Raw genomic sequence first — 134,812 nt, 5'->3', positions numbered from 1 at the left:
AGATTATGAAAATAACCTCTCCATCTGTCTTTAACCGCGTTCTCTGTAGCAAGAACCTTTCCATCCTCATCCTTGATGCACCTCACTTGGTTTAGGTCCCTTGTCTTCTTTTCCCTTGCTCTAGCTAGTTTATAGATATCCAACTCTCCTTCTTTGGTATCTAGTCGTTTATATATATCGTCGTAAGCCGCTAACTTAGCTTCTCTGACAGCTTTCTTCGCCTCTTGCTTCGCTTTTCTATACCTTTCACCATTTTCATCGGTCCTCTCCTTGTATAAGGCTTTACAACATTCCTTCTTAGCCTTCACCTTTGTTTGTACCTCCTCATTCCACCACCAAGATTCCTTTTGGTGTGGGGCAAAGCCCTTGGACTCTCCTAATACCTCTTTTGCTACTTTTCGGATACAACTAGCCATGGAATCCCACATTTGGCTAGCTTCCCCCTCTCTATCCCACACACATTGGGTGATTACCTTCTCTTTGAAAATGGCTTGTTTTTCTTCTTTTAGATTCCACCATCTAGTTCTTGGGCACTTCCAAGTCTTGTTCTTTTGTCTTACTCTTTTGATATGTACATCCATCACCAACAAGCGATGTTGATTAGCCACGCTCTCTCCTGGTATAACTTTGCAATCCTTACAAGTTATACGATCCCCTTTCCTCATTAGAAGAAAATCTATTTGTGTTTTTGACGACCCACTCTTGTAGGTGATCACATGTTCTTCTCTCTTCTTAAAGAAGGTGTTGGCTAAGAAGAGATCATATGCCATTGCAAAATCCAAGATAGCTTCCCCATCCTCGTTTCTCTCCCCAAAACCATGGCCACCATGAAAACCTCCATAGTTGCCTGTCTCCCTGCCCACGTGTCCATTTAAATCTCCTCCTATAAATAACTTCTCCGTCTGAGCAATTCCTTGCACCAAGTCTCCAAGATCTTCCCAAAATTTCTCCTTCGAACTCGTATCCAACCCTACTTGAGGTGCGTACGCACTAATCACATTGATAAGTTCTTGTCCTATTACAATCTTGATTGCCATGATTCTATCTCCTACCCTCTTGACATCTACAACATCTTGTACCAAGGTCTTGTCCACGATGATGCCAACACCGTTTCTCGTTCTATTTGTGCCCGAATACCAAAGTTTAAACCCTGAGTTTTCTAGATCCTTTGCCTTACTACCAACCCACTTAGTTTCTTGTAGGCACATAATATTTATCCTTCTCCTCACCATAACTTCCACTACTTCCATAGATTTTCCCGTTAAGGTTCCTATATTCCACGTTCCTAAACGCATTTTGCTCTCTTGAACTCTACCCTTCTGTCCTAGCTTCTTCACCCTCCCCCGTCTAATAGGATCAAAGTACTTCTTTTGTGTGTCCCGGGTAAAGTTGATAGGAGCATATGCTCCCAAACAACTTTGAGTGGAGTCGTTCGAAAAGAAGTTTCTATGGCCCCCTTGCTCATTTAACACTGCATCCGGGTGCCGATGGAGATACAGCGACCCTTGCTCACTTATCACTGTGCTCGGGCCACACAGCGCGCCACTTACGGGTGACGCCCTAGCTTTAGCGCGATTTTGTTCTTGATTCATTTTCATAAGGATTCGACGTGATCATGGAGTGCCGGCTGTCGACTACCTGACGCCCTCCCCCTCCTCCTTTATCCGGGCTTGGGACCGGCCATGTAAGACATAGGCGGAGTTATTTAAAAACAAAAAACAAAAAAAAAAAAAAACTCGAGGATATATCGACAACATTTTGACAAAAAAGTATTCACACAATAATACTGTGGTATTGGATCTATGTTTTCTTTTTTTATTTTCTTTTTTTTTTGAGAAATTTTTTGAAATGTCATATGAATTGAAATTTTAAGCAATTGTCACAATAACTTTTCGAAATTATTAATTTATTATCTCATCCTAACTCCGTTAAGTATTTCATCCATAATAAGTCTTGCACATGACTTTTGTTCAAGGTTATTTTGGACATTTCAAATATATCTCCCCTTCTAATAAGTTGCCTTCCCAAAAAGTAAATCTAGGGTTTCTAAAAAAAAATATAAAAAGGTATTGATTCGGTATATGAGGATTGAGGGTTTGCCGTTCGAAAAATGAGAACCACCTATACAGGCTGTACTAACTTCTCTGTGTTTCGATGTTAATTTATTTATTTTTCTTGTTTGGCCTTTCGGCTTTTCTTTTCCCTTCTCATTATCGACAATTTAGAATGCGAATGATTCATTTTGCAGTAATCCCAGTCATCTTTTCTATGAGGATACACAGTCTCATCAGTGATTGGAGGTGCCTTGGTAGACAGATATGGAGGAAAGACAGTGATGGCATGGGGTTTGGCCATGTGGTCTTTGGCAACTCTCCTCACTCCATGGGCTGCTAACCATTCCACCACCAGCCTCTTGGCCGTTCGTGCCTTCTTTGGACTCACTGAAGGTGTAGCCCTCCCATCCATAAGCACCCTCTTATCAAGGTAATGTCTCCCTAATCCTTGCTCATAATTATTAATTAGATTCGACCTCTAAGTGTAGTTACAATAATGCTAGGGTCACCTAATTCGTTACCAAACGATGTATCGGTGTACGTGGTTTAGGTAACTTGCGTAAACAAGTTCTGCTCGTGAATTGAAGTACTGAACCATACATGAATTGGAAAAACAAATGAACCAAGTTCACTTGCATATAGCAGAGATGAGGGAATTTTGTAAACAACCTATCAGACGCGTTCAATTTTCAGTACTTAAAAGTTTAGCAGAATTCAATCCTCATGTCGCTTGTAATATGAGCAGGTGGTTTCCGACCCAAGAAAGAGCAAGTGCAATGGGAATCTCTATGGCTGGTTTTCACCTCGGCAATGTCACTGGCTTACTACTAACTCTGGTTATGTTGTCAACGATGGGAATTTCCGGTCCCTTTATTCTCTTATCGTCCATTGGACCGCTCTGGCTGACAGTATGGGCGTACACAGTCACAAATGATCCAAGAGAGAGTCGTTACATCAGCAAATCGGAGGTCCGAGTGATCCAAGCCGGAAAATTTGATTCTCCGAAAAAATGAAAGGAAAGCTTCCATCTATACGGCTCCTGTTTTCAAAATTACCAACACGGGCCATTATTTCTACAAAAGAGAATGTTTCACACTGAGAATTTAATAAAACATCATACATTAATTTGCTTCTTACAAATGAATTTAAAAATATATAACATAAGAGCAATGAATGAAAATAACAAATGCATTACAAAAGCACTTAACAAACATTTTGCATAAGCAAAAGTTGCTCAAGCCCAAAAATGACTCAAAACTTTGAACTCCCAAGTCAATATTTTATGTTCATCTTTTCCTACCCTAACCTAACATTCGTTTACTTGCGCAAAATTGATGGACATTTCAGTGTTGAAGATGCGCTCTCCGGTAGCAAATAGGTTCCAAAAGAGCGTCGTCACGAAATATAGCGCTGCAGTGACCGTTAGAAATGCTTGAAATGATTCTAATCATTGTACAAAATAACCAGTTCCTATCGCGCTGACTATCGCTGCCACTGTCCTGGCACCGAATGTCATTGAATCGTTGTAGTCAGCTAACCAATTTAAGAGAGAAGACAACATAATATAAACATTCCCCTTCCAGCGGGCTAATGAGAAAGAACGTACCATGGAGAAATCCAGCGGATTGTGGCGCTATATCCTGATCAAATGAAACCACAGGATATAAGATCAGATCGGAAATAAAATGCCGAAGATTTAATGGCTATGATTGGATTATTTTGGTCTGCTGCATTAGTTTAGTTTGAATGTTCTGACATATGCTTAGATGGGTGGAACTTACTTGGGTATTAAGGAGAAAGCGGGCTTGACTGAACGAGCTTAAGCAGAAGGCTGCTGTGAGGAGTACGTACCGCTGCAGCCTCGGGCGTTTTGGCATGGTTTAGGCAGAGCAATGACACTCCAGGCCCGATGAAACCAATAAACTGCTACACGCAAATACTGTCAGTATGGTTCTTTGTTACAAAAATATACAATAATGTTCGGGTAAGTGCAGCTGAATTTTGAACTTGATTTGACTGAATCATATAAGTGCTTCTAATTCAATATGTTCCGGTAAATTCTAGAGCTACCTGTTTTGGTTAAAACTTAAACTTTGGGCTCAAAAGGAAGTTGGCCCAAAAGGAGGAGAGAAAGCCGAAGCCCAGCCGGAGCCCAGAAGGCAGAAAAGGCCTTTCCTGACTAGGTGCAGATCATTTGCACCACTTGCTCACCTGCCTAGGGACCAAGTAGTATAGACCAGCCAGCTAATCAGCCCAAAAGTACTTTACAGTGGCAGTACAAGTAAATAGCTGATGAGTCACTATCCTTCAAACTGCATTCGGGCAAGATTATTGTTACAGGAGGCCAAACCGAAGTGTCTATAAAAGATGAAAGAAAAATTAGAGATAAGGACACTCAATCAAACAAACAAATACAAGCACAAACTCTGCTCAAAGCTAGTTTTGCCTTCAAACAAAGCTGTAGTCAGCCCAAGCCTTCATCCCTTACGAGATAAACCCTCACCAAAAGCCTTTGTAATAGCTCTGCTACCTTGTCCTAAGCTTGCTGTAGTATCGATTTCTTTCTGTAAACTCATCTCCTTATCCCCCTTTCTAAAAGCTCTCAAACCCCTTGATAAACCACAAAGATAGGAAGTTGCAAGACGATCAGCCTTGCCCGACGCTCTTTGTTTTTGTCTTTTCATTAGCCTAGCAATATGTTGTATACTTCAAGTTGTATTCAAGTTATTTCTAGTAAGATGACTATTAAAAGACTCTCTCAGCTCTTGAATCCAATTTGAATATGTCTTCATAGTTCAAACCAAATCTAAGTTCTAAGCTCTCGGGCATGTAAGATTGATCATTTAAAAGTCCTTGGCCTCAAGGCATAAGAAAGAACCTTATGTGGACTTAACCCATCCACGACAAGCTTTGATAACAAGAAGTCTGAAGTTACTTGGGACGCAAGTAATCGATCTACTTCTTACTTTTATTTCTATTATATTATGATTATAGTAGAACGTTTGAGTATAGAAGGGATTCTGATGGGAAGCCTCAAGGCCTATATCTAAGGCCCTACAAAGGCACCTATTTGGGTTCATTCTGCTCTGCGGGCTCGGATGATCAGAAGTATAATGGTTATAACACTTCTGCAAACAATAAAACAGACATCATATATTCGAGTAGGGGTGGATTTTTTTGCCAAATTGCCGTGCCAACCGAATTGCCAACCGTGCCATACCGATTTTGTGCCAAATTTTTTGTACCAATTGGTAATGGTACGGTATTGTACCGTACCGAAATTTCATGGTACGGTATTGGTAATGGATACCATTACCACGGTATTACCGTACCATACCGAAAATATAATATAATATATAATTTATAATTTATATAATACATAATTATATAACACATATTTATAATATTCCAATAATTTGAAAATAAAACCCTACTTATATTAGCATTGTTGTTGGTGATTTTGATCTCTTAAAATTGTGGAAATCAAACACAAAAGAGTTCCTAATTCTTTCACAAATAGCCAAAATATCTTTGTAACCCCCACTTCTACTGTTGCTAGTGAAAATGCATTTAGTCTAGGGAGGAGGGTTGTGAACCCTTTTAGGGTATTCTTGACTCCTAAAATAATTGAGGCACTAGTATGTACTAGTGGTTGGCTTAGGGCAGGTGAAGTAAACTTCTACAAGGACCAACAGAAGATATGCTTCAATTTTACAAGGAAATAGAAGAAGAGAAAACAAGAAAGATATGCTTTAATTTTTTTAGTAAATTTGTTATTAAATGGTTTTCAACTTTAATTCTTCTTGCTACTAATTAATATGTTTTCTTTGTTTGTAATGTAAGCTTGACACAAACTCAATCTTCTACAAGTTCAATGTCTCCTCCAAAAGCTTCGACATCTCAAGCTTGAATAACTGATCAATGAATTCTCTTTTTTGAAGTTTACTTCCAATTTTCAATTGGTTTGAAACTTTAATTTCTATTTGGATTGTTAATTTCTATTTGTTTTGGTTCGTAACTTCTATTTGGATTGTAAGCTTAATTTTCATGATGAATCTTGATGCTTCATTTGAATTATTATGTGTGTGAATTGTGAATGATGAATAATAGATGAATTTAATCTATAATGTATGAGATAAAGGTACAAAAAAAAAAGTTTTGCCCTTGAATTGGGTTAAAAAAACAAAAACATATTTTGTCCCAAAACAAAATGGCAATTACCATTGCCATACCATGCCAACCAAACTTTTGGCAATACCGAACTTCGGTATACCGAAAGTTTGGTACGGTAATGGTAATAGATTTTACCAAACCGAAAGTTTGGTACGGTAATTGGTACAAGGGTTTTGGTACGGTAACCGTACCGAACCCACCCCTATATTCGAGTACTGGGTTAGTTCTTGATCGGAAGCCTCAAGGCCTACACCTAAGGCCTCACAAAGACACCTGTCATAACTAACATGGTCTCTCGAGTATATGTGCAACTAAACCTCAACATCCATTTTACATCTGCCATGCTAAAGTTGGCAGTGGCACGCCTGAGCACTTAAAAGTTAATCTTGATTGTGAACCTCAAGGCGTAGGGCCCCACAAAGGCACCTTTCAAAGTTAACTATGTCCTTCTCTTTCAGCCTTGCCCGACAAGCTTTGCCCGACAAGCCCGCCAGTGAAGTAGAAGCCCGACAGAAAGCATCAACCAGCGCCAACCTCTCGGGGAGCTATGTGCTCGTCGGCTAGGAGACATCCCCAACGGAAATTCCTGCCACAAACACTACATGCATGATCTGTCGAATTGCAGTCAAATTTCAAAAGAAAATTTAAATTACGTTATTGCTAACATATTGCGAGACTTAACTTATTTTCTCACTTCGTTAATATAAATAATATTGTTGGTTAAGAAAGAAAAAAAAAGTCTCATGTAAATATTTGCTCTCTTTTTTTATTTTTACTAAACGAATGAATATCAACGAACCGTTTGAGTCACCGACAGAAAACCACATTAAACCACTACAAATATATATACCGTCGTCACATGTATGATGGGAGGTGCAGCCGTGCCTGGCCAGTAATTTTGCAAGATTGTCATCCACTCATAAGGTTTATTCTTTTTTTTTTTTTAATTTCTTTTATCATATTAATTTCCTTCTTGTGTCCTCCAATGAATTCCAAGCATATGTTACCACCAAGCGATCTGAATGGCTATGGGGCCAATAGAACAAGAGCAGCATTTCACAATCGGATGACTGTGACGTTCTGACTGACATGGTGTTCCTCATCATTATTGGATGTTGTACATAACTATTAATACCTTAGAGCATAATGGAGGGGTGATGCGTTTAAGATGCAAAAATTACATTTACTTTCTATTGAATTCTCAGTTCTTTTAATTGAGAGATGTAAATTTAAAATTCTAATGATTATTCTTTTTTTGATTGGTATGTTTTACCTTGAAGAGTTAAATTTATATATTTTATCTAAGATGAGTATTTAACATTCTCTTAAAATTGTCAACCAATATCACAGTCTAGTGGTATCCTTGTTTATTTGTAACTAAGAGGTATTATATTCGATTCTCGTTAAATACGAATTTGAACTACATTACTGCTAGCTTATTGCAAGATTTATGTCACTTCTACATCCCTTCAGTGTAATAATATTGTTTGTTAAAAAAAAAACCATATTCTTAAATTTTGTCTGTTGGAGACCTTTTGACTAACAATAATTATGACATGCTTATTCCAAAGCATTCCATTTGATGACTAAGGATAATTATGACATGCTTATTCCAAAGCATTCCACTTGATGACTAAGGATTGGTGATCATGAAACATCATTATTCTCTACATTTCATATCAAATAGAATGTTGAGCGACCATGCAACTCTTGATAGGGAACATACCTGTTGAAGATGCTCTTAAAAATCAGCATCTATTAAATGAAGACTATTTACATAAAATGGCCTTATAAACACTATGGGTTCTGATTTATTAATGTATTATCATGCAGATTAATGTTATTTTTGATGATCGCGTCCCATGCAAGTTCTCCAAATGAAATATCAAACTCTATTATCCATAATTAGGATTAAAAAAACTCTTCAATCCCCCTTGTTCTCTTCAATTAATCAACATGTCAGAACCAAGAAAAAATAACAAAAATCCAATGATAGGTATAAAGTCAATGCCGTGGACGACTCTAGTCTCTAATAAATCTTGCGTTATTCAATCCACGCACACACAGAAACTGTTCACCCTCTCAGACTTTTTTCACCCTGCTGTGTTTCATCCTCCCACAAACACCAACCACACAGCGGATAAAACCATAATCCATCACCAAAACTCCAAATTTATTCTTTCGTCCCATCCTCAAGATCTCTCTGCTCAAAATTTCAGGGAACCCCCAAAAGATTATCCACCAGCTTCTTTTTCTTCTTTTATTTTTCTGGGTTTAATCTCAAAGCTTCAAAAATCTTTCCCAAATCCAAATTCTGATCATTTTTTTCACTTGTGTCTTCACAAAAATCTGAATCCTGAACTGGGTTGCTCTTACTTTCACAAAAGATTATGAATTTCAGGAGCTTGGAGGAGTTCTGGGCCTTCTACATGAACCAGCATTCGAAACCATCGACGCGGCGGTGGCATTTTGCAGGAACCCTAGCTTCTATCTTCTTCCTCCTCTGCTCGCTGCTGTTCGATTGGCGGTTTCTGCTTTGTGTGCCTCTCTCTGGGTACGGATTGGCGTGGTACAGCCATTTTTTCGTGGAGGGGAATATTCCGGCGACGTTCGGGCATCCGTTTTGGTCCCTTTTCTGCGATTTCAAGATGTTTGCTTTGATGCTTTCTGGTAATATGGACAGAGAGATTAAGAGGCTCGGGAAGAGGCCTGTCTTGCATGTCTTTTAGCACTCTCGTTTTTCGAGAACTCTGAAGTGATTTTCGCGCTCACGTTTTCGACTCTTGTCTTCCAGCCTTTGCACAGAAATAAAAGGCAAGTGCAAAAGAAGAAAACGGGAGCGTGACAATCACTACTTTATCGTGTGATCAAGTTCAATTCTGCATATTGGACCTCTATTTCTACTTTCGGTCTGTATTTTTGAACATGATTGTATTGACTTGTCGAGAGGTAAATAGAACAAGGGTTTCCTGGAATTAGATTTCTGGGTCTCTATAGTTTTGGCTATAATATTACTATATGATAAACTTTTTGCATTAAATTATGAACCTGCTCATATTTGGCCTGTAGCAATTCATTTACGGTGCATTGGACCGTGCCAGATGACTTTTTTAGAATGTTAATAACAACGGTCTTTAAAGTCGGTAGCACAAGTTCAATAGGAGCATGTAGTTGGGACAGTAATGAATTTGGTTTTAACGGTACTGAATTACGTTATTGCTGTGGCTAGGAAGAGTTTTGAATTGGCATGTTTACTTGGAATAGCGAGAGTTTTGAATTGGTGTGGCTAGGAAGAGTAGAGACAGTAATGAATTTGGTTTTAACGGTACTGAATTACGAATTGTAATGTCAATTCGCGTACTTATTGATGTCATATGTGTTGGTAAACGTATGAGAAGAACTCGAAGAACAATTTCAGTACTCGTGCACTAGTATAAAGATAGAAAGTCGAAGAGTCGAAATAATTTCAATACCAATTGTTTCCAAGTAAACTTGTAAGTTTGAATGAAATTGAAATTGCCAATTTATAGATAATCGTCCACTATAAAATCAAGAGAGAATTTCGTGTAAATGAATATCCGTTAGTTTGCCTTACATCTCTTCTAAAACAATAATCAACAAAAAACTCGGATTTGGTACTCATTCCTTGAATTCATATCCAACCATGTTACCAGTTCCGATATCTATTTGTTCAAAACTCGGTTTCTTTGGGCCAAACCAAGATCAATCTGAGCGTGGACATCAAAAATATTCACCGGAGTGCGCAGTGATGTCATATCCGCCATGGTTTCTGCACTTGTTCGGGTGAGAATGTCCGTCATCTGTCTTTGCATTGATAAAGGTTGAACATTTAGTCAGCGTTTCGCGAAAATGATGGCAAAGGCACAGCTTCTTGAGGACGTAGGATTACAAGTATGCCAAACATTCCAAGCATCGGTAGGACGAGCAGCCATTTCAACAGTCTATAGTAATACATGTGGAATGTGAGGGAGAAATCATCTGAAAAATAGAGTCCGTTCTTGTCAACCATCTCCACCAAAACAGTACCCATAGTCCTTACACCAACTGTCGGAAGCTTCATACGATACTTTCCAGGACGATTGTAGGTCTCGTTTATTCTTATCCTTCTCTCTCCTTGGTAATTACCTGGCACTAACAGCGTTACCTACATAGTTTGAAAGAAAACAAATGTTGGATTGAGTTTTTTATATTATACATACAAGCTACCTGCGTGTGTATACAAGAGACAGAGGGAGAGAGGGCCGTGTAGTCGACTTTGGCCAAAATAATTGGTGGGAATGAGCAACTTACTGTGACATTATAGGGTGCTTGCAACCCAGATGGGTATCTATAGCTATCTATGATCTCGAACTCCACCCAAAAGTTCTTGCCTTCTTCATCACGGAAAGCTCTTGATGAATGTGAAACAAAGATACCTTCACGGTTATGCCTATTTGCAACATGATTTCTTCCTTGATTAGGTGATCTCCATGCCTGAGAAAGGAAACACACTAAAGTCGATTAAAAAACAAAACATTATCACCCAACAAAAAGCAAAAAAGAAAAACTGAAGACAACAGAAGAAACTATTGACAGATCAAGCTTGTGATCTATCATGCCTTGAGGGGATGATGCGAAGCAGGAGTCGAGAAGCAAAAAACATTGCCATTCATGGTTGAAACAATAAGATCAAGATCATCTCCACCATCAACATTGTCTGCTAAGACCATGCTATATCTGTCATGCAGAGATCAATGTTTCAGGTAAATCATGGAAAGGAGGAGAAATAAGTAAAGATGTAGGAAAAAATAACTTACGAAGTTTCACCAATGTCGACCACATCGGCGCATGATGTAGGTCCATCAATTAGGTACAAGTAACCATCAAACGAAGTTGTAACAAGGGTGAGTCCCTTCTTTTTCTCTCCTTTTTTACTTAAATCAACTAGAAGAACTTGATTCATAACTCTTCCATGAGTTCTATATGGATAAGGACGAACAATTGACCCATCTTTGCCACTAAGAACATATATGTTGCCGGATAAAGTTGGAACCACAACATCAGTATGGCCATCCCCATCAACATCACCAATAGTGGGACCCTGAGGAACAAAAATGTGCATTAGATTCAGGGGTGGTTTGGGAGTGAGGTGCTTAAAAAAAAAGCACCCATGAAAAAAAGCTGTGAGGGTTTTAGGTGTTTGGTAAACTGAAAAAAAAAAGGCTTATTTTGGAAGCTGCTGTGAGAATAAGCTGAAATCAAAGGAAAAAGCTGAAGCTGCTATTTGCAGCTTTGGAAAATTGGCTTTTTTTTCAAAGCACACAGAGCTACAGTGCTCCTTTAATGAAAAGACTCACTATCAGACTGATTTTTTTTCCAAAAACACTTTTACAAAAAAGTTTACCAAACACTTTGCTGATTTATTTCACAGCCACTTATTCTCACAGCACAGCCGCTTATTCTCACAATAGCTTTTTTTCAAAGCACAACAATACCAAACCAGCCCACTGTGATGTAAATAAGCTGAGTTGTAATGGCTATTAAATCACATATATGTAGAAACCTTGACAGTGCTAATACATAGAAACAAATATGTAGTGTTCTTGAGAAAATGACTCATAAATTTGAGCATAGTGCATGCAAGTTGAAAACCAATAATCTCTCCAGGAAAATGGTAAATTAAACTCATAAGGTCCAGAGCAGAAAAGAAATTTCCAAAAAACAACTGACCTAAAAATGTGGTCCACCAAATAATGTACTGGCACTCTACTTAATATCCAATCAAACCCTCAACGTACCTGGGGAACTAGACTCTTAAGATGATTTTCCCAAATTTCTACTCCTTTTGTAGTCCATGCAGCAACATTTCCATGAGCATCAGTAGTCACTAGTTCAATTTTTCCATCATCATTGATATCAGCAGCAACAACAGCTCCTTGAATTTCAGCCATTTCAAGAGGAAATTTTTCTCTGACCTTGCCTGAACAAAAGAAACAGTTTAGTTTCGATATCACTAACAAAAAGAGTTGTATGTAACATCAAAGATGATCCAGCGTCTTGTATGCCAGGGAACTTGAAGCAACTCGTGCTCTCTGAGGGGAAAATGCCAGCAACCGCAGCAATGAGAGTAAGAAAAGCTAACTCACCATGATGATCCAAGACATAGAACAAGCCAAAGGAAGTTCCGACAAGAATGTCCAGATTCCCGTCACCATCCAAATCCACTACAGTTGGAGAAGAATATATATGAGCACGGAACGTCGCAGTCTCTGTACTCAGATCTAGTTCCGCAGTCCACTTAACTTGCTTTGTGTCGAGATTAAACACAACTATTGAGCCAGCAACATATTTTGTAATATCAATGTCACCCAATTCCTTTCGATGACCTTCGTTGGACTCATAATACCTGCAAATGTACAAGGTGGGAGATTACTTTCAAACCATTAATTACTAAGCAAACTCCAATATATGGTTCACATTTCAATCTTGGATGATGCCGCATAACAAATGATAAAGAAAACGCACTAAATTGATTTTGCAGGAAATAAAACTTAACAGGATTATTACAATTTATTGTATAGATCTGAAGGAAGAAACCAAAAGCATGGTAAATTACTTGATCATACACAATCTACCTACAAATTTAAATTATTCTTCTATTTCATTTACAACATATCTACTGATCTCATGAGTGTCTCCTGGTCAATACAAATAGTGCTATAGTTTTGAACTCATTGGCTGCCATACCAGGTCATCACAACAACTCAAAATGCAGATTTAACTCCAACAGTGCAAATTGTATACTGCTTGCAGTATTTACATCAAATATATACATACGGTACTTATTTGTCAAACTTTTAAAAGACATGCTTGCTTTCATAAATCCTATAATGTACACCATACCTAGAAAATACTTACTTTATCAGAGTCTAAACTGCACAAATCCTTTAAAGTAAGGAGGTAGACACCTTTAATGGGAATTTAAAGCGCTAAATGTGAAGTGATTGCATTCCACTCCAAAAATATTAATAAATAAGTGAATTTTGAGAACTCACTCGCTATCAAAGAAGTAAGATACAGCAACAACCATTTCTGATACTCCATCATTGTCTATGTCCGCTATGACCTGAAGGAAAAAAGAAACCATCAACCAAATTCAACTTGCATATGGCAAATAGTGAATAAATATCATGCCTATATAAATAAATCCATGTGCAGGGTGCCTATATATGTGTATAGAGGAATCATTAAAGTTAGAACTCACAGGAGTGCAGAGGATGTGTGCATCAACATCGACATAATCCTCCATTTTCTCGTGCTGCTCTTCAGCCCATTCCTCATCTCCCCACATTGATTCATCAGCATAGTCATCATAGTCATAACTATATTCATCAGCCAGTTCCTCACTGCTACGGAACAACTCAAAAGATGAATCAGCATCTGCTTCCAAGCTTCCCTCATTTTGTACAGTTGCAACAGGAACATCCTCCTTATTATTATCTCTGGGTTCAGAACTACCCTCCTGCGATTCACTTGACTTTTTATCTTCTAAAAGCCGTCTCCCAGAACTAGTTCCATTCACTACATTAACAGTTTCCTCTGACATATTTTTCACAGAAGAATTGTCCATGCCTGTAGGCAGCTTGATGACTGTTTCCACCTGAGTTGAATTTGTTTCCCCTTTATTCTCTGGATTTGATGCATTTACCATGCCAAGGTTGCTCGCTTTTGAAATAGTAGCTGAATTGTTTGTATCAGGAGTTGAAATAATAGTTGAAGTGTTTGAATCAGAAGTTGAAATAGAAGCAGAATTGTTTAATTTAGCTGTATTTCCATTTGTTTCTACAAAAATAACCAACAGTTGTAAATATGATTTATGATTAGTTCCCGTTAAAAAGTAGCATTTTCACAATCATATGAAGTCAGAACTGTTTCAGGTGGCTCGGCATGCTCTTCCTAAATGTCTACTAAAGCAGATGATATGAATAAGGATACCCTCGAAAAAACAACAGCTGTTGTGAGAAAAAACTACTTTAACATGTAAATAGCTTACGATGAATTGATTCCAAAGCCTCCATGACAAGAGAATCATCATGGACGTCTGGATGAGTGCGATCCACGGGATCCGGATGCAGACCCCCATACCAGTTCTTTTTAACTTTCCTACGAGGTATTACAAGTTTATCTACCATCATGTAACCTGAAACCCTAAAAGAAAATATACACAAAAACTTTTATGAGCTTGTGTAGGCTGTTATATAATTGCATAGTTGAGAAAAAACATTGTAATATATTTAGTAACATTACTCGGGCAATGTAACTGAATTACCTGAAAAATAAAACTTCACCATTGTAGGTTGCCAAAGTTATTTCTCTCACACCATCCTTGTCAATATCATGCAGGAGAGGACTCGCATGTACGGTTGACTGATGGAAAGCAGGCCAACCTGATAAATCATCAAGCAGATAGTTGGAAAATCACTTCACCAAACTTCAAGCCAGCCTAACGTAAAACAAAGAAAGGAATTTTCGTACCGGGATGTTTGTCTCCATCAGCACCTTCAAGAACTTCAAGATAGTGAACGAAAGAAGAAACCACAATCTCAAGCTTTCCATCACTGCAATAAGCGAAAACGAATACCCGAAAAAAAAGACCACACAAATCAATGCTGGACACAGAACTGATCCCCATGGTAATCACAAAATGCACAGGTAAATATACAGAATTTCCAACCAAAACACAAATCTTTTTTGTACCTATTGATATCGGCGATCAAGGGCGTAGCATATATACTAGAACTAACTTCCGTTTGCCATCTGAGCTCCAATTTCGCAGGGCACTGCGTATTCAACAATGCATCCTCATCTCTAACCACACACACAAATCCAATGCATTAATCAAATGCAAGAATTCCAAACACAATTAACCCAACATCAACAAAATCTCTGTGAGTCTACACTAATCACGGGAAATTAAGACGAAATGAATATGCATACATGTTCGGATATCCAAGGGAGTCGTCGCTGGCTTCTCGTTCCCGGAACTTATTCTTCGCCGGCTCCTCGCCGTGAACGAAGCTCGAACCGGCGCAGAGAATTAGACAGATCAGAAAAGCCCTAATCGCCGGGAATTTCATATGATCCGGTTCGTTTCAATCGGAATGGGGATGATACTGCGGAGGAGAAGATAAACCCCAGCTACTAACAAGGGTCTAAGAAATGTCTCGACGGTGTGTGTTAGCGTGTCGGAGAGGATTTAGGACATGGTTGGGTGCGCAGAGTCGACAGTCGAGGACTGTGATTGGAAAAGAAAAGGCATAAAAATAACAGATTTCAGTTAATCCATTAACAAGTTAAGTTGTTATTGTGTTACTATTAAGAGTTTGTTAACGAACAAGTTGTTTTCTGATCACCCGTTAAAAATTCATTAAGATAATAGGTACAACACGTAATGAGTAGGTCTAGACATTTGTTAACGAATCAAGTCGTTTTCTGGTCAATCCATTTGTAGGTCTAGACATTAAGCTTTGTTGATGAACAAAATCAGAGGTCTTGGAACAACGTAAATCCGATCGTGAATCTGCAATAAATGTAAATGACACATGATGTATCGTGGTTCACCCAAGGTTTGGGCTACGTCCACACTGATTATGTATTTATTTGAGGGAGAGAGAGCTCTCAGAGTGAGAGCTTTGAGAGGGGGTGAGAGGGCCTAGGAATTGGCCTCCTCTAATTGTGAGGATGAGAGTCCTTTTATAGAATAAGGGATCCTCACTTATTACATATTTGCCCATTCCTTTATCACATAATTACATTTAAGTCTCCTAAGTATTTATACGAGATCTAAATATGGAGACCCTAAGTATGGTATAAACAAACTTAATAAAATCTCGCATGACCCATTATCGAGTCACATGTTAAGATAATAGGGTTGTCACAAAATAGCCTATTAAGATACTATTATGATACAAAAACAACACAAACACAACTCATTTGCCACATCTCATTAGTGCTAACGTGAGAGAGAACGGCAACTTCTCCAGAGTAGGAAGTCTTGGATGTCAAAACACTAGAAGAACCGAAAAGTCATCAAGGAGTCCACGTTTATGGACTTGATCAAATTGGACTAAAAGATGCATCATCTCTAAAACAATTGTTTTAACAACAAATCTCTCGAGCAATCATACGAAGTCCCATGCTAATACACAAATAAAGATCCTCTCCGGATCTTCTTTATAAAAATCCTAAAAATTCGTGTATCATGCCCGTTTATCGTACATCATACGGTTAAAAATCATTTTAAATTTTATTATTTAAAATTAAATACAAACAATATTTCACAAAAACTAACCTCACAATATACAATGAATGAACACAATTCACGAATCTTTAGAATCCTCACAAAAAAAGATCCAAAGAGGATCCGGATTCCTAATAGACGGTGATGATTTGCGAAGAGTAGGTCGAAAACAAATACAACACCACAAACGAGTAACTAAAACCAGGGTTTCGAGAGAGTAGAGTCGTTTACTAACCTATTTCTAAAGTTACATATTCACATGAAAAGGGAAAGGCAAAAACTTGGGTCGTTAAAAAAATGCCTATCTTTTTAACAACTTAACAATATCATCGTCATAATATACACATCTGACTCTAACCCTACTCCTCTTCATCTGAACTACTATCAGAACCAAATAAATGAGACAGCAATCCCGGGGGCTATCGCCGAACCAAACTGGATCAAACAACTCACCAGAACAGCACTCGTTACGAATTATAGCCAGGCTTACGAAGTTACACTGTAAATGTGATTCACCAGCTGATACGACCATATAGAACTCTGAACGTCTTGCCAAGCAGGTGTCCGAGGGCAGCCTCAGCACTAAGCTAACCTGCTATCAGCAAACCTGTACACGAAACTCCAGTGTTGCTAAAACCTCCGCAAGTCACCTCCTTCGTGCTGCATTTGCATGCTGGTGGGCTGCTTTGCTATCACTCCGTATCCTATCAGCATACATAGGCAGGCGAATGATCTCATAGATCTCATTCAACAAGATGTCCTGCGTGATATTGTCTTTTATGCTTCGCATGACCTGTTTTGAAATCAGTAATCAGTGAGCCCAAAGTGGGGATTAAACAAGAAAAATAAATTCAAAATATGTGGAGAAGGACCTTCTTGTACGTATTGATATCATTTGGAGTTGATTTGTCAGTCCTGATGCGCATAAGGACCCATTCTTGTTCTTCACCGTTCCAAGAACACTCGATTATTTTTCCAGAATAAGAAGTGGGGTCTTCACCATCTGCTACATAGGAATACAAAAAAAGCATTTAGGTTAAACACAACAGGATCATAACCAAATCACACCCAGCAAAACATAATACTAGATGTTAGTGCCAATTAGATTGTAGAAGATGATACGATGAAGTAACCGGTATTTTATCTAGGTTTCCCAAAACACTAAGCAATAGGGGAAAGCTATAAAAACAATAAAAGTTCTCATCCGGACATTTTCTTTTTTGGGATCAATCCACATGTGTATGCACATGTATGTCCACAGGTTTAAACAAAAAGAAATAAAATAAATCTGCTTATAAAGTTGGGACCTATTGAGACTGCTTCTGGAAGAGCTAAAAGTGCTTTCTGAAAACCAAAAAAAATGCTTATGAGTCATAGAAACGCTTTCTGGAGAAGTTCCTGCCAGGTCAAGTTTTAAACAGAAAAAAATCCGAAGCACCCCAATGCAAAACTTCAGCTGTACGGATCATGATTATACCTAGTCACGTTTTAAACAGGAAAAAAAAATCTGAAGATATTCATGTCAACCTTTAAACGCAACTTTATTTCCGTCCATTAGTTTCTTCTTTCCACGTTCATACAGAAAAAGATGCTGCCAATCATCATCAGTTACCTGTCCACACAAGCAGCTTCATATGAGAAAACAAGCACAGAAGAAATTACAGCAGATATGGTAAGGGATGAGAGATGTACAGAAAAATGGTTTAAATGACAAAATAGAGTTTTCAAAAAATAACTCAATAAAGTTGATAGCACAACCTCAAAGAGAAAATCAACCGAGTTCATATGAGAATATTTCCACTTTAGAAGTCCTTCATGTGTGCGGGGAACATAAGGATCATCCCAACCCTAGCATATAAAAAAAAAAAATTATTAATTCTTTGCAACCAAATCAGAGAGAGGACAGCTAATTTAGAACCAATAATAGGACCTGACATGGCAATAAACAAATTATATTGACAGCTAACCAAGTAATTTGAAACTAATAAAAATGTTCGAATCATATTTCATAGAACCACCTGAAAGATAAGACCATCTGCATCATGTGAAAGCCTTGGAATAAATTCCTTCAAAAGCTTGTTTACAGTGGAGAGCAACCAAAAGTCCTTCCTCCTCACCTAATTGAACACACTGAGAAAATCAATCCCAGCAGAAAAGTAAACAGTGGAATGAAGTTCAACATCTGAACACAGTTTATTGATACATACCCTGAATGGTTCCAGGTCATATCTATAGTAAGGATTCCTACTTTGGTATATATTGTGGCGCTCATAATTCCGAGGTTCAATGACTTCTTTCTCAAGCATCTTCCACCGTTCATAAAAAGGCCGCTGCAACAATGCTATAATATTAGACTGTATAATGGGTAGCTTAACATTACAGAACATAATATACTAAGGCAATTTACAACCTTGAACACCCCATTACCAATGCAGATATTGACAATGGGTCCAACTGTTATTTTACAATTTCAGACAATAGAATCACAGTGCAGATACCACTACTGATGATTATATGGATGTCAAAAATCACAGTGCAGATATCTCTTCAAGTTGATTGTTCCATACCTAACAAAACACAAGCCTACAGAGACCTTTGTGCACGTTCCCGACTACTTCTCAAAATTTAGGACTCCTTTTATATCTGAAAGTTCACTCCCTGTGTTCGGTTTACAGTGTGTTACCAGTTGCCAAATGACTTACATGTTTGCTTGCACAAAAATCTAGAAAAAGTTTGAAAAATGAATTCAAAAATATAATCGAGTGGTAAATTACACAACCATATAGCATATACCATGTGATTATAAATACAATATCTTAAATTCTCAAGTTTGTGCAACCATAATTTAAAAGGTAGATCACCCCAAAAGGGATACAAAAAAAGGCGCAGAAAAAAGGCACACCAACCTCTATGATAGAAAGGTAGTTGATTGCCATCATATCATAGATCAGGTATCTTCTCTCCTGCTTCTGTGAATCAGGCACGGTATCAATTACCATCTCACCATCAAGTAATGTGTAGTGGTGAGTCTTCTCGGCTAAACCCTTAAAAGACAAAAAAGGAAAGAAAAAAAAGGAGACAAACAAGGTCACTCTAACTTGTGAAGGATACAGCTGAATGGGGAGATGAAATCTTCCCTCATTAACCTTGCAAGAGTAAGTGTATGCATACATCATTTGTGTGTTTGCAGGGAAACCTCATTTGGACCCTTCTAAAATTAAAATTTCTATCAACCAAGTAACACCCATCCATCGTTATTAACATCATATATCGTGTTCCATCAGCCTTCCATGTAGCATAATAATAACGTTGCCTTAACAGCTGTAAGTTCTCCCTGCATGTACGAGAAGGAAGTCCATTCAGATGACAATCTCAAAATGGAGCATTACCAAGTGAAAAAGACCTACAATACTCAATTGCAACATGTATAAAACAATATATGAGAATAGAGTAAATATGTGATATGCAGTACTCAAGGAGTCTTTACAGATGCACAAGGAATTTGTCATCTATCAGCCAACTATTACGAAACCAAGCACATTACACCTCCAAATATCTAATATGTAATCAAATGTCAAGCCACATTGGGTCTCTTTTCAAACTAAGCTTCAACAGTGCCACAAATATATCTTTGTTAAGCAGAAAACAAACTACAAACTGTGCTTACATACAAAACTTCAAATATCAATTCCAGAAGCATCCACCAATTTCAATAGATTCATTGTCGATGTCAACAACGACATTGAGTTACCATTTTCAGTTATCATTCCAAATGAAACATTGCGTGATAATTGCCCATCAAACTTTTCTTTACAGATCAAATGTTCTTACTTACTATAAAATGCACAGCACAAAGCATGTTAACAAAAGAAAGTTCATTTCAAGATATTGCTCACCAAGTTATGATGAAATTGTACAGCTTATCGCATATATCACTATTGAGTCAAAGAAAGTTACAATTGGTAAAAATGAAGAAATTTTATATGCTCAAATTAGAAAAAACGAAACCTAAACCAAAAAAAGGAGCAAGGAGCACCTGTTAAGAGACACGGGGTGCGACCCTGGGAATTGCGAGTTTCCTCTAGGCTGAAATGAAAGAAAATAAAGTTTTAGTAAAATACTAAAATGGGATGCAAGTTGGAATTAAGCTAAAATATGTGACAAAAAAATCAAAACAAGCTAACTCAAGATCTCAGATATTTGTGGAGTTAGAAGCAAAAGCCAAAAACCATCAAGAATAGAGATAGGTTTCAACATGCCTACCCCAACATTAACCAGCTTAAGAGTTTGATAGCAGAACTGCCGCATTGCCTCCTGCTGGTCCCAAGGTATCTCATCGCCCAAGATATCATCATTTGTCATCAATCCATTTGTATCCAAACTCTCCTGAAATAGAAGAGGTATGTTAAAACTACAGTGAGGACAACAATAAAAAACAAACATGTATCATGATAACAAAGCAAAAGGTCATTTGTTTCCGTTACATGATCAAACAGGAAGTATGGGGTGGATTACAAATAATGAACAGAACACATTACAAAAAAAAAAAATTACTCCTCCATCAATGCCATGCAAACCACTCATCCTTTACTGGATTGTCCGAACTTCAAGTCATTCATTTGGCAAAGAAATACATCATATCCAATAAAAAGAGTTCCACTATAAAGACGGTGCATACATTATTTACAGGAGCAGCAGGACCCCCATCATCGTCGTCATCGTCTGCAACAGCTTCACCATTAAGATCAAACTCTGAAGTCTTCCATTCAGGAGTTGAGGGGCAGACAACCATATCAGGCTTTCTTTCATGATAGAATGAGTATAAAGCATCAACATAGTCAGGTTTGTAGATTCCCGGAGGACGTGCATCCGCAAAAATTTTTAATGCCTGTGTAATACAATGTAGCATCAGAGAAATAACAAGAATAAGAAAAGAGTATAAAAGCAGGTTGGTTTACTCTACGTTTAGACAGTTAAAATGACCTCATAATTACCTGAGTGACTGAAATTGGTAATGAGCGCATTAGGTAGTGGATGATCATATACCCTGTGCGATTGTGCCCATGTGTACAATGCACAAGAATATATTTCTTCGAATGCTTTTGACGTGACAGGAACTGTATAACCTGCAATGAGAATAATTAATAAAGTATCATAACCAGAATTTTACTTACATAAACAATGAGTATGTGATATCTTGAAAATAAAAAATAAATAAATAAATAAAAAAGCTTCCTTCCTCGCATATAAATAGGCAAGTGTGAAAAATGAAACAAACCTCATATACAAACTGATTTACGGAGAGGTTGTCAGGCACAGAATCCCGCCCCTTGCACGCAATCTACATTATCGAACACGATTCCATAAATAATAAAATACAGACAGAAATACCGAGGAATACAAATTGTACCATAATCTACTACTCACCTTGACATGCTTAATACCCTCTTTCTTCAAATCTGATGTTAGATAATAGCGAGAAGTATTTGTCAAATCAATCACCAAACCAAGCTGAAAATGAGTGAAGACGACTTAAAATCATTTCAACAATTGAACTAGACAGAATGACTCTCATATAGGTACTATTTAGTTCAACTCCCGTTGTCCAAAAAAGAAATATACACATACAGTATCCAAACTTTGACAGCTAGTGCATGTGACAAAAACTACTTTTCAATTATCATGAAAAAAATAAGACTAGAAGAAAAGGAGCATAATTTCAGCGGGCTTACTTTTCTTCCCAAAACTCTTTGCTGATGAATCACTTGTTTAAATGAGTATCTTTTACCAGGAGGAACACAATCATTGTACGATTCACCCAATGGCACCTTAGAAGGTATCATTAAAGATATTTCTTGACCAGCTGCTGGACAATCCAACCAACCTGCATTATGAAGAAAAATGTAATTAGAGACAACAAAAGTAATACCAAATACACACACTCCTGAGTCGTAATAGTGCTACAGACAGAAACTATTTCCCCAGATAAAGGTCTAAAACCCTTTATCCATACTAGTATATAAAGGGAACACCAGTATTTTTGAGCTACGGTCTTCAAGATGAATCAAATTTTATTTATTCCAAATACACACTACCCTTCCACATCATCCCAAAACTAATGGAAGAATCAAATGATAGGGATAGCAAGGTAAGTGAACTACCAAACTCACCCAAAGGCAGTAAACCGATTACTTCATCAATTTCACCTTTATAAAAAAATAAGGGAATTGTTATTGGCACTCCAAAAATCTCATTCTACACTCCAAACTTTCTATATTTGGAAAAGAAAAATACACTTGTGAGGAGTGTAGAATGAGATTTTTGGAGTGCCAATAACACTTCCCAAAAATAAACTAGAATTCACAACTCAAATCCAATTCCATTTCTTCACTCCTTTGAGAAACATATTTCACTCCAATTGTGACCACCACCCCAAAACCATCTACAACCACCTCTCCATCTGAACCAGAGTTGAGCATTCTAATGCATTTGAAATTAAATTCATCCATAAAATGAATCAAATTTATTTTCCCATTTTATCTTCTTCACTTCTATATGTATTTTGGAGAAAGCATCTCTCTCCACACAGAGCAAGTGCAGAAGGCTACTAGTGATTTAAATGTATCTCACTAATTAGCACGATGATAAAAAAATAAATCATGACACATTCATTTAACATTAAGTCGGGACATATCAATATGCGCACTATATCTCCACATGAGTTTAGAGTTTGGTTCAAATAATTGGAAAACCTAAAAGGTCAAACCCACTAACTCAATATCAAAAGAAGAAATTTAATTCCCATATTAAAAGGACAAATAATATTGAAGTTTAAAAATTTATAGCATTAAACTCAGTCTCCATACAAGAAACCAATAAAAAGGTCGTACCCAGTGCACAAGGCTCCCGCTTTACGCAGGGTCTGGGAGAGGTGAATGTCGGCTAGCCTTACCCCCATTTATGGAGAGGCTGCTCCCAAGTCTCGAACCCGAGACCTACCGCTCATGGGCGAAGGCACTTGCCATCGCACCAAGTGCGACCTCTTCCATACAAGAAACCAATAAAGGTCGTACCCAGTGCACAAGGCTCCCGCTTTACGCAGGGTCTGGGAGAGGTGAATGTCGGCTAGCCTTACCCCCATTTATGAAGAGGCTACTCCCAAGTGTCGAACCCGAGACCTACCGCTCATGGACGAAGGCACTTGCCATCGCACCAAGTGCGACCTCTCCATACAAGAAACCAATACCAAAAATAAAAGTTTCTATGAAAGGGTGAATCACCTTTTAATGTAAACGAACATATAAATGGTAATAATTCAGTTAAAGCTTGTCATGGTAGTGACAAAAATGTTGTTCTATATATTTCTACCAAGCAATGCAACTTATGGAAATAAAAACATATTAGTAAACCTAACAACATACTACAGACAGCATACTTACCATTGGGGAGCCTAGATTTGTCGTAAACTTTGGGGTTTTTTGTTTGATATGAATCGTATGCAGGGGGTTGAGAAACATGCACTGGTTTTTCATCTGGGCGTTCTCGTTTCAATCGCTTACGTCTTTCTTCACGCTCCTAATACAAGGAAAACACAAGATCAGCAGCCAGGCACATAAAATGTTGAGATCAACATATATACATAATATATAAAATAAAATAAAAAGAATGAAAATATTTCATGGCTAATCTTTGTGTATGTGAACCGCTGTGTGTGTGCTCACAGGTGTGCGCATGGGGAAATTGTGCATGCACATGAGAGAGAGAGAGAGTTGTAAAACTTCCGAAGGCATAATTTCCCCCATATATGATATATTAATAAGCTAACCAGACCAAAAAATCTGTTTGCCCCACAGTGACATATTAGTTTCAAAAAATTGTACATGCAGTTGAATATAGCAGCATAAAGTATTTTGTCTCCTATGTTATTTTGAATTTCTAAATCCCCGTCTTATGACCATAAATGTTGCAAGGGCTTCCACCAAGTTTATGGTTGTTTCCATACAACCTTTTGCATACAAAATAATATCCATCAATTCCAAAGGCCATGGAAAGATATAAGCTTCAGAAGTAATGAAAGCCCCCAACTACAATCAATCAAAAACAATACAAAATGCCCTGTAATGCTTTCAATCTCACTGGAGATCCCAAACAAAAGCATATATGGCCAGAACAATAACTACACTAACAAAAGAAACGATATGATCCAGTTGCCACTACATGAGCAGGCCATTTAAACGAGAAAAAAATAGTACCCGCCGTGCTATATCAACTCCACTCTCTATACGTTCTTCTGGGGCAATGTATTCTATATGATTCTCAAAAGCATCCTCATCTTCTTCAGGTACTGGCGAGGCATTCAAGTCCATGACAGCAATCATTCATAATCCTCTACACTACATTTACCGACGCAGAATCAAATGGTCAGGGGGACTCTCTCTCTCGATAACTTGTAAACAACCTTACATTCAAATATTACTTCCGTCAGCTGCAAAAATGCGCACATTGTCAATAACCAATCCAAGTAAGCAACTAAAAGCTAATAAGTAACATAGTTTACAAACCGATACTCCTACATAGACGTAGAATCTTTTGTCTCGAAACCAAAAAAGAAAAATGTAGACGAAACTGCTTGGCCGAAAGACGGCATTGGGCTTACATGGGAAAGCAGAGCAAAAGTATAAAATTCATGTAATGTACTCCTAATCAACTTAATCTAACTACAAATTTGCTTAAATTTGCTATGCCCAAAGCCCTATCCAAATAAAATACCCTCCATTTTGTTCATCTCCCCTCCAATTTCTAACAGCACCAAAATTAGCAAACCAAAACCACAAACCCTAAACCATAACTTTCCCATACAAATTTCGAATTCCAAAACCCCAAAAGCTTCACAGTTATCGAGAAAGAACTCAAACCTCACAAAACTGCAATCGCAAGCCGATTCACCGTGCCCCTGAAGTAGATGTGAGAAATTAACACTTCCACGATCAGCGCAAACCCAGCGGCTTCCTTTGGAAGTTGAAAGAAAGCCAAAAACCCTAAAGATTGTTCTCTTTATCTTGTTCCTCGCAACTGGGAAGCTCTCTGCGAAACCCTAAGAGAGAGAAAGTGTGGGGTGTGTCGGTTTAGAGAGAGAGTAAAAATTCAAGACGGTTTCATTAATCAATCCATGTCATGAGAGAGAGAGAGAGAGAGAGAGAGAGAGAAATGTACGATTCAGTTCGGAGAATCGAATAAACAATACAGATAAAAACCCTCCAGAAAAACGATGAATTTATACAAGCGTATGACTCCGAATTTTTCAAAAAATATATATAATTTTTTTTTTACTACTTATACACGTGTGAAAAGTGTGAAACTTGAAGAAAATAACCCTAGAGTAAATTATCAAAAACGGAAACTTACTTTGTTTGGCCAAAAAGAAAGGAAAATTACTTGTTACCAAAGAATAAAAATTACTTTATTTTGGTTTTAGGTACCGTCACGTAACACAAGTATTTTATGACCAAAGGGAAAAATACGGTTAATGTGTTCATATTTAACGGGTGATAAAATTTGTTCAACTATTATCGTGGCTTTTGTATCCAATAATATATGTACTCACGTTTTTTTACATGAGATTGTATTGTTGAATCAGAACGGTATGTGATGTGAGTAATTGTTTTCCCCTTTCTTTTGATGATAGTGCAAAATCTCTCTCCATGGCCGTTAAAGAGTAAAGTCCAAGAAAATGAAGTTTGAAACACAATTTAAGAAATAATGAGATAAAAATAGGTGAAGGATGAGACAATAATTGTATTTTAAGACAAAATATGGGTGAAGTTTGAAACACCATTTTAGGGTTGTCCTCGTATTCTCCAAAAAGTAGATTCCACTTTAAACAACTTTGAATAAATTAAAAGGAAAACTAAAAAAAATTGTTTAAAATTTGTGAGTTTTAACGATAATGACAAAATAAATGGTAAAGTGAATAGTACTAAGTTTGACTTTTTAGTGTAAAAATGTGGTTTTTCGTTAAAATAAACAGTACTTTGAGATTTTCGTTAAAACTCTCTAAATTAAATACATGCATTAAGATGATGCAGATAAGTCTTTTTTTCATAATTAAATAAGGGTTGGTAAAAGGATAAAGGGATCACCTATCACGGTAAAAAGGAAGGTGAAAATTGGTATGAAGAAATGGCATGTCTTAAGATTGGCAGAAACTGAAAACGACAAAAGAAAACGTAGAGTTTTAAGTGATGGACAATTCTCTACAATCACAACGCACCACATGGATTCAATTGTTTAGTTTGAGAGAGGATCACATCTGTTGATAATACATTGTGCGATCAGTTTTCATTAGGTACTGTTTATATTCAATTTTAAATAAAAAAATCACAATAATTTCTAACCGTACGATGTACGATGAACGGATGTGATTGGAGGATCCAGCGAGAATCCTCATTCGTTTGGTTTATTCTGAGGAGAAACTTCTACTCAAAACTAATTGTGTTCGAATTGCAAAGCTTTGTACTTATGATCATAACTATTTATGTTGATGCACAAAACCGGAGCGGTCTTGGAACAACGTAAATCCGACCGTGAATCTGCACAAACGCTCAAGAACACGAAGAACACAAAGAACACAAGGATTTTATCGTGGTTCACCCCAATGTTTGGGCTACGTCCACACTGTAGTTGATTCTGTTTCTCTGTAAGTGTATGGATACAAGTGTTTGGGGGAAGTCCCCCAGAGAAAGAAGAGAAGGGAGAGGAGAGCCTCGGTGGTGTGAGGTCTCTCCTGAATGTAATGAGAGTTTCTTTTAGCCTTCTTAGGCTTGGCTCTTTGCCCCCCTTAGAATGAGGGGAGGAGTCCCCTTTTATAGAATAAGGGGATCCTCCTCTTTTACAAAGTATGGGCTTTAGTGTGAGGCCCAAATACAAGGCCCAAGGCCCAAATATACGAGGCCCAATATATGGTACCAACAATTTATATTATGAATTACTCTGTAAATATCATCTATGCAAAAAAATGACTTAAAACTAAAGTCGTCTAGTCAATCTATTGTACCAAATACATAGACAACAATTTTGTTCATCTGTTTGTATACGGTTTGATGACTAAACGAACTTGGTTTTAATTGGTTTTTTTGCAAAGACAATTTTTATAGAGTTATTTATATATGAACGGTTCTAATCATAAACATGAAGTTCTATGAATTAACAACAAACAATTTTGAGTAGAAACTCATAGTCATCCTTTGAATAGCCAAGTATTATTCTTCCCAAAAATTACCTGGCCAGCTTGATACTCTTCTCTTCTGGGTGGGTCTTGAGAGTTCAAATCTTATGTAGCCTCTATATATATGTAGTTGAGTGATACACGTCTTTTTGTCTTGATTATCTTTAAAAAAAATTAATTCTTTTATTGAAGAAACACTGTTAGATGGGATTAAAATAAATAATCAGGTGTCAATAAATAAGACATGTTGCGGAGATGACACATAAAATTTTAGATGCAAAAGATTTGAACTCACTCAAGTCTTGATCCTTCCTCTGTCCTTTTCATTTCCTAGAATGACTCATATACCCTTATAGGCTTTATTACTGAGAAGACCGTCAATTGTTACAATGAGCAATAACTATGTTACAGTCAATTGCTCACTTGTGCATATGTGATTTTAATTGTTGATGTGAAACTGACATTTCATTGCATAAACTTTTTTGGTTTGATATAAATGTCAAAGTTGGTCTAATTTAATCCACAACAAAGTTCTTACATGTTGCATGAGAGAAATTATGTTGTGATTAGTTGCATATCTTTTGTGTGTATTTCATTAAGAAGATATACAAATAGAGATATCCAAGAATCTCTCATTGCATGAAGTTGAAGATCATGTGTGACGGGCTTTCAAGTCTAAACATGAACAATTTTAACTAAATGACGTGAGCATGTGTAGTCATTGGAATTCAAACGGGGACGAACCTACTCTTTGATATCATACAAAAAGTTGAGATTCTAATATCAAGGCCAATTAGAAATGAGGTGAAGAAAACGAATATTGTTAATGCACAAAACCAAAGGTCTTGGAACAACGTAAATCCAGCCGTGAATCTGCAAGTAATGTAAATAACACAAGATGTATTGTGGTTCACCCCAAGGTTTGGGCTACGTCCACACTTATTATTGTATTTATCTGAGAGGTGAGGAAGAGAACCTTTGAATATGAGAGGGGATGTGAGAAGGGTGAGAAGGCTTCAGAATTGGCCTCCCCTAATTATGAGGGTGAAAAGTCCTTTTATAGAATAAAGGCTCCTCACTTATTACATATTTTCCCATTCCTTTATTACATAATTACATTTAAGTCCCCTGAGTATTTGTACGAGGTCTAAATACGGAGGCCCTAAATATGGTATAAACAATAGTCCCCCAAGTTTTCAGTCAAGAGAGTCTTTTGGCTGGAGACTTGAAATTCAATCCATATGTGGGCTGAAGTAACTAGATGTTGTCTTGAACTGATGCTCGATATGAGGCGGTGCTCGATCTGAAATGATGCTCAACTAGAAGTAGCATATGTTGCGAGGTTGCTCGGCTCGTGATTTATGTTGCCTTGGTTGGCTCGGCTTGTAGCGTTGAAGGTGATGGAGTCCCTTTTATAGAATAAGGGATCGCTCCTCAATACATAAATGATGGGCTAGAGTTGATGCTCGCGGCGAGGCGGTTGCTCAGTAGGCGGCGATGCTCTCTAATGATGGTAAGGGAGTCCCTTTTATAGAATAAGGGCTCGCTCCTCAATACATAAATATGGGCTAGAGTTTATGCTCTCTAATGGTGGTGTGGGAGTCCCTTTTATAGAATAAGGGCTCGCTCCTCAATACATGAATAATGGGCTAAGTCCCCCAAGTATTTTTCATGAGGCCCAATATATGGTACATAATGTAGTCCCCCAAGTCTTCGGTCAGTAGAGGTTGTTGGCTGGAGACTTGAAATTCAATCTATGTATGGGCCGAAGTGGCGGTTGTTTGGATGCGGTATTTGTATACCCTGCACTGAAGCTTCGTAGGTGAAGCTTTGCAAGTGAAGCTTTGTAGGTGAAGCTTTGTAGGTGAAGCTTTGCAAGTGAAGCTTTGAAGCTAGAGCTCTATAAATGAAGCTTTTGAAGCTAGAGCTTTTGTAAATGAAGCTTTTGAAGCTAGAACTCTGTAAATGAAGCTTTTGAAGCTAGAGCTTTGTAAATGAGGCTTTTGAAGCTAGAGCTTTTGTAAATGAAGATTTTGAAGCTAGATCTTTTGTAAATGAAGCTTTTGAAGCTAGAGCTCTGTAAATGAAGCTTTTGAAGTTAGAGCTCTATAAATGAAGCTTTTGAAGCTAAAGCTCTGTACATGAAGCTTTTGAAGCTAGAGCTTTTGTAGATGAAGCTTTTGAAGCTAGAGCTTTTGTAGATAAAGCTTTTGAAGCTAGAGCTCTGTAAATGAAGTTTTTGAAGCTAAAGCTTTGTAAATTAAGCTTTTGAAGTTAGAGCTTTTGTAGATGAAGCTTTTGAAGCTAGAACTCTGTAAATGAAGCTTTTGAAGCTAGAGCTTTTGTAGATGAAACTTTTGAAGCTAGGGCTTTGTAAATGAACATTTTGAAGTTAGAGCTTTGTAAATGAAGCTTTTGAAGTTGATTGACATGAGTGATACGCATGAATGTTTATGTTGATTGACATGAGTGATGCTCATGGATGTTGTCATAAGTGATGCTCATGGATGTTGTCATGAGTGATGCTCATGAATGTTGACATGAGTGATGCTCATGAATGTTTATGTATGATTGATATGAATGATGCTTATGAATGTTTATGTATGATTGACATGAGTAATGCTCATGTATAATTTTGAAGTACTGGTTGTACTTTTGATCACTTGGTTGGTGGTAATAGCAGTAGGCTGTTGAATAAATTTGGAGTATTGGGCGTACTTTTTATCACTTGGTTGGTGATAATAGCGGCGGGTTGCCGAATAATTTTGGAAGTACTGGGCGTACTTTTGATCACTTGGTTGGTGGTAATAGCGACAGGTTGCCGAATAATTTTGGAGTACTGGGCGTACTTTTGATCACCTGCTTAGTGATAATAGAGGGCCTGGCTCTTTTGGGCATATGGTTATTCGCCCTCCACATGACATTGCAGCCCATTATTTTGGGCTTGCCGTTTTTTTTTTTTAATTACCCTCTGATGGGGTTTATACAAATGTCTCCAAAAGATAAGAAAAATAAATTACATCATTCAAAACAAAGGTTTCGACAGTTGCAGATCGTTGGTGCGTACTGCCCCTACTGCGTACTTGAGAGTTTTTTTTCTTCTTTTCCTTTCATCTTTCCACCGCATCTTATTTTTGCTTTTGCTTTCTCCAGACATCCGTTGCTTTTTCTTTTCATTTCAGTTGTTGATGGATAGGTTTGTTGGGCACTAGGGTGCTTTTCACTTTCATTGGATGTCTGTTTTTGCTTTCTCCAAACATCCGTTGCTTTTTCTTTTCATTTCAGCTGTTGATGGATAGCTTTGTTGGGCACTGGGGTGCTTTTTCTTTTCATCCGAGTAAATTATTCTCGTCTGTAAAACTAGAGTGGTGGTGGAAGCTGCCAAACAGTAAGATGAAATTCCAAAACAAAAAGAAGACCATCCAAAATCAGCTCGAACGATGTTCTCACAAGCCTATGACTTTCTCGAGGATGACGGCTTTGAGTTTGCGAGCAAGTTCTTAAGACCAAACTCCCAGAACCAACTGTGGCCTCCACCGCATCGGAGACCAAACTCCCAGAACCAAAAAACTGAGATTTATCGCTCAAAATGGATGCAAATTCCTGCTAATCCCATTCACATTAGAGAAAAACCCCACAAAGTCATGCATGTACGGTAGGAACGACCGTCGTTTATCCCTTGCCTTTTCGGCCTTGCTCCTCACGACATAACGCTCTCCATTCTCCAACACGCCGCCACCGTTGTCGACTCTTTTCCTTGTGACGTCATCTCCCTTATTGTTGTTAGCTCTCTTGGTTGACGAGGGAGCTAAAAAGATGATGTCGCCGCTGCTACTCTAGTGAAGAAGGTTCCAAAACTTCCACCTTTCAACAACCAACATGCGGAGCTGCTTTTATTACAGCAGCGCTGTCCAGGCGACGATTTTGGAGGGGCCCATAAGCAGTACGTGCTAGGTGGCAGGTTCTTGAGGTCGTTGGCCTCGGAGGACGAGCACGACGCTGTTACACGTTTTCTTCGAGCATGAGCATTCTGAGCGGCAAATGGTGTAGTTTAAGCTTCTTAACACCGTCATCCGCATCGTCGTTAGCATTTATAGACGATACGGCTTCTTAACTGCTTCATGCTTCTTCTTCGTTGCTTTCGAGTTTTAAAGAAATCGAAAATTGCAGACGGAATAGAGGAAGAGGGAGAGAGGAAGCAAAAAGAGAAGGTGATCTGTAGAGAGAGAAGGGTTTTTGCAGACTGGTTTCTTGGGTTTTTTTTTCAGAGAGAGAGAGGAGTGATGGTGTTGAATGGATGAGTTTTGGAGCTTAGTGAATGCTTTTTCTGGAAAAGCCCAGTGAGGTTTGTGGGTTTTTGCAGATTTTGTAGATTTTGCAGATTCACGGTGGACGTGAAAAAAATGAAAGAGAACCAACATAGTTTTTCGTGTCGTTTCCCACAGACGGCGCCAAATGTTGATGCACAAAACCGGAGGTCTTGGAACAACGTAAATCTGACCGTAAATCTGCAAGAAATGTAAATAACACAAGATGTATCATGGTTCACCCCAATGTTTGGGCTACATCCACACTGATTATCGTATTTCTCTGAGAAGTGAGGGGAGTGAGGGAGAGAGCTTTTGAGGGTGAGAGAACTCTTCCCATGGCCTAAGAAAATGGTCTCCCCTAAATGTAAGGGTGAGGAGTCCTTTTATAGAATAAGAGTTCCTCACTTATTACATATTTGCCCATTCCTTTATTACATAATTACATTTAAGTTCCCCCATTATTTGTACGAGATCTAAATACGGATGCCCTAAGTATGGTACAAACAAATATCATTTTGAATTATTACGCAAAATTAATTTCTAATACGAGATTCACACTCTGAACAAAGCTAAATATTGCTTGGAGTTTTGGAATGCTCCATTCTAGTACATGACCCAAAACTAAGTAAAAACCAAAGATGAAAAGACCCAAAACAAAAGAGTGTGTTGAAATCAAGGTATGAAATATCGATGATATCGGAAATATCGGTAGTCCAAAAACACGGAAATATCGATGGAAATATCAGGATATTATCGATATCGATAAAAATTGAATAAAAACCACGGAAATTGTAAGAAAAACTTGGAAATTTTTATTGAAACTTTGCAGGATGTTTATTTAGTCAATTATCTATTAGTTTATCACAAAAAATTGAAATGAAATGCATTGCATGATGGATTTAACTGATTTTAGTTGATTATATAGCGAGGTGACAATCATTATGAGTGTAGAAAATATGTAGTAATTAATGAAAGAAGTTTAAACATACCATAATCATTTATATATAATGAATTAGTACAATATTTTACACTTTATACATTGCATGGTAAGATACATGAGTGACTTAGTACCACATAGAGTTCCTATGAGGTTCAAAATTTTCACTATCTTCAACATTTCTATGTGTAAAGTAAGTGTATTGTGAAGAGTAGTTATCAAATGATAAATCCCCAAAATAGTTTTGCATGTTATTGTTAACATGCCACCCAATTTGAGTAATTATAAAAATAATATGGAATAATAAAACCTAATATTAATGAATAATAATCCAATTTGATAAAAAATAATCCTAATATTAAACATATTAATGAATAATAATCCAATTTGATAATAATCCAATTTAATAATAATCCAATTTAATGAATAATCCAATTTGATAATAATTCAATTTAATGAATAATAATCCAATTTGATAATAAAAAAAACCTAATATTAATGAATAATAATCCAATTTGATAATAAAACCTAATATTAATAAAATAATAAATAACATTAAACATATTAAAATTATCCTAGGGAATAATTATACAACATTACTTAATTACTTAAAAAAATTAACATGCAAGTATTATTTGGTTCTTAGATCACATGTACGGGTCCACACAAATTTTTTTGTTGTTGTATAAATTACAATAATATAAATATAAGTTTGTAAACTTACCTTAAATATGGAACCATTTGTGTTGAAGCTCTGGAATGACTCTGAAAGGGGTAAGGGAAGAAGAAGAAACGAAAAGGTGTAATAGAGGTTTTTCAATTTTCGAAGGGTCAAAAAATGTGTGATGATCTTATACTCCACCTCTGAGAATGTGAAAGAATATCACGCGTGGCATACAGTTTTGAATGAAACCACCATTATTTTTGTCCATGGTATGCAATTGTATAAGTTGTAATTGTAAAAGTTGTCAGGGTTTTGAATTATTTGGATGCTTTTGAATGAAACCACCATTATTTTTGTCCATGGTCTGAAATTGTACAAGTTGTAATTGTAAAAGTTGTTAGGGTGCAAACCACACATACACACAGACACACGCCACCACACACGCACACAGAGATCACACATGCACACAAACATCACACACGCACACAGAGACTCTCGATCATTCTCTCTTCTCCCTTATCCCTTATCCCTTCTCCCACACACACACACACAGATCTCTCGATCCTTCTTTCTTCTCCCTTCTCCCACACACACGCACAGAGACTTCAGCCTCTCGATCATTCTCCCACATAGCATTCTGCTCTTCCCTCGCCTTCCTCCTCGTCCACGTCTTCCGCCTCGTCGGCGCCGTCTCTCTCTCGAAACTCTCATATCTCTCATTTCTCTCTGCACCGAGACCCACATACACACACGCACACCATCGCACCTGCTTGAGGAAGACACCCATCATCATCAGCAACCTCGTCTTTCTCCCTCTCCTTCTCGTCTCTACAACTCGGCGAACGCAGGAACCCTCCGGCGAGTTTCTTGAATTTCTTTAGTTAGGTAAGCTTTGGGTTTACCTCTTTCTGTTCTAGATTGAAGCTTAGATATGAAATTTAAGTTCTATCTCGTGTTTTGCAAGGTTTTTGGGACGAAATCGACTCGGGAATAGGCACACCCATCTCTGAGGAGGCCGTGGGTGTCGATGAACTTTCCGAACACCTCCGATCGTTTCACGGCAAACAGAAGTTATACAAACATTCATCTCGTCTTGTATTTCATTTTGATACCTAGATCGGAGTCTAGGGTACTATTTTACAGTCGGCCGGAGCTGTAGAAGCTCTGGCGTTCTTCTCCGATTCTCACATCTCCAAAATATCACGATATTATCAGTAATATCGCGATATTGTCGATATTATCGATAATATCACGATATTTTGACGAAAACTCAGTGGATAAGTATTAAAATATCGATAACTCAAAAAACCGATATTATTGGCGAAATATCACCAATAATATCGGCATTTCATACCTTGGTTGAAATGTAGTGAATTTAGTTATTGTCCAGCCACACCAAGCTGTCTGTTGAGAGAATAGTACAAGGTGATGCACAACAATAAATGTGGGTAGGAGGGTACCCACATTTGGGAGAGATTTTTCAATGTGAGAAAAAACAACCCTCCAGTTACCACCCGTGTTGGGTTTGGGACCACATTTGGGAGAGATTTTTCAATATGATCAGAACACAGTATGGTACGCTACGTGTTACTATGCAAATGATGAAATATATGTATTAAAAAATTAATAACTTAAAAAGTAAAATTTTCCACCAGTTATATAAAAATACCTATCATTTATATAAAAATACGTGATGTCGTGTTCCTATTGTAAAATTTCCCTTCCAAAAGACCCACCAAATTAGCTGATGTACTTCCCAGAATCAAATCATCATTATTTGACAATCACAAAGTGCAGGCCAATTGCTCGACAAAATTCCCTCAAAATTAGAGAACAAATCCGATCTTAATCCAATCCCATCTACCTTTTGGAGGGAGATTGTCAGCCATTCTCTTATGGTGCCCTTCTTATTTCTTTTTATTTGTGCAGTTACAATTAAATCATGTTAAAATTTTATATTTCTATTATTTTTTGTTTTATTATCTTTATCAAAAAATCAATAAAAAATATTGACGTGCTTTAATCGCACAAATAGAATGGAATGGAAAGGGCACCGTAACTCGGCAGGCAATCTGCCTCATCCCTTCCCCACTTCACTGCAAACTCCGATCATCTTCCATTTCTCACATGGCATTATCAGATCAGATCAGACCTTCTTCCACAACTACCTCCTCGCTCTCTACCTCGTATAGCCCCCCCAACCTTCATCTCCCTCCGGTTCCTCCGAGCCCCCTACGACAAGCCCCACCGTGTCCCCTCCCCTCGCCTGGTTCCTCATGAAAAGCCCAACTCTCTGGCTCACCCTCCTCCTCTTCCCCTCCGGCCGCCACTCGTCCAACCCAAAAGCCCTTTTGCTCATTACCCCTTTCTCTTCCACTATTTCCACCGCACCATCCTCTACTCGCTCCGCCTCCACCGCAACACCGCCAGTTCCAAATCCTCCGCCGTCGGTTTTCCGGTGAGCGTGGTGGCGATGGCATTTGGGTTCAATATGTTGAATGCGTATCTTCAGGCCAGGTGGGTTCCTCAGTACAAAGATTATGAATCCGACGGGTGGTTTTGGTGGCGGTTTGTGGTTGGGTTGGCGGTGTTTGGTTATGGCATGGGTGTAAATATTTGTTCTGATAGGGTCCTTGTGGGGTTGAAAAAAGAGGGTGGGGGAATAAAGTGCCTGAGCTGCCCAAACTACTATGGGGAGATAATGGAGTGGGTAGGATGGGAAAAGGATTTTCGTCAGATGTGTATATCGTACGGTCAGAAATTATTTTAAAATTTTAAAATTTAAAATTAAATATGGATAATACCTAACAAAAAATGACAATGAATGGGATAAGATCATGGGATCCCTAGGAAAAGGCAGATCCTTTTCCGGTGGGATGGGCAGTGATGACGACCGGAAAAGGCAGATCCTTGAACGGTTTAAGTCATGTGGTTAAAATGTGGACTTGGCACAAACGAATGATTAGCGGCGTATTAACATCCATGAGGTGTGAACAACAATGCGCTACAATCAGATAGCAGCCTACATATGCTTCGGAACAAGAATTTCGCTGCTCGCTGCAGCCAATATGAATGGTGACCGTGATCGATCCCCTTGTGCTGTCACTATATTGACCGAGCGAAATTCTTGTTCCGAAGAACACAAAGTAGAACAGTTGAATTCAGGAAAATCTTGAACAGCATAAGATTTATTCAGCACTGGAACTCATGCATATTGCCTTAATCATAAAAACAGTATGGGTTAAGGAAAGAGAAGTATTGAAAACAATTTATTAGCCTCCCCCACACAATCTATACACAGCAATCCGAAACTATAAAAAGCGAAACTGAAATTATTCGGATTCTATTTATAGACACAGAATTGCACTCAATTGAAAAAAAGAAGGGAAAACCAAATAAATTATAGAAACCTGGTATGTATTTAAAAAGTTCTCGCAGAAAACTATGGAGCTAAGATGTGTCTCCTTGTTCCTCGAAGATGCAAAACTTGTACGCTATTGCAAGATGTCAACAGATGCTAAAAGGCAGTAACAACAGCTCAAGGTTACCCTATTTGTCCACTTTTGGCACTTCCATCTGTTTCGAACAAATTCCTTTCCGGGCACCATATCAGCGAACAAGCCGACTAAAAGATAAGTACTGCAGAAAAAAGTGTCAGCTAATGAGTGTAAATTGAAAAGGCAGACTCCCCAATGAAGAACATGTAGAATTACAACTGAAAATATGATCCACTCAGTTTTGATTATGCATGATACCGTTAAAAAATTGTTAATTTCATCATTCAGAGAGGAAACATATCAAATGATAAGCAACAAGGAAAATGTAGTGCATCACTCTCATTAAAGAAACAGGGAATAGATGAACTCACATTAACCGAAGGTGCGATTTGCACCCACTGCTCTAGATGCATCAAAGGAGTAAGGATCTTCATCATCCTTCTTCAGACTTCCATTCGATCCAACGGTTTGGGAAATCTCAGCTTTCAACTTCTCATGCTTCTCTTTTAAATTTGAAGATTCCACGGCTGCTGCTAAGCTTTGTTTGATTTGTTGCTCCAATGCCACAATTCTAGTTTTGGCTGCTGAATCAGGTGTCTTCCCTGCCTTTGCTATCTCCAACTTCAGTAGCTCAATCTTGTCCTTCAGGTCTGTCGAATTGATTACACTTTCAATCCTCTCATTAATTTCTGCATTCAAATCTTCGATCTTGTTCTTAATTTCTGAGGGCAAAGTCTGCTCAACTGGCTTTTTTGCTTTTAATTCAACATCCAAACCCAATGACTTGAGGACATCAATAAATTCAATTTCCAACTCTTTCTTCAATTCCACGATTTTCTCCTTCAGGCTGTCACCCAAATCATCAAATTTAGACACCCCAGAGTTTTCAACCTCAACCCTAAGTGCCACAACCTTCTCCTTAACATCTTCCCGATCCATGATCTCGCTGAATTTCTGGTTAACGTCCTGCTTCAGTTTTGCAGCCTTCTTGTTGCTCTGTGCAAGATCATATGCTTTAGATAATTCCTTCAACATGTCGAGTTTATATTTTAGGTCTTCATAATTAGGAGCTGTGAGCAGCCCCTTGTTGAATTCCTCCCTAAGCTTATCAAGCTTCGCTTTTAGAGCTGGATGCAGGAGTTGGTTCTGTGCATTTACTTTTGCAAATTCTTCTCGCAATGTCGCAAACCTCTCTTTCAAGCCCAAGGCTTTAACTGCCTCAGAAAATTCAGCATCCACCTCCTTTCTCAGTTTTTCTATCGTCTCAGTCAGTGGCACCAATGAAGGCTCATTAGAAGATTCCTTGGCTTTCAAAATTTGCTGTTTTACCTTTTCAACCTCACCCTCCAAATCCGCAACCGGAGTCTTCACATGGATAGGCTCTTCTTTTGGTTTCATGTTCTTTTTCTTCTTTGGATCTATAGGAATTCCTTCTTGGAACCCTCCAATTTTCCGGAACTTCATCATGCGATGCTTTAATAATGCTTCTGTGTCCAACTTATGGAGCTCCTGAACGAAACCAAAGACATAAGTTCGGATATGATAGCTTAAATTTAGTTTTTGTGGAAGAGAAGTCACTTACATCCATTTCTTTGTTAATTGCATTTTTTATCTGTTGAGAGGTCCAAGCAGGATCCGCATGTGCGCCACCAAGCGGCTCCTGTTAAAGGGGATAAAATTGAATCTTAGCTGCCACATTAGCAACACTGAACACTAACAAAGAGATAATGTGCATTCAGGGAATGTTCTTTCTTGGAATGTCAACGTTTCCCATGAGACAGGGTGAGCTTGGATAATGAAACAAAGAAAAAAAAAGTTTATGCCAGATTGGCAAGAAAATAGAAAAGTTTATGCCAGATTGGCAAAATCGAACAAAGTTAAAGATTAACAAGAAAAAAAAAATCATAGCTGGGAATGACCATTTCTAATATATCAATGATTCCAATGACAAGGACGTGTTTGATAAAGGAACCATGGAATATTATCAAGCACACCCCAAGGAGCACCGCAGAAATATTTGAAACAACAACGTCATCAAGCTACATTATTTCTTCGACATATCCTCATTCTTAAAACAAAGACACATATAGAAAGCTAAAATGGTAGGATTGCAAAACATACAGGGATGATGCCATCTGCAATTTGCAGCTTGCACAACTCAGTTGCAGTAATTTTCAACTTCTCAGCAGCCTGCAGAAAAAAACAAATGAAGTTTTAATAGTCTATGATCAACTAATCAAATAAAGACTAAGCCAATAGTAAATGTCGCATAGACCTTTGGAGAAGCTTTAGAACTCTTCCACAAGATTGCTGCACAAGCTTCTGGACTAAAAACAAGAAGAAAGGAGAAAACCCAAAGAAAACAATAAATTAGTTTTATGCTTAACTGAATAGAAAAGGGAAAACAAGCCTGAAGGTAATCACTGATCTACTCATATATAGAACTCAATATTCTGAACTAATGACCAGAAAAGAATGGAATTAATCTGGATATATGGCAGGCCTAGAGTCTCTGCCTCCTTCTAGGGAAGTGACCCCTTTAGAGATATATCTTACAAAGTTAATATACTAGTACACCGCCACATGAGAATCATCTCGTCACTCAAACAATGAAGAAAAGATGAGCACATTTCCATTTGAACAATTTCTCTAAGATATTGAACAAGACAAAGCCAAATCCAAATTACCTGGCAACATAGAAGACTGCATTTTCAAGCATTAACAATTTATTAGCACAGCCAATGGCAAGGGCACCACCAGAGCCACCTTCTCCAATGACAATAGAGACAATAGGTACTTTCAGACCAAACATAGTCCGCAAGTTGTGAGCTATGGCTTCACCCTGAATGTTTGTAACACAAACAAATTAGGTGACCCAATACAAAATCTAAATAAGAACCATGTGAAATTTAAGTTACAGCTACAACATACTTGGCCCAGTTCCTCAGATTTAAGGTCTGCATATGCACCAGGGGTATCGATGAAAGTAATAATTGGGAAACCATGGTGATCTGCATAATACATCATGCGCATAGCTTTCCGGTAACTGCATGGATAGTGTTCCAATATTATTATTTTTCAAGTAATATTACACGAAAGCTAATCTTATATCTTCTATCTTATTAAATGCACAAGTATCTATCACTTTGCGTACCCGTGAGGAGTAGGCATCCCAAAGTTACGCATAATGTTCTCCTTCGTATTTCTACCCTTCTGGTGACCCATGAACATATACCTTCTACCATCTATAGTTCCTATACCAGTGACAATAGCAGGATCATCGTACCCTGCTCGGTCTCCATGAAGCTCCACAAACTGTACATATTAAACTAAAGAAACCATTTAGTGTGCAATTATTTCCACCACCAATAAACCCACTAATTGACTCCCTTTCTCCAAAAAGGGAAATAAAGGATCAAATAGACAATACGCACAAACTCCATAAGTATGTAAAGAAATCAGTATCAGACCTTATCAGTAATGCTAAACACATGGTCAAGGAAAGTTGGCCTGTTAGGATGTCGTGCAATATTCACACGTTGTATAGGAGTGAGATTCGTATATAAATCCTTTAAAGCCTGAAACCAAAAGATAAGTCCAGAGAAAACTTGAGAACCAGAAACTGAACGAGAACCAAAATCTGTACATTAGCTACTAATTCTCTAACTGAACAAGAACCATGCATTTATTCATCAAACCTGGTTGTATTTATTCTCCAATGAAATAATTTGATCACTGAAGTCCAGCCCAGTTTCGTTTGCCATCTTCCGCACCTGTGATCAATAAATGTCTCAGTAAAAAACACTTCCAAAGCATGACAAATTCCCAAACAAAAAAATAAACTTAAACCAGCAAGAAGGCTTACATCAATGATCTTCTTTTCGATATCAACAAGCGGCTTTTCAAACGGCAAAGTAACCGGCTTGGGCTTCTCCTTCAATGGTTTGAAGTGAGAGAGATGAGTGAGCACTCCACCTTTGACATTGGGATCCGGATCCTCGGGCCAGGGGTACTCATGCTTCTTAACCTTCCTGAGCTTGGCGGCCACCACAAGGTTCCTCCTCATGCCCAACCTTACCTTCCCTAGGGCTCTCAACGGAACACCGCTGACACCATTACTGGAGCTCCGGAAAAGATCCGAAGCGGTGCTTGTTCCGGCGAACGCCAGTGGAGAATGAGATATCGAAGCCATTCTCCGGACCCGAAGGCTAATTCCTCCAAATTACACACTAATCTCGCCAATCAGATCACCGATTCCCAATTCCAGCTCCGAAAATTGTGAATCTACACAAAAAACGCCAATCAGATTATCCAAGCAATTTCTATGGTAGCTTCTAATTAGCAGCTCCCAACCGCCCGCTAAAACAAAAATCCAAATAATTAAACTCAAAAACTTAAACATCGAACTAAATGAGCTGATTTTCCACGATTCTAACAGCAAGATACAAACTTTCTCCCCCAAATCACAATCTTTCCTCCATTTTCTAGCAATCAAGCAGAAAAAATAATCGAAAACAAAATAAGCGAACCAAATATTCAACATGTATGAAACAAAAAAACCTAATTCGCGGGTCCCAATCGAGAAACGAATCAGATTCTTTCTAGAGCTTGTGAGACATGAAAGGAGAGCCGAAATTTTCTCGGGAAAATTTGAACTTTACCGGAAAGTAGCGGATTGGAGATGGCGCGGAGAGAGGAGGATCTGAAAGAGAATGGGGGCGGGGACAGATGAATGAGTGTTATTATCGGCAATGCGGGGGAGGAGAGAGATGGAGGAGAGAGAAATGGCGCTTCGTGGAGATCGCCAAGGAGAGCGACGCAGTTTTGTTGGGGTTTTCTTAAGAGCCGAGTGTGTGTGAGTTGGGCGATACTTCTTATGACTTCCGAGTTGACTCAGTGGGGGAGGGGAAAGGGGGGGGGGGGGCCTGGTTCGAACGAGTTAGGATGGATGGAGAGGAGTCAAGGGATATGGATGGAGCCTTTGGTTCTTCGTCCAGGCACGCTTGTTTTCTCTTTTCTGGCTCTGGCGCACGTGACTTGGGCTCGATGCCCTCGATGTTCAATCTCATAGGGGTACACTCCTAAACTCTTTTATTAAACTAATTAAACCCCTTAATTCAAGAATCATTAGTGGACGGTACAATGGGTACATGAATGAATCTATTGCTCACACAAATGAGACTCTTTATGAAATTTCTGACATTTCATAACTTAACGTTAATTTTCATGATAATATTATAAAATAATATTTCAAAAGTACAAGGTAACAAAAAGCCCGTTTTGAGAGATGTCATTTCTCTTTTTGTAAATAATGGGCAATGCAGTGTTCGGTAATGAATCAATGCAGAAGTGCTTCCCATGCGAACATTCTTAAACCTACCCTAAATAGTGTAAAATTTCATAAAACAAAGACAGGAAGATGGAGCAGACAGTGCCGGCCCCCTCCAAAATCCAAATTAGTAGGAAATCCCGAAATGGAGTGACGTGAGTGGAAAATATTGGAAACTCCCTCTTAATTCTGATCATTGTTAGGTTATTAGGTTATTAGGTTGTTGGTTGGTAGACTGTGCCATGCTATTGGGGCCATTTTAATTTAACTCTAGAAAATTGAGGTTTTACAATAAAATTAATTGACAGTATGAAAAGTAATTTAATTACTTATAACCACATGCAAGTTCAATTATTTTTCGGATCTGAGATTAATACTCTCACACACCTCCTCACGTGTGTCGAAATTTTAAACCTAACACGTGGATAACACAAATTGAGTGACATGAAGCACGTATGGTCATTGAGCTTCACACATGAGACAACTTGCTCTAGTACCATGAAAAAAGTTGAAATTTCACTATAAAACCAATTGACAATACGAAAAGTAGCTAAATTATTTATAAACACATACAAAGTCCATGTTTTACTCTCAACATTAACACTGTACATGAATTGAACAAAATTGCAAATTACAATTGTCAAAGCTTTTGAGGTTTTCAACTGGTTTTCAAGCGCAAATCTTACTAGATCAAAGGAGTTCAAAGTAATCTATAATTTGATGGTTTTTTTTGTAAAGGTGATCTTAAAATAAAAGCGCATAATTAGATGAACAACGAGGTGCATGTATATACTAGTAATAATTGGAGAGAAATATGAGGAGGAGAACAAGATATAAAAAATTTTGCACTTATTTTGTGTGTGGTTTTCCTAGTATCTATCATTGATTGACACGTGTTAAATCCTCCTTCACTCAGTTTTATAAACATAATACATGTCAATTAATAATAAAAACCGCACACAAAATGAGTACAGAATATTTGAATTCGGAAAACAATTTAAAAGCCCAGGCCCAGTCTGTTTATAGGCGGGACTGGGCTACCCTCGCGTAGAAAAATTCAAAAGCCTAGGCCCAAACTACCGAACGAACGGCCGTCTCGCCATCTAACAACGCCGTTTCAAACCCCACGCATTTGCTTTATCCGGTCTCAGCCTTCACATTCTATCCACGGTCGTCTGCCCGAGCAGCTTTTTCCATGGCGGAGTCAGTTCTCGAGCAGTTGAGGAATGGAACTGCTCGGTTCGAGCTCGCCTCCTCCCCCGTGCTTTCAATCTCAACTTCCAATTCTCCGTCGCACCAAACGGCGGCGTTCGGGGACCACAGCCACAGGTTCTTCGCTAGAATCGGACCGCCACTGTAATTTCCCGCTCTATTTTTCATCATTTCACCGTTTTATAATTTTCGTTTAATTTCATAAGGATCAAGCCCCTTATTCGTACCTTTTTGCTTTTACAGAGGCAGAGGATCGTCGGCGATGAAGAAAGTTGAACGCTTTTCGGTTCAGAAAGTTACCGGCGACGGGCGCTGTCTATTTCGTGCTCTGGTATTTTGAGATTTTTTACATTTCAGACTTACAACCAGTAAAAGTAATTTTTTTTATTAACGAGGGTGTAGTCAAATTAGGATTTCGTAGGATTTTAATAGAGTTTAAAATCTAGGGATAGTCAATCATGATTTTGAAAGAGAATTTTAAAAGAGTTTGAAATCATGGTGTAATCAAATTAGGATTTAAGAGGATTTTAAAGAATACATCCAAATCTAAAGGGTGCAGTGAACTTGGATTTCAGAGGATTTTAATAGACTTTTTTTAAGTGACAGATTTCAAAGGATTTTAATAGATTCTACAAGTCTATACAGATTTTGGTAGATTTATATGGAATTATATTATAGATTTGTATGGATTTCTTAAGATCTGTGTAGACTTCTTTCATAAATTTTTATCAAAGTTACAAGTGGCTAATACATTTCTTCCCAATTTGTTCTTCCACCATTTCAAATTATAAGTTATACATATCAACCCAAAATCTAAGCAACATCAAATTCATATCAAATTCATGTAAAAAATTGCCACAACATTACAAATATTATACAAAAGCAATTAAAACCAACATGAACTTCATTAGACAAGAGCAAAAAAACCCAGTTGATTTGTCATATACTTCTTTGAAGCATTTAATCAAACAACCTGCAGGCCAAATTTCTGTAACCCTAACTCACCAAACCAGCAAAGAGAATTCCCCAAAAACAATGTCTTTCCATTTTCTAATCAAACAAAAACAAACATAATGTGCAAATTCACGAATTGAATCAAATCCAAACGAAAAACCCAATATTTTTTCAATTGCATGTGTCTAACCCATCCAGAAATTGTTACAGTTTTGGTAAATTCAAATTTTTTCTACACCCCAAACAATTCAAGTTTTCTCTCCTATTAAAGAAAATGATTGCCTTGGTAAACAAAACAAACATATTCCAAAAGAATAATCAAAGTAGAAATGGTGAAGAAAGAGTGAACTAAAAAATCAAGAGGGTAAGAACACGCCCAGGTTGTGAATATACACAACCTTCCTCCCCTAAAAAGACTTTGAGAAAAAATACATTCCAAAATGAACTCTGAAGAAAAAAAAACCCTAATTCGATGAAATATTGAGGAGAAGGAAAACCCAGTTGTCTCTGGTGGGAGACAGTACCACGAAAAGAAATCAGAGGGGTAATTGTTGGATTCTTGATGGCAGTTGGTATTTATACCACCATCCTCAAATCCATCAAAATCCCTCCCCCATTAAAATCCTAACAAATCTTTGGTATTCTCACTACCCCAAGAATTGTGTGGACTTTTTTAAAATCCTAATCGACTACCCTTAGATTTGGATGTATTCTTTAAAATCCTCTTTCAAAATCATGATTGACTATCCCTAGATTTTAAACCCTATTAAAATCCTATGAACTACTACACCCTTATAAGGGTAGTCGATTAGGATTTTAAAAAGGTCCACACAATTCTAGAGGTAGCGAGAATACCAAAGATTTGCTAGGATTTTAATGGGAGAGGGATTTTGATGGATTTGAGGATGGTGGTATAAATACCAAATGCCATCAAGAATCCAACCATTACCATTTCTTTTCGTGGTACTGCCTTCCACCAGAGACACAACTAGGTTTGCCTTTTCCTTCTTTCTTCTATTTGCAGACCAATCTTTTGTCGAATTAGAGTTTGTTTTCTGCAGAGTTCATTTTGGGATGTATTTTTTCTGAAAGTCTTTTTAGAGGAGGAAGGTTGCATATATTCACAACCTGGGCATGTTCTTCCACTCTTGATTTTTCAGTTCACTCTTTCTTCATCGTTTCTACTTTGATTATTCTTTTGGAATATGTTTGTTTTGTTTACACAATCTTTTTCTTTAATAGGAGAGAAAACTTGAATTTTTTGGGGTGTAGAAAAAATTTGAATTTACCAAAACTGTAACAATTTTTGGGTGGGTTAAACGCATGCAATTGAAAAAATATTGGGTTTTTAGGGTTTAGAAAATGGAAAGACATTGTTTTTTGGATTCCCTTTGCTGGTTTGGTGAGTTAGGGTTATGCAAAGTTGGCCCGCATGTTGTTTGATTAAATGCTTCAAAGAAGTATCTGACGAATCGGTTGGGTTTTTTTGCTCCTCTTTTAAGTTCATGTTGGTTTTAATTGCTTTTTGTATAATATTTGTAATGTTGTGGCAATTTTTTACATGAATTTGATGTTACTTAGATTCTGGGTTGAGATGTATAACTTATAATTTGAAATGGTGGAAGAATAAATTGGGAAGAAATGTATTAGCCACTTGTAACTTTGACAAAAATTCATGAAAGAAGTCTACACAAATCTTAAGAAATCCATATAAATCTACCAAAATCTATATAGACTTGTAGAATCTATTGAAATCTGTCACTTAAAAAAAAGTGTATTAAAATTCTCTGAAATCCAAATTGACTATACCCCTTAGACTACTCTAATGTACTGGAAAGGACTCAAACTTAGGTGGGCGGGCGCACTGTCATGTCCAACTGGCATAACCCGTGTCCGCTAAAACCAGTAAAATTTTGAGCTCTCTCTTTCCCTCAAAGTTTTAAAATCCATTCAGGTGAAAGGAATGGCGTTGAATAAAGGGGTTCCTCTTAGCCCAAGGCAAGAGAAAGATGATGCAGGTATACGCTGATTTTCTACGTAAACTCGATGTCAATGTGAATTTCAAGAATTTAGAGCTTATTTGATGGAAGTCATGAAAGGAATTGTCGAATTTCGTTAAATTTTGATTTGGAGTTTTTTCTTATGATTTTTGGTGGCAATTGGGTATGACTGAGTAAATTACTCTGAATTCATAGACGAGCTACGGATGGCTGTGAAAGAGGTTATATGCGAAGATGACGAAGAGCGCCTTAAGTATGAACCTGCTCTGGTGGCAATCACTGTTGACGAGTCCTTAAAACGGTAGACCTCTATCTTTCTCCTCGTGACTAAAGAAGTTGTATCAGGTTTTGTTGTTCTGGCAGGTGCTTTAGCATGTCGTTATAATGGAACTTAATCCCCTATATTTGAAAATGTCTTTCCGCAGTTACTGCCAGCGCATCAATAGACCTGATTTCTGGGGAGGAGAGTCTGAGCTGCTGGTCAGTTTTCTTGATCAGACTCTTTCATTTCTAACATTTTGTCACTGTATATAGTATATATCATTGGATTGTCAGCTGTAGATATATATCAACCAAGTTTTGTTTAGTTGGTATCCTAAGGTAACTAATCATTGTAATTTAGGCTTCAACTAAAGACTATTGGTTCCCGATAGGAAATTATCCATATGGTGGTAGTTGATGTTTTAAACCAAATGCTACGATTTCTCATATTTGTTGCTGTAATTCGTTTCTCGCAGTGATTTATATGAGTGTTGAATTCTCTCTCTCTCTCTCTCTCTCTCTCTCTCTCTCTCTCTCTCTCTCTCTCTGCGTGTTTTGTGTGACCGATCACCCTCCTCAATACTGCAGGTGCTGTCAAAGTTGTGTGGGCAGCCAATCACTGTTTACATACCAGAGCATGAGGTATATTTTTCCATTAACAATCTATTATCTTTATTGATGCCAACCAACTTATCTATTTTAGCTTCGGAGATAACTCAAAACTGACATATGAAAAGCTCCAAATCATCGACTGCTCTAACTATTTGTGCACGGAGCGTCTTCATTTATTATAAGGGTGAAGATCGTTAGCAATGCACATTTTCTTAGCATGTGCTTTATATATGTATTTTAGCAGCGCGTTTTCTATTCAACTAATCGGATATATAGTGTGCTTTACTTAGTGTTTTAGTTGTGATCTGTTGGTTCAAATAACTTGCAGCATACAAATGGTGGACGGGGTTCTGGTTTCATTCCGATTGCAGAATATGGAAGCGAGTTTACAAAAGGTTCTAGAAACAAAAAGCCCAGAAAGGTTGTGAGGCTCCTCTACAGTGGCAGGAACCATTATGATCTGCTTGTATGATGGATAGAGAGAGAGAGAGAGAGAGAGAGAGAGAGAGAGAGAGAGAGAGTGAGATGCATTTGTTGTTGCATCTTCAACTGTATCAAGAAAGATTTCGAACTGAATAGAATGAAAGTATTTTTTTTGTTTTATTAGCCTTTGTTTTTCTTTCTTTGATACAATCATACCGACTCTACTTAATGGGATAGAGCTTTGTTCTTGTTATAGAATAGCTGCCAATACACAATGTTATTTAGATAGTACGGCGGGTATCGGGTAGGTTGGTTGAATTGAATTACAACTTGTTGGTTAACCCAATAAGTTTGGGTTGGCATTCGGTTGGAACTGTTGAAACCCATTTTTGCCCAAGAAAATGGGTAAACCAACCCCCACACCATTTTTAGGTTGGGGGGTTTCAACAATGCTTAAACGTACATCATACATTAGATAAATACACACACACACACACACATATAATTTAGTAGTTATTAAATGCACTTGCTTATTTTGTACTTCATTTTAATAAATGAAATAAAAAAATTAACCAACATGCAGTGAGTGTAAAATACCAATTCATATGATTTGCATAATATGACTTGAATTTTGAATTATATGGCACTCACACAAAAATTAGGAATAAGAAAGAAAACAATTAATACTAAGGAAAACTAATGAAAAGGGTTTGAAAACTTTGAGTTTTAATGATAAGGACAAAATAAAGGGTAAAGTGAATAGTACCAGGATTAACTTTTTAGTGTAAAAATGTGATTTTTCGTTAAAGTGAACAGTACCGGGTGCTTTTCGTTAAAGTTCCCTTAATATTAACCTATGAAACCCCCCAACCTAAAATTGAAACTATAAACATGTTGATTGAGAAAAAAATTAACGAATGGAACACAATATCAATATTTCGGAAGCTGCACATAAGGTAAAATTTCATATTTGTCATTGTTTTAATTATTCAACGACATCGGTGATTATTTAAGCCTGCTTTTGCTTTCCATGCTACCCAATTTCATAGGAAGCCAACCCAGCAATGCCTTTTTCCGTTCTTATTCATCTTATGGGGTTTACTTTTGCTTTGTTAGGTTCCTCCTACTTGCCATTTTTAGCAAAAATCCTTTTTTGTTAGCAAAAGGCTTAAGAGACAAAGAAAAGAAGAGTTGCTGTGATGACCCAATGAAACTCGAGCTCAACAGACCGGATTGTAGACTTCTCTTTTTAGAGAATGTTAGGGTTTTAATCCTAAGTCAATTTAATTTAGAAAAATTGAAAATGAGTATTATTAGATTTGAAGAATGTGGGGTGTATAGAAAATGTAGAATGTATGTGGAAAATATTAGGTGTATGAGAATATGGGGTGTAAGGATATTATGAGAAAGTCAGTGAGATGTATTAAGATAATTTTTAATTGAAAAAATAAATGTGAGGTGTATTAAATATGTGATGTTTAATCAATAATATGTGGGGTTTTAATAGATTAAACCTTTTTTTTGTCACTTTTATAGTAATTTTATTCACACACTTATTTTTACTTCCCAAACATTATATCTTAATTTTTTGTCTAATGAATTGAAGAATATAATGATAAAATATTAACAAAAAAATGTAAAAGATAAAAATAGATGTGTGAATAATACTATCTGACTTTTAATTGAATCTAACTGAATCAAAAGTAGAAAGGAACAGGTGGAGATTGACATATTTGGGTGCTCTTCTAAGATTGAACTGGATTGGATAGTTCTTGCTTCCCACTTTGAGTAAGAAAATAAATAAATAATTGAAAAAGCAGAAAGAAACGTCAAGAGGACCGTGCAGGACCATTTTTGTAAGAATTTTGAGGATTCTCTGATCATATTTATTTATCGTACATCGTGCGGTCAGAAATTATTATAAATTATTTTATTGAAAATTGAATATAAATAATATCTAACAAAAACTAACTGTATAATATATGATGAATAAATGTTATTGGAGGATCCGGATCCTCACAAAAAGAATCTGACGAGATGCTCACTTGAAGAAACGAACCTTGTCTTCGCGCGTCTTTACACGTGTCATGCACGTGGACCCTCACCAAAACGCCCTCGTCACAGCTAAAAATGCAAAACTGGAATCTTTCTTGTCGCTCTTCATTCCTTTTATAGCTTTCTCCCTCAAATATTCAATCCAATTTTTCCTCAATTCGCCTCAGAGGCAAAGATTCTCAGAATCTAGGTTTTCTCTTTTTTTTCTTTTGTAATTTGGGGATTTTTTTTTATTTCCTGAGATGGAAGGGGCGAGCAACGGAGGGATGTTGTACCACGAGGTACAAGAGTCGAAGCTCTGCGCGGTGCATTGCGTGAACACGGTGCTGCAGGGTCCCTTCTTCTCTGAATTCGATTTGGCGGCGCTCGCCTCCGATCTCGATCGGAAGGAGCGGCAGATGATGCTCGTCGAGGGCGGCTTCCACGCCGGTGATTTCCTCTCCGAGGAGTCACATAACGTCTCCTTGGACGGCGATTTCAGTATTCAGGTCAGGTCCCAATTCCAATCCCCAAATTTCGATTCTTTCTCCCTTAGTTAAGCAAAGTTTCGATTTTTCTGTTTGGAAGTATCGATATTGTTTTCATTTTTCACTATAACTTAAATATGTATAATTAGGACCTTTTTACGGAGTTAGTCTGTGATTTTATCGTCCTGATTCAGTGATATATGAATCCTTATTGCATTTCGTTATTGGGTTTTGGAATTTAACATTTGAGCTAGTTGGAGGAAAAAAAAAAAGTCTTTCGTTATATGATTCTCTGTTTGTTAATAGTTCACGAATGGGACTCGGTGTTTTGCAGAACATGATGCTTTCCATTTGGGTTTTCTTGTCTTGAGATTGATTAGGTGCTCCTTGAACCTTTAGATAATTATAAGAGTAGTGGTGTGGTAATTTTATTCTTTGAGTGCAAGAAATTCTGGAATTTCATGTTAACTGGCACCATTTTAGTTGAGGTTGGTCTTGGCATGGCTTTCCGTGGGATGTATGCCTTGATCAATCGTTGATCAAGCAAAGCTTGTCACGTGCTTGTTTCTCACTAGAGATGATAGTAACAGTTGAGTAGCAGTACCATGGGACTTGATCATTGATTACTCTGATTAGTTATTGGCTTCCATGTGTGTGCGTGTGGTCACGTGTACCAAAGCATCCGATCATTGATTAGTATGATTAGTTGTTTGCTTTTATGTGTGTGTGTGTGGCCACATGTTTTGTGGATTAGAATATCTAAGTTTGTCATTTTTCATGGTATTAACTATCTATGTCTAAGTTTGTCATATTTGGTGGTATTAACTATCTATGTTTGAGAGGCAACGATGACTCTGTATTATGCTAAAGAGAAATGCTAAGGGAACTCTCTCAAAAGTGGATTCTCTATGGATTCTCTGCCACCTCACAATTTAATGTCATTCCCCGGCCAACATTATAAAACATTGTGCCAAAAACATAAGGTGGCAGAAAGTCCATAGAGTCCCACCTTTGAGAGAGTCCCCTTAACATTTCTCTTATGCTAATACGCACCAGTATTTTAGTAAGACTAACTTGGATGAAGGGATTCACACTTGATTATTTCCCTATGTATGTGTGTGTTTGTGTGTGTGTGTAAAATGTATTTGTATACATATGGGATGTTTTAAATGAGCGATAGAAGAATTTGCGAGCGTAGTTGTGTATTAATGGTGAAGGTGATGTCATTACGATGCTTTGGTGAGTCAAACTGAATTATTCATTATTCTTTGCTTTTCAGATTTATTATTTCACTTTGCACGAAGAATTTAAGAGTACCAATACTACCTACACTTTGCTTTGCCATGGCCTTTACCGTGTCTCCCAGTCACGAATCTCTGGTGGAAAATGTGCTTCCTCCAGGGGTATCTTTTTGTTTTCATGTTAGTTTATTTCATCAATGCAAGCAAGTAAGTGATGCTTTGGACTTCATGATTACGCTTTAACAAGTTTTGATACACCCATGGAGAGTACAACTTCCTCCAGTCTGAGCAGATTGTGGTTACCCTAATTGACGATAAATCTTGTGGATGTTATGACGATGGAAATGCAAAATGAGCTATAAAATTAGGTTCTTTTATCTGTACTGTTTTATTTATTATTACGTTGAACTAGATTTTCCTTTGGATTTCCTCATTTGCAAAATTGTAATTACCAAATTTGGAAATATTTTTAGTTCTGTAGCATCTTATTTTGCTGGGTGTGATTCCAGAGTGAGTTGATATATTAGTAATTTAGCTTTGTACTGAATTTCCTTATCTTGTTTTGCTGCCAAATAACTCAGTTAGTGGTTATAAAATATAAACAAGTATGTAGTTGGTTCTTTTTTAATTAATTCACTTTTAAGCTTTGATGTAACATCAGATTGCAGTTTCATTATTTTCGACCATGACTTTTGCTCCACAAGAGATTGTAGCATTTCCACAATTTGCAAACCGTTGAAGTTTTCATTTGCAGGTCCTACAAAAGGCTTTAGAGGTTTGGGATCTGCAGGTCATCCCCCTTGATTCTCCTGTCGCTGAGCCCGCCCAGATTGATCCTGAGCTTGAAAATGCATTTATCTGTCATTTGCAGGACCATTGGTTTTGTATCCGGAAAGTGAGTAGAGAGTGGTATAATTTCGACAGTCTTTATGCGGCACCATTGCACCTCTCAAAGTTTTACCTTTCGGCCTATCTGGACACACTAAAAGGCTCTGGTTGGAGCATTTTCCTGGTGAGAGGAAACTTCCCAAAAGAGTGTCCCATCTCATCCTCTGAAGCTTCTAATGGTTATGGGCAGTGGCTTTCACCTGAAGATGCTGAGAGGATAACTAAATCCTGCAACTCCACAAATGCTGAAGCTCAGGGAACAGATTCGAATCCACAATCTTCGGCACAAGTTCTATCAAATGAGGAAGCAGATTTGCTTTCAGAAATGGAAGATGAGGACTTGAAAGCTGCTATAGCTGCCAGTCTTTTGGATTCTACTCCCTCCATTGCCCGTGCTCAAGCCAGAAACCCACAGATCAGCAGCAGAAACCCTCAGGACAGCATCGACAACCCTCAGAACAACACCAGAAACCTTCAAGACATCACTGACAATCCTCAGAACAGCATTGGAAACCCTCAGGACAGCAACGACAACCCTCAGAACAACACCAGAAACCTTAAAGACATCACTGACAATCCTCAGAACAGCATTGGAAACCCTCAGGACAGCAACGACAACCCTCAGAACAACACCGACCTTCAAGACAGCACTGACAATCCTCAGAACAGCATCGGAAACCCTCAGAACATTAGCGGCAACCCTCAGATCAGTACTGGCAACCCTCAGAACGAAAGTGCAGGCAGCCAAGAGAAAATTGATTGAGAAAAGAAAAGTATACGTTTTCTTAGATTTTTTGTTTACCGGTTGAGGATCATTGATCTATGTCAGGTTACACAGTTGACTTACAATCCTTGGCGCAAAGTCATCGCACTTTGCCGCATATACAACTCTGTTATACTTTCGTCAACTCAATTTGTATAAACTTGAAAAAATAACCTCCCAGTTTTTTTCCATTGGATTACGTATCTTTCATTTTGTAAATGCTTCTTATAGGCTCAAGACATTAGGGATTAGTTTCTGTCACATTTTCTCAAAGGTCTAGTTTCTTCTGTTGGGGGTAGTTTTTGAAGGGTAGATTCTTGGCTGTTCTCGAGTGATACATTCCTCTCTTTCTACACTGCTCTTCAGGTGACTGGAGACCTAGGAAGAGGGGAATGTATCGTCACTGCTCGAGACTAGAGATATAGGAAGAGGAGAATATATCGTTGGTTGTATGCACGAATTAAGGACAGGCCAACTACGTTTTTGTTTTAACAACCGATATTATAAAAATTGCATAAGAAAAAAATAAAAGAACTTGAAAAACCCCATCTGATCCTCATCGCCTCTCGGCTGTTCAAAATTCTTCCCACCCAAATCTCACCTCACCCATCCACCCACCGCCGATCAACATCGAGTAGATAGATACAGAAGTTAACGTTGTTAACCTGCTGTGATGTCATAGGACACTTGTCAACAGAAGAGAGCGGGTAGAGGATGATCAGAGGGGATTCGGGAACAGCAGATCCCGACTCGAAAAAGCCATGAGAAGACGCTTTTCAGCTGGAAGCCTATGACTCTCTGACCACCACCACTCGCACCTTTTAACATTCATCCGTATATACACATACATAACATATTTACAAACATAAATGACATACGTGGAACCCATTACTTCTCTTTTACTAAGGATCCTCTGAAAACTCAAAGCCAACACCTTTATTTGTGTCTTGGATCTGAACTGGAATTCCAGGCTTTAAATTTTGGATATGACTTCATCTGAAAGGTTGTTCAACAGGCAAAGAACACTTCATGAGATCCTTGGAGGAGGTCTTGGTAAGTCAGATTTGTTCATCACACCACTATTTTGATTAAAATTGTGATTGAAGTAGTAATTAAAATTGTTATTCAGTATCTTGAAGTTCTCAAAGTTTAGTATAAACTTTATGAATGTAAGTTGAATTTCACTTTGATTTATGGTGTTATACTGTATCCAGTAAGGATGCATTGTTCATTCAGGTGTGTGGGGTTTATCACAAAAGATCTCGGTGAAGTTTAGAGAGAGATGACAATCATCCTTCCAATGCGGGACAATTTACATTTGATCTATAATTCCTAACAAATTCTTGATCTGGTTGAGATGTGATTTTTGTGGTTTTTACAGTTGCAGATGTGATTCTGTGGAGGCAGAAAAATGTGACTTTGGGGATACTCCTAGTAACTTTAACTGTTTGGGTGGTGTTTGAGAAGTCTGGTTACACTCTGCTGTCACTTGGCTCAAGTGTTCTCCTCCTCCTCATGACCACTCTCTTTCTCTGGGCTAAATCCGCCGCCATTCTTAACCGGTAAACGAAAAAACCGTTGCTTCTTTTCCTGAATTGTAACAATTTATGTGGTTAAATCAGTTGATTATTTCGTTACAAGAAAAACACATAACATCCTGGTATGTAGCATTTTTTTCCCTCGAGATGTTTCATGTTTTGCTGATTTTATCCGAACACTTTCTTAAATTTTGGAATAAATAGCATATGTTTATGTGTCAACATACAAAATGTGCTACAATCTTGCCACTCTCTACTTTGTGAACAGACCAACTCCTCCCCTGCCTAAATTGCATTTATCAGAAGAAATGGTAAACGAAATGGGATCTTTCATCCGCATTCATGTCAACGTTTTGCTCTCGGCTTTCCAAAACATTTCTCTGGGAAAGGACTCAAGGTCGTTCTTCAAAGTAGCTGCATCCCTCTTGGTGATTTACCTTGTTGGTGGCTGGACTGATTTTCTTACCTTGAGCTACACCTGTAAGTTTAAAGTTTCATTTCCATTTGGATCGAAGACGTCACCAGATTCACATGTTGTAAACCTATTCAGTTGATTTATGTTTTTGTTTCCCTTGTGTGGCAGGTCTTGCGGTCGTTCTAACAGTTCCAGCGCTCTACGAGAGGTGTGAAGATTACGTGGACAAATATGTCATGATGGGGTACCTGAAATTGCTGCAGTTGTACGTTAAACTAGATTATGAGTATGTAAACAGATTTCAACACGAGGATTTGGAGAAGAAGAAACTAAGTTGATTTGTCTTCTCTCATTTAAAACCTTTTTTGAATTTCCTTTCGGGTTAAGGTCACGAGAGTGCTAAGGCGAGGCGTCTGAGTGTGGTTGAATCTTTTTTTTCTTTTCGAAATTATATATACCCCTTTTTCTTTCCTTCCCCAGATTTATCATTTTGTTCCTTGCAAGACAATGTAGGTTTGAGTGAAGTTGCAAGGAGGTGGTGTTTGAGAGATATTGCAGAAATGTCCTGTCAAAGTACCATGAGTTTTTGTAATCAAATGCTGCTGAGTTTATACCAGAAGTTGAGTCTTACATATTTTCTGAGTTTCATTTCGACTGGTAAAAATTATTAAGGGCATACATAAATTTCTCTCTCAAAGACTTCCTTTTAGATGCGAGAAAACCCTTTGCCTGCTCCAATATTATGCCTTCGAATCGGAATCTGAGGTTGTGTAAGAGTCAGTCCGGATGCCACAGTGCAAACCAATGGTTCTAAAAGGCGCTATTCGGCTGATGGGCAGAGGTCTAGCGACTATGCATCTTGGCAGGACCTAGGCATTTGTTTTAGTTTTAGTTAAATTTGTTATATAACATATAAATAAATGTCTACTTATACTTAAATAAAATACATAATTGTATTATGTTACATAAATTGTAAAATAGAATGACATGAATTATAAAGTACTAGAACATTTTGAAAGCATGGGGAGCAAGGGTATAATGAGTGTTCATCTACGTATCTAAGTCTCCTACAATTTATTGAAAAAATAAAATGTAAAATAAAAATTATCAATTTTTTGTCTAAGTGAAAGTCGCGACCTAGGCGGATGCTTATGCAGGTCTAGGCACTTTTTCTTATCTTTTAAACTCCTATTGATTAATTGTGATGGTGGTCAGCTGATGAGTCAATATTATACTATATATTTTACCTTAATCTTAGTTATAATTTATTAGTTATTTTGGTAGAATTATGATACTTTGTTATATATTTCTAATGTAGGACATTTGATTTCTTCTGAAGCAAAAAGTAACCAAATGGATGAATTTTGGAGTGATTCCAATTGGAGAATGTTCGTGAGTCTTTCAAGATGATTATGTCAAAATTCCATATTTTTCTACTGAGCCGTTTGACTATGGCAATGAAATAAAGGCCCAGCGCGCAACTTTCCCAGATGGACGTTTCTAGACATTTTGGGTATTTTGGAGGTTAAGATGTCATATTTTGAGGAAGATTCCTTCTGAGAATTTGTAGGGGACGCCTCCATCTTTCAAAAAAGACCTTTTGGGACCAAATCGGAGTTGATTTGGTTAGTCAAAAGTGTGACTTTCTGAGAAGTTTGAATTCTAGGTTTCCTATTTGAACTAGAATTGAACTAGAATTCGAACTTCTCATAAAGTCACACTTTTGACTAACCAAATCAACTCTGATTTTGGTCCCAAAAGGTCTCTTTTGAAAGCTGGAGACATCCCCTACAAATTCTCAGAAGGAATCTTCCTCAAAATATGACATCTTAACCTCCAAAATACCTAAAATGTCAAAAAACGTCAATCTGGAAAAGTTGCACGCTGGGCCTTTATTTCATTGCCCAGTCAAAGAAAAATATGGAATTTTGACACAATCATCTTGAAAGACTCACAAACATCCTCCAATTGGAATCACTCCAAAATTCATCCGTTTGGTTACTTTTTGCTCAAGACGAAGTCGAATGTTCTACATTGGAAATATATAACAAAGTATCATAATTCTACCAAAATAAGTAATAAATTATAACTAAAATTAGGGTAAAATATATAGTATAATATCGACTCATCACCAGCTACCTAGCGCATGGGCGGCGCTAGACGGGGACTTTTAGAACACTGGTGCAAACTATGGCAGTGGGAATCGTCTTGCTTCTACTCACCATTTCCGCAACAACTTGTGATTGCGCATCTTCGTTATAAAGAGCAATGATCATTTTCTTCAAATTTTGAGCGTGCTCGAGGATATACCTTGCAAACTCGATTTCATTTGACCCATGGGAATGCTCTATGGTTACCTCCTTAAGCTGATCTACGAAAGCAAGGTTTTGCATTTTCCAGTAGTCCAAACCAAAGCCAGTTGACTGAAAATATACAAGAGGCAACAAGAATAAAGCGAATTAATTTAAAACTACCAAAAATATAACTTGCAAAACTTATCTGCTGGCGATAAGTAACCAAATGACTATAGAAATTACCACAAGGAAAATATGTGCGTCGTGTGCCTGAAACGAAAATCAATAGGCAACACGGACTCGAACTTACTGTTTTGGGAGTGAACAGGAACGGTCTAGGGGAAGTCTTTACGTACAAAATATTCAGATTAGGCATTACCCGAAGAAGAGAGACCATTCCAGGAACAAGGTCATCATTCAAGTTTTCACAATGTATGCTCAAGTTACGCATATTATCAAATATCGGCGCTCGCGCGGAACCTTCCTTGGACAGAGCCTGTAAGTTATTCAAGAAAAATTCTTAGAAAGTGGACCAGAACCTAAAATGCTTCTAAATTACATTAGCAAATTGCTTAAACAAATTCTAACCGACTATACCTCAATGGTGTTCTTATTTATAGTAAGAACTTTTGCCGAGCATATACTGCTAAGAATCCCAAATACCTTGTCAAACTTATTGCTCCGAGGATCGAAAAAGGAATAGAGACGGCGCATTAAAAATCTCCCGATCCAAGTCCACTGATAGGGAGCGCAAAGATTGAGCACGAAAGATGCAAGATGGCAACGGAGGCACAACGTTCTCAAAATGAAGATTAAGCTCTTCAACATTACACCTCACTGCATTCTGAATCCACGTGAGTACTCGAAATTGATCATCACAAAATTGATCACAATAAGTATGGGGTGTACAGAATCTCCAGCTAATGCGCAAGCACTGCATCCGATTATCACCACAATAAATCAAGTATCTATCTAAAGAACTCAATAGCCTCGTATGATACTGGTTGGTTATACTCCAACTTGGACAAACGTCCACTACAGGAGCTGATAAATAGAATAGTCTGCATTTTCTGGACACTGCACCTACTCGAGTTATGTCATTGAAATCGAGGAAGGAAAGGATATGATGAGCAACATCAACTGGAAGATTACTAAATCTATTTACCCCAGTTTATAAGAAGCTCTTTGAGCTTGACAACTTGCAGATGCCGGGACCTTATGCTTGTGCCCCGTCATAGTGACTGTTGAAGGCTGTGGTCGGAGCTGCTAGAGACATTCCTTTTCCTGCCACCAACTTTTGGAACAATTTATCATAACTACACACACGACTGTCGCAAAGGCGCTAAACAGGAGGCCCTTGCGAGATATGAATACCTAATTAAATCATCACAATCAACTAATTTCAGAAAGCCCTATTCGAAATCAACAAGACTAACAGATTTTCAAAAAGAAAAGTGTACAATTAGACAGAAATCCAAGTTTATATCCGAATTTTATGAAAGAACAAAAAAACACTTACAGGTGGTGGTGGCTGAAAGAGTTCTTCTTCGGTAACCAGGTCCCGCTTTTTGCAAAATTTGTTTTCACATTGCGGTGCTTCTCATAGGCACTCCCTAAACCCTAGACTAGTACTACCTTGAGATACACGGCACTCCCACCTAAATTATTATTTTTTAATTACAAACCATATTCTATACTAAAGTAATATTTGTTGTAGTTAGTATTTATTTATCAATGTGATTGTGTAAACTAAAAGTAGGAATCCTAATAGGATTTGAAAATCAAATCCTTTATAATTATAGCATGTATTACTAGTCTGACAAGAAAAGCCCATCATAATTATTATAAATAAAAGTCACTTAATTACAAGATGGTGCCTCTCATCCCTAAGGTAGTTGACCCTCAAGACAATGGTGGAGCCAGAATTTTATGTGAGGAGGGGCCGCACATAAATATTAAAAAAAGTAAAATAAATAGATAGGATTTACAAGACAAAATAATACATGATTGGAGTTAGGCCTGGCATTTTGGACCCAACCTGTTAACCCGATCCGACCCAACCCGTTAATATTTGTATTTGGGTGGATGCTTAACGTGTCGGGTCGCTAACGGGTGAACCCGTTAACAACCCGTTAAATAACGGGTCACTTTGAGTCAACTCGTTAAACCCCTTAGGACCCATTAACACCAGTTAGCACCCGTTAGTTGAGGATATTTTAGTAAAGTCTTAATAACAAAAAATAAACTTTATACAAAAAAAAAATTAATAATAATTGTTAACAGGTCGGGTTGAACCCGACCCAAACCCAATAAACCCGACCCGTTTACAGGTCTAATTGGAGTTGTGAGCTAATTAAAAATTTTGAGGCACTAAATGCTTTTTTTTCCATGTTGAAATGAACCTTGCAATATCAAGTCAATATAGAGAGTAATTAATAAAAAAAACTAAAGAGGATTAAGAGAAATTAACCTTCCAATATCAAGTCAATGAAAAATGCTAGGGAGACCATGTTTTTAGACCATGGAGACCACATGATTGAGCAGTTGATGATTGGATTCCTTTTTTAGTTATTTAAAGGAGTAATCCAACTATTAACCGTTATATTATCATGTGGTCTCAAAATATGGCTAAGCAGATGGTCTCTCTACCATCACCCCAAGTTAATATAGAAATAGATTGGAAATTTTCGGAAAAAAAAAAAAACAGAAAAGAGAAGAATGGATAGGGAATTTGGAGAACAAAATATATGAAATTATAAAAATTTAGTAAAATGTTAAAGAGAACAGAGACATTTACAAACTTCAATTTTGTTGTGGTTGGGAATTTGGAGGACAAAATATATGAAATTTTAGGAAGGGGAAGAGGAAAAGCTAAGAGTTTATTATTCTTTTGGGAATGTAAAGAATATTGATTTGTTGATAACATAGGATGTTAAATTTAGTTTTAGAATGAGTACCGTTGGGATTGAAAATAAAAAGATACCTCTTATTTTAACTATTCATGAATAGAATTTAAGAATTTTGTGTAAACTAAACCAAATATAATACTAAGTTTATAAACAGAGTATAATGCTACATTATTTGGAAAGGCTGAAAGAGTGAGGTAGGCCTAAGCTTATGCTGTCCAAGACCAAATCCTCTATGTGGCCTCAATAAATGTCTGATACGTATTCAATATCTTAACTTTTCTTAATTTTGCTGTCATGAATTTAATATGTGTCAGATACTTATTGGGACCACAGAGAGACCACACCCATTTTGCGTGCGGAAGATTTGATCTCATGCTGGCCTTATGGTGCCTCAGCCTTTGCTCTACAAAATCGGGGGGAAAGTCCTTGTAAATTGACAATTCTACCAAAAATAATTCATGTTTAGCAGGGGGCCTTCATAAATACCTGGTCAGTTAGCTGCAGCCTCACATGCCGTATCTGGATTTTCAAGTTTCTCACCAGATATATTAAGATGGACGTCACCATCATTGAAAAAAGAAAAGGATTCCAAAGACGAACTTTCAATGAAGATATTTTGCATACCTTTGATAGAACAATGACGTAACTCCTTGATGCATTTGCAGCAACATGAGATCCATTTGAAAACACCCTCCCTCACCTACTGTGTTAACATAACGCAATGATAAGTAACGGAGATTACTAGAAAATGATAGAGACGTTGCTTCAACCGTCTCTGAATCGAACATACCCAAGGACACCGATAGAGAGCGCAAAGATTGAGAATGGAAGACGAAAGATGGCAACGAAAGCTTATTAGTTGCAAGCTGTGAGAAATGGACGTCAAGCTCTTCAACATTACACCTTATGGCATTACGAATCCACTTGAGTACTACTCGAGAATGATCATCAGAACCTTTCTTCGCTTCATCGCTTGCATAGAACCCCAAGCCGATGCAGACTTGCTGCAGCCTGTTATGACCACGAAAATGCAAGTATCTATCAAAAGAAATCATCAGCGTCGCTAAATCCATTTTTTTTTTTCATCTGTCCACCAAACTGTACCAAAATCCACCACCGGAACTGAGAGATGAAATTGTCTGCATCTTTTGGACAGAGCACCCACCCGAGTGAGGTCCTTGAAATTGAGTAAGGAAAGAATACAATGAGCAACTTCCTCCGGAAGAACACTAAATCTGTCTATTCCACTTTCAGAAGAAGTTCCTTCAGCTTTAGGACTTGTAGATGCCCGGAACTCACGCTTGCGCTCCATCGTAGAGACTCCTGAAGGCGGTGGTCGGAGGTTCTAGAGATAATCCTTTCCTGCAACCAACATTTGCAACAATATATCGTAACTACACTCTCACAAGATTGCTCAGGTAAGGCTTACAGCTAAACGGGATGGCATTGCAAAATCTGCGAGGCATATCATCAAACACCTTCCAGGCACTACCACAATCAACGAATTCCACAAAACCCTAAACGAAATCAACGATTTCCAGAAAATCCTAGGACTATGTTTGGACGAAGAAATTTAATATTACGAATGAATTTTTAAATGACGGAAATTAAAATGACGAAATTTTATTTCTAGACTTTGCAAATTTTCTTGTTTGATTAACCTAATGTTTGGGTGAAGAAATTTAAGATTACTAAGGAATTTTAAAATGATGAAAATTGAAATAACGATATTTTATTTTCTAGAATTTGTGAATTTTCTTGTTTGGTTAACCTAAAAGAACAATGAAATTGAATACGAAATTTTTTATCTTTAAATTCTCAATCATAGGAATCGGAAAATAACACCTATTTACAGGAAATTTAAAGTTGGGAATTTGAGGCCCCAAATTCCTCTTTTTTTTTCTTTTTTTTTTCACGCATAAATTCTAAACTTATATATATATGAATCCAAAACAAGAGAATTTATGCATGTAAATTTATAAATTTCAATTTTTACTCAAATTTCAAGTTCATTTCCCTCGTCTAAACATAATGTAAAAGAACAATGAAATTGAATACGAAATTTATTATTTTTAAACTCTCAATCATAATTAAAAAATGACACATATTTATATGAAATTTAAACTTTGAAATTATAGGTCCTAAATTCCAAGTTTTTTTTTTTCATACAAAAAATTCTAAATTTTTATGTTTAGAATCCAAACAAAGAAATTGATGCATGTCAATTTATAAATTCTGATTTTTATCCAAATTTCAAGTTTATTTCCTTCCTTTCAAACATACCGTAAACGAAATCAACGAATTCCACTAAATTTTTTAAAACGAAAAGTGTACAATTCGACAGAAATTCGAAGTTGAAATCGGATATTTTAGAAATTCGTAGTTGGAATCACTTACGCTTATAGGCGGAATTGTAGTGGCTGAATCACTTTCTCTGCGGCAATGAGCCGAGCCGTGGTTGTTAAGCGTTTGTCTGTGATCTGCCAGTAGAGCAAATTACTTCCAACATTTCGAGGACTGGATAATCTGAGGGGTACTTGATTGATTACGGTTTAAACCTATAGGGTAAATAAGTCTGTTCCTATATAAACCCAAAAAATTTAGGACATATATATTTTTGAGTTGTATAAATAAAAAGAAAGATAAATAATGTTGAAAACATTGGCATTGTTATGAATGCCCACACAGATTTCCAATGCCCACAAATGTGATGTAAACTTTAGAAATAACAGGATCGTATTTTCAAAGTCATGTAATGTAAATTTCAAAATGTAATAATGCGAGTTGCTCTATAAATAGAGCACTCGACTGCAATCAAAATACACACAAAGAAAAATAGATCAATAACTTCAGTATTTATTCCTCCCCCTTTTATTTGTCATCCTCTTGTGCTATAACTTCAGTGTGATATTTTACACTTGCTTCGTTCTTGTTACTAGTAAAGGTTATATCTCTAACTTTTACATATTTATAACAAGTCTTTTCTCCTGTATTTTTTTACGAGTAATGAATGAAAATCCGTAATGAGATACCCTTAAATCTGGAATCCCACACCACAAATTCAAGAATTTGACTAACGTAAGAGGGTAGTTTATCGAATTCGTTTTTCTTTCCTCTCATGTTGTCATACAAAAATACCATCAATATTTTGTTGTTTCCCAAAATACCACTTGGTGCAAATTTCTAGGATGCATATGTTTGCCATTACTAATCTTCACTAAATTTGGTTGGACTAAAAATCAATGTAGTCTCGTGTTTGTCACCCGTAGAGATTAGATTTAATGAAATTAGAAATGACTCGTCCTGACTAAATGTCTCGCTAGACATTCTTAAAAAGACCCTCCTAGATTCATTTTAAGTTTTTGAGTTGAATTTTTAATTATCTTTAACACATTCTTACGTACATAGCAGTTTATTATTATTATCAACTTTTTTGTTTTGTGAGCGAGATTGGCTAAGATGATCAAAATGAAAAATCAGTGACGTTGATCGAACATCGACGACAAAAGTAAAAACTGATAATATCAGCAACTGAGAGTTGCTAAATGATCATTTATATTCCATTTCCAATCCAAACATTGTCCTTTTTTTCTCCCATTCAAAATGATATATTCGTCTTTTCCCCTTTTTGAGAAACATTTTAAAATACTACCATCAAAAGCAGCACTAAAAAGAAATGATTTCCGCATATCTCCAAAACAACTATACATGTATTGCCATCTTCATCTTTAAATTCGACAGGGGCAAACTAATAAAAATAGGAACAAAAAGTTTAACCGGAAGCATGGAAAAACAATTACTCAGAGAGAACCTTGGACCAATATAACCGCAACCAGTTCCAGGGAGGGAAAAAACAAGGGAAAAATTACAAAAATTAATCTTTTCTAGACTTGGCCACCACCGGCCATCAGGGGGTAGTCATGTTTCCAGACCTAGCCCTATCCGTCTCGTCCCGTATCGCCTTGATAAAACTTACGTTTGAGTTGTGACATGTGATGTGGGGGTGGAGGCGGCGGAGGAAGTGACATGGGCTGTGCTGCTAAAACACCTTTGCCGTCCCTAGGATCCATAGTGTTACCACCCTGCACTGCTTCCATTGCTTTGTTGGTCATTTGCGGAGAATTGAAGGGCAAACCCCCGGGATTCCGTCCATATTCTCCTTGGTAAAATGCAGCTTTTCCTTGAGACTCTGCAGAGTTCGAGAAACCATCTGTATTTCCTTGACCCCCTGTTGATGCGTCAAAAGGAACACCAGCCTGTCCTGCATTCCAAGACTGCGGATAACTCACCGGAAAATTCATGTTCCCAACTGAACCTGGGGCAAAACCCAGTAACGACCCCTGTTCTGGTCCAACATCTGGGGCTGAATCCTGTCGTGCCATCTCATAGGGAGCACCATAAAATTGTTGGGATCCATCACTGGGAAAAGGAAAGCCATATGGAAGGGGCATCCTCATTTGACTGGAATTAACAGGAATTTCATAATTGGGGGGCGGAATGGAATGCATGGGTGGATATTCAGAAAAGGGAGTCTCAGATAAAATTCCTTGCTGCTTATCGGAAAACTGGCCAGATTCCTGCATTGGAGCACCCATTGAATCATAGCTTTGTTGATGGAAGAGATTGTGGGGAGCAGGCCTGTCAAAGCCTGGGGGCTGACTGGGGTCTGGTGGGTTATTCTGAACTTGCCCAAAGGCTGGGTTGGGCTGCATGACTGGCCTTGGAAGTGATTGTTCTCTAGACTGTTGAAGCCGAGCTTTGTCCTCGCGGTCATGGAGCTGAGAATTTGAACCAGGGGAAAATACCGGCCTTGATGGAGCACGAGCAGTGGATTCAGATACTGTACATTGTTTGGTATTTCGAGATTCTGATTCATTTCCATCCATTTTGTCTCCATTTAGCTGAAGAAGGTAAGCATGGTTCTCGTGAATATGAGATTCAAATTCATCCCTCTTCAGAAAAGATTTCAGACAGTGAGGTGCTGCACAAATGAAGATCCCCTCCATCATTTTGATTGTCTGAATCTTCTGGATGCGTTCATCGCAACTGTGAAACATAAATCATGAAAGTTAGATGTTCAAATCATTCATCAACTAGATCCTATGCATGGTGGTAATCAATAATTTATTGATGCAAATTTTGTTAGATTTTCGTCTCCCCATGGAACTTGTTCTTTGATGTATATGGCTGTAGACTAAACTTAGCAAATAGAAAATAACTACAAACACACAAGATTTATACTGTTTCGGCAGAACTTTTGCCTACGTCCAGTTGTGATTTGTCTAAGTAGAGAAAACACGACTTCTTTGAATTGTTAATAGAGCGTACAGTGCTTTTGTAAACCCTAGAACAAATCCCTCTGACTTCTCTTGGCTGTCTCTATTTTCTTTTTGTTTCTCTGCCCCTTGCCGCACCCTATTTATAGGTACAGGGTGTAGTTTACATGCCTATTTTCTGATTTATTTTCCTATTCTATTACTTACATTCCTATTCCGTTTCTGCTTTTAAGATTCCTAATCTAATAGTACAAGAAAACTTAATTCTTTCCTAATCCTTGTAGGACAAGAATATGTGCACCTTTCGCTTTACTAAAAGAATCCTAAACAAAATAGGACACAACCATTAACAAGCCAATTCTTAACAAGTTTAGCCTTATAGTGTATTATCCCTCAATTTAAATCCCTTGGATGAGCCCTCCTCTAAATAATAGAAGTACACATGCAAGCCCAAGAAAACCCTTCCGCTCCTTCACTAGGCAAAAGAAAAGGAACACATGTAAAGTTCAGAAATCTTACAGATAGCAAATTGAGTAACTCCTAGCACAATCCAGACAAAAGGCATGCTCACAAGGGCTCTGCAAGAACACAAGCTAGTTAATTTCCCCAACGTCTAAAGGTATGAGGCTCAAGTTATGAAAGTAACACCAAGACCGTATTGAAACCCAATACAAGGAGGGAAAAATTTAAGGGGAAACAACTCGAAGATATGGAAAGACATATTTAGTTGGTCCGTACCAGGCGTCCATAGATAGCAATTGGAAAATCGCAGCTAACACAAAAGTGGACACGTTCTCCAAGCTGCCGACGAGACCTGCGGCCTACAGTCTTGACAAGAGTAGTGGTGGTTGCTGCACCAATGCCCTTTGCCACAGGAAGATCAGCAAGGACAAGGTGGTCAGGGCATGCAACAGTCACAGTCTCTTCTCCCAAGTGTTTTGCCCCTGAAACACCCTCTGGTGGTGTAACACTCTTAAGCCGGATCTGAAGCATCTTTCACTATACTGTTACCCTCTTCCAATCGATGTATAAAGTTTGCGACTTACTATAGCACGCTTACAATTTCCACTTCAGTATACAATTACGAGACTGAATATCTTCTCCTGTAGATGAATAGAAAATGATAAGTCCTCGTAATGGGGTTATTTAAATGAGTGTATTATGCACTTACACATGGATGGCAATTGATGTATAAGCACCGATGCATTTATCTGGGGTTGAGAATTAAAACTAGATTGACCAGAATTTGGTTCGATATTAGCGTTTTTATTTCTCACGTCTATGACTGGAATTAAGGAAATTATCGAAGACTGATAACAGACAGACACGAGAAGGCGCAAAGGCTATAGCTTATCCACAAATCTAGACAAGCAATAGACGAATCTAGAGGTAAGCAGTCAGCCACAAGGTATTCCTAAGTTGTAAGAACCAAACACAGAAACCACACGGGCAGAACATCATTGAACAAAACGAAGGTTGACCTGAAAAAATTCTAACTGCGATAAGCTAACCTACAAGGTTCAGGTGGGTGCTACAAAAAAAGTAATACCAACAAGTTGAATTTTCACATGTTCTCTTGAAACTCTGTATCAATCAGGAAATAAACTAAGCAGGTGAACCTAAAAATTGGAATTTGCAGCATGAAATCTTGGTTTGGTTCCATGGAATCCAATTCCGGATGCAATTAGAAGTTGGTATTGCATTCCAAAGCTCAAATCTCAAATTTCCAAATTTCTTTGGACTGATAGGGAGGAGCAAATAGACTTACCGGAAATTCTTCGTTACGACGTCGTCGGCGGTCGTAAGCTCGAGCAACCCAAGTCTGAAAAGGGTATGGTATTCAGTTACCGCCGCAAGCCCTAATACAATCCGATAGAAATTGAAGTGAATTAGTAATTAGATATTAAACTATGTGGGATTAAGAAAAAAAAAAAAGGAAATTTAAGCAATACCTGAACTGAATTGGGGAAAATCGGCGGAAGAAGAAGAAGAAACTCTGAAATTGTGTTGATTGGCGGGTGGGTTACGGGACGAGGGACTGAGATTTGGAAGAAGAAGGAGACTGGTTTACTGGTTTGGTTTCTTGGGTTGATTATTGGGCTGATCCGCTGGTGTGGGCTTTTGGGTTTTTAACGAAAGATTAAAATAAATAAATTTAAGGTTCTATTTGGAAAAAAAAAAAAAAAAGTCAAGGTTTAAGTGGAAGGAGGTCTCCTTTTCTTAAAAAAAAAATAAAATAAAAATTGAAGAACGTCTCAAGTTCAACTTACTTAATACGAGAAGTATAGGAGCTTATGCTTAATTGTGATGACATAACTTTTTTCACTAGTGATACTATAGGGGAAAGAACTTTGAATCTTGAGATGGAGTGCTGAGTGCAGTAGTATACAAATAAGAATGTGCGGGTGCAAATCGCAGTAGATAATTCGACACACGACTTACTTGAGGAATTTGACTGTGAACATGGTGAAGCTACACGAGGACAAGGAGGGGTGGCCGTTTCTTCGATTGCTGAAAATCGTCATTGAGAGTGAGGATTTCACCCTTTTGGTCCTTTGAATTACTGTTGAATCTGCTGCGCTACTTCGTTACTTTCTGTGTTTTATGCTTCATTACTTCTTCTGTGTTTTATTTTTTTAATACGCAAGCCAAAACAACGTTGTTTTCGTTTGTGATAAAAAACACATAGAACGGTGTCGTTAAGGAGCGCTACGATAAGGCTGTAATTATTCAAAAGTCTGTTAAGTTGTTTGGTAGTATAAAGGAACTGGCTGTGTAGAGAAGTTTCAAGTCCTATGAGACTCTATTTAAGGCCATTATGTGCCACAACCGTTATATGATGCCCAAGATGTATTTTAATGCAATGTTGAGTGAGCGAATAGAGCCCAATATGCATACTTATAAATTATATGAGTCAATCGGTCATGCCCGCAAGGTGTTTAATGAAACACCCCACTTAAGTGTCTCTCTCTTGAATGCCATGCTCGTAAGCTATTGTAGAGATCGATGGGAAGATACCTTGTATCTCTTCTATAACATGATATTTGAGTAAAAAAGCAATGATGAAAAGCTTGATAATTTCACCACTCCCATTGCTCCGAAGGCGTGTGCAAGGTTAATGTACTCACATATGAAAATAATATGTATGAAGAAGCATGACTAGGTTGCATTGAATGTGTTCGTGGGTATGCGTTGATTGAATTGTATTCCAAATGCGGAGAAACAGGCGAGGTTGTGAAAGTGTTTAACGAGTTTTTGCAACCGAATGTGTTTTTATGGAGTGCGACAAAAAGAAGTCAGAAACTTTTACCCTTTTATATTTCGCCCTTCAAAATTTCTGGTTTCACCATTTATGGTGAACATTCCTTATTCTTACCATTTTAAATAGAAAAATAGATATTCACACATACATCTTTTGTTTCCACTGGTCGTATGATCAGTTAATCATTGTAATGTTAATTTCGAAACGTATTTAAGCAAACACTGCCCCAAAATCAGTGAAAATAAATAGTTTTTCATACCACCTGCATATTGCTACTGATTAACTGCAATCGAGCTATTTTTTATTTCTCGGAAAGAGTTTATTTTACAATTTGCAAACAATACCGACAAAAGTGTACACTATATATTGAACTAATGGTACTTCTCTTTCAAATATCGAAAAAGAGTCTATATTTTTAAGTTCGAATCACCGCAAGCGCATTGGGCGTGGACCAAAAAAAAAGATGAAAGTGGGCACAAAAAGGAGAAATTTTTTCTTATGGCCGTAACACGAGTGGTACACTACGTGTTGTTATATAAGTGGTAGAAAATGTTATTTTTTACATTATTATTTTTTTAACACAAGAATCTTATCACTTATATAGAGACACGTGCTGTACCGCCTCGCATTCCCGTCACATTGAAAAATCTCTCCACAAAAAGGAGCATTGGCTTGGCCCCCAAACATTTGCCCTAGAGATGGATTCGACTATACCTCTTCTTGGCTTCACTGTACAAAATAACTCCAAGGACAGTGAGTGCGTAACCCGCCATCCCCATGAATGAAACTGGATTTTTAAATATCAAAACTGAAACCACCACAGCAACTGCCCCTTTTGCATTCCCCAGCACCTGTTTTTAAGAAAGACCAATTATATAGTCAAAATTAAAAACCCTATCTCTCGGAATGAAGAAAGAACTTACATGCAAATATGACGTTAAAGTGACAGTATCTCAAATCAATAAAGCGATACTAAGTCGGCAAGTTAAGGCATAACGGCGTCACATGATAGGTCTAGGATACCGTCCCCTTGACAATTTTGTTTGAGTGTAAGTTTCTCCCGTCTTGTGCAGAAGGAGATTACTAAAATATGCCATTGTGTGAACAAAATTATTACCTGAAGGGTCAAAGCGCTTGTATGCTTGGTGACCAAGAAATTGGTCAAGTTAACAAAATAAGCCATTGAAGAATTGAAGAACAGGTACCAAATAATTTTGATATCTTTTCGAGCAAGTTCGATTGTGAATCCGACCACATTTTTCTCCATCAACAGTGTTGCAGGAAGTAAGAACGCCACGGCTAATGGCGCCATGTACAACAGCAGGTTCATAGAGTCCAGTTTTTCCCTGGAAAACAAAAAAGTATGAATCGTTAAGTCTAGTCCTTGACTTGTGTACCACAAAAACAACTGAGACAGCAAAAATGGATCGAAGAAAAAGTCACCCGTCAGAGGAAAGCAAAATTTCTTGAAGAACCGATTTGAATGCCCTTGCAGATGTAGCTGTAATACACATAACAAACCCGAAAAGATGGAAGCTTGGTTCGCCCTGCAACCATATGAAAGTTGGTATGAAACAGATGATAACTCTTCAAACAAAATTTAGTTGTAGTTGGTATGAAACGCATCTATCAGAATCACGTCGAAATTTTTATAAAAATCCAAGTTCTTCCTGAAACTCTCATGTGCTTTTCCTAACCCATAAGCACTGTTAACTTTTTCTATTTAGTGCCATCACAAGTGCTCTCAGTGATCTAAAAGCACTTTTACCCATTCTAAAACCAATTTCAAGCATGCGCTATGGATAGAACATAATACTACACAATATGAGGAAAAAAAAGGATACACTCTCATCCTATGCAATGATACGATATTCCATATAGTTTAGATGTCACCCGATCAGAAAGTCTACCATGCTATATTTTTGAATTATAAGATTTATATTCACATAACATATTAACAGTAGTATAACATAACATATTTGTTAGACGGTCTTATCAAAAAAGAACATAGATGAAGAAAAAAAGGAGAAAGATTAGATTACCCCACTAGCAAAGATAACACCTGCAACAACAGGAATGAGTGCGGCATAAGTAAGCCAAGCCTCCCTCTTCTTGATGATCAAGAAGGCAAAAATGGCGGTGAAAAAAGGGGTGGTGGCGCTGACGGCCTGATTAAACGACACGGGAATGTACCTCAATGACACGTTACCGCAAACGACGGAGAAGCAGAAAACGACACTGAGCCCGGCGATCTTGGCGAACTGAACCTTTGACTTCACGCTCTGCAGTAAGGCCACCTTCATCACAGCTACGGCGACGTAGCTGAACACCGAACACGCCGTCATGTGGCAGAGCGTCAGAAAAATGGGAAACCCGAACCCGTAGTTCGTGAGCAGGTACTTGTTTAGAAGCAGGACGCCGATGTTGGAGCCGTACCAGGCGGCGACCATCCAGACCGTCGTCCATTCGATCGGCGCCGACATCGTCATCGAATATGAATCGAATCGAATAGAATCTAATCAAACCAAATCGAATGGAATCGAAGAGTGTGAAGGGGATGTAAGGCGCGAGCTTTAGTTATCCGTTGTGGTACATGTGATGCCGGTTTTATGGTTTGGCGGGGCCCACAAATGGTGAGACCGTTTGCTGTTTTTTTCATCGGACGGTTGGTGTTGCGCGTGATAATCATGTGGTTGGTTTCCTTTCAGATTTTTTTTCACGTAATTGTCAGCTTTGAATTGTTGAAATATTGTAGTGGGACTAAATGCGCGCACCTTTTGAATAAGCGGAGACAGTGAAAGAAGCAGAGAGGGATGTTGATTACGTTGTAATTAACTGATGATTGCGATTAAGATGTCGATTGCCGGCCTCGGATATTCCGGAAAGACAACGTTAAGCCGGCAACTTTGGTTTGGTTTTTTATTGGACTTGTGTCGTTTGGTGGTAATTAGTGTTGGGCAAAGCATCGTTATTTCGTTAATCTTTCCTAATCTGTAATTTCTCCTTTGACTTAAGACGTTAGATATAGCGGAGAACTATTCACCTGCCTCGGTCTACTGCTGCACTCTGTGCGGAGTGCAATAATACAAGTAAGCCTTGTGGGGAGCGTCAGTTGCGCTGCCGCTCCCCTCATACATAATTTAAAATGTTGGTAGTGTGCATTCGTGGAGCATGTCCACCTGCCTATGCTACTACAAAAGCACTTGAAGAACCTGTGAAATGGCGAATGGACCCGAGTAAATTCTTTGAGGCACCAAAATGGCTAATCCTGTAGACACCGAAAGCTGCATTTTCGGGTATCCTCCATTCAATAGTAGCATAGCTCTGAGGGCTAAGTTTTGCAGGCCGTGACCACTTAAACTTCAAGCAAAAATCATCGTCATCATAGGCCGGAACCCATGTCTTTTTGTCGTTCTGCAGAATCTCAACCAACGCAAATGTGCCTTCTGTCAGGAGGTCATTCCTTGGGCAAGCAGACCAGAAGGTGACTGCAACCGTGTTGCCTCTCTTGAAGGTGGAATCTAGAGGTACGTCGGTTTTAACATCCCCAAAATTAACACCAAGAGGGGTGGCGTCCAGGACAACTGGTGCTAGTAAGCTGATTTGCTTGTCGAGGAGGTCTGGTGGCTGTGGACCTGGTTCGACAGTTTGGCCATTGATGAGAGCTGCAGCTAGTTTCTTGAATTCTTGGATGTACGCTTCAAGTGTGTGTGGTCCGTAAAGCGTGGAGGCTCCCTTAAAAGTGAAAAAAGAATAAGAAATCGTGTTTCTTCTGGGAATGTAACACTCCATTCTGTTCATTATGTTCCTAATTATGGAAGACATGATAAATTACAGAATGAACAAACCACGAAAGTTGAGGGATGAGTGAATCGAACCTCGTATCTCTGCACTTCGTACTCCTCAAAGGTGGTAACATACTGTGAATATGTATTTGTTAGCCCTGCAATGACTATATGGACATTGTTGTCAAATTCTTTCCTACCTCCAGAGATAAGGACCCCTTTGACAGCATCGCGGAGGCGCCTTCCAGCCATGGTTGTAAATTCTGAAGAAACGGATATCTAGGTTACTTTACTACATTGAGGAACAATAATGGTGCGAATGGTGTAAACACGATACAATAGGTTTGATTGTACCTCCAGGTACAGAGAGAATGACGAGCTGTCCAATTCGTAAAATTTGAACCGGTAGTATTGAGGGCTGCAGATGTAGTTAGACATATTTTCATGAGTGCCAATTTAAAATTTTGGACAACAAAATTATTTTCATATATTACATTTACACCGTAGAAATTATTCAAATTGTAATGCCTTGCACCATAAGTTATTCCGCTAACAGCATCAAAAATATGGCATGGAGCCAGTAAAAAAGCTACATATACATACCGCCCAATCATATGGTTCCTTCATCTCCCCAGTGTCAAGCAGAATAGGCTTCGGACACTGGCAATTGATTTGCTCCTGGTCCGGTGCTTTCAACACGTTCCTTACCAATCTCCAGAATACATTACCCTACAGAAGCATGAAAGAAAACAATCATTGCAAAGTTGAGTTGCTTAACCAATCAAGATTTATGTAAAGAAAGCACAAACTTGCCCCAGATAATTCTTACCTGGTCATCGCCCTGCTTGAAATCGAAAGCTCCAGGGCCATCAGTGGTTCCTGCAGCAAAGGCAAAGCCCATGGCAGCAGGGCACGTTTTCACTACCTCAGCCCCTCCAACTTTCGGAACTGAGACCTCAAGGCTGGAAAAATCTATGTATGTATGTCGGTATTCAACCTTCCCTTTAAGCTTCTCAGTTGCTTTGTCAAACAGTTCCGCAGCTTTTCTGAATTGCCTTTCGCCAATTATGCGAGTACTCTCAAATTCATCGGAACTGCCAAATGAAAAAATTGTTCAAAACTGCATAGGTATGATGTTTCACCATTATATGAATCTTAGGGAGATTGTAGAAACATGTACCCTGGTCCCCGGCCATAGCACAATTCATTTCTGCCATTGCAGGTACTGTGATAGAAATCACACGGAAGTCCTGTGTCTGTGCAGAATGCACCAAGAACATTTGGGCTTACATCGCCACAATTTGATTGACAGAATGCAGATACAAATTCAGGCCTTTCCGCCATCCTCAAAGCATTCCTAACCCGTCTTGCAGAACTTGAAAGCCTTGTCACAGGTTGTCCTTTATAAGGTTGAAAGGAGGCGGCGAGTCTCATCAACTCGTTGCCTGTTACATGCAAACTATTTGTTATTAGAAAGCCGAACAGTCTACACTAAATCATGGACACAAAAAAGTTCACTTACCATTCGCATCATCGTTAGGAACTAGGCTTGAGACTCTTCTGGGGATTCTGCCAGTATCTGATCTATTGGCAAATAGGCCATCGAAACTTTTAACACCTTTCTGTTCAAACCAGTCCTCCATGAATCGTGCTGCAGCACCTTTGTTATCTCCGCTTATCAATGAGTTTGTACGACTCATGGAAGTTCCATGAGTTGCAAACCAGTTAAAGCTACCTATAGCGCCCCACTCGTCATCTTCAAATTTTACGAGTGTCATATCTTTATCAACATCATACTTGTATTTTCTCCTCTCGTCTGCAGGATTGTTGAGATATGCGCTTGGACTGCGGTTAACACCAGCATCTAAGAGCTCTCCTATAAAACCATGAGAAAAGATTTAAAATAGCATCACAAAATGGTAACGAGACTACAGAAATTATGAGTGAAATTCCTTACCCTTATTCACAAAAATTGAACCGGGACGGAGATTTTCGTGAGCTTGAATAATGGTTTTCTCAATGCCATCAACAAGAACATCAAATGATTGTCTTACAAACCCAAGAGATGTCACTATATACACAACATACTGAAGGTAGCCCCCAGGCCCTGCATGAGTGTGAATCCCGCTAATTGCCACATTCTTCTCTGTGTAAAGGTCCCCATACCTTGAATGCACAAAATGAAATAAATAAATAAAATAGAGGTAACGTACACACTAAATTGTACATAAACCCCATTCTTCTACTCATAAGCGTTTTTGCTAGAAGTGCTTTTATTAGAAATACGTCGAAATTTTCCAAAAGAAATTCATGAAAGTACTTTCTAAAGAGAACTTGGTTTCCTAAAAACGCTTCTATGGCCTTGAAGCATTTAGCTTTATTCTAAATGTACTCAAAAGCATTTTTGGTGCTTTTAACTGTTCTGAAAACAGTCACAAACAAGCTCATTTTCCATAGATTGTATTTTTATGATTCCCTAAAATATGCTTATGGGGAGCAATTTTAGTAAAACCCAGTAAGAAAAATCAAACCCTCAAACAAATGAGAAAAAAAACATTAGCAGGAGGGTTGTGTTTGTGTACCTTGCTTTCAATCTCTCAAGCACTTTAATTGTCACAATTTGGGAGCCCATGCATGCATCAAGATTCACAAACACCACACGATTCCCCTGATGTTGTTCCGCCACAATAAACGCGCGAGCTCGAAGCCGGAAGTGAATCCCAGAAGCAGTCTGCTCTGCGTTTGCGTATCCCATCATGTTCACATCGGCAGCAGGCCCTGTTATGTCATGGCTTCCGAGGCCGATCAGATAATTCGAAGCCGAGGAAGAAGAAGAAGACGAAGACGCTGCTTCGACTTTGTGCAGCGAGAACAGCAGGAAAACTATGAACAACATCTCATATGGTTTGTCCCTGTGAACTGCGAAGTGGGAAAGAAAGATTTAAACTTTGGAAAGAAAAGTGTGTGAGTGCTTTTATGAGCATTAAGCTTCTTGCTGTCATGTGGGGTCACTGAAAAAGAAAGAAATTTGGATTAGTACAAAGCCATAAAACAGAAGTAGTTGAGCCGACAAACGAAGGCAGATCAATATGGCATGATTTTTTTGGAGTGTTAATAATCGTGGTTTGGCAGTTATAAGATGAGTATTCGTAGGAGATGCACGAACTGAGTAACGTGACTAACCGCATAGGCAAGAGCCGAACGAGTGAGAGACAGATACTGCAAAAAACCACCAAGGAGGCGATACTCAGTGGGATCGGCTAGGGGAGTGCCCAAATTTTGACGATGTGTACGCGTATGTCGTCGTCGTGTTTCTGAAAGTGGGTGGGGGTTTGGGGAGTGTGAAATGGTTGGAAAGATTTGTGCTAGTTTTGTTTTATTGGTAGAGGACATGATTGCAGAGACAAGATATTTCTCACAGATTAATGTGAAAGCGGAATATTGGTGGAGGAGGTGATGTGGGAGGATATGGGGCACTGAGCCACTGAGCTTACCTACCATTCCGCACACCATTGGGAGAAATTTTTGCCGAAATACAGCTCGGTATATCAAATGTTACAGTACAATTAATTGGATATGGGGCACTTTGCCTTTGTAGGAACATCCTCAACTTTACAACATTAGAGGGGGTGTAGTTAATTTGGATTTCAAAGAATTTTAATGGACTTTTTTAAGTGACAGATTTCAAAGGATTTTAATACATTCTACAATTTCATATGAATTTTGACAGATTTGTATGAATTTCTATTATAGATTTATATAGATTTGTATGGATTTCTTTTTTGACTCCTACAACATAAATTCTTTTCTCAGTGCATAATCTAAAAAGACATAAGCATAGATATATTGATATGGAAATATAAACCAATCAAATATGTTTTTTCTTTCCCTTTCTCATTTGAATTGTGATTTCTTTACGAAAAATAATTTTAACTAATCAAAACAAGTAGTGCTTTTTATATCAAATGTCTCAAAATTAACCATTTTTACTCAGCAATTGATTAGTTCATAATGTGTTATTCAGTCTAAGTACAGTTACCAATATAAATAGGCTTTGGAAGATGCTTGCACCCTTACACTAACACATGAAAAAGAACAGAAAGCTTGAATTGGCAATACGATTCTCAGTAGTAATTTCCAAGAGTTCAATTAACATGGTAAAGAAAATAACACATTCAGATAGAACCCATAATCATTACAAGAACTGCTAGTAGCTATTAACACTTCCAAAATAAAGAAAATAAAAAATTCAAAAAATTCAAGTTTGCAACTGAGATGGTTACAGTTACAGATGAACGTGAAAGGAAATCAGGGTGGCAGGTTCTATGTCTGAAAGAAAATGGAGAGTGAGAAAGAAAGATCGAGTTGCAGAATGGAGAGAGGGAGGGGAGGGAGGGAGGGAGGGAGGGAGAGGGTTGAAAAGAAATCCAAGGGGTGGAGGTATGTTCAAATTCCGGTTATACGATCCCTCCCCTAGCGATTTTGCATCATACTAGGAATAATGCAAATATCACAATGCCGGCATCAGCATGAAATGGAATAGCTCAATCTAAACTCACAGTTTCTCTAACCACAGCAGTTGCGACACACCAAAGAGTCGCGCATTAAAATTCTTTTCGTTCTTTACTAAAAGCGATACGCATAACTTGCAGATAATTCACCATGGAATGCAGAAACAAGATACAAGACTTTATAACAAGAGGCATATTCAAAACAAGCAGCAAGCATCTTTGTAAACGTCTCACATTCACGAGTACAAGAAGATTTATAAAGTCTAAACACGATTCTAGACAAATGTAAAACCAAAACTTCAAATGCTCCACCTCCAATGCATTCCATCATCTACATTAGCCACAGACCTGCAAAACAGATGAAACGACAATGACGACAAGAAACACATACACGGAAAGAAACGGGAACTATGACTACAAAAACACATCTATGCAAATGTGCAAGTACCAGGGAAAATTGCTTATTCTAAATATACTAAAACTCGATTCACATATCCATCAGTCCATCTCGGGACATCCTGGTGGTTCGACAGTCTCGCTGAGGTTCAAACCCAACAGAGTGCAGTATTTTTGCATAGCTTTGTTGAGAGAGCAATTAACAATCTGAACTACATTTTAATTTCAACCATTCTATTAGAGATCAGATGAAATAAGTTTTCGACCCGTAAACCAGGAGAGGCCTATATTCCTTCCATTCATAACTATTTGGTTAATGGGTGATTGTTAAATCGAGTTCATCTATTCGGGTATGCAATAAAGCAACAGAATAAGTGCAATAATAATTGAAATCACAATGAACTTAAAACTAACATATAAATGAAAAACGTTATTACCTCAAATGTTGCTGGGGTACATGAAAACCCTGACTCTAGCTCCCTGTTTAATTAAACAAACCAAAGTAATCAACAAATTAAACCCTAATCGAACCAACATTAAGCAAAACAGGCTAATTAAAGATTTAACAAAACAAATCAATTACCATGGATTTGGGGGGAAGATTGGACGTGAACTTGGCGCGAACGACGCCGCTGTTTCCATGAGGCCTGGAGACCTTTCCCCAAATGCAACGGTAGTGGCTACCGTTCTTCTTCACCTTGGCTTTGTAGATGTACGCCAGCCGCTTTCCGGCGTACCACGCCACATCTTCCTTGGTGTTCACATTCTCGATCTGAATCAGCGACGTGCTCGGGTACTGGTTCGACTTGGACCTGCAAAAAAAAAACCCAAATGCAAAAACACCCATGTCAATAAAACCCATTGCCAAACACGCCCTTAGATCAATAACCCAGATCAGGAAAAACTCCATTTTTAGTACCTCTTGTATCCCAGAACAGTTCCTCGCACATACAGTCTGCGAAAAAATTATTTAAAAAATCAGACAAAAATGATGAGAAATTTGATTATTATTAAGTGGTTGGAGAAATTGACGAAGGATTGGTTTAAGAGATGGGATTTTGGAGGGGACCTGATGCGCTCTCCTTGGCGTCCCTTCACCATTTTCGAACGGAGCTCTGTGCGTCTCTGGTGGCTGCTGGCGTGTTAGGAAGACGGAAACCCTAGGAGAAAGGCGAGGAGGATTCAGTGAGGGGTTTATATACGGCAGCGGTGTGTGTGCGCGGACTGTGTGATTAGTAAGCTTTGGGTACTGTTATTTTTTGGGCCTACTGGTCTTAGGCCCAAGACAAACCCTAACTTGTGAAATTTTAATTTGACATAATTTAGCGTTTGAAAATTTTCTTACTTGATAAAGAAAACACTTTACTTTTACAAATAATTCAAAATTATTACTAAAAATTCAAGTGATTTATGCAAAATTATTTGAGAGTGTTTCCTAAACCCTAAGAAACACGAGTAATGATATTCATACTATGTTTTTATACCACATTTCTATATTATCTTAGGTGACATCTGATGTGGACAGCCTCATCATTTGAAAAATTTGCAAAACCCAATGAAATGAAAGAGAAATATTCATCATATACCACAATCATTATTTAGCTAACTAGTTTTTCTTAATTATCAGTTTATTAAATAATGAACTAAATTTAAAAATCTGATTAATTCAAATGATGTAACTGTCCACATCAAATGTCACCTAAGGTGGTATGAAAATGTGATCCAAAAACATGGTATGAATAGCATTACTCAATAAACACTTGACATGTGTATTCTTATACATTAAAAACACTTTTAAGTAATTTTACCAAACAAGTTAAAAACTATTTTTTATTGCTAAAAATGAAAGTATGTTTAGTCTAAATAATTGAAGGCATTTCCGACAATGGTTGACATAAGAAGTTAAATCGTTTTTTATAGTTCTAAAGCAAATCGTTTTTTATAGTTCTAAAGCACTTTCATAAGTGATGGATTGCTATGCAGTTAATGTCTTTTTTACAATTCATTGTGTTTCAAATTCAAATTATCTATCATCCTCTTTGTATAAATTAGTGTAGAATACCGTTTATACAACAAGACACTTGTTCCGACCTTATTTCCCCTTTTCCTTTCCCGCTAAGTGGTAAAAAGACCAACTCCTCCTCGCGCCTACGAGTCCACGACAAACCGATCAATCAAAAATAAATTGGATTGGCATTGACTCGATTCATCTGCCTTACTGGCGAAGCAAATCCCACGTTATAATTAGCCCAACGATCTCCAGCTTTTCTCATCCTCTCCACTCTCTCACACCCACACAGCAATGGAGGAGCCTCTGCTTTCACCAGGTGCATTCCCACTCCCCCAATTCCCAACCTTTCTAATTTCATCAACAAATAAAATGTTTTCCGGCTTTGTTAACGGGTTTTGTTTTTTGTGATCGTTTGCTGAAGGGAGAAGCGGCGAACTGGGAGAGAAGGGGAGTGAGAAATGGAGCTCGTACGAGTACGTGGGAAGAGCTGGGTCGGTGATTCCGACGGCAGCGCTGGCCGGGACTGATGTCAGCGTCGAGGAGATACGGTCGGCGGCTGCTGATTCTGATCGCTACCCGCCTTCTATCCATGCCGGTCTGGTTAGTCCGCAGGAGCCTGATCCTTCTGGTATGCAAATTTGTGTTTTGTTATATCCCAATTGCGATGTTTTCGATGTGGGTTTTGCGTTTTGATTATTGGGTAGCTGTCATTTGTGACATTTTAAATGAACTTCGTTGAAAAAATTAAAACTTTTTGAGTTTTATCTTCTGTTTGGCTGCTGAGAAATTGAGGGTAGAGAACAATGTTTAAATTTTATGATTTTTAGCTTCTCAATTAATTCGAAATTTCTGATCTCCTCTAGAACAATAATGGATTAGTTCATTACGTACGGTGTTGGGTTGACTTCTTTTTCCTTTTTGATTTGGTTGTCTTGTTGGGAAAAGGAGGGTTACATTGTTGGACTTACTTTAGAACTTTGAATCTTTGCTGTTTGTCATTGATTGTGATGGTTACAAACTTGCAGAGCAAGCTGTTGCTTATCAAGGTGGATATGGTGGAGGTTATGGTGGCGCCACAAGTGAACTCCATAGGTATGGTTCGTGGAATGCATGTATTGTTAAGAGACACACATTGTCGTTTGAACTGATTATGTTTCTAAATTCATGGTGGAATGGATCACACATTTTAAGCATTTCCCGGTTACTTATTGTTTATATTGGTTTGATTGTCGTTTTGAAACTACAAACCAAAATGCCTGTTTATGTTCTTGAGGTTCAGAACATAGTCAAGTGACATTGCGGGTGAAAAAAGCCATAGGTACTAGGTTAGATCGTGTCAAAGTAAATACAAAAACACGAAATGGGTTCAAGGGTCATTGTATAAAAGAGAAAATTAAAAACATATGAGGATCAGGGGAGCTTTTCAAGTAATACGTACCAGATTCAGACATTGTCATTCGATAACCTTTTTTTCTATGCGGATTGCTTGTCATTTTGTTATATAGGTTTACTTAAACCTAGTATTGCCCTAACCTCTTCCCTCTTGCTCTCTTAGAAAATTTTCATGTATTATTTTTCCCCCATATACATGCATAAAAAATCTGTATTTCTCATTTTACCCTTGCATATAGTCTGCGGAAATTGTTATGGTATTTTTCTCAAGTTCAACATTGTAGTGTCAAGAATATTATTTTAAACTGATTGTTTGCGTATAGGCAAATACTGGATGAAGTAGAAATACGAGAATTGCTCATTGATCATGTTGGGCATAGATGCTGTTGGGGAAGTCGTCCTGCACGGACCTGGAAAATTGAAAAAGTAGAAGATTGCAACGTTTATGTGGGAACACTGGATACTTTTATTGAAGAAAGGGAAACCTTAAGAGAAACGGAGCCATACCTTGGTGGCAATATTGATGGAAAAGATAAGGGGCCAGAACTTGGAATCTGGGAATTGGATTTGAAGTCTCAGTTTCCTGTTTTATTTATACCCCATCATGAATCACGGGCAATAATTCCTCATTCTGAGTCCATTGAAAAATGTTCAGGTAAGGCTTCAGGAATTACAGACTCTGAACTTTGGACTTGTGATCTATTTCTTGTGTGGTAATTTATGAGTGTCTTCTGGACAGAAAGTCATTCCCACAGCTTTGGTGATAGTATATATTCTTGTTGTGATCTAACGAAATGTTCAAAATATTTGCAGGTTGTGGGGGAAGAGGTGGTAATGCGTGTCCTACATGCAATGCAAATCAAGAACCTGGATTCTACAAAGAAAATCAGATGGCTAAGTGTTCTGCTTGTTATGGAAGGGGCTTAATTGCTCATAAAGATGGATCCGACTCAATGTGAGATGCTTATTATTGCCTACTCATCTAGTTATAAATAATTGGTGCTCTAATCTGGTTTCAAGCTATAATCTGAGGACCATACAATCTAACCTTCTTATGCAATATGTATTATTCAGATTTTAAAATTTTACTGTCTCTCACTAGCATATTGTTTTATGCAGATGTGGGAGTTGCAATGGTAAAGGAAAGATCCCTTGTCCAACATGTGGATCTCGTGGTTTAATAAAATGTTTGACATGCCAAGGGAATGGTTCTCTTTTGACACGTAATGTTGGCCTTGTTAAATGGTATGATTTTCATTAGTGATGATATATTTTCATAGGCTGTGGCACAAAGTCCACGATATGTTTTCATATGATATGCAATAAAATCCAGATTACCACATTTCTTTTTTTGTGACCATCATTGCTCATATCATTTCCAAATTTCTCTATCATGTCTTTTGAAATGGTTTCTGATTGGGGGATCATTAAACTGTATGAGTAATAGAACCGCGCGTGCACACATACGTACACAATTTTTTTTAAGTGCTGGCCGCGTGGGTACGAAAAAGTATCCAACTCACATTCCTACTGCACCTCTTATGCTTATGTAACATCATCCTGTATGAAACAGTATATTGAAGTAAAATGCTTATTCTCTTGCAGGAAGACGCTTTCAACCAGAAAGGTAAGTGCAACTAGCGGAGCAGCATCTGTTCCAGATGAGGTTTTCCACAGAGCAAAAGGAGTCCAGTTGTGCAACACTCAGGCATACCAGTGCACGCCAGCCTTCTTTGCCGACTCTTTCTTCCTTAACCAGTTCTCCTCCGAAGTCATTGCAGACAGAGCTCATGTACCTCTCACTGCAAGGGTGGTAAGTGAGAGGCACACAATCTCCGTTGTGCCAGTGACACGTGTCACCATGGCTCATCGTACTCGGTTGTTCAGTTTCTATATCATCGGGTTTAGCAGGGAGGTGTACTTAAAGGACTACTATCCCTCCAGGTTTTGCTGGGGGTTGTGCCCTTGCTTGGAGTGGTTGAAGTTGTAAAGTTGAAGATTGTCAATCCTATATCAAATTTGCTAGTGGTTTGCTCCCTTCGGTGAGAATAATAAATAATGTTGCTGCATCTGTGCACAAGAGTCTGGAGGCGGTCGGTAGACTTCGGTAGACTTTGGTTGGAGGTCTCAAATTCGATTCACACGGATGCGAGCCCGATGCGTCGTTGTAGAGAGTCAAAGACTAAAAAATTTTCCATTGTCGCTTGTAAACGTATGCTTATAAATATTATTATTCAGTTTGTTTTTCTTGTTATAATAGAATATTGTGGTTGAAAATGTTCATGAGGTTTTGTCAAGGTCTTGAATGCTTTTGGAGATGCAAGTTGGCCAAACGTTTTGTGCCAATTTCAAATCAATGATTACTTCAATCGAACTTTGAGAAATTTTTCATTGCGTTCGGAACAAGGATAGTACATCACGTGTTATAAGTTGGAAAATTTTAATTTTTAGTTTTGACATAAATATCTCATCGTTTGTATCGTAACATATGATGTTTCACCTTATATTCCGGGCACACTGAAAATTCTCTCAAACTCAATAATAGCAACAATTCCAGCTGAAGATAGCTCAGGCGAGTTAGAAAGACGCTTTACAGCTGCAATCTCAAACGTGCCCTGATCTTTGATCACAAAATACTAGATAAGGGGGGATTAGAAATGCCTTTTATATTTACGATGTGCTATGCTTATGGAGAGTTTTTCTAACCTGACCTCCATTCTTTCTTTTTTTTTTTTTTTTTTTTGTTGAAAAATGTTTTTAGAGAGAGGGAAGGCTACCCCATTTCAGGGTCAGGAGCAAGGTATAAAATATCGATTATATCGGAAATATCGGTAGTCCAAAAATACGGAAATTTTGATGGAAATATCAGGATATTATCGATATCGATAAAAATTGAATAAAAACCACGGAAATTGTAAGAAAAACTTGGAAATATTTATTGAAACTTTGCCGGATGTTTATTTAGTCAATTATCTATTAGTTTATCACAAAAAAATTAAAAGGAAATGCATTGCATGATGGATTTAACTGATTTAAATTGATTATATAGCGAACTGACAAACATTGTGAGTGTAGAAAATATGTAATAATTAATTAAAGAAGTTTAAACACACCATATCATTTATATATAATGAATTAGTACAATATTTTACACTTCATATATTGCATGGTAAGATACATGAGTGACCTAGTACCACATAGAGTTCCTATCAAGGTCTAACATATCGATGATATCGGAAATATCGGTACTCCAAAAACACGGAAATTTCAATGGAAATATCGGGATAATATCGATAGTTTAGACATTGGTCAGGAGCAATACCACAAGTCATTTTGAGGAGTTACAGAAGAGGTCTTAATCTTTTTTTGTTTTGTTTTTACAGATCGCCTACTAGAGGAATTATTGGTAACGAGACTTGAACCTAGACTTTGGTCTAGTGAACTGAACGATAATTCTCAACTCAACAAACCCTCTTTAGCAACCTAACCTCAATTCTTTATTAGGACTTAGAAATCTCTTGTTTAACATAGCATAAATATCAGACGTCGGTGACACCAAAATCTATATGGGCCAAGACAAGAATGCTTTTCTTTTTCTATTTTATTTCTTTGTTTTTTGTACTTAAAGTTGAGTATGGAGTGTGTGTGGAGCTTGGAAGAATTGGTGGTGACAACGTAGCACTTGAAAGTCCAATTCTCCAACCACCAACCATGCTTGATGCTTCTGTTCTTGCTGTCAAAGCGTTTTGAAGGACTTTAGGCTTAGTGGAGGGCCATTGAGTTTGACATCGTCCGTGTCCTTCCCTCCAAACACCACACACGTCGACTAATTGGCCAACCAAAGAAGAAGAATTACTATTAGTAGAGATGCGGTACCGCCTAAACTCACCACCAAGTATATTTGTTAGGCGTGGCGTGTGGACTTCAAAAAAATATAAAAAAAATAAAAAACTTAGCTGGTGGTGTCGTCATGGCAATGTATTTTTTTATGGGTCGAAAAGACTCATAAAGATATTTTAACTTCCTCCTGGTCACCATTATGTGATTCACCAATGCTAGAAATCGAACCCAAGACGTCATGTGTGGAATACAGTTCTGAAATTCGCTTCCAACCATTGAGTCATCACGTGGTGATTTTGGCGTGTGGACCCTCTCACTACATGCTTATTTGTTTCTGTTATGGTTTGAAATTTGGAATGAACAACTTTTCAAGCTCATATCTTTCTTTACTCTTTTTAAATTCTTTGAGGAAGAACAAGAAACAAAAAACCAAACCAAGAAATTCAAATACAATTTTTTGTCTCTTGACTTGGGAAGTAGAAACAAAACATTCATGCGACGTGATTTTCACAATAAGAATTTACATGCAACGTGACGGTATTTCAAATTAAACCAAATTACTGTGTAAAAGTTTTGAGACGCATAATTACTTGATTCATCACCACAATCACATCCTCATTATAAGTAAATTATATCTTATTTTACATATAAAAAATATAATGTAACGTTTTCTATATTACATATTGTTATACAAAATAAAATAAAATTAAAAAAACGTTCATGTAACGTAAATGTCAATGTAACGGTACACAAAGCTAATAACACACCATACATGTCGACTAATTGGCCAAACAAAGAAGATGAAGAATTATTATTAGTGGAGATGCGGTACCGCCGAAACTCATCACCAAATCTATTTGTTAGGCGTAACGTGTGGACCCCCCCCCCCCCCTCCTCAATTAGGAATAAACAACTTGTCAAGGTCACATCTTTCTTTGTTCTTTTTTAAATCTTTGTGGAACAACAAACAAAAATACAAATCCGCCTTTTGAAAAAAAAAACAAAAAAACAAAAATACAAATCCAAGAAATTCAAATACAATTTTTCTCGCTCTTGACTTAGGAAATAGAAACAAAACATGCATGGAACGTGATTTTCACGATAAAAATTTATATGCATTGTAACGGTATTTCAAACTAAGCATACGTTTTTAGGTAGAAAACATCACCACAACACTTATATTCTCATTATAGTTAAGTTTATATCCTATTTCACCTACAAAAAATAATAATGTAATGTTTCCCGTATTACACATTACAAAAAGAACTTCCATGCAACGTTATTCAAAACTAATAACATGCTACTATGTAAAACAATTAAAGATCATACAAGTGTGTAACTAGCTTCAAAAACCAACGCAGTAAAATCATCGTTATAAGTAAATTTGTATCCTGTTGCTGGGTTTAATACATCCCTTTTTTGACACGCATTTTGTCGGCCACCATAAGTCTGAGGTATAGTTGGGTAGCCAGGTTGAAAATCACAACGATTAGTCCTTGCTTATATATTTGTAGCTTCCACTGAATTTCTTCACCCACAAAAATTCCACTCAAAATTTCTCTTTCAATTGACGCTCCTAAGTCTCCCACCCAGATTTTATAGGACACTTCTAGAACCTTTGCCACTTAATAATGAGGCAAGTTTGTGTTTAAGAAAATATTTTAAGGTGATGACAGTCCTAAACGGTTTGTGTGAAAGTGAATTAGAACCTCAGGGGGTGTTAATGTTTCAAACGTGAGAGGTTTTTGTGAAAACACAATAAATATGAGGGGGTGTTAGTGTAATTAACTCGGCCTATAAGTGTCAAATAGTCTGAATATATACCATCATTAAGGAGTTGTCAAGTTACACAAATGAGGCCAGATTAACCAAAACGTGAGGCTGTTTATGCATGTTTATGGAGAATTCTTAAGTAGGGAATATAGAGTTTCATGTCACGTCACATGACTGTCCAAATGGAATCCACTAAAATGAGTATGTGTGAGACTGAAATACATGGGGTCTCTTAGTCTGTTGAGCGGAGATGAAATCGTATGGGCTTCCTTATAGAACAATTTCTCGTGTGTTTGTGTAAGAGAGAGAAGATTATGTGTTTTGTTGCAAGAAAGTTTATCTCATGTGTGATATATTGTGACTAGAGAAAGACTTCCATTACACATGTACATCATCAATGTGACGTCCAATATCAATAATCTAACAACTTTATAGATTTTGCTACAATACTTATATGTATTTTATACAATCACCTGAAATTGTAATTATATAAATACATATATTGAATATATATGATCATCGGATAATAATTATATTAAATACATGTAAATATTGTATTCAATCCTTAAATATACACATCATTTTCTAATTCACACGAGCTGTAATGATGTACCCTTATTTACTCTATATATGGAAAATGCTGCTCCTCATCATTTAGCTCAAGAAATCAACCGCTGCGATTGAATTCCAGGCTAGTCAAATCCAACGGCTATAAAGCCAGCAGCAGTCGCACTCCTATTACAACGGTTAGATTTTAGACGTGCCAACACGAGAGGGTACGGTCAAAGACGAAAAGTGTTGTGTTTGCATGCGAGCTGTGGGCTCGTGAGTAGTGCCACGTGGCGCATTGAATTTTTTATTCAAAGGCGGGAATGTCAGCAGTTAGAGGCTGCCGTCCCGTGTCCAATGACAAACTGACAGCTAGGAAACGAGGATCGAGGAACGTTCCCAAAGTGCAACAGTAAAACTTTGAGGTACGAGATTTGCACGGCAGAAAGTCTTGTGCGTTGCAATGTCCAAACTACCCTTATGGGTAGGGTAAATGGATACACACCCCAATGCATGACTAATATTTTGTTAATGGAAGAATCTAATTAGTTACATTTGATTTGATAGTAAGATTCACAAGTAAATGTGTGAAGGGTTTAATGGAAACATTTAGCTACTTTTAGTGCATAGATTTTTTTGTGTGCCAAAAATACGGTACTATACACTAACATTATGTTTGAGTGAAGAAATTTAAGATTACCAAGGAATTTTAAAATGACGGAAATTGAATTGAAGAGATTTTATTTTGTAGAATTTGTGAATTTTCTTATTTGGTTAGTCTAAAAGAACAATGGAATTGAATACGGAATTTGTTATTGTTAAGCTCTTAATCATAGAAATTGAAAATGACACTTATGTATATGGAATTTAAACTTGGAAATTGGAGGTCCCAATTTCCAAGTTTTTTTTCACGCGGAAATTCTAAATTTCTATGTTTATGAATTCAAACAAGAGAATTCGTGCATGTCAATTTACAAATTCTGACTTTTATCCAAATTTCAAGTTTATTTCCCTCATCCAAACATAGCGTAAGTATATTATTACAATTTTACAGAGTATAGTATGAGGACTATAGTAATTTAATCCGGGATAGGCAAAACATAATAACAAGACGAGGTGATCCTCATTTTGGGCAAATGGCAATTAACCTTATCAAACAAATAGAATAAATAAATGGGCATGGTTCAAAATCTTGTGGTGGAATGTGAGAAACTTGAAACTCCCGTAACTCCCTTCTAATGTCATGTAAAACTTGTAATGGTTAGCAAAACATTATAAGTGCTTCGGGATTATAAGCGTTATTTTATAGTTTTTAGAGAAACACAGCACTCACAATCTAGCATACTTAAAAAGATTGTTCTCTTTTTAATAATGACGAAACAATATTACAAATACATTAATAATATTTTTTTACCGATTCTATTATCATATCGATCAAATTATAATTAAAAACAATACGATCACAAGAAGAAAATTACCTACGATCGAATATTAACAAAAAAAAAAAAAATTGTTTGGATGTGTTTTTGAAAGAGCCAAAAGCGACTTTTAATGAGTAAAAGCACTTCAATTTAAAAAATAGTCGTTTAACAAATATTTTAAAAGTGCTACGCATAGAAAACGCGGGACAAGAGTTTGTCAAAAACAAAATAGAAGGCAAACAAATGTAGTGCAAAAGTATGGTGTTGGATAAACACGATATATATCAACATTAAGAAGATAACAAAAACATCCTAACTAATCAAAAAATAATATTTCAGTTGCAAATAGCCTGGCGTCCAAAACAAATATAAATTAAAAATGGCAAAATTAAAATTGCCCATAGATGAAGAATAAGATATCTGGACAAAAATGTGAAAGTCAGTAGCATGCTGAATCTTGACGGGTAACAAGTTTGCATGATTTGGGAAGTCACCATTTATTGTGATTGCTAATCTTTCATAAGAAAAGAAATAAAACTAATTGTTAGAGGTTATAAACAAAGTGTACACGAACAAGGCATAGCATGCATCTTGCTAGCTTTCCACTCTAACTGAAAATATTGTCGGAAACGCAGACGTGAATTAGGTGAGTCGTCTTGTGAGAAAAACAATGTTAGTCTAGTATTCAAATCTTGCTTGCTAGACAACATAATTATTAAAACTATAAAGTAGTGAGGTTTCTTAGATCAAAAGGCGCAATTACGGTTTTAAAAGACGTTAGGTGCTAGGTGGACGATGGGTTGGGATCTAGAGCCTAGGCAGATTAGGCAGAGCCTATTTATACTTACAAAAATACATAATTGTATTAGGATACATAAATTACAAAATAAAATGACATATAAATTAAAGATTATAGCATATTTAAAATGTGGGGAGCAAACATATAATGAGTGTTCATCCAAGTATCTAACAAATTTCTAACAATTTATTGAACCAAAAAAAAAATTAAATGAAAGTTATCGATTTTTAATTTAAGTGAGAATTGCGACTTGAGTTGTTGCCCTAGGCGGGTCCAGGCAGGCAAAGCGAACGAAGGTCGGGGCCCCCTTTTAAATTTTAAACTCCTAAGGTTAAAACACAGAATTATATTAGGATACATAAATTGTAATCTGATTTCTAATATGAACCAAGTAATGACTAACCCGAAAACAAATTCATATCGGATTTTAATTGTCAACCCTAACTCCTCCACAACTCCAGCCACCCAACAAAAAGGGAGAAAATTTAGGTTAAGGTAATTCACTTTTATCCTGCCGTTTTAAAGTTTTAACCTTTTCAACAAAAAAAAGAAGAAGGTTTTAACCATTTTTGCTTTAAAACATTTTGTATTTACCAACAGAAAACAGAACTGCAACGAAAAACAAACTCGAAGGGGTAGTCAGTCGTTTCTGGGATTAACCAGGGGCAAAGTCGTCATTTTGTTGTTCTCCATCTCCTTAAGCTTCAGCAATGATAAAAACCGTCCTCTCAAAAAATCAGAACATCCCGTAGATCCGCCATTGGAGAGAGATAAGGAAGAAACGAATCCCACTTTACAAAAAGCACATGGAAAAATTCATACAAGTATAAACATCTGTGCTCAACTCCATTTGATTCGGGTTTGGTTCTTCGAGGGAATTAAGAACCGAATCGGATCCTGTGTCGTAGGGGGTGCATATTTGTTAAACAACGTTAGTGCCGGTCGGCCATGTCGTCCGGTGGTACGAACAGCTCAACCAACAGTAGTCCGAGACAACCACCTCTTGTCGCGCTGCCCACGAAGACCAGACGACGCGTCGCTGACGGCGTCATGGAAGCCGGCGAGCGGCTCCCGACGAGCACCCTCCCTCCCGAGAACAACATTGTCTTCGACGACGACGACGACGACGACGTGGAAAACGACAGCCTCCTCGACGGCACAATATGCGGGCCCCACCACGTTCTCCACCACAACCACAACCATTATTCGCACCACCCCGTGATGAAGTACCTCCTGCTCCGTCGGCGGCTTTTCTTCTGCGTGCCCGACACGTGGCTGCTCCCGATCGAGGACGGGTTTCTATGGACGGTCGCGATGTTGCAGTCGCTGAGATCGGGGCGGAACGTGGGCCGCAAGATCTTCGGGGCGCTGCTTTTGTTGGCGGTTATCTCCTTGCTCGTGAAGTTCTCGTTTTTGAGCAGCCACGTCGAGGTGGTCCGGGAGGATGCGAAGAGGACGGAGGGCCGGCTTTTGATTCTGAAGACAGTGAAAGACGATTGGTTGGTGGCGCAGCGGGCCGTCGCGGAGAACCAGGAATCCAACTCCATGCCGGAACGTGTTTTGGAGAGGTTGTTGGAAACCGAATCCTCCACCAAGTTCAAGCGACTTCTCGAGCGGTTGCCTGTAAGTCACCAATCAATCAATTCTCCCAGAATTTTTAATTTTTTTATTCTTTCAATTATTTAAGTTCTGGGTATTTTTTATTTTTCACTACTTGTTTGGTTTCCGAGAAAATGGAGGAAAGTGATGAGAAAATGTCGAATTTTTCTGATACTATTAACGTCTTACGTTAACCAACTGACTTTTACCTCTAATGGGGTTTCACTGGTTGATTAATTTGATTGCCAGATTTTTATTATTTGGCTGTTTATTCACATCTTTCTCGTTTTGCATTTGTCCCCTTTTACGTTGTATTACGAATTTAATGCAGTGATTAATCTGTGATTAATATTCATTAATCTGTTTTCGTTTGCAGACCCCAGAAATTTGGAGGAAACCCAACAGCGACAATTTTGATAAATGCATAGCTCGACCCAAGAACCGAATTAGTACGTCTACATTCATTTCCCTACCCAAATTTGTCAATTTTTATCAATTTCTATCCGATTTTTTAACAATAATCTCTTTTCCAACAGGAACAGGATCGAAAACAAATGGTTATCTGCTTGTTCATGCCAATGGTGGATTGAATCAAATGAGAACAGGGGTAAGTAATAATCTTTTTACAAATCCCGCCCCCGCTCGAATCTCCTTCCCCGTAATTTAGAGCAGCGTTTTACAATATCGTCTCTCGGAAAAAGTAAATTATAGACGCGTTTTGGATGCTGACATGACAGCCTAATTGATGGTGCAGATATGTGATATGGTAGCCGTTGCAAAGATAATGAATGCTACCCTGGTTCTTCCACTACTGGACCATAAGTCCTTTTGGACGGATCCAAGGTAAGATTTCTGTGCAAATGATGTTGTCGGATAGGATTATTAGTGGCTAATTAACTATGTTTTGTTGATTAATTATTTCGTATATTTGTATTTGCAGTGATTTTAAAGATATATTTGACTGGAGGCACTTCATGAAAGTATTGAAAGATGATATTGATATTATTGAGTATTTGCCGACCAAATATGCAGCCGTGAAGCCTCTTCTGAAGGCTCCGGTCTCTTGGTCGAAGGTGCGATCGTGTTAATAAATTTTCGAATGTGTATGGATTTTAGGTTCTTCGAAATGTATCTAACGATGATTTGTATGCAGGCGAGATACTACAGAAGCGAGATGATCCCGTTGTTAAAGAAGCATAAGGTTATAAAGTTTACACACACGGATTCCCGACTTGCTAACAATGGACTTGCATCCTCCATCCAAAAGCTGAGGTGCCGTGCAAATTACGAGGCCCTCCAGTATGCAAAGGAGATTGAGGATCTTGGGAGAGTTTTGGTTGACAGACTGAGGAACAATAGCAATCCTTATATTGCTCTTCATTTGAGGTATTTTTGTTGTTTGATTGATTCGTTGTGTATTATGTTGTTCCGGAGGTAATGGAACTAAGTAACGAAAATGTTCTTGATTGCAGATATGAGAAGGACATGCTTGCCTTCACCGGCTGCAGCCACAACCTCACAGCAGAGGAATCCGAGGAGCTTCGGGTTATGAGGTACAGCGTCAAACATTGGAAGGAGAAAGTGATCGATAGTGAAGAACGAAGGCTCCAAGGCGGATGCCCATTTTCACCCAGAGAAGCTGCCCTATTCCTTAAAGCCATGGGATACCCTTCGACGACTACGATCTACATTGTCGCTGGCGAGATATATGGCAGCAACAGCATGTCTGCTTTTCGCACTGAGTATCCGAATGTCTTCTCGCACAACACCCTTGCAACAGAAGAAGAGCTAGAGGCCTTCAAGCTGTACCAAAATCGCCTTGCTGCCTTGGATCATATAGTAGCAATGGAGAGTGATGTCTTTGTTTATACGTACGATGGTAATATGGCAAAGACAGTGCAGGGACATAGGAGGTTTGAAGGATTTCGGAAGACTATCAATCCTGACAGGTTCGCTCTTGTACCATGCATTTAGTATTAGCCTACTGAAGTTCCCAACATCCTGATTGGAATTTTAACACGAGATAGTTTTCTGACATTTTATGAATTCCATTTCAGACAAAATTTTGTTCAACTTGTCGATCAGTTGGATAAGGGAGCAATATCATGGGAAAAAATTTCGTCTGCGGTTAAAAATCTGCATTCTGACAGGCTCGGAGCACCATATGCTAGACAGATCGGAGAGTCACCAAGGTTGGAGGAGAACTTCTATGCAAATCCCTTTCCCGGTTGCATCTGTAACAAGACGCAGGAGCGAATGCGTAGCGTGAAGTCTGATGAGAGAAGAAGTATGAGTGTTTTGTCACAAAGATAAGGCAGTAGGATGGAGAATGAATGTGGCTAGCTCATGCTGTAGAAAATACTACACAATGTCACATTACCATAGCTAAAAATGGCAGCTGAAATGGTGGGCTTTTGAAAGAAGTGCTTTTTCGCTCGGTCTCAGAAACCGTACTTGCTATACAGGGCCGAGAAGTTTTTATGGGTTCGCTTGTGACTTGCAATGCAAGTTTCGGTTTATGATGAAATCAGATCGAGAAGGCATTTGAGATTGCAGAGAAGTTGGAGCTCGAGTAGTTTGATTAGCACAGAGACCTCTTGCCGTTGTCAGAAATGGAGCTGCTATAGTAATTCATTGATTCAATTATTCTTTCTTCGATTTAGTCTAAAACACGAGAGCTTCGCGATGAATTTGAATGTAATTTTTCTTACACAACCTATAATAGAAAGAAGTTTCATACATTTCAAGCAGATTTCTCAGTTGTCGTTGTCCTGCGAGCGATTTCTTGAAACTAACCAGGGCATATTGAAGATCAAGTAGCGATTTCTTCAATTTCGAATTCTTCCTCTCGGCCTTACAGCCACACTTGCCCATAGTTTGTGGGTGACTCCGGCCGTATGGCGACTATCCCTAAAATGCCTCAACGGGTATCAAGTCTTTTCCGGCACATCAATTACTTGCTTTCTTTTGTGATTATTGTACCGGCTCCCTCAATTCGGAGCCAATGTGACCAAAACACGAGAGTTTCACGTTTTTGTGAGAGTTGCCCTACAATTGACGTGATCCGAGAGTCCTGTACTTTCTCCTTGATTAGATGGGGGCTTCTTTTGCTTGGGTTCGTTATAAAATACAGTACAAGGATAAACCCTAAACCCTAAATTCATCTTAGTATCTGCATTTGGTTTCTGCTAAAATTGCAAGTACATTGGATACAATCTTTCCCACCTGTTCTTCCTAAATAGGCAAAATTTTCCGCACTCGAGAGATCATACAATACAATGAACAATTTCTGAACAACATTTGAGACCTAGGATCTACGCCACTACCACATCGAAGGCACATAAACCTGCTCCTTCAGATTTTGAGTTGCACTTTCCGTAGGAAAACCTCTAACAGCACCGATCGTCCACTGCGATATTATTCCCGCAGCAACTGCAAATCGAAGCTGCCTTTCCAAAACATCTTGGTCTTCATACATCTCAGGGTGAGTGGTCAGCTTTCTCATAATCGCAGCCACAACAGCGTCACCAGAACCAGTCCTATCACAAGTGAATGGGGTTATGAGCGCATCTTCCGTTCCAATCACAACACCGTGAAACGAAGGGGAATAGTAATGAATTCGAAGCGTTCCATCCGTCACAAAGAGAAACTTAAGTCCATCGTGCCATAATGGAGATATTTCTTCGGGCGTGTAATGGTAATAATCTCTCCGCTTCTTGGTTTGCTCAAACTCCTCAGCATAGTACTGGGGCCTGTAATTCCTCTTCCTCACGTAGTGGTCTTCATCAAGAAGAAATTCCAATTCCTGCCTCGAAACCTCGATTATGTCAGCTTGGTTCCAGGCTCTCTCAATGTACTTCCTCGTTTCGTCACGCGATTTCCACAGAGGCAACGGCAAGTTCAAATCGAAAAACACAAGCCCCCCAAACTTTTTGGAATAGGACATTGCTCTGAAAAGGGTTGGTCGCATTGAGGGAGATGTCAAAACTTCCGAAGTGAAGTGGAACATTCTGGCCTGCGTTAAGACATCAAAACGTATATAATAATGAACTCATCCCTTTCCAACAACATAAGAATTCATACGAAACAGAGAATATAAAAGTGCAGAACGAACAACATAAGAATTGAAACCAAACAACCATATGAAAGTATGGAAATCACTTCCTCATAGTGAGCGATGTGCTCAAACAAACGATTGCTGCACTCTCAATTAACTGTAATACCAAAACCCAACCTACTTGCTTTGTGTAGACATCTTTAGCCTGCTTGAGAGTGCTCCAAAAGTGCTAACATTTTCCCACAATCAAAAGCTTTAGCCCTTGCCGACAATCAAAGGCGGTTCTAACATCAATTTGTAGAAAAATTCAAAAGCATTTTTTGGAGAAGCACTTCCTGGGTGCTTCTTCATGATGCATTTCCTAGGTGCTTCTTTGAGAAGGACTTCCTACTTCCGAAGTGTTTTTCCAAGAAGCACTTCCTAGGTGCTTCTTCGAAATGCACTTCCTACTCCCCAAGTGCTTATTCAAGAGCACTTCCTAGGTGCTTCTCCATAAAGCATTTTCAAAAATTTCTTCAGAAAGCACTTCGATTTTGATGAAAATTCCGCAAATGTATCTAATAATAGCAAAATCACCCTTAAACAAATACAACGTAAACACTATAGACAATACCTCTTTGAGCACGGCGAGGTTGAGCTCGGAGCAGAGCAGCGAGTCCTCGGCAGACTCCTTCACCGTCTCCGCCCACATCCTCTCATCGTCAAACTTAATCTTCATGTACGTCATCGCTGTCTTCGCACTCGAATCGAACTTCACCGCGCGTGTCTGAACCCTCTCCTTGTTCATCGTCAGCACCAGCTCATCCCCAAAATCGTCCTCCCCGACCTTCCCCATAAACGCCGCCCTCCCGCCGAGCCGCACGTGCGAAATCGCCACATTGGAGGGCGACCCGCCGGGGGCTCTCACAAACTCCGGCGGGTCCCACTGAAGCATTTTCCACTGCGAGTATATATCCGGGTGCATCCGGTTGTCGGAGACCCGAACCGTCGGTACGAACTCCTTCTGCGCGGCGCCGAAGCAGCAAACCAGAGGCGGGTCATCGTACGGGAAATCTATGCCGTCGTCGTAATCCTCGAGTTTCGAATCCGGATTTTCGGGTTGGATTACGGGTTCGGGTTCGACGGCGCCGTTCACGGTCTCGGATTTCTTCGAACGCTTGGGTTTTTTCGGTGCTTCCGAAGAAGAAGAAGTTGGCCCCTTTTTCCTGCCGCGGCGAGTGGGTTTGCTGGGTTCAATGCTTCCGTTGTCGGCGCCATTGGTGGAAGCTCTGGGCGGGTTTAGATTGTGCGATTTGGGGGGTTTAAGTAGCAAAAACCGTGGATTGAAAGCTTTTAACTTTAAAGATTCTAAGGCTACCCCATTCGAAATGACGCTTCCGGGGCTTATGACAAGCGGGAGAGAGAGGTGAAAGGAAGCCATGGTTTGAGCTGAGTGTTAGGGTTTACCCATGTCCGTCAGCAAAACCTCACTCAGTCCCTCTGTAAATTTTATCGGGTCGTCGTCATATATTGGACTCGAACATCCGGGTCGGGTCAGAAAAGTGAGTATGTCTTAAAATGACACGTGGAGGATTCCTGACCGTCAGATGAAAAGTGTCATAAGGAGGATTCTGACGTAGTGCTATAAAATAATTATCCTTGCTTTGCGAGTACTTCCAGTCTTTCCTGTTGTGTCGTTTCGTTGAAATCAAGGCGAAGTCTTTCGACCGAGAGGCGACTTGTTGTCTGGAACAAGTAATCTCCGGTAAGATTTCTTTTCATCTTGTTCTTCCTAGGACGGATTCGATTATGTTAAGATACGAAAGAACATGTCTTTTCAGTTCTGATCAGTTTATTTTTGTGTTCAAAATCGATAGTTGAAACGAAATTGTAAATATTTCAGTTTTCGCTTGAATTTTCAGTATATTTATAGGCCTTTGGAGTTTTTTTAATGAATTTTCTATGCGCTTAAGAAATTGAAGTTTTGACTGATATTTCAACAATTGATCATAAGTGCTTTTACAGTTACGTTCATAGTGCTTTTTAACCGTAAGCGGAGTCGGAATTGTTTTTTATTATTTGAAAATTCTTATAGGGTCCGTTTGGGATTGTTTCCTACCTGCTAATAAGTGTTTTTGCGATAAGTATTTCTTTCACAAGCACGGGTGCTTCTTCGGAAAGAGATTTTCTGTCCCATAAGCGATTTTAAGTTTTTTTTTTTCTTCTGCTAAATGTACTTAGAAAGCGCTTTTTAAACGGTTCCATATGGTGTCCCGATCAACCCCTTAACAATATCAAAAGCACCTCCAAACATGCCATTCTTGTAAGATTGTGATGTTTAGAAACTGAGATTTGCAACCTGTGTTGTGCAGAAAATGGGTCTGTGGACTTTATTCCAAGGCTTCTTGCTGCTTACAAATGCGTTTGCGATACTGAACGAAGATCGTTTTCTGGGTCCGAGAGGGTGGACCTTGCTACAATTTCAAGGAGGGCGGAGAACCACACTTAAGGGGCAGATCATAGGATTTATACACGCATGCCAGTTCTTCAGATTTCCGCTCATAATTTTGAACATCGTAACTATAGTAGTGAAGCTGATCTCCGGGTGAAATGCTTAATGTGAGTTCTGTCTCTTTGTAATCTGTTACGAATTTTCGGCTAGTTACATCCTGTTTTCGTTCTTGGGTTTGAGTCCCAAATACAAATGCAGGATGTGGGTGTGTTTTTGATCCATGGCTTTATTGTTGTACATTACACACAGTTACTCAACTGAATATCAGTTTTTCTAAGTTTTTCGCATTCTCTTGTCATCTGTTTTGTTCGTTCACAAAAGATGGGATTCAGAACAGGTTACCAAGATAACTTGTAGAGTTGGAGAACAACTTTCATGTCACGGGATGGTCGGGTTAGGAGATGGTAGATAGAGAACGGGGTATACAACCGGTGATAGGTAAGTTTCCCTTGCCCAATTGATGTTGGTGACGGGGTTTCGACCAAATACCCTCAAACATTGAAGTTATAGGTCGATCACTGAAACAAAGTAGTAGGGATTGGGTTCTCATTGCTTACATTTGATTGCCTATATTTTGGTCGAATGATATAAATTTACATGTTGTAGTATTTAGAAGAAGGGGAAACCAATTCCGTGTCATTTTCCCTTTCTTCTTAGCTTTTTTTTTTTTTTGATCATTATTCCATCTTGGCTGCCAATTATAGTCTGACACATATTGAGATTTGTTTTATCAGTTAGTTATGCATACATGTCAAATTATGATTTGCATAAAGGAGAGTGATATTCCACCGAATCTCTCCTTTTGAGCTCAGTTGCAAAATTTGATCCCTTAAGTACAACATTAGTATTTGCGAATAAACTTTTCAATGTGACCAATGGCGGAGCTAAGATTAATTCACGATGGGGGGCATAATAAGAAGCTCTAAATTCAACCGGAAATATTAAAAATGAAGATAATTTATTTCATTTAATCAGTTCGTGCGTGAGACCTTTCTCCTATGCCTTTCTGGCTAGCTTTGCCTTGGGAATGAACCAGCGGTCAAGAAATCTTTGTATAAGGTATGCTTGGCTGATCGGTAAGGGATTTTTGGTTGCTGGGTTTGGATTGATTATGGGGTCAGGACTATTATTAGTGCGGGAAAATAAGAGCTTTTTTGGATTGAATGTGACGTTCATATTGTCACTAAGTCACGTGGTGTTGCAAATTCATGTATCAGTATGAGTTGATGACATGACTGATTATCACATTAGTGTATTGGTAAAACGACATGGGCGATATGGCAATCACCCTATAAAACTTTTTTTTTCACATTCAAGCAGAAAATCCACAAGGGTAAGTGGGGGAAAAAAGAAGAGCAACGTTTGTGAAAAATGATTTTCCTACAAAGACATGGACATGTCATTTAAATGAGAAAATTTTCATTGTGATCAGAATACATGTAGTACACAACGTATTTTTATATAAGCGATGAGAAATTTTATTTTTGAAGTTATTAACTTTTTAACACATATCTAATCATTTGTATAGTGACATGTGGTGTACCACTCTCAAGTCTCAACCGTCAAATCAACACTGCTACGGACATAACTCTATCAGTACTTAATATGATTTCCAAAAGTCTATCCATTTAAGTCTGCTTTGCACTGTTCTGTCAAGATGATTCATCTTTGCTATCTATGGATTTTTCTAAGCTAGTGTTTTTAGTTGTTTATGAAATACATAATGTTTAACAATTTTATGGGTAAATTAAGAAATTGAATTATGGTCTCTCTCTTTCATGATTCTCCTAGCAATGTCCATGGGTGGACTTGCTCTAATGTTTCTTTTTTCATTTTCTTCCATGATACTAAAAAAAGATTGGATTTTAAGTAGAAGTTACTAACCATTGGGAAAGCCGACACAAGGGGAACCGTACTTCTTTCCTTATATGACATGTTCATTGCGTCTACTAAACCAATGATACTGAAACTATTTTGATTCTTAATTTCTCTTCGTAATCAAACGCTTAAAAATAACAAATAAAAAAGGTGTCAACTAAGGTACTAGTTCATATCTTTCTTTTCCTTTCTCGATTCATGATTTCTTCCTTCCCTGTACAATTGATCTTCGCCCGATTACGGATTAGTAAACATGAGTGTCATTCCAAACCAGCATAAAATAGAGTCTACTGTACAAAATACATGTTTTATTAATACTTAACGAAAAAACAGAGCTTTATCCAAAAACCAAAAAAAAAAAAACAGAGCATGGTACAACAAACAGTTGAACAAAATCTAAAACATCACTCAATCGGAATCAGAACCTCATTGGTCCTGAACGGAGGCAACGTCCATGGCGGATTATACCTAGCCAGCAGATGATCCCCAATAATCTTATACCCATCTTTCTCCAACCTCTCCTTCAATTTCTCCACCTTCTCCGCCACCACCTTCTCCGTCGCCACTCCAGTGAATCCCACCACCCCATACTTCCTCTCTCCCTCCTCCGTAATCACCACCCTCTCGTCCACCGGCTTCGGCGCCTCCTCCGCCTTCCCATACTTCGCCGGCAGCAAAAACTCCATCGTCACCATCTTCCTCCCCTTCTCCTCCCTCGTCACGACCGGAGCCGTCATGGCGATCATTTCGCTTTCTTGGTTTTGGGATTTGGTTATGACCGGAGCCGTCATGGCGATTTTCTCGGGTTTGGTGTTCTGGGGGTTTCCCAACGCGCCGATGTAATTGGCCAGAATGGCAAAGCCGCCATCTTTGTCGCCCTTGAGGTCTGACGGATCGTAGGTGAACTGGGCTACTACTGAAGGCGGGTATTGCCGGATTTCGTAGAGGGCGGTGGAGTGGAGGACTTTGTATTTTGGGGTTTCCACGCATATCTTTCCAAAAACCATGCCCATTTTTGAGATATTCGAGTTTGATGGTAGCTGGGTTTCTTTAATTTGGATTTGGTCCTTGAAAGTGGCCTGTAAAAAATGGTGATTGCAGGGAGCTGTGGGTTTTGCTGTGAATTGTTCTTGCTTTGTATATATAGGTATCTTTTGCTTGGGAAGGCGGTTGTTCTTTTAATTTTCCAATTTTTTGATAAATATTTCTTGGGAAGAAAGTTGGGAAATGAACACTCTGCAGTCTTGAACGAGTGGCTGGTTTTTGGTGATGGACATGTGGATACAATCTGTCCACCATTTTAATTTTTCCAATAGGACTTTAGATGCATTGAGGACTTCATATGCATGCGCAAATGCTCCTTAATTAACTGAGGTATAAGTCATTTGCCAATCTGTACAACATTTAAACGGGGCATTTTAGTATAAAGTTGCTTTAGCAAATGAGGTTGAAATGTTTGAGATTGTTATTTAGAGGGTTAAAAATGTTTTTGACCATCAAAAGCGTTCTAATTGTATTTTGACAAGGTTTCGATAAAGAAGCCTTTATTATATACTTTTTTATAATGCACTTTTAAATTCTTTTTTAAGGAAGCACAGTGTTTTAACAAAAATTTAACTTGTTTTTTTATAATAGCACACTTGAAAAAAAAAAACGCTTATGAGCATAAATTGTAAATTCAATTTAGAGCCTACATTCACAATACCCAAATGAGCCCTTATTGAACTACCACGAGGCACCAAGGGGTCGGTGATGAATTTTAGACCCATATTCCACACGGAATGTCTTAGGTACGATTTCTGGTGCTGGTGAATCGCATGAGGATGGCTAGAAGAAGACTGAAATGTCTCTATGAATATTATCGGCCCCCGGAAGGATGGATTGCCATGGCAAAGCCACCAGCTGATCATTTTAAGAGGAGAAAAAAAAAAGATGAGCCCTTATTGCTCTTTTAGGAATGCCTTTCGATTCTCGATATCGTTGGGCTTAAAACCTTCAAAGCAAGTACAGATCGTAGAATTGCCTTATGGCGTGTTTACATACAGGGAAAGGATATGGTGGAATTTTTTTTTTTTTTTTGGCATTCGCTTTCCATCTTTCTTGTTCCTAACCACATAAATTGAGTCTGATTGTTACCCACCGACAAAGAGGAATTGAATCTCAATTTTAACACCCAAAACCAAAACCAAATTCAATTCCCAAATTTGTATCCAAGAATTTGATCCACAACATGTGTCTGTCTTAGATTTTGAATCTTTGATCGATGTGGGTAGCATTCTAAAAACCACACTTTGAAGCTTCGACCTTGACAGCAAAACCAAGGACGCAAATTTGCCGATGAATGAGTGTTACTATTGACGTGGGTCCTCATCATCTTCGTATCGGTGCTGGTACAATCTGTACATGGAGGCTTCGAGAAATCTGGCGGGGGACGCTAGGAGGCTGCCGAGGGACGAGGAGAATGCCAAGGAGGACGATTGGTCCACCGGCAAGAAGCTCAAGTCCGAAAGGTTTTCGCTTTTGCGGTGGGAGCTCACGGTGGCTCTCGCTGTTGACGTGGTCTTCTCTATCGGCCGCTCCTGTGTTTACCTGACCATGCCCGCCGCCGAGTATGGTAAACTCAAACTTCCCCACACCATTGTCGATCTTCGCCTTCTCAAGTTGCAGTTGTTGATCCGCGACCTAGAAACCGACGGAGCCCCACCCTTCTTCGAATTCTCATTTGCCGGCCAATCGATCCACTTAAATCACTTTTTGAGGAAAAAAAAGACCCTTTCTGTCCCTCGGACCCTCTCTGTCCCTCGGACCCTCTCTGAAACCCCACAATTTCCCAAGCCAAAGCTCTCAATCTGTGGCGTTCGATTCCAGGGACTGATTTTTTTTCCTTTTAAGGTTTTAGGGTTCTCGGCTCCGTCAAGGCTGACGGGGATTCCTCACAGTCCCAACAGAGAAGAGGAGGATTGGTATCACTATCACCGTCACAGACGTCAAGGTCGAGCGATAAGTCAATGCGAGATCTGCGATCTGGGGATTCGAATTCGACAAACAGGCATGAGAAGGAAAAGGGTGTCAGTGTGCAGGTCCTTGTGCGTTGCAGGCCATTGAGTGAAGATGAAGTGAGGGAGTCCTTGTGCGTTGCAGGCCATTGCGTCACATGAGCCTCTGGTATGCTTGCTACATGTGTCATCTAGCCAATCGATATGATCAAGGTGAGAATTCAATTGGGTCAGGGATCAACTGCCCAGGTCATCAGGACCATGATTAAAGAGGAAGGTGTTGGTGCTTTGTCAGCGGCTGTCCATGACATGCGGTGGCGTCAACGCTGACGGTGAGGCACGTGTATGAGATCACGAAGGTGAAGCAATCCAACCCGTATTACCTGCACATGCCATTAGAGCCTATTTCTGGTCAGAATCAGAAGCAATGTGGTGGTGTCGAAAAGGCTGTCTAAGCAGATGTCAAAGCAGTTGTCACTTTAAAGAATATTGCCTTTAATCATGGCATCCAGCCACATATCCAAAGCAGTCGCTTATGGAGAAAATCCGAGACATGAAAGCAGAAAACAAAAGTAAAAGAAGAAAGCAAAAGCAAAGCAGAAAACAAAAGCAAAAGCAAAAGCAACGCACCAACAATCTGCAACTGTCGAAGCTTTTATGTCGAAACCTTTGTTTTGAATGATATAATTTATTTTTCTTACCTTTCACAGACATCTGTATAAACCCCATCAGATGGTTAAAAAAAGAAAAGAAAAAAAAAAGGCAAAGCCCAAAATAAATGGGTTGGAATGTTGTATAGAGGGCGAAGGCCCATAAGCCCAAAATAGCTCCAACCAGGTGATCAAAAGTATGCCCAGTACTCCACAATTATTTGACAATCTGCCGCTATTACCACCAACCAGGTGATCAAAAAGTATGCTCAGTACTCCACAATTATTCGGCAACTTGCCGCTATTACCACCAACCAGGTGATCAAAAGTACGCCCAGTACTCCAAAACTATTCGGCAATCTGCCGCTATTACCACCAACCAGGTGATCAAAAGTACGTCCAGTACTCCCAAATCATACATGAGCATTACTCATGTCAATCATACATAAACATTCATGAGCATCACTCATTCAATCATACATAAACATTCATGAGCATCACTCATGTCAACATTCATGAACACCACTCATGTCAACATTCATGAGCATCACTCATGTCAACATCCATGAGCATCACTTATGTCAATCAACATAAACATTCATGAGCATCACTCATGTCAATCAGCCTCAAAAGCTTCATTTACAGAGCTCTAGCTTCAAAAGCTTCATTTACAAAGTTCTAGCTTCAAAAGCTTCATTTACAGAGCTTTAGCTTCAAAAGCTTTATTTACAAAGCTCTAGCTTACAAAGCTCTAGCTTCAAAAGCTTCATTTACAGAGCTCCAGCTTCAAAAGCTTCATTTATAAAAGCTTTAGCTTCAAAAGCTTCATTTACAGAGCTCTAGCTTCAAAAGCTTCATTTACAAAAAGTTCTAGCTTCAAAAGCTTCATTTACAGAGCTCCAGCTTCAAAGCTTCACTTGCAAAGCTTCACCTACAAAGCTTTAGTGCAAGGTATACAAATACCACATCCGAACAACCGCCATTTCGGCCCATACACGAATTTAATTTGAAGTTTCCAGCCAACATACTCTATTGACCGAAGACTTGGGGGACTACATTATGTACCATATATTGGGCCTCAATTGGGCCTCATAAAAAATACTTGGGGGACTTAGCCCATTATTTATGTACTGATGAGCGAACCCTTATTCTATAAAATGGACTACCTCACTTTCATTAGAGAGCACCCATCACTTGTGTATTGAGGAGCGAACTTTTATTCTATAAAAATGACTCTCTCAGCACCATTAGAGAGCATCGCCGCCTACTGAGCAACCGCCTCGCTGCGAGCGTCAACTCTAGCCCGTTATTCATGTATTGAGGAACGAGCCCTTATTCTATAAAATGGACTCCCTCACTATCATTAGAGAGCATTGCCGCCTATTGAGCAACCGTCTCGCCATGAGCATAAACTCTAGCCCATATTTATGTATTGAGGAGCGAGCCCTTATTCTATAAAAGGGACTCGCTCACCTTCAAACGTCACAAGCCGAGCCAACCAAGGCAACATAAGCCATAAGCCGAGCAGCCTCGCAACATGTGCTACATCTAGTTGAGCCTCATTTCACATTGAGCGCCACCTCATATCGAGTATTCAGTCCTAGACGACATCTAGTTACTTCGGCCCACACATTGACTGAATTTCAAGTCTCCAGCCAAAAGACTCTCTTGACTGAAGACTTGGGGGACTACTGTTTGTACCATACTTAGGGCCTCCGTATTTAGATCTCGTATAAATACTCAAGGGACTTAAAGGTAATTATGTAATAAAGGAAGGGGAAAATATGTAATAAGTGAGGAGCCCTTATTCTATAAAAGGACTCCTCACCCTCACAATTAGAGGAGGCTATTTTCTTAGGCCGTGGGAAGAGTTCTCTCACCCTCAGAAGCTCTCGCCCTCACTCCCCTCACTTCTCAGAGAAATACAATAATCAATGTGGACGTAGCCCAAACATTGGGGTGAACCACGATACATCTTGTGTTCTTTACATTTTCTTGCAGATTCACGATGAGATTTACGTTGTTTCAAGACCTCCAGTTTTGTGCATCAACATGAGTCATTCCCCATTCCTGATCATTCATCTGTTTACTAACTTAAGCGGAATGCACAGTTCCGCGAGCCCCATGTAAAATCAAGATTTCAATTCCTGATATTGCCGGAATTGGATTACGTAGACGAATGTGGTATTTGGATTCCGGGGAGAAGGCTCCATCCGGAATCAAATTTTCCTTCCCAAAATGCCTTCCACCTTTAGTACTCATTTCCTTCTTCTGTTGTCATCCACCATCCTCTCCAGCACCTCCCTACCTTTGACAACTTCTCGGCCACTCCGCGAAACTACGGTCACCTTCATCGTCGACAGCAAGTGAGAGATACGCACTTCAGCAAATCGATCAAGCAACAAACCCTTATAATTCTTTTAGAAAAATCACGCAATTTCCATTTGAATTGTAGAGAGTGCGAATCAAACGGAAAGAGAGAGAAATGAGGGTGAGAGTGAGATTCGGAAATAGGCTCTTTCTCCTTAATAACGACGTGAAATGTTATTTGGGTGTAAGAGTTAGTTTTGGGGATATTGGATGGATGGTATGATATTAATGGCGTGTGGTTGGGGTAGGAAATTAGGATGGCTAACTATCAATCCTCCGCCAACAAACCCATTGCTCCTTGCGCTTCACCTTCATCGTCTACGCCACACCTTCCACCTCCCAGTGTAGCCATGCCTTACTCCCCTGCCACTGCCTCACAAAACCCAACCACATTTCCCCCAAATCGGATTCAAGAATTTATCATCCAAACCCCAGATAATAAACCCACAGATCCGGTGAAGAAATCACTCAAAACCTAGAAAATCTTGAAATTGAAATACTTGGCAGGGATGAGGGGTGGTGATTATGGGGGTAAGGTGAGTGGGAAAGATGAAAGCGATGGGGAAAAGGGGAGGGGGAGTTTTATCTCCTGCTGGGGAAGATACAGAAGACAAATGAAGGTTTACAATAATGACATTTTGTGAAAATGTAATATGGGCAAGAAAGAAAACAAAAACAATAAGGGCATTTAGTAATCATATTGATTTCTATTCCGATTTAGATGAATTAGTAAACAACTTATATGAATTTCGTTTCATTTTTACTCCGATTCCATAACATTTAAGTAAACAGCTTCAACAGTAATCCAATTATGATTCCTCCTTAATCCAATTCCTCCTCAATTTAATTCATCCTCAATCAAATTTCTCTATTTTGATTACGGTTACGTAAACGCGCCATTAGGCTTATTCAAGCAATTCTTCTTGTATTGTTTTAGGCTTGAAACATTTTTGAGCAGAAATGTTTCGTACTTAGTATTCTCAAATGGGCCCAAATATAAAAACTGACATATTTAAATGGGCCGGAGGCTTGCGGGGAACATGTTAGTGATCGGCCAGGCCCAGGCCCGCAAGAAAAATAGCTTAAGCCGAAACCGCGTGCGAGCGTGACTGCCCTGGCCCAGGGACTGAGTTATCTCACTTGCCATACAGGTGGTTAGGGTTAAGTCCAGTCGCTTTCAATAGTCCCTCTTTCTTTTCTTTGTTCATCTTCTTCAATGATTAATTTTTATATTTATCATTAATCTTTTACGTTATTTTTTTTTCTTTCTTTTTTTTTCTCATGGGGGGATTTGAAGATAATTTCAAGTTACTGAGATCTCATGTTCACTTTTTTATTCTTCTGAGTTTGTCTATACACTTCACCAAATTGAAGTAGTTTGGTAAACTTTTTAAGTTTGAAGCAGGGCTTGTTTGAAGCCTCTCCAACGGTGCGTTCCAAAGTGTGAAGTGGGAGAGAAGGATTCCACAATCGGTTTGCAGTTTTGAATAAGATGACCATTTCATTTTAATTTTTTTTTTTCATATTGAAAAAGTAATGAGAACGAGAGGTTTTAAGCTTTTCTGCAAGACCTCCCTACATCGGAATTGGATCTGTTGAACGGATTTTAATGTCCATAGCTTAGGGATCAAGCAAACTGAGCCACATATATTGAATCCGGTAATTTTCATAAACTCATTCCGCTGATCCATCTCATCAATATGACTATGCAACATAAAGTACTTTTTGATTGTCAAGGAGGTGTGAGAAGACTAACAACTTTATGGTGAAAAGTTTTAGAAGCAATCTTATTCAGACGCTAATTAGGTATGTGTCAATCAATAATCAAAAGCAAAATTCTAGGATAGGATACAAAGGACGTTGGCTCGCTGCTTAGATTGACACGGTTAATTAATCAAGATCGAGTAGATCGTCCAACACACAACGACCTAAAAGGGCGTGCAATCTTAACAAAGCAAACATAACTTCATCGTGGAATATCAACTAATGGTTAAAAAGTTGTCACATGTTGATCGATGTAAGAGACACATTAAATGCCTAAAAGTAAGGATCAGGTGAGCTTAAGGTTCTCTGGGTTCATGGAGAACCTTTTGTAAGGATGTCAGACTACTGAAGCTAGAAAGAATTCTAGTCTTAGCCGAGCGCTTTTTTGTAACTTTTGAAATCAATATAATTCGAGCAACACAGTAGATATAGCCCAATTTTGAGGTATGAACCACTTAAATCTTGAGTCCATTTCATTTTAGTCCTATCTCTAGCCCACCAAGGGCTAATCGTGTTAATTTGTTAACTTGCAATTTTTGAGCACTAACAATTTGACGCCGTTTCTGGAAAACGCATACAACTTGGCTGTATTTTCTAGCTAGCTGACTTAAGACATACTCCATGATGAAGTAGTCATATTCCCTTGAATACTATGACAAGCAGAAAGGAAAAAAAGAGGGGGGAGGGGGCTCAAACCATTGATGCCGAAGGGCACACCAGATACTCCCTTGAATGCGGGGGTGGGGGGGGGTGTTGGTGGGCCCTTCGACATCAAACACTCGGTAGGATCACCAGTTACTCTTGGAGAGTCAGCTGCACCCATATCCGAAGGATGACGAAGGTTGAGAACACCCTAAGCCCATGGAAAAGTTAGAGATTTTTAGACTGTTAGAGGAATGTTCGACCATGACCGTTTAGAATGGCATAAAACTAGCTGCGGAAGTTCGAGCATAACTGGTATAGATTTTTAGGGCCCAGACAGGTATTTTCGCTTGGTTTTACTCATACTTGCCAGGAATAGATCCAAACATCATCTCACATAAACTCAGCCTCGACCAGCGAAAGCAGTGATCCTATGACCCAGAGCGTTATGAAGCCATGAAGGTGGATGTGGATAAACTACTCAACACCGAATTTATCAGAAATGTGATTACCCAAGATTAGTAGCAAACGTTGCGATGGACAAGAAGGCAGCAAAGGTCGGAAAACTAACCAAGTGGTGTATGTGTACAATTTATACGGATATGAACGGGGCCTGCCTGAAGGACAATTTTTCTCTGCCTCGTATTGACCGACTCGTGGATGCCACGGCAGGTTACAAACTTTTAACTTTTCTCGATGCTTTCCCTGGTTACAACTAGATTTCCATGCATCCATGCTTTCGCTAACCACATAAGGAAAAATGTGGAGGTTTACGTATACGATATGCTCGTAAATAGCTCATGAAGAGCATAAAGAAAAACCAGCACGTGGCTGAGCTGACCAAATTGTATCAAGTATAGCATGGGTTTCAACTTTCAAAGATTGCATAAAAAATTAAGGACAATATGTATTGGTACGTTTAAACCAAAGTCCTACCGGCTAATGTATTTGGCGTTGTTAATATGCAACATCATCATCATATCATCAACAAGATCGACACATTTAAATGGGTAAACAAAATCATTCGATGTTTATTTTGTTGAATATCATCCATTGAACTCGTACCAAATATTAGGGGAAGAGGTTAGGATGGCTAGGGAAAAGTGGATGGGGGTGCAACAACTGTAGCCATGGCATATGGAAACAGGTTTACACAGACAGAGAGACAAAGACAGATGGGGCTTTTTGCTCGATGGAGACAATGAATTGGTTAGGGTTTTTGTTTTTCCTTTTTAATATTTAACGTTTATGCAGCGTTTAAAATATCGGTATCGGTGAAAGTATCGATATGCAAATTTTGTGGAAATATTGATAGATATTTTGATATCGATATCGATTGTTTTCATATGACATTCCCAATAAAATAATTTTAAATTTTCTTGTTTTTAAACAAATTGTCTTCATTTCCATCAAAAGCAGTTGATATCGATATTTTCACCAATATTAGTATTTTAAACAATAATTGACATGCCACATGCGTTTTAATTTTCTTTTTTAGTAACATTTCGTTGAAGGAAAGTTCTTTTCTTTTTGTCACAGGTTAATTTTTAATGCCAGATTGTGTTTTAAAAATTGTAGCTGTTTATTCCCAAATTTAAAAAAAGGGAGCCAAATTACTGGTATCCAGCTGCATTTTGAAATTTGAATTTCAAACAGAGGCTCCAAACCAATCGGAACCGTCCATTTCCAATCCCCAAAAAAATATCACAACTCATCTCCAACCCATTCAAACAAAAAATCCCGCTTCTCCATTCAAATCCAACCGTTACGACCCAAAAAAACCTACTTTTCTATAAAATCCTCTCTCTCCGTCCCCACACCTCTCTCTCATCCGTCTCTCTCTCTCTCTGCGATTTTCTCAGAGAGACCCCAAACCCTAACCCTAACCCCTTTCCGACTTTTCATCCCCTTTTCAACCAAAAAATGCGTGAGATTCTTCATATCCAGGGAGGCCAGTGCGGCAACCAGATCGGCGCCAAGTTCTGGGAGGTGGTCTGCGCCGAGCACGGCATCGACGGCACCGGAAGGTACGAGGGAGACGCGGAGCTCCAGCTTGAGAGGATCAATGTCTACTACAACGAAGCCAGTTGCGGGAGGTACGTGCCGAGGGCTGTGCTCATGGACCTTGAGCCTGGGACCATGGACAGCGTCAGATCTGGACCCTACGGTCAGATATTCAGGCCTGATAACTTCGTTTTCGGCCAGTCTGGTGCCGGAAACAACTGGGCGAAGGGTCACTACACCGAGGGCGCGGAGTTGATCGATTCTGTTCTCGATGTGGTTCGCAAGGAGGCTGAGAATTGTGATTGCCTGCAAGGTATTTGTCTAATTTCCTAATCTTTTATTTGTTTATTGAGTTTTTTTTTACGATTTCGTGTGGAATTATAATTGCGTGTAAGGTGTTCGATGATATCTCTGATGCCCTGCTATTATTTCTTTTGTTTTGTTAAATGCGTCAACGGAGAATTGTGATTGCTTGGAAGGTGTTTGATAAAGTTCCATATTCTACTGTTATAGGTGTCTATAGAGAATTGTGATTTCCTGCAAGGTGTTTGATAAATTTCCTGAGTGTATTGTTATCGTTTCGGTTGTTTGGTTTTATGTGTCCATGGAGTGTTGTGATTGCCTGCGAGGTGTTTCATAAATTTCCTCAGTGTTTTCTTATCGTTTTGTTTGTTTGGTTTTCTCTGGCCATGGAGTGTTGTGATTGCCTGTGAGGTGTTTGATAAATTTCCTCAGTGATATGTTACTATTCCATTTGCTTTGTTCTGAATTGCCGCAAGGTATTTGATAAGTTTCCACAGTGACTTGTTACTTCATTTGTTTTGGTTTATGGGTTCATGTAATTCAGGTTGGTTTTGTTTGGAATTGCAGGGTTTCAGGTCTGCCATTCTCTAGGAGGAGGTACTGGGTCTGGCATGGGTACTCTGTTGATTTCAAAGATCAGAGAGGAATACCCAGATCGGATGATGCTCACTTTCTCGGTCTTCCCCTCCCCTAAGGTCTCAGACACAGTTGTTGAGCCCTACAATGCAACCCTGTCTGTGCACCAGCTGGTTGAGAACGCGGATGAGTGTATGGTCCTTGATAACGAAGCCCTTTACGACATTTGCTTCCGCACACTCAAGCTCAGCACCCCAAGCTGTAAGTTTTCCTCAGTTGATTGCACTAATACTTTGATTTGGTTTGTTTTTAGATACAGTTTACTGATTGTAATGTTTATGCAGTTGGAGATTTGAACCATTTGATTTCTGCAACCATGTCTGGTGTCACATGCTGTTTGAGGTTCCCTGGTCAGTTGAACTCTGATCTCCGGAAGCTTGCTGTCAATCTCATCCCCTTCCCTCGTCTCCACTTCTTCATGGTGGGTTTTGCTCCTTTGACGTCACGCGGTTCACAGCAGTATAGATCTCTCACAGTGCCTGAGCTCACACAGCAAATGTGGGATTCAAAGAACATGATGTGCGCAGCTGACCCTCGTCATGGTCGGTATCTGACCGCCTCTGCCATGTTCAGGGGTAAAATGAGCACTAAGGAGGTTGATGAACAGATGATCAATGTCCAGAACAAGAACTCCTCGTACTTTGTGGAATGGATTCCCCACAATGTCAAGTCAACTGTCTGTGACATCCCTCCCACCGGCTTGCAAATGGCATCCACCTTCATTGGAAACTCGACCTCAATTCAGGAGATGTTCCGCCGTGTGAGCGAGCAGTTCACTGCTATGTTCAGGAGGAAGGCTTTCTTGCATTGGTACACTGGTGAAGGCATGGACGAAATGGAGTTCACAGAAGCTGAAAGCAACATGAATGACCTGGTTTCAGAGTATCAGCAGTACCAGGATGCCACAGCTGAGGAGGATGAATACTATGAGGACGAGGAGGAGGAAGCTCAGGAGGAGATGTAATGTGGTTCGAAACCCCGCAACTTCCAGTTGCTGGAGTATGACAATGCGATGGGCAGTTCCTTGTAGTTGTAGGTCTTAATATCGTTAAAACCCAAACCTTTTATCTCCGTTTAATTTCTTTTTGTTATATGTACTTGAGTGATCCGAAATCTTCTATATGGTGATATGAATCTTCTCTTCAGTACTAGCATGTTCCTTCGCAAAGTACAAGCATAATTTCTTGTATGAATCTAAGAAATTTACTGCGCCTTATTTGTTATTTCTTGTATGAATCTTCTCTCCATCTCGTCATGTGAAGAGAGAGAGAGAAAAGACCTTGCATTTCTTGTTCATATGTTGTGTATGATTAATGTTTATGCTCTCTTAACCGAGGATTAAGTATGCCATTCTTAACAAATCAAACCTACCAAAAGAAAAATATTCGACAAATGCTAAATGTAGAGTATGCCTTCAAAGAGTGTCCAAAAGTGCATATGGAAAGGAAGTTTTTTTGAACAAATGATATTATCCACACTAAGGAGGAGAGGGTGGCTCAACCTCACAACGGTCTTGGAAAAATGTGATTTAAATTCGTCTTTAACGAGAATCGAACTTAAGACCTCGTACTTACAAATGAAGAGAAATACTACTAGACCGTAGTACTTAATGGCCTGAAACAGCAAGACAAGGTAGAAAATTTGGATTTTACCGTAGGAAATTGTCAACAATTTGAGCAGTTTACCCGAATTTATGGTGAATTGCAGTTAAAAGGTTGGGGAAAACCATGCTAAGTTTCCATTTCTGAGTTCTAAACGGGAATCCCAGTGCTTCAACAATGGACAAAATATGCAGCAAAAACCTACTAAATTTTGACAATTGACTGCAACATTTACTACAACTAGTACAAGGACAACCCGAAAATACTAGGTAACAATACAAGATTGATTTACAACACAACAAACAACAGCCTTCCAACATTCAAGCATCTACTGCTTTCCATCTTCGATGGTTTTATTATCTGCAACTACTTTCATTTTCTCGTACTCAAACTCTTTCGACTTCTCAGCATACCCCTCCGGCACCACCGGACGCCTATTGCCAAAGACGGTCCACAGATACAGTCCAACAAACGACGCCAATGCTCCACAAGCAACACCGAAAACCATTGCTCCGAATGCCCTTTTTGTACAATCCTTCTTCTTTTCCAAAGCCTCCGCCTTCGAGTTCTTAGCAACGGCCTTGGGATCTAGCGGCTGCGAGTGCATCCAGTGAGGAACATGCCTTTGCTCAAAGCTCCAAGAGTACACAGAACATGTCTGAGACGAATTCCTACTCATTGCACTCAATCCCACAAACACTTCCTTATCTCCCCACATTTTCGACAAATCAATCGGATACCACAGCAGAGGATCAACCGGCTTCGGACCACCGAATTTACTCAGCCTAACTTCTAATCGATTCGAACCCGCTTCGTAATCGATCCAACCTTGCGTTTTATTCGCACTACTTGGACCCAAATTCTTAGCAGAAACATTGCTTACTGTAGCAGAAACAGAACCACCCACATCAATCCCAACATGAACTTTTCCATCACTCAATGCATCAAATTTAACAGCAACAACTTTGAATTTACTTTCACCATGTCGCAGAGAAAGCCCAAAAGAGCTGTTCCCAAATAGGCTAAGATTAAAACCCTTTGGAACCACTACAAACGCCAATCCATCCCCACCGCCGTTGGAAATAGAAAACGAGAAGTTCATAAAAAAAGACACGGATTTCCGAGGCTTACCTTCATACAGCTTCATGGGTTTCTTGTAAACAGCTCTGCCGGCGCTCGAGCTCACTGAACTGGTGAGCTGAACTGCGTATCCGCCATTGACGACCTCTGCATCTCCGTACAGAGCAATATCTGACCCAAAGTTTGAAACTTTACCGAAATGGTTGAAAGAAAAGGAGGAGTTAGAGGCGGCGGAAGTGGTTCTGAGGAAGAAAATGAGGAAAGCTACGGCAGCGAAGTGGTGGGAGATGGAAGATGCGGCCATGGATGAAGTGGGATGGAGCTGAATCAGGGTGGGGATTGAGCAGTTGTGTTTTTAGGGGTTGGGGAAGAGATACATTTGCAATTAAAGGTGGAATCTTTGGTTTTTTTCTAGGGTTTGGAAGTGAAAGAAAGCAGTGGAGGAGAGTAAGAATGAGGAGGAGGAGGTTGGGTTGGAGGTTGTGAAAATTAAATACGTTTACTCGTTTCTGCGAACTGTCTTGAGTCACTTTCACTGAGTTGTTGCTGCCTGAGGGAATATAATAAAGGACTTTTTTTATTGCACTTGTGAGCTTCAACTTTTGTTAAATTTTCATGTGTACTTGTTTGTTTTGTGTCTTTGCAGAGTTGGCCATTACTTTTGATCTTTTATTGACGGTGAAAAGCTTCATAAAATTACTTTTTCTTTTCCACTCTTTTTCTTTTCAAGATTCTTAAGCGTACAATACAATGAAATATATTTTCTAGATTATCTGACAACATAAACATCTTATAGTGTTAAAATGTAAACTTAGACTATAGATTAGGTTGAGTTTGGATAAAATGTTTTTCAACAACATAACAAGTACTTGTTTATCAACAAAAGTATGACAAAATAACATTAGTATATCATGAAATACGATGGCTTCAAAGGTATAATCATAATCGGTTCACCCGTTAACCTGGTACAGAACGATACGAAAATACCCAGTTTCAGATCAATCAGTTAATGAGTCAGGTCATTATTGGATCACTTAATGGAATTGTTAATGAATTGAGTTGTTATCGAGTTCCGTTAAGAACCTAATAGGATTGATCGGATATTATTATTCAGATTTAGACATTAGACATAGAACCAATTAAGATAACGGTTGACACAACATAATCTGTCAAGATAATGATGTGACACAAAAACGACACAAACATGATAAACATGACCCGTTTGCCAAGTCCAACTAGGTAGCAAGGTGGATTTTCAACCAATAGAAAGAAATACAAAAGCTCACTTCCATTCAGTTGTAGCAACAAATGAAATAAACAAAAGACAAGTGGGTTTTGTAGAATATGTTGAAATATAGAGAGAGTTGTCAATTTTACTGTTTTAAAAGGAAGGGGACAGCTGTATATGCAGATTACAAAGCGGGAGTTTACGGTTTTTAATATTTTGATCCCCCACCACCACCACCACCACTTCCTTCTCTCTTTTCAATTCTTTTTTCCTTTTTGGTTTTGGATTGGGGAGGGACCATCCGGAACACCAGACCGACCGACGAGCGAGTGGAGATATTTTTTTACCGAAACACGAGATAGTACATTATGTGTTATTATACAGTGAGATATGTGTGTTAAAAAATTAATAATTTAAAAAAATAAAAATTTCACTACTTATATAAGAACATCTAGTATATCACTCGTATTCCGTTCATAACAAAAAAATTTATCGAGCGCCCGAGAGAGAGTGACAGAGAGAGGGATAGGATGGTGTGCACGGTGCATGCTTTAGCAACCTCTTTTCTGTAGAAAACTAATGCGCGCGTGCTTTTGTGTCGTCTACTATTCTTGGACTACACAAAAACAGGATGGAGTCTCCTTCACTAACTTAATAAACTAATTAATCTAATTTAATCTGCATATTATCTCACTGCCTGACGACTGTACAAGTAAAACAAATTGTTTGTTTAATAACGAACCTTCTTTATTTTGTCCATTAACTGTTTTATGAAATTATTTTTGCGCTTTATATATTACTTATTAATGGTTGGAGGGCAGTAAAAGTAGTCATACGTGTAAGTTATTGGTAGGGTGGAATTACCACGTGGACATGGACCATTGGTGAGCATCTAGCAAGAATCCTCCATTCATATTTGTTTATTGTATATTGTGCGGTCAGTTTTTGTCAGGTACTGTTTATATTAAATTTTAAATAAAAAAAATTTACAATGATTTTTTATCACACAATATACGATGAACGAATATGATTTGAGGATCTCAGGGATCCTCATTCCTCTAAGTTATATTGCTCCAAACTCGAAATATGCTTCCATGCCTAAGCAATTCCTTCACACAATCGTGGTAAGTGAGAAGCTGAAATGCTTCTATAAGTCTTTTCGATTCATTAAAGAATTGACTGTTGTGACAAAGCCATCATCTGATCATTTTTAAAATAGAAAAAAAAGGACAATTAAAACTACATAAGCTCAAAAATTAGTACTAATAAAAGAAATATTTGTATTACGAGTGATAGAAAATTCAGACTGTTTGGGAATGTGGGTTATTTTAGGTGTTTTAGCAATTAGATTTTAATTTTTGATTTTTAAACAATTAATAGTTAAAACACCTTGAGTATTTCATACTTTGAGGTACCGTAAAAAACTCATTTGATTGATACCAATGTGAGAATTTAACAGTAATTGAAATACTGTCACCATAACGTCCCAGTTTGCAAGAGTGGAATCGTCGGTTAATGCAATCAGCACTATCAAGTTTACCATAAACTTCCAGAACAGAACTGGTGTAGCATTGAATAGAGAATGTCATGTAGTCATTTACTCTAAAGTGGTGTGGTGCGTGACATTGATACTTCGGCCACTGCCAGCAATATTTTTGGGTCAGTGCTTGTGTTATGGCGGTCAGTTCCAGTTGGCCAAGACTAATGGTGGTGATTCCGGTGAATTTCAAAGATCCTTTCCATTTTTTTTATTCAAATGACAGATTCCACCATACAACTGGAGATACAGGTTATAAAAGTTCTGTAGTGCTCCGGAAATTTGGATACTGTAGACTTTATTATAGCTAGATTTTCGCTTTTGTATTTTTGAACAAAGATGTAACGGTTAAAAAACTTTTGAGCATCTCATGCTGCAAAGTATGATAGAAAATGATTAGTGCTATCCATACTTATTTTTACTTTCCACACCCCCTTGTTAATTTACGTCATTTGATCTTCAATACATTCAATCCCACGGCCAAAACTTGAAAGAGGTGTGTGGAAAGTAAAAGGAGTGGGCAGATAGCACCATCCTAGGAAATCCCGATTCCAAAGTTCTATGGTGTATTCACATCTACAAGTTGATATACATTGTTGTATGTCAAAAAGACTCGAAAGAACGCCTTCTTATCGATATCGTGTATTCATATCGTGTTTACAATTACGAATACAAGCATTTAAGTGAGACAAGGGGACCAAATGAAAGAAAATGACAATTCACAAATTTCACTTTTATGAGTATTACGATTCAACTTATTTGGTCCCCGTTCCATTGTCCCATCCTTAACCCAGGACAAAGCGCAAAAACCCTACTATCAACTAAAAACCTCAGAGTGAGCAGTCTCCATGAATCCATAATCTGTATGCTCTGACCACATTCAGTCAGCTAGTTCATGGAAGATGACGGGCTTCAACGAACGCAAGCAAGCAACAATATAACAGAACTCGAGTAAACGCAACATATTCTTAATCGAAACTAAGAATTGGATAAAGAACTTAAGAAAAAACATCCAGAAAAAAACATCAGAATCATAATGAATATGCATATCGGACGTGTATAATCATAAAACGCTTGAGTGCAAAAGCAAACGTGACTTTTCTGACCAGTAAGACACCACTTTTATTGCAAGTGCTGGCAGATTCAATTGCTTTGTGCTTTAAGTTTTTCACAGATGGAATATGCAGAGGACTACCATATGGGGCAGGCAGATTCAATTGCCTTATTGCCCATTAAAATAATTAGCAGCTCATTAAGATAATGACTAAAGGACCCCAAGATGATAATAAACTTGGTTTTCTAAGAAAGAATGATAATAAATAACTAATTAAGCATGAAAGTAGAGTTAGTGGACTGACTCTGCAAATCTACACAGATTTGCTCATGAACTGAAGATTCTAATGCTGAGTCTCTGCCTAACTCTCTTTTGTCATACTATCGGGGATGGAAGGAGTACGTCCTTATCGCAAAAGCTGACACCCCTTAGTCCTTACCCTTCGATGGAACCCTAATTAAATTGGACCGGCTAGCCTTCCCCATGAAGCCATGATAGTAGCAATAGTCCAAGGCGGTCTTTGGAAATGGCATGCCTCTAATTCTAATGGTACAGATGTTATACGGTGACTAACGGCCCCATCTGATAGCTAAACTTGGGAGAAAATGAACGTCTAAACATGAAGTTACCGCGTAGTGCGGTATAGTATTGACAGAACGAGTTTTATTATATGGTTGGCTGTTACCTACTAAAGGCAGATTGCTACCTTAAAGAGGGTCATTATTTCTTCCCCTCCAGCTATGCTAATTGTGCTTTCTGTCTCGCTGAACTAAAGATTAAAGCTATAGCCTAATGCTAATTGTGTTTTGTGTAGGCTGGCATTTTGGACCCAACCCGTTAACTCGACCCGACCCAACCTGTTAATATTTGTATTTGGGTGGATGCTTAACGGGTCAGGTTGCTAACGGGTGAACCCGTTAACAACCCGTTAAATAACGGGTCACTTTGGGTCAACCCGTTAGACCCGTTAGCACCCGTTAGTTAAGGATATTTTAGTAATTTTAGTAAAGTCTTAATAACAAAAAATAAACTTTATGCAAAAAAAAAAAAAAAAAATGTTAACGGGTGATAACGGGTGAAACGGGTGGCCCGTTAGCTTAATGGGTCGGGTTCGGGTGACCCGTTAGCTTAACGGGTTGGATTCGGATGACCCGTTAACTTAACGGGTTGGGTTGAACCCGACCCAAATCCAATAAACCCGACCCGTTTACAGGTCTAGTTTTGTGTCCTGCAGCACTAGACTCATACTCAACCCTTTTTTCGATTTCCTGTTCAGTGAGGGAATCTGGAGGCAGGTTTTGAGTAATTGTGGAGTTCCCTTGTTCAGTATCATGTGGACCAAATCATAGCGTGGGATGGTTTCGCGTGGAGGGCTTGCTATTACCCTACAGAAGATGACTTTTGCTGGCACAATCTACTGTGTATGGAGAGTGAGGAAGAACAAAGCGTTCGACAAGGAAAGAAGTCTTCTTGTGTTGATCTGAAGCCTATCATCACTACCAATTACCAATTTTTATGTTGCAACTTTTATGTACTACTTTCGTACAATTGGTAGCAACCTGTTAGCTTCCTATCCTCTTGGGCCTAACCCGTTTAAGTATAATAAGCCCATTTAGGTATTTTGGGTTGTAGTTTCCTGAACTTCTATGTATTTAAGGTATGGTTTGATACTGAGGTGATCTTGAAAAAAATTAGTATAAAAAAAAAGTTGGGAGCTTTTTTGTGTTTGGTAAACATTTAGCTTCAGTTTTTTTTCACAGTTTTGGGTGAAAAAAAGCCAAAAACAAGAAGTTGCAAAACCCAGCTTTGAAAAACCGGCTTTTTTTACATCTGTTTTACATAAAAGTTTACCAAACACTATACTAATGCTTTTTTTTTCAAAAGTATTTTTACAAAAAAGTTTACCAAACACTCTACAGCTTTATTTCACAGTCGCTTATTCTCACAGCACAGCAAAAACAGTTTTTTTTCAAAGCATAATAATACCAAATCAGCCCTAAGTCTCCTCCTTCTCAAGTGAGAATTATGAATGAAATATTGAATGCCTTAATTTTATTTTCTTTCTCCTTATCTCTCTGCTTCTCCATCTTTCTTCTTCTTACGATAACGGGTCCCATCACAACCCTTCATAATCTACTCGCCTATCATCTCCGTGCACACGAAGATATATTTTCATATCGCAAATTTTTCAAGGGCCTTGACAGAATTTTCACAAGTATGGATTAATTTGTACCCTAATTCCAGGTAACTAGAAAGAGTGTATGAAACAAGTAACAAAACACAACCAAAAGCAGACTACACTGATAAGCGATGCATCACTCAATATGTCACCGTAATTTCAAATAAAGGAAGTTGGCAGCCAATGGGAAAAACACATAGAGGGGGCCAAAGTGTGACCTAGGAAGAACTAAGGACATACATCACCACTATGAGTGCAATAGTTTTTTTTGTCACAAATAAGACAGCCAAATCCAAATTAGCTATTTCCGATTTAATAAGGTTGGTAATGGATCTTCATAAAAATCTGCCTTGTTTATGTGATTTACAATTTTATATCCATGTATCTGTGCATGGCGTCATCAGAAATTTACAATGAGAACCTCACCTAACCAAATAAAATATAACAGCAAGGAATTTTGGAAACTTCTAATTAGTATGCAGTGTATCTTCATTTCATGACAAAGTAAACAGAAAATCAAACTACATATTTTCATACAGATGAAAGTAAGATATAACAAGGGAAAAAAGATTGAAAAACTTACCATTTAATAATGATTGATGACTGAACATATTTACATGGTCTCTGAAACAACTTTTTTTCCAACGGTCTCTAAAACAATATCACTGACACATATATCAACTAAGCTTTCTTTCCCAAATAGCGTAAATCCCACAGTTGCCTGCACGATGAAAATAATTTTTCTTTCTTTTGTTAAGTTTCCAAAAGAGAACGTCTTTGATGTAGTATATTGAGATTCTTGAGTAAAATAATCCACAGAAGACAGTAGTAATTCTTTCATGCATATCCCCAACAACAAAGAGAGGACAGGCATGTTTAATTTCCACCCAATTTTCACTTATTTAAATTGAATATGTATATCCTATTCGAGTTGTAATCCTATAAGGATAAGGATTTAACCTATCTTACTACTATAAATAAAGACACAATGAGATGATACAACATACACCTCACAACTAAATCTCTCTCTCTTCTCTCTCTCTTGCCGCCGACCTCTCTCCCTCTCTAGTCCTAAATACAGTTTAGTCAAATAGTCATACAACAACATTTGGTATATTTATAATTATGGCTAAATTTTTTATTATAGATTTTTATTTTTAGTTTGTACCCATTTTTAATTTACAACCCTTCTTTTAATTTGTACCAATTTCTTTTCAGTTTTAATTTGTACCCATATATTAATTTTTTTTGTGCCCATATTTTTGAAACTTTTATTTGTATTTGTAACCATATTTTTTCATTTATTTGTACCCACTTTTAATTTCGCTAAATGTACCCATGCTAATTATATGTATTTATTTTATGTTTTAAAATATATCAATAGTTATTTTTCAAAATATGTTAATAATTATGTGGGTACATTATTTTTTGCTATAATTTTTGTGAAGAACAATATTACTCTAAAATTGATTTTTAAGTATTTATTATATTTTAAAAATATTATTTAAATTTGTTTAAATTTCATAATTTGTGGACATTAAATGCATAAATGAATGAGTTAAATCTCTTAAAAGATGCGAAGGACCTTGATCAAATTATTTAAACAAACAAGGTTTTAGTCTAACAATTAGGTTGATTAGGGATTGGAACCAAAATGACCTTTTTTTTTTATACTAGTATTCATTTCTCTTGGTTAGCTAAAATAGACAAACCAATGAGTCAGATATAACTAGGTAGTATACTTAATCCAAATATTAAACTTCATTGTCATTCACGTGAGTTGAATATGAGACTTTTCACGTACTAATAAACAAGAATACTATTATATATGATAATTTTACTTATAGAAAAAAAATGACGTCAGAGGTAACGCGATTAAGTAAACAAAAGGACGTCAAGTCATTCGTTGAATAAATTAGGACACATCAAATATTAGTAATCAAACAATCTATTGTGATTTTAGTCGAACAATGATGACCAACTTATAACATTTGTGACTAATTTTATTACAAAGTTATTGATTTCTAACCAAAAGAATGAAATTGACCACGATGTTATAAATCAAAGAGTACAAAAAACGAAACAATATTTTGAGGTCTCTTCCAAACAACTTCTAACATTTGGGCAGGTCAAGTGGTGGCGGAGGCAAAGTAGATTCTAGAGTAGGTCCATTTTCAACCTCAAAAGCCAAGCCTAGGCCCCATGACAGATGAACGTCCAAATGACAGTGCATGTACCAGATTCCTAAGACAATTGTTTAGAACAAATAACCAAACATTAATTTTAATAATATAACTAAACATAAGACATTTAATTGATGAGGTGATTAAAAAACTAACCTGGATTATTTGCTTGAAACCTAATCACAGCCCATCCTCCGACCGGCACACCAATTGTGTTACGGATTTGCGGATTAACGAAGTTGAATTTTTTGGGGTCATTAATCGGGTCGTAGTTACCAAACCCTTGTGCCAACACATGAAAATTGAAGCCGTGGAGATGGATAAGATGGTTCTCGATCGCCAAAAATGCTGTGTTTTGAAGCACGATCTCTATCGTTGAATTGAACTTTAGCGTGTTGACCTTGGTAGATTTTGGCGCGTATATTAGCGATGGGTTGAAGCTGACATTCGTGTTCGTGTAATCAAACTTTACCGGAGGCTCGTCAGGAAAATCTCTGGTGTAAACCCCACTCACGTTGTTAAAATGTGCTTCCATCATTGATGTATCTCTCGGAAGCACGAATGACTCGTTGTTCATGCTAGCGGACAATCGACTAAAGAGTGGGCCTTGACATGTGGCATTTTTGGGACACACTTCCAAGTTCATGCCGATTGTCACGAACATGTGCTTGTCCACTTGAAGTGGGACCGGGACCCATTGAGGCCCGCCGATGAGGCAAGTGAGATTAGTATAGAACTTGTGGGCCAACGACGTGTCGTGAGGGTTGGGCAAGGCTGGCATAATGGGGGTTGATGACTTGGAGTTCTTGTAGACGATGATGCCTCTAGTGGTCGTGTTATCAAAGTCGATGTTCGCGCTAGCATACGGAGTGGCGGCCATGTAATAAGATCCGATAGGTTGATTGAATTTGACAAGAACATCAGTGGTTTGACCAGGTCCAGTAACCACCATGTCGGTGACATATGGAGTGGTGTAGGTGGTGTCGATGGCAACAACTGTCATCTTGTGATTGGCTATCTTGAAGAAGAGTTGGTTATTGAGTGCAACGTTGATTAGGCGTAGGAGGTAGGTATCTCCTCTCACCACATTGAGTTGATATGTCTCTGATAAATTGATGTTAAACTATTAATATTCATCATTCATAAGTAATATATAAAAATAAACAAATGTGCGTGCATGCATGCATGGTTACATACGATTTTGAGAGCAGTCGTATAGATCACCAGGAAGTCCATTTATGGTGTAAGCATTTGAACTATTAGGAGCAATTCCGGTAGCCAAGCCTTCCTCCTCAATGTCAACAACATTACCATTGTACCACTCTCCTGCAATTCCATCAAACATATTTTATAATGTCACAAAAATTACTATTTAAGTGCGTATCATGATGAATGTTAACTATGTTGAATGGTATTGATTGTTAATTACCTAATAAGATGGGAACTTCTTCGGTGGGCTTGAGGAAATGGAAGGATGGACCGGCTTTCGGGTGGATTATGAGTGCGCCGTGGACGGTTGCGCGGAGCCACGAAATGTGGGCATGCCACCAAAGGGTGCCTTCTTGTCTGGTGATATTAAATTTGTAAGTAAAGCATTGTCCAGGGCGTATAGGGCATTGAGTTACATATGCAGCTCCATCTGCCCATGCACTTAGAAGCTGAAAGATTCCATGCCTGCATAAGAAAGAAACTATAAAACATGAACAAAACATAACCCAACATTCCCCCGGGGGATTGTTAATCAAGAAAAAAAAAATGACGAAGAACATATGGATTTGCATTTTGTTCTAAGTAATGTTGTTTAGATACACAAAACTCAACACTCTCTAATACTTGTGGGTCCTAAAGAATTTGATGGGTCATCTTTATTGAAGGGTGCGTCATTATTAAGTGTGTCCAAATATAAATCTTGTTTTGTTCTAGAATATGTTGAGTGGTAAATGATTTTGGATATGCAAACTATTATTTACCAGTGAATAGTAATGTTGTAGGGCGACTGGTTTAAAACGTGGACGATAAGTGTGTCTCCATCTCGTGCATGTATTGTTGGTCCGGGATAGCACCCATTTACTACAATAATCGATTGATTCCGGCACAATCGGCTAACAGTCAAGTTGTTCACCTGAAGCAGTTGAAATAAAAAAAAAAACTATTATGACTACTATTATTCAAAAGAAACATTTAAATAATTCGTGAGAAATATGCATAATAAAACAAGGATCCCGAAGGGCTTATTTGAATATTGTTTCGAAAAACCGTTTCTATGAAAATTTAAATTCTTCCGTCAAATTAATCAGAAGTAATTTTGGAAGTCAAAATGCGGTTTTAGCCATTCTAGAAACATTCATGAGCATACCCAAAATTGAGGCTAGACTTACACTAAAAGAATGCTCAACAATTGCCCCAGAGGCTACTGAAGAAGCCAATAGAGTTAGAGAACAAGCTAGCACAAAGGGTAAGTGTGCCATATGGGGAACAAAGGAGCTAGCTGATAGGGAAATGATAAGTTTGAGAATTGTATATTGTTGTGAAGATATATGTTATGTTTATATAGGCATTTGGAGAGAAGTAGCTAACAAATTAAGCAATAAATTTTACTTGCTTTGATAATTAAGGACTTTGAAACGTGGAACGCGCAGGCATATATATATATATAAAAGGAATGGTATTGTATATCCAGCTAACAGTTTGATTAAGTTGGCGACTCATCAGAGAATGCTAGCATAAAGTTATGAACACAATTCTGAAATATTATAAGACAAAATTATTTAGGATATGATTTTTAACTGCACAATATACGACGAACGAATATGATTTGAGGATCCCAAGGATCCTCACAAAGAGGATCTGGCGAGGATCCTCATTCCTCTAAGTTATATTGCTCCAAACTCGAAATATGCTTCCATGCCTAAGCAATTCCTGCACACAATCGTGGTCAGTGAGAAGCTAAAATGCTTCTATAAGTCTTTTCGATTCCTGAAAGAATTGATTGTTGTGACAAAGCCATCATCTGGTCATTTTTAAAATAGAAATAAAAGACAATTAAAACTGCATAAGCTCAAAAATTAGTACTAATAAAAGATATATTTGTATTATGAGTGGCAGAAAATTTAGACTGTTTGGGAATGTGGGTTATTTTCGGTGTTTTAGTCATTAGATTTTAATTTTTGATTTTTAAACAATTCATAGTTAAAACACCTTGAGTATTTCATACTTTGAGGTACCGTAAAAAACTCATTTGATTGATACCACTGTGAGAATTTAATAGTAACTGAAATACTGTCACCATAACTAACGTCCCAGTTTGCAAGAGTGGAATCGTCGGTTAATGCAATCAGCACTTTCAAGTTTACCATAAACTTCCAGAACAGAACTGGTGTAGCATTGAATAGAGAATGTCATGCAGTCATTTACTCTAAAGTGGTGTGGTGCGTGACATTGATTCTTCAGCCACTGCCAGAAATATTTTTGGGTCAGTGCTGGTGTTATGGTGGTCAGTTCCAGTTGGCCAAGACTAATGGTGGTGATTCCGGTGAATTTCAAAGATCCTTTCCATTTTTTTATTCAAATGACAGATTCCACCATACAACTGGGGATACAGGTTATAAAAGTTCTGTAGTGCTCCGGAAATTTGGATACTCCAGAATTTATTACCGTTAGATTTTCGCTTTTGTATTTTTGAACAAAAATGTAACGCTTAAAAAATCTTTGAGTATCTCATGCTGCGAAGTATAATAGAAAATGGTTAGTGCTTTCCACACACTCATTTTTACTTTCCACACACCCTTGTTGATTTACGTCATTTGATCTTCAATACATTCAATCCCACGGCCGAAACTTGAAAGAGGTGTGTGGAAAGTAAAAGGAGTGTGCAGATAGCACCACCCTAGGAAATCCCGGTTCCAAAGTTCTATGGTGTATTTGTTGTGATTGGCCCATATTTTAAGTTCGCAACAATGAAGTGACCTGTGTCTGCTTTCGGTGGAAATATCACATGGTGTGGGCTGCATTGAAAGTTGCAGAGAAGTGCTGCAAAATAAAAGCAAAAGTGGGTTTGCCTTATTACTTTGGGAGCATTATGCAAGAAATGTGATGATGACTTGACCTTTATTTAATGCAAGGAAATGCTTGCATTAGGTGTGCATGCTGTGTGTGAGATGGCAGCCAGAAAAGCATCCAAGGTGGAGAGAGCATTCAGCTCTCCCATGGGAAATGTTGAACATGGGTTGAGAGAAAATCAAGAGAACTAGAGTGAAAAGTCTCTAGTGAAAGAACTCTTGGCGTAGAGTGAAGCTATTGGAAAATTCTATGAGTGGGTGTACAAGGGATTTGGGATTGGGTTATGTCGATTTAACTCATGTATACCTGTACTGTTATTCTCATAGTGAAGAACAATATCTCTCCGGGGACGTAGGCAGGATTTTGCCGAACCTCGTAATTCTCTTGGTGTTTTTATTTCTTGTATTTTATTCTGTTCAACTGAGTGTGATTTGGTGAGGTTATAATCTGAATCTCGTTTCCGCACTAATGAACGGGCCAAGGCACAACAATTGGTATCAGAGCATTGTTGGAGGCTTTGGTTTGTTGGAGGTCTAGATTTATTCATCATGGAATTTCAGTTGAGCAGTTTAATGGGAGTGGCTGTTTTACTCTTAGCAGATAAGAGTAATGAAGCCCGAAGAAATGAAAGACATGTTCAGGGATGCTTGGATCAACTGTGAAAGTTGATGTTGAGGAAGAAGACAAAGGCCTATTTCTTCTTACCTCACTTTCAGATTCGTATGAGAACCTCGTGAAACTTTACTGCATGGAAAGATACAGTAAGTTTGGAGCAGGTGTAAGCTTCTTTGGTGTGGAATGATACACAAAGGAGACCATGGATGATGGTGGGTACGAGACTACTTCAGCTATTCAAGGCGGAAAATTGGATACTCCAGAATTTATTACCGTTAGATTTTTTTGTATTTTTGAACAAAAATGTAACGGTTAAAAAATCTTTGAGTATCTCATGTTGCGAAGTATAATAGAAAATGGTTAGTGCTTTCCACACACTCATTTTTACTTTCCACACACCCTTGTTAATTTACGTCATTTGATCTTCAATACATTCAATCCCACGGCCGAAACTTGAAAAAGGTGTGTGGAAAGTAAAAGGAGTGTGCATATAGCACCACCCTAGGAAATCCCCGGTTCCAAAGTTCTATGGTGTATTTGTTGCGATTGGCCCATATTTTGAGTTCCCAACAATGAAGTGACCTGTGTTGGCTTTCAGTGGAAATATCACATGGTGTGGGCTGCATTGAAAGCTGCAGACATGTGCTGCAAAGTAAAAGCAAAAGTGGGTTTGCCTTTTAATTTTGGGAGCATTGTGCAAGAAATGTGATGATGACTTGACCTTTATTTAATGCAAGGAAATGCTTGCATTAGGTGTGCATGCCGTGTGTGAGATGGCAGCCAAAAAAGCATCCAAGGTGGAGAGAGCATTCAGCTCTCCCATGGGAAATGTTGAACATGGGTTGAGAGAAAATCAAAAGAACTAGAGTGAAAAGTCTCTAGTGAAAGAACTCTTGGCGTAGAGTGAAGCTATTGGAAAATTCTCTGAGTGGGTGTACAAGTGATTTGGGATTGTGTTATGTCGATTTAACTCATGTGTACTTGTACTGTTATTCTCATAGTGAATAACAATATCTCTCTGGGGACGTAGGCAGGATTTTGCCGAACCTCGTAATTCTCTTGGTGTCTTTATTTCTTGTATTTTATTCTGTTCAACTGAGTGTGATTTGGTGAGGTTGTAATCTGAATCTCGTTTCCGCACTAATGAACATGCCAAGGCACAACAATTGGTATCAGAGCATCGTTGGAGGTTTAGATTTATTCACCATGGAATATTCCGTTGAGTAGTTTAATGGGAGTGACTGTTTTACTCTTAGCAGATGAGAGTAATGAAGCATGAAGAAATGAAAGACATGTCCAGGGATGCTTGGATCAACTGTGAAAGTTGATGTTGAGGAAGAAGACAAAGGCCTATTTCTTCTTACCTCACTTTCAGATTCGTACGAAAACCTTGTGAAACTTTACTGCATGGAAAGATAAAGTAAGTTTGGAGCCGGTGCAAGCTTCTTTGGTGTGGAATGATACACCAAGGAGACCATGGATGATGATGGGCACGAGACTACTTCAGCTATTCAAGGTTGGAATCGTGGAAGAAAATTGGAAAGAGGATTTGAGAGAGATAACAGGTTCAGATCCGGTTCCGGAGGCAAGGGTCCACAGTGCTACAAGTGCTAGGCGGGGTTGTAGCAAGTTTGTGGCAGAAGGCTTCGAGTATGCCCTCTAGGTACTCGTAAGCAACACTTCTCCTGGTGATGTTTAGTCTCAAGTGTTGCATGGGTTTTGTAGCAGGTGGAGCTATAGGATTCACAGGTGATCAGATGGTCCTGAGGTAGGAGGCAGTGTGGGAATTTTGTCTGGCTCGACAGGTGTTGCTGGAATTGGGTGCACTGACAAGTTTCCAGGTTGTAGACAATGAAGAGGAGGAAAACCTAATGGAAGAGACGAGAGTGTGTTGAGATCCTGTCTGAAGCTAAATGGTGCTTTTTTAGCTTGCAGCAGCTGCACATGCAATGGCAGTGACTGAATCGGAACAGGACCAACGAGGTTGATTCAGGGTGTGTATGCTGGTACGTAAGGCCAATGGGCTTTGGTGATGGGTGCAAGGATTTTTACACTGTATATTCACCAAGGTGGACATTGTTGTGATTGGCTAATATTTTGAGCTGGCAAAAATGAAGTGACTTGTGTTTGCTTTTGGTGGAAATATCACATGGTGTGGGTTGCGTTGAAAGTTGCAGACAAATGCTGCAAAGTAAAAGCAAAAGTGGGTTTGCCTTTTGACTTTGGGAGCATTATGCAAGAAATGTGATGATGACTTGACCTTTATTTAATGCAAGGAAATGCTTGCATTAGGTGTGCTTGCCGTGTGTGAGATGGCAGCCAGAAAAGCATCCAAGGTGGAGAGAGCATTCGGCTCTCCCATAGGAAATGTTGAACATGGGTTGAGAGAAAATCAAGAGAGCTAGAGTGAAAAGTCTCTAGTAAAAGAACTCTTGGGGTAGAGTGAGGCTCTTGGAAAATTCTATAAGTGGGTGTACAAGGGATTTGGGATTGAGTTATGTAGATTTAGCTCATGTGTACTTGTACTGTTAATCTCATTGTGAAGAGCAATATCTCTCTGGGGACGTAGGCAGGATTTTGCCGAACCTCGTAATTCTCTTGGTGTCTTTATTTCTTTTATTTTATTCTGTTCAACTGAGTGTGATTTGGTGAGGTCGTAATCTGAATCTCGTTTCTGCACTAATGAACGGGCCAAGGCATAACAATTGGTATCAGAGCATAGTTGGAGGCTTTGGTTCGTTGGAGGTCTAGATTTATTTACCATGGAATTTTCATTGGAGTAGTTTAATGGGAGTGGTTGTTTTACTCTTAGCAAATGAGAGTAATGAAGCCCGAAGAAATGAAAGACATGTTCAGGGATGCTTGGATCAATTGTGAAAGTTGATGTTGAGGAAGAAGACAAAGGCTTCTTTCTTCTTACTTGACTTTCAGATTCGTACGAGAACCTTGTGAAACTTTACTGCATGGAAAGATACAGTAAGTTTGGAGCAGGTGCAAGCTTCTTTGGTGTGGAATGATACACAAAGGAGGCCATGGATGATGGTGGGCACGAGACTGCTTCAACTATTCAAGGTTGGAATCGTGGAAGAAAATTGGAAAGAGGATATGAGAGACTACAAGTTCAGATCCGGTTCCGGAGGTAAGGGTCCACAGTGCTACAAGTGTTAGGCGGTGTTGTAGCAAGTTTGTGGCATAAGGCTTCGAGTATGCCCTCTAGGTACTCGAAGCAACACTCTTCCTGGTGATGTTTAGTCTCAAGTGTTGCAGGGGTTTTGTTGCAGGTGGAGCTATTGGATTCATAGGTGATTAGATGGTCATGAGGTAGGAGGAAGTGTGGGAATTTTGTTTGGCTCGACGGGTGTTGCTGAAAATGGGTGCACTGACAAGTTTCTAGGTTGCAGACAATGAAAGGAGGAAAACCTGCTGGAGGAGACGAGGGTGTGTTGAGATCCTGTCTGAAGCTAAATGGTGATTTTTTAGCTTGCAGCAGCTGTACATGCATTGGCAGTGACTGAATCGAAACAGGACCAACGAGGTTGATTAAAGGTGTGTATGCTGGTACGTAAGGCCAATGGGATTTGGTGATGGGTGCATGGATTTTTGTACTGTATATTCGCCAAGGTGAGATTGTTGTGATTGTCTCATATTTTGTGCTGGCAACAATGAAGTGATCTGTGTTTGCTTTCGATGGAAATATCACATGGTGTGGGCTGCATTGAAAGTTGCAGAGAAGTGCTGCAAAATAAAAGCAAAAGTGGGTTTGCCTTATTACTTTGGGAGCATTATGCAAGAAATGTGATGATGACTTGACCTTTATTTAATGCAAGGAAATGCTTGCATTAGGTGTGCTTGCCGTGTGTGAGATGGCAGCCAGAAAAGCATCCAAGGTGGATAGAGCATTTGGCTCTCCCATGGGAAATGTTGAACATGGGTTGAGAGAAAATCAAGAGAGCTAGAGTGAAAAGTCTCTAGTAAAAGAACTCTTAGGGTAGAGTGAAGCTATTGGAAAATTCTATGAGTGGGTGTACAAGGGATTTAGGATTGGGTTATGTTGATTTAGCTCATTTGTACTTGTACTGTTAATCTTATTGTGAAGAGCAATATCTCTCCGGGGATGTAGGCATGGTTTTGCCGAACCTCGTAATTCTCTTGGTGTCTTTATTTCTTGTATTTTATTCTGTTCAACTGAGTGTGATTGGTGAGGTTGTAATTTGAATCTCGTTTCCGCACTAATGAACGGGCCAAGGCACAACAATTGGTATCAGAGCATCGTTGGAGGCTTTGGTTCGTTGGAGGTCTAGATTTATTCACCATGGAATTTTTAGTTGAGTAATTTAATGGGAGTGGCTGTTTTACTCTTAGCAGATGATAGTAATGAAGCCTGAAGAAATGAAAGACATGTTTAGGGATGCTTGGATCAACTGCGAAAGTTGATGTTGAGGAAGAAGACAAAGGCCTCTTTCTTCTTACCTGACTTTCAGATTCGTACGAGAACCTTGTGAAACTTTACTGCATGGAAAGATACAGTAAGTTTGGAGCAGGTGCAAGCTATACACAAAGGAGACCATGGATGATGGTGGGCACGAGACTGCTTAAGCTATTTAAGGTTGGAATCGTGGAAGAAAATTGGAAAGAGGATCTGAGAGACTAGAGGTTCAGATCCGGTTTCGGAGGCAAGGGTCCACAATGCTACAAGTGTTAGGCGGTGCTATTGGATTCATAGGTGATCAGATGGTCCTGAGGTAGGAGGAAGTGTGGGAATTTTGTTTGGCTCGACAGGTGTTGCTGGAAATGGGTGCACTGACAAGTTTCCAGGTTGCAGACAATGAAAGGAGGAAAACCTGCTAGAGGAGACGAGGGTGTGTTGAGATCTTGTCTGAAGCTAAATGATGATTTTTTAGCTTGCAGCAGCTGCACATGCATTGGCAGTGACTGAATCGGAACAGGACCAACGAGGTTGATTAAGGGTGTGTATGCTGGTACATAAGGCCAATGGACTTTGGTGATGGGTGCAAGGATTTTTGCACTGTTTATTCGTCAAGGTGGAGATTGTTGTGATTGTCTCATATTTTGTGTTGGCAACAATAAAGTGACCTGTGTTTGCTTTCGGTGGAAATATCACATGGTGTGGGCTGCATTGAAAGTTGCAGACAAGTGCTGCAAAGTAAAAGCAAAAGTGGGTTTGCCTTTTTACTTTGGGAGCATTATGCAAGAAATGTAATGATGGCTTGACCTTATTTAATGCAAGGAAATGCTTGCATTAGGTGTGCTTGTTGTGTGTTAGATGGCAGCCATAAAAACATCCAAGGTGGAGAGAGCATTCGGCTCTCCCATGGGAAATGTTGAACATGGGTTGAGAGAAAATCATGAGAGCTAGAGTGAAAAGTCTCTAGTGAAAGAACTCTTGGGGTAGAGTGAGGCTCTTGGAAAATTCTATGAGTGGGTGTACAAGGGATTTGGGATTGGTTTATGTCGATTTAACTTACGTGTACTTGTACTGTTATTCTCATAGTGAAGAGCAATATCTCTCCGGGGACGTAGGCAGGATTTTGCTGAACCTCGTAATTCTCTTGGTGTCTTTATTTCTTGTATTGTATTCTGTTCAACTGAGTGTGATTTGGTGATGTTGTAATCTGAATCTCTTTTCTGCACTAATGAACGGCCCAAGGCACAACAGTATTCACATCTACAGGTTGATGGACGTTGTTGTATGTCCGAAAGACTCGAAAGAACGCCTTCTTATCGATATCGTGTATTCATATCGTGTTTAGAACCACATATAACAAGTACAAATACAAGCATTTATGTGAGACAAGGGGAATAAATGAAAGAAAATGACAATTCACAAATTTCACTTTTATGAGTATTACGATTCAACTTATTTGGTCCCCGTTCCATTGTCCCATCCTTAACCCAGGACAAAGCGCAAAAACCCTCCCTACTATCAACTAAAAACCTCAACGAGTGAGCAGTCTCCATGAATCCATAATCTGTATGGTTTGGCCAAATTCAGTCAGCTAGTTCAAAGGACATGGAAGATGACGGGCTTCAACGAACGCAAGCAAGCAAGAATATAACAGAACTCGAGTAAACGCAACATATTCTTAATCGAAACTAAGAATTGGATAAAGAACATAGGAAAAAACATCCAGAAAAATACAACAGAATCATAATGAATATGCATATCGGATGTGTATAATCATAAAACGCTTGAGTGCAAAAGCAAACGTGACTTTTCTGACCAGTAAGACACCACTTTTATTGCCAGTGCTGGCAGATTCAATTGCTTTGTGCTTGAAGTTTTTCACAGAAGGAATATGCAGAGGACCACCATATGGGGCTGCCTTATTGCCCATTAAAATAATTAGCAGCTCATTAAGATAATGACTAAAGGATCCCAAGATGATAATCAACTTGGTTTTCTAAGAAAGAATGATAATAAATAACTAATTAAGCATGAAAATAGAGTTAGTGGACTGACTCTGCAAATCTACGCAGATTTGCTCACGAACTGAAGATTCTAATGCTGAGTGGCTCCCTAACTCTCTTTTGTCATACTATCGGAGATGGAAGGTGTACGTCCTTATCGCCAAAGTTGACACCCCTTAGTCCTTACCCTTCGATGGAACCCTAATTAAATTGGACCGGCTAGCCTGCCCCATGAAGCCATGTGATAAGTGAATTTTATATTATATATTTAACCCTATTCTTAGTATATTTTGGTTCATATTTTGGAAGAATTTTGATACTTTGAATTGTATTTTCAATATAGGACTTCCGACTTCCTCTGGAGCAAAACATGGTCAAATGGACGAATTTTGGAGTAATTTCAGTTGGAAGACGTTCATGAATCACTTAGCTTGATCGTACCAAAAATTGGGATTTTTCGATCAAGTAGTTATTTTCTGGCGATAAAATAAAGGAGCGATGTGCGGTGTTGGAAAATGATGTTTCTGGGCTTAAATTGCGTTTTTGGAGCCCAAGATGACCTTGGATGGTTTCGTGGCCTTCTGGAGATGTGTTCGGAACGTCCTTATCTTTAAAACAAGCTATCTTGGGCTGGATTTGGAGAATATCTGTGGCTAAAACGTGGCTGTACAAGTGCTTGGCAGATTCTCCTAGTTTAATTAGGGTTTTATTTTCTAAGATATTGTATTATTTTTTCTTAGTTTTCCAAATTGGAATAAGAGACCTATGTTTTAGGGTTTGTGGATGGCTTAGCAAATATATGGCTTGGCCGTCTACAGTTTTTCTCTATGCTTATTATTATTCAACTGGAGAGACAAAGAACTTTGCTAGAGTTCTTGGAGATTTTCTACTTTAAGGTGTTTTCATTCCCTTTATTTTTAATAATATTTTCTATGATTTCAATTATGAATATGCGTAACTAATTCCTCTTACTAGGGCGAAATTTTGAGCCTTAGCATGAATATGTAATTTTTATTTAATTGATTATGGTTGATTGCATGCACACTTTGAATTATTGATCACTGTTTTAAACTAGCTAATTGTCTTGATGATTGGCCACCATTAGGATTTTTAGACAAGTAATTGGATGCAATTCGGTCGGAATATCACCAGAGGATTGAGTATTGCTTCTTGTGATTGATAATTGTAATTTCATCTAAGGCGAATATCACGCTCTTAGGGGTTGCATGGTTCTTCAAAAGGTTTTCATAAAACTCAATGAGTCTTGCATGTTCATATTTGATCTGAATATCACAGACGGATTACATGTTAGATATACGTTCTTACTTGAATATCACGAGGAGAATATATATTAGGAAAACGTAACATTCGAAGTGACATGTGTGAATCATAAGTAATTGGTAGAAATTCATAGGATTGCTAGGTGATGGTGGAACCCTAGTGCCTTTACAAATTGGTATTTAAAACTCTTTTCTTCGATTATATTAGTTTTTGTTTAAAATTCGTTTTTAATATTTCCCAATCTCAAACTCTCTTTTCTCAAGTTTTAATTCTAAGTATTTAATTAGGAATTGTTTCTACATAAATTATCCAAATAGTCATTGATGAGAACGACATTGCATGAGCATCTATATTACAACTTCCTTGTATTCTTGCAAGTATTTCATGTGATTTTGACCCTATTTGCATAGATGTTAAAAATCATATCACCATGATAGTAGCAATAGTCCAAGGCGGTCTTTGGAATTGGCATGCCTCTAATTCTAATGGTTCAGATGTTATACGGTGACTAACGACCCCATCTGATAGCTAAACATGGGAGAAAATGAATGTCTAAACATGAAGTTACCGCGTAGTGTGGTATAGTATTGACAGAATGAGTTTTATTCTATGGTTGGCTGTTACCTACTAATGGCAGATTG

The 134,812-nt window shown here is 38.4% G+C and overlaps 22 protein-coding genes and 2 pseudogenes across 38 annotated transcripts; 10 read left to right on the top strand and 14 right to left on the bottom strand.

The window, feature by feature from the left end:
- Positions 1-2,136: 2,136 nt before the first annotated feature.
- Positions 2,137-3,179, top strand: LOC126592677 (probable anion transporter 3, chloroplastic). Its single transcript, XM_050258434.1, has 2 exons — positions 2,137-2,484; positions 2,800-3,179. Exons 1-2 carry the CDS (start codon positions 2,336-2,338, stop codon positions 3,065-3,067), a joined length of 417 nt encoding a protein of 138 aa, XP_050114391.1. The 5' UTR covers positions 2,137-2,335; the 3' UTR covers positions 3,068-3,179.
- Positions 3,180-3,315: 136 nt separating this feature from the next.
- Positions 3,316-6,920, bottom strand: LOC126592678 (probable anion transporter 3, chloroplastic). The gene is made up of 4 exons (XM_050258435.1): positions 6,830-6,920; positions 3,836-4,124; positions 3,661-3,694; positions 3,316-3,464 (listed from the first exon to the last, which is right to left on the bottom strand). Exons 2-4 carry the CDS (start codon positions 3,929-3,931, stop codon positions 3,361-3,363), a joined length of 234 nt encoding a protein of 77 aa, XP_050114392.1. The 5' UTR covers positions 3,932-4,124; positions 6,830-6,920; the 3' UTR covers positions 3,316-3,360.
- A 1,342-nt stretch (positions 6,921-8,262) lies between these two features.
- On the top strand, positions 8,263-9,202 carry LOC126591880 (uncharacterized). The gene has a single exon (XM_050257586.1). The coding sequence runs from the start codon at positions 8,618-8,620 to the stop codon at positions 8,954-8,956; it is 339 nt and encodes a 112-aa protein (XP_050113543.1). The 5' UTR covers positions 8,263-8,617; the 3' UTR covers positions 8,957-9,202.
- Positions 9,203-9,726: 524 nt separating this feature from the next.
- LOC126592943 (protein DEFECTIVE IN EXINE FORMATION 1-like) lies at positions 9,727-15,555 on the bottom strand. 2 transcript variants are annotated; one of them, XM_050258751.1, is made up of 13 exons: positions 15,225-15,555; positions 14,985-15,095; positions 14,763-14,845; positions 14,557-14,674; positions 14,281-14,435; positions 13,492-14,069; positions 13,283-13,353; positions 12,374-12,633; positions 12,026-12,207; positions 11,045-11,328; positions 10,847-10,964; positions 10,539-10,721; positions 9,727-10,392 (listed from the first exon to the last, which is right to left on the bottom strand). In XM_050258751.1, exons 1-13 carry the CDS (start codon positions 15,362-15,364, stop codon positions 10,078-10,080), a joined length of 2,598 nt encoding a protein of 865 aa, XP_050114708.1. In that variant the 5' UTR covers positions 15,365-15,555; the 3' UTR covers positions 9,727-10,077. The 2 variants fall into 2 exon arrangements, with proteins under 2 accessions (XP_050114708.1, XP_050114709.1); XM_050258752.1 differs by having other exon boundaries at positions 13,492-13,967.
- A 959-nt stretch (positions 15,556-16,514) lies between these two features.
- LOC126592944 (uncharacterized) lies at positions 16,515-25,792 on the bottom strand. Of its 8 annotated transcripts, none has more exons than XM_050258753.1 (18): positions 25,443-25,792; positions 24,780-25,012; positions 23,967-24,102; positions 22,260-22,411; positions 21,955-22,038; positions 21,806-21,868; positions 21,522-21,653; positions 21,206-21,415; positions 20,791-20,913; positions 20,564-20,613; positions 19,699-19,861; positions 19,434-19,571; positions 18,735-18,857; positions 18,546-18,644; positions 18,283-18,375; positions 18,055-18,139; positions 17,400-17,533; positions 16,515-17,320 (listed from the first exon to the last, which is right to left on the bottom strand). In XM_050258753.1, the coding sequence occupies exons 2-18, from the start codon at positions 24,903-24,905 to the stop codon at positions 17,174-17,176; spliced, it is 2,058 nt and encodes a 685-aa protein (XP_050114710.1). In that variant the 5' UTR covers positions 24,906-25,012; positions 25,443-25,792; the 3' UTR covers positions 16,515-17,173. The 8 variants fall into 8 exon arrangements, 7 of the variants coding, with proteins under 7 accessions (XP_050114710.1, XP_050114711.1, XP_050114714.1 ...); XM_050258754.1 differs by having other exon boundaries at positions 24,780-24,920; XM_050258757.1 differs by having other exon boundaries at positions 17,400-17,530; positions 25,443-25,791.
- A 5,543-nt stretch (positions 25,793-31,335) lies between these two features.
- On the bottom strand, positions 31,336-35,551 carry LOC126592264 (uncharacterized; annotated as a pseudogene).
- Positions 35,552-35,687: 136 nt separating this feature from the next.
- On the top strand, positions 35,688-36,838 carry LOC126592263 (steroid 5-alpha-reductase DET2-like; annotated as a pseudogene).
- An 80-nt stretch (positions 36,839-36,918) lies between these two features.
- On the bottom strand, positions 36,919-42,105 carry LOC126592894 (acetyl-coenzyme A carboxylase carboxyl transferase subunit alpha, chloroplastic-like). The gene is made up of 12 exons (XM_050258697.1): positions 41,821-42,105; positions 41,025-41,443; positions 40,858-40,932; positions 40,630-40,737; positions 40,314-40,474; positions 40,091-40,205; positions 39,847-40,001; positions 39,435-39,486; positions 39,281-39,349; positions 38,742-38,819; positions 37,531-38,668; positions 36,919-37,301 (listed from the first exon to the last, which is right to left on the bottom strand). The coding sequence occupies exons 2-11, from the start codon at positions 41,349-41,351 to the stop codon at positions 37,532-37,534; spliced, it is 2,277 nt and encodes a 758-aa protein (XP_050114654.1). The 5' UTR covers positions 41,352-41,443; positions 41,821-42,105; the 3' UTR covers positions 36,919-37,301; position 37,531.
- A 1,502-nt stretch (positions 42,106-43,607) lies between these two features.
- On the top strand, positions 43,608-48,208 carry LOC126592895 (OVARIAN TUMOR DOMAIN-containing deubiquitinating enzyme 3-like). The gene is made up of 7 exons (XM_050258698.1): positions 43,608-43,844; positions 43,944-44,031; positions 46,609-46,672; positions 46,850-46,955; positions 47,080-47,134; positions 47,504-47,557; positions 47,856-48,208. Exons 1-7 carry the CDS (start codon positions 43,684-43,686, stop codon positions 47,997-47,999), a joined length of 672 nt encoding a protein of 223 aa, XP_050114655.1. The 5' UTR covers positions 43,608-43,683; the 3' UTR covers positions 48,000-48,208.
- A 1,900-nt stretch (positions 48,209-50,108) lies between these two features.
- Positions 50,109-53,583, top strand: LOC126593939 (ataxin-3 homolog). 3 transcript variants are annotated; one of them, XM_050260113.1, is made up of 3 exons: positions 50,348-50,493; positions 51,752-51,875; positions 52,468-53,583. In XM_050260113.1, exons 2-3 carry the CDS (start codon positions 51,816-51,818, stop codon positions 53,362-53,364), a joined length of 957 nt encoding a protein of 318 aa, XP_050116070.1. In that variant the 5' UTR covers positions 50,348-50,493; positions 51,752-51,815; the 3' UTR covers positions 53,365-53,583. The 3 variants fall into 3 exon arrangements, with proteins under 3 accessions (XP_050116069.1, XP_050116067.1, XP_050116070.1); XM_050260112.1 differs by lacking the exon at positions 51,752-51,875 and having other exon boundaries at positions 50,109-50,493; positions 52,585-53,583; XM_050260110.1 differs by lacking the exon at positions 51,752-51,875 and having other exon boundaries at positions 50,110-50,493.
- Positions 53,584-54,230: 647 nt separating this feature from the next.
- On the top strand, positions 54,231-55,951 carry LOC126594538 (reticulon-like protein B12). The gene is made up of 4 exons (XM_050260896.1): positions 54,231-54,417; positions 54,746-54,926; positions 55,171-55,382; positions 55,486-55,951. Exons 1-4 carry the CDS (start codon positions 54,351-54,353, stop codon positions 55,653-55,655), a joined length of 630 nt encoding a protein of 209 aa, XP_050116853.1. The 5' UTR covers positions 54,231-54,350; the 3' UTR covers positions 55,656-55,951.
- A 106-nt stretch (positions 55,952-56,057) lies between these two features.
- Positions 56,058-61,001, bottom strand: LOC126594537 (uncharacterized). Of its 3 annotated transcripts, XM_050260892.1 has the most exons (5): positions 58,777-61,001; positions 58,209-58,545; positions 57,922-58,107; positions 57,540-57,740; positions 56,058-56,186 (listed from the first exon to the last, which is right to left on the bottom strand). In XM_050260892.1, the coding sequence occupies exons 2-5, from the start codon at positions 58,437-58,439 to the stop codon at positions 56,058-56,060; spliced, it is 747 nt and encodes a 248-aa protein (XP_050116849.1). In that variant the 5' UTR covers positions 58,440-58,545; positions 58,777-61,001. The 3 variants fall into 3 exon arrangements, with proteins under 3 accessions (XP_050116849.1, XP_050116850.1, XP_050116852.1); XM_050260893.1 differs by having other exon boundaries at positions 58,275-61,001; XM_050260895.1 differs by having other exon boundaries at positions 56,099-56,186; positions 57,628-57,740; positions 58,209-61,001.
- A 3,186-nt stretch (positions 61,002-64,187) lies between these two features.
- LOC126593947 (E3 ubiquitin-protein ligase HAKAI homolog) lies at positions 64,188-67,913 on the bottom strand. Its single transcript, XM_050260124.1, has 5 exons — positions 67,749-67,913; positions 67,565-67,655; positions 66,535-66,899; positions 66,316-66,374; positions 64,188-65,566 (listed from the first exon to the last, which is right to left on the bottom strand). The coding sequence occupies exons 3-5, from the start codon at positions 66,787-66,789 to the stop codon at positions 64,459-64,461; spliced, it is 1,422 nt and encodes a 473-aa protein (XP_050116081.1). The 5' UTR covers positions 66,790-66,899; positions 67,565-67,655; positions 67,749-67,913; the 3' UTR covers positions 64,188-64,458.
- A 1,424-nt stretch (positions 67,914-69,337) lies between these two features.
- Positions 69,338-71,900, bottom strand: LOC126593052 (probable sugar phosphate/phosphate translocator At3g11320). Its single transcript, XM_050258918.1, has 4 exons — positions 71,101-71,900; positions 70,502-70,605; positions 70,176-70,404; positions 69,338-69,909 (listed from the first exon to the last, which is right to left on the bottom strand). Exons 1-4 carry the CDS (start codon positions 71,545-71,547, stop codon positions 69,751-69,753), a joined length of 939 nt encoding a protein of 312 aa, XP_050114875.1. The 5' UTR covers positions 71,548-71,900; the 3' UTR covers positions 69,338-69,750.
- Positions 71,901-72,026: 126 nt separating this feature from the next.
- LOC126593051 (neutral ceramidase 2-like) lies at positions 72,027-76,274 on the bottom strand. Of its 2 annotated transcripts, none has more exons than XM_050258916.1 (10): positions 76,027-76,274; positions 75,426-75,854; positions 74,801-75,009; positions 74,366-74,719; positions 74,024-74,288; positions 73,673-73,937; positions 73,447-73,572; positions 73,198-73,261; positions 72,937-73,106; positions 72,027-72,793 (listed from the first exon to the last, which is right to left on the bottom strand). In XM_050258916.1, the coding sequence occupies exons 2-10, from the start codon at positions 75,737-75,739 to the stop codon at positions 72,242-72,244; spliced, it is 2,319 nt and encodes a 772-aa protein (XP_050114873.1). In that variant the 5' UTR covers positions 75,740-75,854; positions 76,027-76,274; the 3' UTR covers positions 72,027-72,241. The 2 variants fall into 2 exon arrangements, with proteins under 2 accessions (XP_050114873.1, XP_050114874.1); XM_050258917.1 differs by having other exon boundaries at positions 75,426-75,762.
- A 1,237-nt stretch (positions 76,275-77,511) lies between these two features.
- LOC126593053 (60S ribosomal protein L35a-1-like) lies at positions 77,512-78,973 on the bottom strand. Its single transcript, XM_050258919.1, has 5 exons — positions 78,820-78,973; positions 78,670-78,705; positions 78,334-78,562; positions 78,188-78,230; positions 77,512-77,702 (listed from the first exon to the last, which is right to left on the bottom strand). Exons 1-4 carry the CDS (start codon positions 78,849-78,851, stop codon positions 78,189-78,191), a joined length of 339 nt encoding a protein of 112 aa, XP_050114876.1. The 5' UTR covers positions 78,852-78,973; the 3' UTR covers positions 77,512-77,702; position 78,188.
- Positions 78,974-79,908: 935 nt separating this feature from the next.
- Positions 79,909-83,537, top strand: LOC126593550 (uncharacterized). The gene is made up of 7 exons (XM_050259646.1): positions 79,909-80,077; positions 80,183-80,389; positions 80,787-80,853; positions 81,477-81,808; positions 81,967-82,108; positions 82,273-82,398; positions 82,759-83,537. The coding sequence occupies exons 1-7, from the start codon at positions 80,053-80,055 to the stop codon at positions 83,141-83,143; spliced, it is 1,284 nt and encodes a 427-aa protein (XP_050115603.1). The 5' UTR covers positions 79,909-80,052; the 3' UTR covers positions 83,144-83,537.
- Positions 83,538-90,261: 6,724 nt separating this feature from the next.
- LOC126593041 (O-fucosyltransferase 19-like) lies at positions 90,262-93,884 on the top strand. Its single transcript, XM_050258896.1, has 8 exons — positions 90,262-91,158; positions 91,511-91,583; positions 91,671-91,741; positions 91,889-91,977; positions 92,075-92,207; positions 92,288-92,520; positions 92,607-93,083; positions 93,192-93,884. Exons 1-8 carry the CDS (start codon positions 90,484-90,486, stop codon positions 93,445-93,447), a joined length of 2,007 nt encoding a protein of 668 aa, XP_050114853.1. The 5' UTR covers positions 90,262-90,483; the 3' UTR covers positions 93,448-93,884.
- A 398-nt stretch (positions 93,885-94,282) lies between these two features.
- LOC126593042 (fructokinase-like 1, chloroplastic) lies at positions 94,283-96,611 on the bottom strand. The gene is made up of 2 exons (XM_050258897.1): positions 95,805-96,611; positions 94,283-95,149 (listed from the first exon to the last, which is right to left on the bottom strand). Exons 1-2 carry the CDS (start codon positions 96,609-96,611, stop codon positions 94,457-94,459), a joined length of 1,500 nt encoding a protein of 499 aa, XP_050114854.1. The 3' UTR covers positions 94,283-94,456.
- Positions 96,612-96,665: 54 nt separating this feature from the next.
- On the top strand, positions 96,666-98,481 carry LOC126593043 (protein transport protein yos1-like). 2 transcript variants are annotated; one of them, XM_050258900.1, is made up of 3 exons: positions 96,666-96,935; positions 97,543-97,789; positions 98,004-98,481. In XM_050258900.1, the coding sequence occupies exon 2, from the start codon at positions 97,546-97,548 to the stop codon at positions 97,777-97,779; it is 234 nt and encodes a 77-aa protein (XP_050114857.1). In that variant the 5' UTR covers positions 96,666-96,935; positions 97,543-97,545; the 3' UTR covers positions 97,780-97,789; positions 98,004-98,481. The 2 variants fall into 2 exon arrangements, with proteins under 2 accessions (XP_050114857.1, XP_050114855.1); XM_050258898.1 differs by lacking the exon at positions 98,004-98,481 and having other exon boundaries at positions 97,543-97,959.
- Positions 98,482-99,848: 1,367 nt separating this feature from the next.
- Positions 99,849-100,781, bottom strand: LOC126594439 (heme-binding-like protein At3g10130, chloroplastic). Its single transcript, XM_050260748.1, has one exon. The coding sequence runs from the start codon at positions 100,571-100,573 to the stop codon at positions 99,965-99,967; it is 609 nt and encodes a 202-aa protein (XP_050116705.1). The 5' UTR covers positions 100,574-100,781; the 3' UTR covers positions 99,849-99,964.
- Positions 100,782-109,741: 8,960 nt separating this feature from the next.
- Positions 109,742-112,148, top strand: LOC126593187 (tubulin beta chain-like). The gene is made up of 3 exons (XM_050259114.1): positions 109,742-110,299; positions 110,857-111,126; positions 111,210-112,148. The coding sequence occupies exons 1-3, from the start codon at positions 109,906-109,908 to the stop codon at positions 111,887-111,889; spliced, it is 1,344 nt and encodes a 447-aa protein (XP_050115071.1). The 5' UTR covers positions 109,742-109,905; the 3' UTR covers positions 111,890-112,148.
- Positions 112,149-112,640: 492 nt separating this feature from the next.
- On the bottom strand, positions 112,641-114,150 carry LOC126593188 (L-type lectin-domain containing receptor kinase VIII.2-like). The gene has a single exon (XM_050259115.1). The coding sequence runs from the start codon at positions 113,908-113,910 to the stop codon at positions 112,855-112,857; it is 1,056 nt and encodes a 351-aa protein (XP_050115072.1). The 5' UTR covers positions 113,911-114,150; the 3' UTR covers positions 112,641-112,854.
- A 3,361-nt stretch (positions 114,151-117,511) lies between these two features.
- On the bottom strand, positions 117,512-124,334 carry LOC126592904 (laccase-7-like). Of its 3 annotated transcripts, XR_007612825.1 has the most exons (7): positions 124,166-124,334; positions 123,758-123,909; positions 123,217-123,461; positions 122,985-123,113; positions 121,944-122,891; positions 120,184-120,325; positions 117,512-117,592 (listed from the first exon to the last, which is right to left on the bottom strand). XR_007612825.1 is itself a non-coding variant. In XM_050258709.1 (6 exons), the coding sequence occupies exons 1-6, from the start codon at positions 124,253-124,255 to the stop codon at positions 120,282-120,284; spliced, it is 1,608 nt and encodes a 535-aa protein (XP_050114666.1). In that variant the 5' UTR covers positions 124,256-124,334; the 3' UTR covers positions 120,060-120,281. The 3 variants fall into 3 exon arrangements, 2 of the variants coding, with proteins under 2 accessions (XP_050114666.1, XP_050114665.1); XM_050258709.1 differs by lacking the exon at positions 117,512-117,592 and having other exon boundaries at positions 120,060-120,325; XM_050258708.1 differs by lacking the exons at positions 117,512-117,592; positions 120,184-120,325 and adding an exon at positions 121,485-121,848.
- Between the last annotated feature and the right edge of the window lie 10,478 nt (positions 124,335-134,812).

Source organism: Malus sylvestris, chromosome 12 (genome assembly GCF_916048215.2).
Source record: "Malus sylvestris chromosome 12, drMalSylv7.2, whole genome shotgun sequence".
Taxonomy (NCBI): Eukaryota; Viridiplantae; Streptophyta; class Magnoliopsida; order Rosales; family Rosaceae; genus Malus; species Malus sylvestris.
Note: the sequence above shows the minus strand (reverse complement) of the source record. Positions and strands in the feature narration are given on the sequence as shown.

Excerpts from the sequence above, each read along its gene's own strand:
- LOC126592677 (XM_050258434.1), top strand. The coding sequence starts at position 2,336 with ATGGCATGGGGTTTGGCCATGTGGTCTTTGGCAACTCTCCTCACTCCA. Across the intron at positions 2,485-2,799 it reads ATAAGCACCCTCTTATCAAG|GTGGTTTCCGACCCAAGAAA; the intron begins GTAATGTCTCCC and ends TAATATGAGCAG.
- LOC126592678 (XM_050258435.1), bottom strand. The coding sequence starts at position 3,931 with ATGCCAAAACGCCCGAGGCTGCAGCGGTACGTACTCCTCACAGCAGCC. Across the intron at positions 3,695-3,835 it reads GCTTTCTCCTTAATACCCAA|GATATAGCGCCACAATCCGC; the intron begins GTAAGTTCCACC and ends TCATTTGATCAG. Across the intron at positions 3,465-3,660 it reads ATCCGCTGGATTTCTCCATG|CGCTATATTTCGTGACGACG; the intron begins GTACGTTCTTTC and ends CGGTCACTGCAG.
- LOC126591880 (XM_050257586.1), top strand. The coding sequence starts at position 8,618 with ATGAATTTCAGGAGCTTGGAGGAGTTCTGGGCCTTCTACATGAACCAG.
- LOC126592943 (XM_050258751.1), bottom strand. The coding sequence starts at position 15,364 with ATGAAATTCCCGGCGATTAGGGCTTTTCTGATCTGTCTAATTCTCTGC. Across the intron at positions 15,096-15,224 it reads TCCCTTGGATATCCGAACAT|AGATGAGGATGCATTGTTGA; the intron begins GTATGCATATTC and ends GTGTGTGGTTAG. Across the intron at positions 10,965-11,044 it reads GTCGACATTGGTGAAACTTC|ATATAGCATGGTCTTAGCAG; the intron begins GTAAGTTATTTT and ends TCTGCATGACAG.
- LOC126592944 (XM_050258753.1), bottom strand. The coding sequence starts at position 24,905 with ATGATTGCTGTCATGGACTTGAATGCCTCGCCAGTACCTGAAGAAGAT. Across the intron at positions 17,534-18,054 it reads AAATAAAGTTGCGTTTAAAG|CAGATGGTGAAGACCCCACT; the intron begins GTTGACATGAAT and ends ATTCCTATGTAG. Across the intron at positions 17,321-17,399 it reads ATATCAATACGTACAAGAAG|GTCATGCGAAGCATAAAAGA; the intron begins GTCCTTCTCCAC and ends ATTTCAAAACAG.
- LOC126592894 (XM_050258697.1), bottom strand. The coding sequence starts at position 41,351 with ATGGCTTCGATATCTCATTCTCCACTGGCGTTCGCCGGAACAAGCACC. Across the intron at positions 40,738-40,857 it reads TGGAGAATAAATACAACCAG|GCTTTAAAGGATTTATATAC; the intron begins GTTTGATGAATA and ends TTTTGGTTTCAG. Across the intron at positions 39,487-39,846 it reads GCAGTCTTCTATGTTGCCAG|TCCAGAAGCTTGTGCAGCAA; the intron begins GTAATTTGGATT and ends TCTTGTTTTTAG.
- LOC126592895 (XM_050258698.1), top strand. The coding sequence starts at position 43,684 with ATGGCGGAGTCAGTTCTCGAGCAGTTGAGGAATGGAACTGCTCGGTTC. Across the intron at positions 43,845-43,943 it reads GCTAGAATCGGACCGCCACT|AGGCAGAGGATCGTCGGCGA; the intron begins GTAATTTCCCGC and ends TTGCTTTTACAG. Across the intron at positions 46,673-46,849 it reads GCAAGAGAAAGATGATGCAG|ACGAGCTACGGATGGCTGTG; the intron begins GTATACGCTGAT and ends CTGAATTCATAG.
- LOC126593939 (XM_050260110.1), top strand. The coding sequence starts at position 50,248 with ATGGAAGGGGCGAGCAACGGAGGGATGTTGTACCACGAGGTACAAGAG. Across the intron at positions 50,494-52,467 it reads ACGGCGATTTCAGTATTCAG|GTCCTACAAAAGGCTTTAGA; the intron begins GTCAGGTCCCAA and ends TTTCATTTGCAG.
- LOC126594538 (XM_050260896.1), top strand. The coding sequence starts at position 54,351 with ATGACTTCATCTGAAAGGTTGTTCAACAGGCAAAGAACACTTCATGAG. Across the intron at positions 54,418-54,745 it reads GATCCTTGGAGGAGGTCTTG|TTGCAGATGTGATTCTGTGG; the intron begins GTAAGTCAGATT and ends TGGTTTTTACAG. Across the intron at positions 54,927-55,170 it reads TCCGCCGCCATTCTTAACCG|ACCAACTCCTCCCCTGCCTA; the intron begins GTAAACGAAAAA and ends CTTTGTGAACAG.
- LOC126594537 (XM_050260892.1), bottom strand. The coding sequence starts at position 58,439 with ATGTTGAAGAGCTTAATCTTCATTTTGAGAACGTTGTGCCTCCGTTGC. Across the intron at positions 58,108-58,208 it reads TAAATAAGAACACCATTGAG|GCTCTGTCCAAGGAAGGTTC; the intron begins GTATAGTCGGTT and ends AATAACTTACAG. Across the intron at positions 57,741-57,921 it reads TCCTGTTCACTCCCAAAACA|TCAACTGGCTTTGGTTTGGA; the intron begins GTAAGTTCGAGT and ends GTATATTTTCAG.
- LOC126593947 (XM_050260124.1), bottom strand. The coding sequence starts at position 66,789 with ATGCTTCAGATCCGGCTTAAGAGTGTTACACCACCAGAGGGTGTTTCA. Across the intron at positions 66,375-66,534 it reads TTGCTATCTATGGACGCCTG|AGCCCTTGTGAGCATGCCTT; the intron begins GTACGGACCAAC and ends GTGTTCTTGCAG. Across the intron at positions 65,567-66,315 it reads AGTTACTCAATTTGCTATCT|TTGCGATGAACGCATCCAGA; the intron begins GTAAGATTTCTG and ends TATGTTTCACAG.
- LOC126593052 (XM_050258918.1), bottom strand. The coding sequence starts at position 71,547 with ATGACGATGTCGGCGCCGATCGAATGGACGACGGTCTGGATGGTCGCC. Across the intron at positions 70,606-71,100 it reads GTGTTATCTTTGCTAGTGGG|GGCGAACCAAGCTTCCATCT; the intron begins GTAATCTAATCT and ends ATATGGTTGCAG. Across the intron at positions 69,910-70,175 it reads CAAGCGCTTTGACCCTTCAG|GTGCTGGGGAATGCAAAAGG; the intron begins GTAATAATTTTG and ends TCTTAAAAACAG.
- LOC126593051 (XM_050258916.1), bottom strand. The coding sequence starts at position 75,739 with ATGTTGTTCATAGTTTTCCTGCTGTTCTCGCTGCACAAAGTCGAAGCA. Across the intron at positions 75,010-75,425 it reads CTTGAGAGATTGAAAGCAAG|GTATGGGGACCTTTACACAG; the intron begins GTACACAAACAC and ends TGTGCATTCAAG. Across the intron at positions 73,107-73,197 it reads CATTCTCTCTGTACCTGGAG|AATTTACAACCATGGCTGGA; the intron begins GTACAATCAAAC and ends CCGTTTCTTCAG.
- LOC126593053 (XM_050258919.1), bottom strand. The coding sequence starts at position 78,851 with ATGGTGAAGGGACGCCAAGGAGAGCGCATCAG. Across the intron at positions 78,706-78,819 it reads CGCCAAGGAGAGCGCATCAG|ACTGTATGTGCGAGGAACTG; the intron begins GTCCCCTCCAAA and ends ATTTTTTCGCAG. Across the intron at positions 78,563-78,669 it reads ACTGTTCTGGGATACAAGAG|GTCCAAGTCGAACCAGTACC; the intron begins GTACTAAAAATG and ends TTTTTTTTGCAG.
- LOC126593550 (XM_050259646.1), top strand. The coding sequence starts at position 80,053 with ATGGAGGAGCCTCTGCTTTCACCAG. Across the intron at positions 80,078-80,182 it reads GGAGCCTCTGCTTTCACCAG|GGAGAAGCGGCGAACTGGGA; the intron begins GTGCATTCCCAC and ends CGTTTGCTGAAG. Across the intron at positions 81,809-81,966 it reads GTCCATTGAAAAATGTTCAG|GTTGTGGGGGAAGAGGTGGT; the intron begins GTAAGGCTTCAG and ends AAATATTTGCAG.
- LOC126593041 (XM_050258896.1), top strand. The coding sequence starts at position 90,484 with ATGTCGTCCGGTGGTACGAACAGCTCAACCAACAGTAGTCCGAGACAA. Across the intron at positions 91,584-91,670 it reads TCGACCCAAGAACCGAATTA|GAACAGGATCGAAAACAAAT; the intron begins GTACGTCTACAT and ends CTTTTCCAACAG. Across the intron at positions 92,521-92,606 it reads TATATTGCTCTTCATTTGAG|ATATGAGAAGGACATGCTTG; the intron begins GTATTTTTGTTG and ends TCTTGATTGCAG.
- LOC126593042 (XM_050258897.1), bottom strand. The coding sequence starts at position 96,611 with ATGGCTTCCTTTCACCTCTCTCTCCCGCTTGTCATAAGCCCCGGAAGC. Across the intron at positions 95,150-95,804 it reads ACCTCGCCGTGCTCAAAGAG|GCCAGAATGTTCCACTTCAC; the intron begins GTATTGTCTATA and ends GTCTTAACGCAG.
- LOC126593043 (XM_050258900.1), top strand. The coding sequence starts at position 97,546 with ATGGGTCTGTGGACTTTATTCCAAGGCTTCTTGCTGCTTACAAATGCG.
- LOC126594439 (XM_050260748.1), bottom strand. The coding sequence starts at position 100,573 with ATGGGCATGGTTTTTGGAAAGATATGCGTGGAAACCCCAAAATACAAA.
- LOC126593187 (XM_050259114.1), top strand. The coding sequence starts at position 109,906 with ATGCGTGAGATTCTTCATATCCAGGGAGGCCAGTGCGGCAACCAGATC. Across the intron at positions 110,300-110,856 it reads GAATTGTGATTGCCTGCAAG|GGTTTCAGGTCTGCCATTCT; the intron begins GTATTTGTCTAA and ends TTGGAATTGCAG. Across the intron at positions 111,127-111,209 it reads CAAGCTCAGCACCCCAAGCT|TTGGAGATTTGAACCATTTG; the intron begins GTAAGTTTTCCT and ends ATGTTTATGCAG.
- LOC126593188 (XM_050259115.1), bottom strand. The coding sequence starts at position 113,910 with ATGGCCGCATCTTCCATCTCCCACCACTTCGCTGCCGTAGCTTTCCTC.
- LOC126592904 (XM_050258708.1), bottom strand. The coding sequence starts at position 124,255 with ATGGCACACTTACCCTTTGTGCTAGCTTGTTCTCTAACTCTATTGGCT. Across the intron at positions 123,910-124,165 it reads TTGTTGAGCATTCTTTTAGT|GTGAACAACTTGACTGTTAG; the intron begins GTAAGTCTAGCC and ends CAACTGCTTCAG. Across the intron at positions 123,462-123,757 it reads TACAACATTACTATTCACTG|GCATGGAATCTTTCAGCTTC; the intron begins GTAAATAATAGT and ends TTTCTTATGCAG.